Genomic DNA, 144,179 nt, shown 5'->3' on the forward strand with positions numbered 1-144,179 from the left:
GAATGTCTATTCAAGTCCTTAGGCCATTTTTAAACAGGTTACTACAATTTTTTACTATTGGGTTGGACGAGTTTCTTATATATTTTGGATATTCAATCCTTATCAGATATATGGTTGGCAACTATTTTCCCCCATTCCACAGGTTGCCTTTTCATTCAGTTGATTGTTCCGTTTGCTGTGTAGAAGCTTTTTATTTTTAGTTTAGTCCCACTTATTTATTTTGGTTTTGTTGCCTACGCTTTTGGTGTCATGTCCATGAAATCATTGCCAAGAACAATGTCATGTAGCTTTCCCCTATATTTTCTTCTAGGATTTTTACAGTTTTGGGTTGTACATTTAGGAGTTTAATGCACTTTGAGTTGAGGTTTCTATATGGTGAAATATGTGTCCAATTTAATTTTTTTTGCTTGTAGATATCCAGCTTTTCCTACATCATTTGTTGACAAGATGATTCTTTCCCCATTGTGCATTCTTGGTGCCCTTGTTAAAGGTCAGTTGACTATATATACATGGATTTACTTCTGGGCTTTCATCGGTCTATATATTAGTCTTTATGCCAATATAATCCTGCTTTGATTACTGCAGCTCTGTAATATACTCTGAAATCAGAAAATGTGAAACCTTCAGCTTTGTTCTTCTTTCTCAAGATTGATTTGGTTATTTGTTGTGATTTGTGGTTCCCTATGAATTTTATAATTGCTTCTTCTATTTCTGTAATAAAGATGACATAGGGATTTTGATAGGGATTGCTTTGATCCTGTAGATTGCTTTGGATAGTATGAACACTTTAACAATATTAAGTATTCCAATCCATGAACATGGAATGTCTTTCCATTTGCCTTTGTCTTTTTAATTTTTTTCATCAATATTTTGTAATTTTCAATATGCAAGTCTTTCTCCTCCTTAGTTAAGTTTATTCCCTGGTATTTTACTCTTTTTGGTGTTAGTGTAAATGGGACTATTTTCTTAATTTCTTCCTCAGATGCTTTGTTGCTAGTGTATAGAAACACAACTGATTTTTGTATGTTGATTTTGTATCCCGAAACTTCGTTGAATTTTTTTATAAGTTCCATTTTTTAAATGAAGTCTTTAGAATTTTCTATATAGAACATGTCGCCTGCAAACAGGGACAATTTTACTTTTCTTTTCTATTTGGATGCCTTTTATTTCCCTTTCTTGCCTACTTGCTCTGGCTAGGACTTCCAGTACTATGTTGACTAGAAGAGAAAGAGTAGGTATCCTTGCTTTGTTCCTGATCTTAGAGGAAAAACTCTCAATTTTTCACCTGTGAGTATGATGCTAGCTATAGGCTTTTTAATATATGGCCTTTATTTTGTTGAGATAATTTCCTTCTAATCCTAATTTGTTGAGAGGTTTTATAATGAAAGGGTGTTGAATTTCGTCACACACTTTTTCTGCATCTATTGAGATGATCGTATGACCTTTACCCTTTAATATGTTAATATTGCATATCAGATTAATTTATTTTTGTATCTTGAACCATTTTTGCATCCTAGGAATAAATCCCAATTGATCATGGCATATAATCTTTTTAGTGTGCTATAGGATTCAGTTTGCTAGTATTTTTTTGAGGGTTTTTTCATTTATATTCATCAGAGATAGTGACCTTTAGTTTTCTTTTCTTGCCACGTCTTTGCCTGGTTTTAGTGTTGGGGTAGTGCTGGATGCATAAATTGGGTTTGGAAGCGTTCCCTCTTCTTCTATTTTTTTGAAAGAGTTTGAGAAAGAATTGTATTATTTTTTCTTTAAATGCTTGGCAAGAATTCACAAGTGAAGCCATCTGACCCTGGGCTTTTCTTTGTTGGGAGGTTTCTGATTACTGATTCAATCTCCATACTAGTTATAGGTCTGTTCAGACTTCCTTCATGGTTTGTTTCTTTATGTTTTAGTCTTGTAGGTTGTATGTTTCCGGGAACTTATTCATTTCTTCTAGGCTATTCAGTTTCTTGATGTATAATTATTCATAGTAGTCTCTTATGATCCTCTGTATTTCTGTGGCATCAGTTATAATTCCTCTCATTTCTGATTTTATTTGAATCTTCTCTTTTTCTTAGTATAGCCAAGGGTCTTTCACGTTTTTAAATCTTTTCTAAAAACAATTTTCATTTTACTGAGTTTTGTTTTTTTCTATTGTTTTTCCATATTCTATTTTGTTTATTTCTGTTCTAATCTTTGTTTTTTCATTCCCTCTCTAGCTTTTGGCTTCACTTGTTTTTCTTTTTTTAGGTCCTCGAAGTATAAAGTTGGGTTGTTTACTTGAGATTTTTCTTCTTTTATGATGTAGACTTTTATAACTATGAACTTCCCTCTTAGTACTGCTTTATCTGGATATCATATGTTTTGGTATGTTGTGTTTTTATTTTTATTTGTCTCAAGGTATTTTCTAATGTCTTCCTTGAGCCAATGGTTGTTCGAGAGTCTGTTGTTTAATTTCCACATATTTGTGTATTTTTCAGTTTTCCTTCTGCTACTGATTTCTAGTTTCATTCTGTTGTGGTCAGAAAAGATATTTTGCATGATTTTAATCTTCTTAAATTTGTTAAGACTTGTTTTATGAGTTAACATGGGTTATCTATCCTGGAAAAAGATCCATGTTCACTTGAGAGGAATGTGTATTGTAGTGTATTGTGTGGAAAGTTCTCTTTATGTCAGTTTGTTCCATTTGGTCTATAGTGACAGTGAAATCCTCTGTTTCTGTACTGATCCTCTGTCTGGATGTTCTATTCATTATTGAAAGTGAGGTACTGACATCTCTTACTATTATTTTATTGCTATATGTTTCTCCCTTCAGTTCTATCATTGTTTGGTTTGATACTAGGTACAAATATATTTATAATTGTTATATCTTCCTGGTGGATTGATCCTTATCATTTTATAATGTTTTTCTTTGGTTATTGTGACAGTTTGTGACCTGAACTTCATTTTTTCTTAAACAATTACAGCCATCCCTGCTCTCTTTTGGTTACCACTTGCATGGAATATTATCTTATTTCATCCCTACACTTTCAGCCTACGTGTATCCTTAAATCTAAAGTGATTTTCTTATATAAAGCATATAGTTGGGTGGGTTTTTTTTAATCCATTCAGCCATTCTATGCTTTTAATTGCAGAATTTAATCTATTACATTTACATTAATTATTCTTAGGGAAGTACTTACTAGCACCATTTTATTGTTTTCTGTTAGCCTTTTAATCCCTTTATCTTTTTCCTCTCTCATTGTCTTGCTTTGCCGTTTTGTTGATTTTTTTTTATTGATATGCATTTGTTTCCTTCTCTTTTTCTTTTGTATAATTTCTACAAGTATTTTTGTGGTTACCAGGGGGTTTACATAAAATATCTTAACAATCTATTTTAAGCTGATAACTTGAGTTCTATTACGTAGAAATACTCTACACTTTAAATTTTCCCCCTCTACAGTCTATGTTATTGTTGTCACAATTTACATCTATTCATTTTGTGTATCTTTTAACATATCTTTATAGCTTTTAAAATATTTTTATCTTTTAACTTTTATACTAGAATTAAAAGTGATTTACCCACCACCTCAGTGAGCATCTCTATGAGAGTTATTTTTAATTCTCTGTCAGGAAAATCACATAACTCTCTCTCATTAGGGCCAGTTTCTGGAGATTTATATTTTTCCTTTGTTTGGAAATCTTTATCTGATATTTCATTTTCCTAGGCTCTCTATGTCTGTGTATTATACAAAGTAGGCACCTCTCTCAGTCTTAGCTGATTTGCCTCATACAGGAGAAGACTCCAGCCAATCAGCCTAGCCAGAGATTCTGGGAGCCTCTACCAACTCCTTCACTCTCCAGGGGAAAGTAGGCAGCTGTAATTTTTGTCCAGTTCCTCTGTGCTGAGCTCAGGAGGTGGGGGTAGCTATGGCATCTACCACCAAAGCTACCTTCATTCTTCCCCAGGTGACTAGACTGTTCTGGATCCATCAGATCACAGCCTTAAGGCTAGTGAGACAGATGTTAGTTCTTTGGGCAGTCCTAGAGAAGTTGGGGTGCTGGACACACAGATCAACATTTTCCCTCCCCAGAGGGAAGCTAAAAACTAGTATTTTAATCCACTAACACTGTGCTGATCATGGGGGATAAACAATGGTATCCACGCAAAAGCTGCCATTTCAATTTTCTCCCTGGGTGGCTAGGCTGTGCCAGACCCATCAGAACTTCAGAACTGGTGAAACAGATGCTAGTTCTTTGGTAAGCCCTGGATAAGTTAGGTTGTTGGATGCATGGGTCAACTCTTTCCCTCCCAAGGGGGAAGCTGAGAGCTGATTTTTTTTTGTCTGTTCCCTCTGTGCAGAGCAGGAGATAAGATCAATGGTGGTTACCATCCCAATGTGCCACTTCCATTCTCCCCATGGTGGCTAGACTGTTGCAGACTCTTCAAAGCTCCAAAACCGTCATTATAGAAGCCGGTTATGTGAAGAACCTGCTCAAAAAAGATGGGGTGCTGGATGCATGAACCAACCCCTAACTTCCTTGGATGAAGCTTGTACAACAATAAGAATGATAAGTAATTTCTCATTTAAAAAACTATGGAAGTCAGAATAAAATGAGCTGACATTTTTTTTTAAAAGATTTTATTTTTTTCCTTTTTCTCCCCAAAGCCCCCCAGTAGATAGTTATATATTCTTCATTGTGGGTCCTTCTAGTTGTGGCATGTGGGACGCTGCCTCAGCATGGTTTGATGAGCAGTGCCATGTCCGCGCCCAGGATTCGCACCAACGAAACACTGGGCCGCTTGCAGTGGAGCACGCAAACTTAACCACTCGGCCATGGGGCCAGGCTTGAGCTGACATTTTTAAAGTGCTGAAAGTCAAGAAAAAAATTTCATCTAACATTTTTCACCCTGCAAAATATATAGTTCAAAATGAAGGCAAAATAAAGACATTTTCAGAAAAATCAAAAGTTGAAAGAATTAATCTCAAACAGAATTACACTAAAAGAAATGCTAACGGAGAAATTAATAGCACAGCATCAAGTAAATATGTGGTTAAATATTTTTAAAATTGTATTATCTTTATGTATATATTTCTATTTCTTTCAAAACTTTAGATTATTGGAAACAAAAATTGAAACAGCACACTGTGGGCTTTATAATAATAAGAACACAAAGAGTGGGAGAATTATGGTGTCATAAGGTAATTATATTGCTCATGAGATAGTATAATATGATGAGAAGTTAAAAGTGCATATTACAATCTTTAGAGTAACAAGTGAAAAATAACATAGAGAGATAAATCTAAAACCTTAGGAGATTAAAAGAAATATTCAAAAATGCTTGATTAATCAAAAATGGGAGGAAAAGATGAAAAGAACAGAGAACATATGGTAAAAACATAAATATCAGGATAGATTTAAACCTGCCTATATCAATAACTGCATTAAATATAAATTGAGTAATCATTCTGAGTGAGAAAATGTCAGATTTGTCAAAAAGCAAGAAACATACTTTAAACATAAAGACACAGACTGATGTACCAAGAAAATACAAACCACAAGAAAGCTGGCAGAACTACATTAAAATCAGGCAAAGTAGACTTTTGGATAAGGCATATAGCCAAAGATAAAGAAGAACATTTAATAATGATAAAAGGGATAATTAATCAAGAATAGAAAACAATCCTGAATCTTTATGCAAATAATAACAAAACTTTAAAACGGACTAAGCAAAAACTGACAGAGCCAAAGGGAGAAATAAACACATCCAGAACACAGAAATTTTAAGCCCTATAAATTGTTAATTAATAGAAGAAGTGCTTAAAAAAGAGAGGGTATATGGAAGATCAGAAGACCACTGAAAATTAACATTAACTAACTAATAGATATTAAATATTTACAACACAACTGCAGAATACACATATTTTCAGGTGCTAATAGAAAGTTCAACAAGATAGACAATGTGCTGGACTATAAAACAAGTTTCAAAAACTTCAAAGGATTTAAATCATACAGCATATGTTGCCTGACCATAATTAAATTAAATTTGAAATCAATAGCAATAAGGTATCTAAAAAATAACCAAACATTTGGAAAGTAAGACATTCACGAATCATGAATAGATCAAATAATAAATCACAAGTAAAATTAGGAAAATAATTCAAATCGAATTATAATGAACACACAACTTAACAAGACTTACTGGATATGGCCCCAGATAGTTTCAACACAGGCCCAGATAGTTTTACTGGTGAACACTATCAAACATATAAAGAAGATATAACACCAATCTTGCACAAACATTTTTAGAAAATAAAAGAAGTGAGGATGTATCACAAATGACAACATAATCTTTATACAAAAGCCTGATAAGGACATGATAAGAAAATAAACACATAGTTCAAAATTACTCAGGAATATAGAATCAAAATTCCTTAAGAAAATGTTATAAATTTGAATCCATCAATATCAAAAAAAGAAAATAGCTTACAACAAAGTAGGGTTTATCTCAGGAATGTGAGGTTGTTTTAAAATTCTAAAATCCATTTAAATTAACATAAATCCATTTTAAAAATGAGAAGCAAAAGTAATGATCTCAATAGACATAGAAAAGAATATTTTAAAAAATTCAACACTCAATCAAAATAACTAATATCAGCACACTATGAATAGAAGGGAACTCTCTCAGTCTGCTAAAATGCTTCCAGTAAAGCCCTACAACTAATTGTACCTACTGTTGTAATATTGAGCAGTTTCTCCCAAAAATAGAGAATAGTCAAGGATGTCTGTTCTCATTACTTCTAATCATCATTATACCTCAGGTCTTAACAAGTACAAGGAGACAAAGAAAATAAAAGGCATAACTATTAGATAAGAAGCAAAACTATCATTATTTGAAGATAACATGCTTGTGTGATTAAAAAAAAATACCTGCATGGGGCTGGTCCAGTGGAGCAGCAAAGTTCACAGGTTCTGCTCCGGCAGCCCAGGGTTCACTGGTTTGGCTCCCAGGGGCGGACCTCCATACTGCTTGTCAAGCCATGCTGTGGTGTCATCCCACATATAAAGTAGAGGAAGACGGCTACAGATGTTAGTTCAGGGCCAGTCTTCCTCAGCAAAAAGAGGAGGATTTGCAGCAGATGTTAGCTCAGGGCTAATCTTTCTCAAAGGAAAAAAATCCTACATGAATCTATTAATTAAAAAATTAGAAAAAGCTGTGGGTTAAGAGAGACAAGATGGAAATCTCATCAAGATGGCAGCATAGGTAGACTCTGAAATCACCTCCTCCCATGAACACAACCAGTTACAACTATTCTTGGAAAAACTACCCTGGAGATAAAACTGAAAACTGGATAAAAAGAACCCCTACAACAAGGGACAGTCCTGACCAAGGTGGAAGAGGCAGAAATTCCTTCTGGAGAGAAAGAAAGCCACATTTGTGAGCAGCAGAGCTTCACAGCCAGCTGGGCGGTAGCCACCCTAAGGTACACTGCCTTCCCTGGAGAAGTGGGGACCTTAGTGGGGGCACATTAGCACTATAAGCATCCTTTAGATTTAGCACAATAGAGATGAGTGGCCTACTATCTGGCTTCACTGGCTATTAACTGCAAAAGGGAATACCCCCAGAAAAGCTATCAGGTAAAAGCCAAAAAACTCTAGCTCTTAAAGGGGGCACACGCAAATTCACCTGTCTCAGAGAGCAACCTAAAAACACCAAAAAGAAAGCTGCACAGTACTTTGGTGAAAAGAGACTCACCTGGTAGACTCTGGGTGCATCTCAGGGAGAGGTAAGACCTCTCCAGAGGCTGAGACATTGGAGGCAGCCATTGTTGTAACCTAGTACAGGTGTGCTGACACAGACCTTGGCAGACACCAATGAAGTTCTTCCCCTGGCCTGTTAGCCCAGGGGTCTGCCACACACACTACAGCACAGGTTTAATCCAGTTCAGCCAGGTCAGGTAGCCGCCCTAGTGATTGGCAATGCCCAACAGAAAGAACTCAGGCTACTTGTCGGCCTGCATTGACTGCATGCCTTGATCCTGCACAGGCAGGCAAGGGTGTCTGCCTCTGTGGGGTAGTGCCTGTGTGAGGACCAGGTGAACTGTGGGGGGCATTGGTGGACAGGTGGAGGCCTCTGCAGTGGGGCTTCAGGGTATGCTCCAGGGGGTTAGGAAGTGTGCATGGACCAGGACTGCATTGACAGTGTGTGTGGACCTGGGGGGGTGAGGCTTATCAGTGGCAGACCTGTGCTTCACAAATACCCATAAAAAGGGTCAGCCCCACCTTCCAAAGCCTGAAACAGTTGAGTGCACCCATGCCTAGGGACAGCCCCACTCAGCTGCACTCCTAAGAGAACTGACAACAGCCTTTAGGCCTGAGGCCTACAGCAACTGTAAGCCCCTGAGTCTAGCAACCAGCTACACTGGGTACCTACTCAATTCACAGGAAAACTGCAACATGAGTGTGCTGTTACACCTTGTAGCCAACAGTGCTGAGGCTCCTCAAACCAGATTTAAAAACAGCTGGCCAGGGAAGGAAAGACTAAACTCCCTGGAACCTGCATTAAGAGCAACCTGCCACAGCAGAAGGACACAAGTAGCCCACAAAGGGGTCACTCTTGGATCATTTGGACTGGTGATGAGAGGGAAGCACATTGCCAGGCCTCAAAAGGCATCTCTTACATAAGGTCACTTCTCCAAGATCAGGAGACATAGCCAACTCACTAATACATAGATATAAGCATAGAGAAAGAGGCATAATGAGGAGTCAAAGGAATACATTCATAGCAAGGGAACAGGACAAAACCCAAGAAAAAAAGAGAGAAGTCTCAAACAAATAAAATCAGGAATGAAAGAGGAGAAATTACAACGGACACCTCAGAAATGCAATACATTATAAGAGAATACCATGAAAAGCTATACAACAACAAATAGGGTAATCAAGAAGAAAGATACATTCTTAAAATCATATAACCTTCCAAAACTGGATCAGGAAGAAATAGAGAATTTGAGTAGACAAATCACCAGGAAGGAGATCAAAAGAGTAATCAAAAACCTCCCAAAAAATAAAAGTCCAGGACCAGATGGCTTCCCTGGTAAATTCTATCAAACATTCAAAGAAGACAAAATACCCATCCTTCTTGAACTGTTCCAAAAAATTAAAGAGGAAAGGAGGCTTCCCAACTCATTCTATGAAGCCAACATTATCCTGATACCAAAACCAGACAAGGAGAACACAAAAAAAGAAAATTACAGGCCAATAACACTGTTGAACATCGATGCAAAACCCCTCAACAAAATACTAGCAAATTGAATACAACAATACATTAAAAGATCATACATCATGATCAAGTGGGTTTTATTCCAGGGATGCAGGGATGGGTCAACATCCACAAATCAATCAGCGTGATACACCACATTAACAAAATGAGGAATAAAAATCACATGATCATCTCAATAGATGCAGAGAAAGCATTTTGCAAGATACAACATCCATTTATGGTAAAAACTCTGAATAAAATGGTTATAGAAGGAAAATACCTCAACATAATAAAGGCCATATATGACAAACCCACAGCTAATATCATTCTCAATGGAGAAAAACTGAAAGCTATTCCTCTAATAACAGGAACCAGACAAGGATGCCCATTTTCACCACTCTTATTTAACATAGTACTGGAAGTCCTAGCCGGAGCAATTAGGCAAGAAAAAGAAATAAAAGGGATACAAGTTGGAAAAGAATAAATGAAACTGTCACTATTTACAGACAACTTGATTTTATATATAGAAAATCCTATAGAATCCACTAAAAAATGTTTGGAAATAATGAATACAGTAACGTTGCAGAATATAAAATCAACATACAAAAATCAGTGCGTTTCTGTACACTAAAAATGAAGTAGCAGAAAGAGCAATTAAGAATACAATCCCATTTACAATTGCCACAAAAATAATAAAATCCCTAGGAATACACTTAACCAAAGAGGTGAAAGATCTGTACACCAAAAACTATAAAACATTGTTGAAAGAAATTGAAGAAGACACAAAGAAATGGAAAGATATTCCATGCTCTTGGATTGGAAGAATTAACATAGTTAAAATGTCCATACTTCCTAAAGAAATCTACAGATTCAGTGAAATACCTATCAAATTTCCAACAAAATTTTTCATAGAAATATAAGAATGCTAAAATTTATATGGAACAACAAAAGACCACGAATAGCCAAAGGGATCCTAAAGAAAAAGAACAAACCTGGAAGTACCACACTCTCTGATTTCAAAACATACCTCAAAGCTATAGCAACCATAACAGCATGGTACTGGCGTTAAAACAGACACATAGTTAAACGGAACAGGATCAAGAGCCCAGAAATAAACCCACACATCTTTGGAGAGCTAGTTTTCGACAAGGGAGCCAAGAGCCTACAATGGAGAAGGGAGAGTCTCTTCAGTAAATGGTGTTGGGGACACTGAACAGCCACATACAAAAGAATGAAAGTAGACCATTATCTCATGCCATGCACAAAAATCAACTCAAAATGGATTAAAGACTTGAATTTAAGACCTGAAACCAGGAAACCGCTGGAAGAAAACAGAGGCAGTACGTTCTTTGACATCAGTCTCAGCAGCATATTTTCAAGTACCTTATCTGACTGGGCAAGGGAAACAAAAGAAAAAAATAAACAAATCGGACTACATCAAACTAAAAAGCTTCCACACAGCAGAGGAAACAATCAACAAAACAAAAAGACAACCTAACAACTGGAAGAAGATATTTGCAAACTGTATATCAGTTTAGGGGTTAATATCATAAATGTACAAAGAACTCATACATCTCAACAACAAAAAACCAACAACCCTATTAAAAAATGGGCAAAAAATCTGAACACCAATTTCTTCAAATAAGATATACAGAGGGCTAACAGGCACATGAAAAGATCTTCACCATCATTAACTATCAGGGAAATGCAAATCAAAACTACAAAGAGATATCACCTCACTACCATCAGAATAGCTATAATTCACAAGACAGGAAACAAATGTCGGAGAGGATGTGGAGAGAAGGGAACCCTCATACTCTGCTGGTGGGAGTGCAAACTGGTGCAGCCACTATGGAAAACAGTATGGAATATGCTGAGAAAATTAAGAACAGATCTACCATGTGATCCAGCTATTCAACTGCTGGGTATTTATCCAAAGAACTTGAAAATACAAATGCATAAAGATACATGCACTCGTATGTTCATTGCAGCATTATTCACAACACTTGGAAGCAACCTAGGTGCCCATCGAGGGACAAATGGATAAAGAAGATGTTGTATATCTACACAATGGAATACTACTCTGTCACGAGAAATGATGAAATCTGGCCATTTGTGACAATATGGATGGACATTGAGTTTAGCATACTACGTGAAATAAGTCAGAGGGAGAAAGTCAAATACCATATGATCTCACTCATAAGTAGAAGATAAAAACAATGACAAACAAACACATAGCAACAGAGTTTGGATTGGCGGTTATCAGAGGGGAAGGGGGGAGGGTGGATGGCGAAAGGGGTGATTAGGCACACATGTGTGATAATGGATTGTGGTTAGTCTTTGGGTAGTGAACATGATGGAATCTACACAGAATTCAAAATATATTACAATGTATACATGAGAGTTATATAATATTATAATCTAATGTTACTGCAATAAAAAAGGGATTTGAAATAAAAAATTAGAACTATAAGCATATTTAAGGTCACATGATTTAAGTTAAAATACAAAAAAGGAATTGTATTAATACATATTAGCAACAAAATATTGGGAATTTTAATTTTGAAATATCATTAAAGTGGCATGAACATATTAAATAGTTAGAAATAAATTGAATGAAAGTTGCCCAAAAGCTCACTATTGAAAACCACACAACATACAAAAGGACTATTAGACAACAGTTAAAGAAATAGAGGGATAACATGTTCATTAATTGAAAGACTCAATATTGTATGATATTGAAGAAACTGACAAGCTGATTCTACAATTTTTACAACAGAATAGCCAGAACTAGATTTCAAAAAGAGAGTGATGTTGTAGGACATTTACTACCAGATATCAAGACTTACAAAAAACCTTCATTAACTAAGACAGAATGGCATTGATATAAGGATAGATGAATCAATGAAAGGAATAGAGTAAGGAACTCAGACATGGACCTAAGCTTATATGATCATTTGATTTTCTATAAATATATTTCTACAATTTAATGGAGAAAAGAAAATCCTATCAACAAATGGTATGGGGGCAATTGGATATTAATATGGAAAAAAAATGAACCTGGACCTTATCTTACTCCACACAGAAAATTTCATTTCAGGTGGATCATAGACGTAAATGTAAAAACTTAATGCATGTACATGCTGGAAGAAAACATAGAAGAATATCTTTGCAACCTATGAATATGAAAAAAGAACTTTCTCAGTAGGTAAAAGCTGAGAGAATTTGTTCCAAACACACATACAATGTAACAAATGATAAAAGAAGTTCATCAGGCTGAAGATAACTTGTATATGACAGAAAACTGGATCTGTAGGAAAGACAAAGTAAATACCTGCACCAGTCCAGTTAACAAATGGACTAACACTAGAATCAACATGCAGAGATTGTCAGACTAGATTTAAAAGCAAGACTAAACTATATGGTGTTGAATGGAAACAATTTAACAAATAAGGCACAGAGCATGACAGTAAAAAGGTAGGGAAAGGTATAAAAATTGTATATGAAGCATATTAAAGTTGTTGTGTCTATAGTAAGTAAAAATTAACAGTCTAAACTAAGAAATGGAAAAATCAGCGTTCACGGAGAATCAACATCCCTCTCTCAGTACCTAATGGAACATGTAGAAAAAAATCAGTGAAGATACAAAAGATTTGAAAACCACTAAAAACTTGATCTACTTGACAGTTAAAGAATGCTATACCCAACAACTGCAGCAAATATATGCACATATATATATATATATATATATATATATATATCAGGAACCATTCATCAAGATAGAAGATATACTGATCCATAAGACAAAATCCTCAACAAATTTAAAATAATTGAAATCATACAATATTAGTGTATTAATTTTCTAGGCCTGCCATAAGAAAGTACCATAAACTGGGTAGCTGAAAACATCAGAAATGTATTGTCTCTGTTCTGGAGGGTAGAAGTCTGAAATCACTGCCACCAGAGCCAGTTTCCCTCTGAAACCTGTAGGGGAAGTCTTCTTTGCCTTTTCTAGTGGTTTCACAGCAATCTTTGCCATTCTTTGGCTTGTATATGCATTACTCTGATTCTCTGTCTTCACGGCTTTCTCCCTGTGTCTGACTTCACGTGGCTGCCTTCTTATAAGAACACCAGTCATATTGGATCAGAGGTCCACCCAACTCCAGTTTGACCTCATCTTAACTAAGTACATCTACAATGATCCTATTTCCAAATAAGGTCACATTCTGAGGTACTGGAGGTTTGGACATCAACATATCTTTTTTAGGGTGGGAACAATGCAATTCACCCATAACAAATAGTATATAGAGATCGCTCAATTTTGGAATTTATGTAATACATGTACTAATAACCATGGATCATGAAGGAATAACAAGAAAAATGGTAAATATTGTGAACTGAACCCAACATACATATCAATAATGAATATCCAACTATCAAAATTTGTGGAATGTAACCAAAACAATGCTTACAGAGAGAAATTTATAAATATAAATAACAGGAAAAAAGAAAGACTTAAAAATTAATGATCTAAGCTTATACCTTAAGAAACTAATAAAAGAGCAAGTTAAACCTAAAATAATAGAAGGTAAATTACAAAAATAAGATGATAAATCAAGAAATAGGAAACAGCAATAGATAATAAAGTTAAGGATTGTTTTTTTTTTAAATAAAATCTATGAGATAATGAGACTGATTAAGAAAAAAATACATATATATTGCCTAGAGTATTAATGCATTAATTAAAAAGGGAATATTACTAAAGAAATAAAAAGGGCTACAGATATGAAAAGGGTGATAAAATGATATTGTAAATATTTTTTTACCAATAAATTCAACAACCTAGACAACTGGAGATATTTATTGAAAATCATGAATTACCAAAACTGACAAATAAAGAAATAAAAACTTAGAAAATAATTATTAAAGCAATTCAATTCATAATCAGTAGCCACTTAAGAAAAGATGAAAATAGTAGAGAGGGAGAAAGAAATAGAAAGAGAGGGGCAGAAGGAGAAAAAGACAAAGAAGAAGATGGAGAAAGAAAGCGAGGATGAATAGGAGGGAAAGAGGAAGCAAGGCAGGGAGGAAGGAAGGAAGATAACCTCCAGGCATAGATATTTTCATCAATCAATTAATTAATTAAATATTTATGAAATAATGCCATATCTAAAACAAACTCTTTCCATAAATAGAAGTGGAGGAAACCTTTCCCAAATCAGTTAGTGAGGTGTAATAAAACCCTGATAGCAAAAGCTGACAAAAACATTATAAAAAAATAAGATCCATACCAATATCCCTCATAAACACAGATGCAAAATCCCTTTTAAAATATCAGTGTATAATCTACAGCAATGTCCAAAAAGAATAATACACCATGACTAGTTAGGGTTTATCCCAGTAAAGCAAAGTTGGTTTGCCATTTGACAATAAATCATTTTAATCCATCATATTAACAGAATGAAATATACATATGTATACTTGAAAGGTCATTAGCATTATCTCCTAAAATTGAACATACACATATATATAAACCAGAAGTTCCCTCTCCTATGAATATACTAAAGAGAAACTCTTGCATATTCCCAACAGGACACTGGAGATGAATATTCATAGCAGTACCGTTCACGATGTCAACAAACTGGCAAAGACCCAAATGCCCATAAACAAGAACATAATGAATTAACTGTGATACATTAAAATAATGGAATATCATACAGTAGTCAAAACAAATGAACTAGCAACAAGTAAAAATATAAAGGAATTTTGTGATAAAATGTTAAGGACAAATGAGTCCCCAAAGACTGCATACAGCATGATGTACTTCCTTATGAAATAAAAAATACCTAAAAAAATCTGCTCTTTTCAAAATTAACAAACCAATGGAGACTCCTGGTTTCAGCTCTGACATGTAAAGAGCCAGGAAGTAGCCATTTCCATCATTAGAAAAAAAAAATGCTGACAAACTGAAAATGAAGAACTCTTCTTAGACCTATTGAAGAATTACGGTCAGAGGGCAAACTGCCATTCTGAAATCGGGAGAGATAGGTGAATAGAGAATCACAGCTGAGATCTGCTGGAAGCAAAAAGTCCTAGGAACACTTAAATTGTAAATTTGACAAATTGCTGGAGGTTGAGTGTGGACTAGCATAAGGGAGAACTCCTGGGAGCTGCAGTGTTTGTTGTGTGTGTAGGGGAACACTTTCATGGATTTCGCCTTTGGGTGTCCTATGAGATCCTCACAGTGAAGAGCTTGAAGTATCCTCTCCTGGCTCTGGAATTAGAAAGGGAAACATAAATATTTTGAAATGTGCCAAGAGTGTTCTCCAAAACAAAGGGCTACTCTGCACCAGAAGAGGATTTACCAGAGCCTTACTATACCTAGAGGGAGGGCATTTATCCAGTTCTACCCCCTCAAGCCTTCCTGTAGTACCTAAAGGGAGAAACTAAGGCTAAGAAACACTGATCAAAGTCACAGCTCAGAGATACAGGCCCACTAAATGACTGAGATTTAATCATAAAATTATGGAAAACTTCTCCTCTCCCATACCTTATCACCACACCAACAGGGTTCCGGTATAATAGTGGATTACAACAGAAAGAGCTGCATAACACACACTTTCCCTGAGTAGGAATAATTAAGGAATTCTAAAGTCAACAATGGAGACAAAAACAAGGTCAGAAGATGAATTTGAAGCCTCTGGCAACTACAGCTACAGCAAACATTAAAGACAGCCCATCTCATAGCCTGATTAACATAAAACATCACAGTAACATCCTTATACATTATCTGATACATCATGTCTGGCTTTCAAATAAAACTACAAGGCATACACTAAAAGGCAAGAAAAAATATAATCTGAAGGAACAAAGCAAGCATCAGAACTAGACTTAGATATCTTAAAGTCTGAAAAGAAAACAACTGTTAAATAGAATTCTATACTTAGCCAAATTAGCTGTAATACATGAAGGCAAAACAAAAGCATTTTAGGACCAAAATAAAATAAAATAAAATAAATGAAACAAAATAAAACCTGGAAAATTACTTGTTAGCAGCATTCCATAAATAAATACTAAAAGGAGTTTTTTCAGCAGAATAACGATCCTAGGGAGAAAGACATGATTGCTGGAATGAATAACAGTCAACAGAAAAGGTAAGTACATGCATACATAAATTATGATGGTACAACATTGATAAAGTTAATTCACATATCTGGACCCACAAAATAGAGGACCACTCAGTGGCCAAGTTCATGTCACAAATCTAAATATGTCAGTCTGCACTTATGGGAAATACCTTAAGAAAACCTAGCAAACAATCACAATCTTCCAATCCAACTTTAGCTGGTTGACCTTACACTAGAAAATAGGACCTAGTAGCCTTACAAGGAAATCCCTGACCTCCTAGCCAATCATGCACTGTTTCTGCATTGCCTCTTCCAACATTCTATAAAACTCATTCTTGTCCAAAATCCACTGGGAAGAGTGTTCTGCTGCTTGTGAGGCAATGCACTCCCCCAATCTGTGGATTATTTCCCCTTGAATAAAGGACATCAAAATCATTACTGAATTGTTTTAGTTTTGCCATTTGATAACATGATAAAAGTAATGTCTTATGGAATTTATAGGTAGAAGTAAATAACTATTGATTTAAATAATTTCTTACAAATTTAAATTGTATATAAAACTAAAATATTTGACAAAAAACACAGGTTAAAGGGAGTAAACGAAGTTAAAGTGCTATAAGTTTTTGTATTATGAGTGAAGAAGTAAAAATAACTTGTGTTAGATTCTAAGATGTAAAATATGTATGTGGTAATTTCTAGGGTTATAAGTAAAAGAATAGTAAAAAAAACTTGTAATTAACAAGAGAGAAAAATTAATTTAAAAATATTTTATTAAATCAAGAAGGCAAAAGGAAGAGGAAAAGGAATATAAAATAGGAGGGTCAAATAAAAAACAAATTTTAAGATAGCAGATACATGTCTATATTAGGTACTACATTAAATGTAAGAGTTACTTATTCAGACTCTAAGTAAAAGACTAAGATGTTCATACTACAATGATGGAAAAACTACAACTATGTCTACTGACCAAAAAACACAATTTAAATAAAAGTACACAGTTAGGTTGAAAGCAAAACAATGAAAACATTCATCAGTAAAATACTAAAAAGAAAGCTAGTATAACTGTATTATATCTAAATCAAGTAGAGTTTAAGGCAAGCAACATTAATGGCGATAAAGAAGGAGATTTCATAAAATGACAAAACGGTCAATCCTCCAAGAATATATCACTATTATAAATCTGTATGCACATATCTGTATAATATAACTACAAAATATACATAAAATTTAGAGAATCACAAGAAATAAAAACAAAAATCAACAAGCATAATAAGAGAATAGGAATAAAAGAGAACTTCGATAGAAATAAAAACTATCAGAGATTATAGCAATAATAAAACACTTCTTATGGGTATTGAATACCATAAATGACGATGATGAAAATCTGAATCAGAAAAATTTAATTATTACATCAATGAATTCTCCCCAAATACAGAATTAAAGGAAAAACATAGAAATTATGGTAACCAAGATAAATGATATTGAACGGTGCCACTCAAACGTTAATGTGGATATAAGTCACCAAGTGATCTTGTTAAAATGCACATTCTGATTGAGCAAGTGTGGGTTGGGGCCTGAGATTCTGCATTTCTCACTAGTTCCAAGAGAGGTAGAAGTTGCTGATCAGCAGACCTTACTTTAAATAGCAGGGGTACAGAGAGCAAATATGAAAGAAGGTCTTTATTCTCACACAGACACACACACACACACAATCACATACACAGTCTTACATACACATACACGCACATGTGGCATAATACGGAGGGAATTCCACAGGGAAACACAATGTCTTTGAGGAGAAAAGAACAGTCAAGTGTACAATAAAAGAAGGCATTTATTTTGAGGTGTTTACTAAAAACTGGGCAGAATTATTTTCATATAATTTCCAAAAATATCATGGTGAAATATTTGACTACAAAGAGTAAGAAAAAAACAGCAAAAAGATTTGAACACATTTTTAGAACCATAAATCAAATAGGAGCTTGGACACACCCTTAACAGTTTGAAAGCCTGGCAAGAGATTAAGACTTGTAAGTCAAGCTAACAAGCTGTCAAATAAAACATATATATTATCCTGCCTTGAAAAAAGTCAAAAGCCTGGTTGAACTATGTTTTTATATGACTAAATTTTGGCACAATATTAAAAATTGAATTTAATTATTAAGATATAACTCTTGATTTTCTATTGATTAGCCAGTGACATTTTGTTGAGTAATAAAACATAGATATACATCATTCATAATTTGACTATTCATTCCATACAATTTATTTTTCCTTTCCTTTAATGTTATAATATTTTCATATTAACAGTAATGCAATAAAAGATTAGAATATAAAATGTGATATTCCAAATATACAAATCTTGAATTTAAGTTCAAAAAATTAAATTAATATAAATATTAAAAGTTATTTTTCATGTCTTCAAGTTATTTTTATATAATATTCAAAAATTTTAAATTAAAAACAAAATGCATATTTTAATTAATAAATATTAAAAATTGAAACAAATCTGAAATTTATAATATTTCTTGAAAACTTACTCAAATCTTATCAAATATTATAAATATAAAACCTTTTGCAATTTTACCTTTCAATAGCCACCTAATTGCCAATGTAAAGAAATGGTATTATGCTTGATGCATGATACATCTTGAACTGCATATATGTACATTTAAAAGGAACATGAATTGTTAGATGTAGCAAAGTGTTTCTCAGCTGCATCCTACAATGGTTATGAAAACCATGTAGATTTGTGCACCCCTCCAGAAACAAGATTTGCAACATAAAGAGAAGGAAGGAAAGGGATGCTTAGCACTACTGGGAAATAATACTTCCTTAAGCAAGAATCTATTGGATTCATGTTGTCTGAGGGAAAAAAAAGAACAATTAATTTGTGTTTTCTGTTACATAAGGCATTTAAATGTTTTGCACACCCTGAAGCAGGATCTGTATCCAACATACAAAACTCCTTGATATTTGGACACATTTGGACACAGTGCAAGATAGGTGGGAAAATGTTTTTTCCTGGATTTAAACAATGTCAGTCACAAGTGAACTTGCTTAGGGTTATAGGTCCGAGTGTCAGATGCTGAGTGACACCCACACACACTTCCCCCAAAACTGGAGTGGTTATCTCCATGTGTAGTTAGGCTTTCAAATACTGAATTTGACACCTGAATTAAAGCATTCCCCAGTCCAGCATTTGGGAACCCCAAGCCTAAAATTCTGACTCATCATACAGGCATCTTAAAATGAAGCTTGCCATTCAAAATGTCCAGCCCAGTCCTCAGAAACAAAACTTCCATTTAGCTTCCTAATCAGATGAGCAGCCTATCAGGAAACACATCTGCCTACACAATAGCAGAGAAAATCAGTTTCAACTTATCTATAATAATCAACCAAATATTTCATTCTGAAGTATAAGACAGGCAACTAAGATTTAACACATACAATAGAAATCAACAGAAGAAAATAATAAGTTTAAAAACAACGGGCAGAATATTGAGCCCAGAATAAATACACTTCAGGAAAGAGAAGAGTCATTTAAAACTAATCTAATTAGTGTTGTCAGAGAAATATGAGCACATCAATATATTGCTGGTGAGAATGTAAAATGGTACAGCCACTCTGGAAAACAGTGTGATAGTTTCTTAAATAACAACATGGACCTACCATACAAGCCAGCAATTGCACCCTTGGGCATTTACACTAGAGAAATGAAAATTTATATTCATACAAACACCTGTACATGAATGTTTATACTAGCTTTATTAGTAATAGCCCAAAACTGGGAACAATGCAGATATCCTTCAATGGAGAATTAAATAAACTGTGTTACCATGGACGACTACTCAGTAATAAAAAGCAATCAACCAATGATACATACAACAACCTGTATGAAACTGCAGAGAATTATGCTGAATGAACAAAGTCAAATATGTACTGTATAAATACTGTCTTCATATAAGATTTATATGAAATTCTTGAAATTACAAAATTGTAGAAATGAGGAACAGATTAATGGTCACCAGAAGTTAAGGAAGGGGTGTGGTGGGAGGGAAGTGAGTGTGACTATGAAAGGGCAACATGAGGGATCCTAGTGGTGATGGAAATGTTCTGTATCTTGATTGTATCAATTTCAATATCTGTGTGTGATATTGTACTATAGTTTTGCAAGATATTATCACTGGTAGAAATTGGGGAAGGGGTACACGTGATCTGTATTATTTTTCACAACTGCATGTGAATCTACAATTTTCCCAAAATGAAAAGCTTAATTAAAAAATAAAATTGAATATTGTTAAAAGCATCAGAAAACAAAACATGATTGTTATATAAAAGTAAATCAACAGAGTGGCTTGAAAAAACACTGAAGAATACATATATTTATGTAGAGAGAAAGAAAATGTGAAAGCAATAAGAGACATAGGGGTTCAATCCCAGAGACAATATTTTACTATTAGGAATTACAAAAGAGTAGAAAGAGGAAATAAAGAGGACAAACATTAAAAATTAATATAAGCAAATCTGCAAAAGTTGAATAAACTCACGAATCTTTAGAATGAAAGGAAATGGCCTTCCTGTTTAGAACTTTATGTCTGTCAATAAATTTTACAGTTTTCTTTGTATAGGTCTTTCATATTGCTGGTTAAGTATATTGGAAAATAAAATCATAGCTCTTGAACCTGTTTTAATATGCATCTTTATTTTTCTGGCTATATTATATTATTTGGATATTGCTGATGTATCAGAAAATTCTTTCTAGTCTAACAGTAATTTTTTGACACTCAGATCAATTGAATCATTTGAAAGCATTCTCAGTTTTGCATCAATTTCCAATATTTATATCTCTCTTTTTCTTTCCTTAGTGCACTGGCTAGGACTTCTAGTAAAATAATAAATAATAGCACCAATTGTGCTATTCCTGATTTTGGATTATTAATATTCTGCCATTAAATATTATGTTTGTTCTTTGCCATTAAATATTATGTTTGTTCTAGGTTTATAGTTTTGATATTTATCAAATTAATGATTCTTTCTTAATTTGGTACGAATTTTTAATATGCATAATGATGTATATTTCAAATATTTACTGTTAGCTATTGAATTTAATTCATTTTATGTTATTTTCGTAATCAGAGTACCAATATATTTTGATTAAAATGGATTTTTATTCCACATGCAAAACATTACCCAGGTCTGAACATAAAATTGATCATGAATTTTAAATGGTATAATAAATTTAGATTGTATTTAGAAAATAAAAATATTTTAAATTTAAAAATAAATATACAAAATAAAATTACAAAGGAAGCTAGTACAGAAATATTGATTAATAGATCACAAATATTTTGATTAAACTGGAAGTTCTAGTCATATTGAGTCATTCACAATTGCTTGATACCAGATAATATGTTCCAATCCAATCCAACAATTCTTTGTCACTGAATAAGGTATAGACTGGAATTGACCCACAGGTGGGTAGTACTGTCAGGGAAGTTAAGAGTTTGTAAATTTAGCATCCTTTTCTTTTAAGTAATTACGCATAAGGAACTCTTAAGTTGTAGCCACATTGTTTGAGTACTTTGAATCCATGCAACCCACTGTTTCTACTTCGTATATAGATATTCTTAGTATTCTTCCCCAATATACGTATCTCTTGAAGTAAAAAAAATTCTTTGTCTTATCTGACCTAACAATTCAATCAAGTGATTTTTAAGTAATAAAAGAGGTATGCTCTTTTTTTCCCCTTGAAAAGGGAAAGTCAGGATCAGTTCTGCTACCAGTGATTCTCATAATCTTTAAAAGCCTTTGTATTTTTTTAAGTTTTCACACTTATATTCCCTTTTGTGTTAAAGAGCAAATAGTTGTTGACTATGCAGATTATACAGAACTTCAGCTAAATGCTACTTCATTGGGAAGGACTGTGGATCATGTAGGCATACTAAGTTGTCAGAAATAATGACATTTACATAGGCAGTTCATATGAAAGTGTAGAAAGTATGAGAGAAAATAAAATTTTGAGAGAGTCTTCTGAAAGAAAAAATAGAAGAACAATTCACAATGTCACTTTTCTCTTTTCATGCTTTGTAACAAAGCTTAAATTTGTATTTGCTTCATGTTCCTTTCAGGAAGATGAATAAATTATGCAAAACAAAGTACACCAATATTTAAATTATATAGAAAAGCTTAGGTTTGAAAATAATTTGACAATGAGATAAGCAAGAGGGCCCAATTAAACAAACCCTTGGGCAAATTATTATTTCTTTTACCAACTCATTTTTTTTATAATCTTTAGAAAAAAATCCTGACCAGCTAGGTGTTCCTTGGTCTATTTTAATTAAAAAAAAGCAATATTTATTAACAACACTCCATAGCTAACTATTTTAATGCTCCTATCAAACTTAGGCAAGAAATTATTAAATTCATAAATGTGCTTTCATTGCATTTTAATGGAAATGAAATTAGATCTGTCTTATCAAAAGTGGGACTAGTCAACACTAAAAGAAGCAGAAGTACTGGCAAATAGTCAATTTACATAAATAAATTTGCCTCCTTTACAAATCGGGAACTCTTTTCAAGAGAGCTTGAAAAGCAACATCACTCTCTAAGCTGACTTTGAATGGATGGCCTAGTGGTGAGTTTGATAAGATTTAACCAAAACTCTTCCTCTTTTTTCTCAGTAATAGGTAAATTTTAAGCTTTGCTTTTCCTATGATAACTATCTAAATGTTAATACTGCACATCCTTTCCATACTGTTATTGCATTCCTAGGGAAGAAATGCATATCCTGTACACAGCAATTCTATTCAGTCTGAAATAATAGATATTCTGCAATACTTAGTCCTGAATAATTCATTTATACAATCTATAAAATGATAATTGCAAAGCTTGCTTTTAAAGGATTTTACTAACTTTCGCTGAAAGATACTATATAAAATGACGAGATGATGTGGTAAATATCATTGTCCAGGAATTCATACTAAAGGGACCTCTTTGGTTTTTATGTAGAAATATTAACCCTCACTGAATCATACAAAGAATTGCTATTCAAGTTAGAATAAATTTTTGAAGGTCACCTAGGACAAATTTCCACCAGATTAAAAATAACAAATTTCTTCTATAGCATACCTGCTAAGAAGCTATTTATTATCCACTGGAATGCCTCTAGTAACAGAGCATCCCTGTGTGGTGCTGGCTAGTGATCAGGTGTTCACAATAGCGCATTTCTTACCCTCTGTTTTGTCTTGACCAAACTTTAGTCAGGTTTCTCTCTTCCCTAAAAGTCCCTGAACTCTGTTTGCCCTCAAACCTGAGCAAGCACTAAAAAGCCTGAAATATCCCCTTATCAGCTTATCCTGAGAATCAGCAGTCTACAGTATGGCACATTTCCTGTCAGACCCCCCCTGATCATTTGCTGTCATTTGCCTGACTTCCCTATGCTTTCTAGTTACCCCTCCCTATAAAAGAAAAGCCTTTTTTGTTTGCTTTTGAGACACTTGCAGATTTCTAAGATGAGAGCTCTTTCTCTATTGCAATAGTCTTTCTTCCCAAGAAAGCCTCTCCTTACATAAGTCTGGATTTGATTTGATATGACACTCCCATTAAAAAAATACATGAAAGCCCACAACTTGGTACTTTAAATAATTTATAAGCCTCTGAAATGGTTTTCTTCTTTTTGTGAACTTCTTTTATTGCACTAACATTGGTTTAGAACAGTATATAAATCTCAGGTGTACATCGTTATATTTTGATTGCTGTGTAGATTACATCATGTTCACTACCCAAAGACTACAATCCATCACCACACACCTTTCACCACTTTCACCCTCCTCCCTTCTCCTTTTCCCCCGGTAACCAGCAATCCAATTTCTGTCTCTATGTGATTGTTTGTTGTTGGTTTTATCTTCTACTTATGAGTGAGATCATATGGTATTGGGCTTTCTCCCTCTGACTTATTTCACTCAGCATAATACCATCAAGGTTCATCCATGTTGTCACAAATGGCTGGATTTCATCATTTCTTAACGGCTGAGTAGTATTCAATTGTGCATATATACCACATCTTCTTTATCCATTCGTCCCTTGATGGGCACCTAGGTTGCTTCCAAGTCTTGTGAACAATGCTGCAATGAACATAGGGGTGCATGTATCTTTACGCATTCATGTTTTCATGTTCTTTGGATAAATACCCAGCAGTAGAATAGTGGGATCATATGGTAGTTCAAACTTAATTCTTTGAGGAATCTCCATACTGTTTTCCAAAGTGGCTGCACCAGTTTGCACTCCCACCAGCAGTGTATGAGAGTTCCCTTCTCTCCACATCTTCTCCAACACTTGTTGTTTCCTGTTTTGTTAATTATAGCCATTCTGACGGGAGTGAGGTGATATCGCATTGTACTTTTGATTTGCATTTCCCTGATAGTTAATGGTGTTGAACATCTTTTCAGGTACCTGTTGGCCATCTGTATTTCTTCTTGGGAGAAATGTCTGTTTAGATCTTTTGCCCATTTTTTTAACTGGGTTGTTGGTTTTTCTCTTATTCAGATGTATGAGTTCTTTGGATGTTTTGGACATTAACACCTTATCAGATATATGGTTTGCAAATATCTTCTCCCAATTGTTTGGTCGTGTTTTTGTTTTGTTGATGGTTTCCTTTGCTGTGCACAAGCTTTTTAGTTTGATGTAGTCCCATTTGTTTATTTTTTCTATTGTTTCCCTTGCCCTGTCAGACATGGTACTGGAAAACATATTACTAAGACCAATGTCGAAGAGCATACTGCTTATGTTTTCTTGTAGAAGTTTCATGGTTTTGGGTCTTACATTCACATCTTTAATCCATTTGGAGTTAATTTTTGTGTATGGTCAAAGATAATGGTCTACTTTCATTCTTATGCATGTGGCTATCTAATTTTCACAACACCATCCATTGAAGAGATTTTCCTTTCTCCTTTGTATATTCTTGGCTCTCTTGTTGAAAATTAGCTGTCCATAGATGTGTAGGTTTGTTTCTGGGCTCTTGATTCTGGTCCATTGATCTGTGTGTCTGTTTTTGTACTAGTACCATGTTGTTTTGATTACTATAGCTTTGTTATATATTTTGAAATCAAGGAGTGTGATACCTACAGTTTGTTCATTTTTCTCTGGATTGCTTTGGCTATTCAGGGTCTTTTGTTATTCCATATAAATTTCAGGATTCCTTAATCTATTTCTGTGAAAAATGTTGTTGGAACTTTGAAAGGGATTGCGTTGAATCTGTAGACTGCTTCAGGAAGGATGGAAATTTTAACTATGTTAATTCTCCCAATCCAAGAGGATGGAATACCTTTCCATTTCTTTGTGTCTTCTTTGATTTCTTTCAACAACGTTTTATACTTTTCAGTGTACGGATCTTTCACCTCTTTGGTTAAGTGTATTCCTAGGTATTTTATTCATGTTGTTGCATTTAAAAATGGGATTGTATTGTTAATTTCTATTTCTGCTACTTTGCTGTTAGTGTACAGAAACACTACTGATTTTTGTATGTTGATTTTGTATCCTGTGAGTTGACTGTATTCATTTATTATTTATAAAAGTTTTTTAGTCGATACTTTAGCGTTTTCTATATATAAAATCATGTCGTCTGCAAATAGTGACAGTTTCACATCTTCTTTTCCAACTTGGATCCCATTTATTTCTTTTTCCCGCCTAATTCTCTGGCTAAGACTTCCAATATTATGTTAAATAAGAGCACTGAAAATGGGCATCCCTGTGTGGCTCCTGTTCTTAGAGGAATAGCTTTCAGTTCTTCTCCACTGAGAAAGATATTAGCTGTGGGTTTATTATATGTGGGCTTTATTAAGTTGATGTACTTTCCTTCTATAACCATTTTATTCAGAGTTTTTTTTTATCACAAATGGATCCTGTATCTTGTCAAATGCTTTCTCTGCATCTATTGAGATGATCATGTGATTTTTATTCTTCATTTTATTAATGTGGTGTATCAAGTTGATTGATTTGTGGATGTTGAACCATCCCTGCACCCCTGGAATAAAATCCACTTGATCATGATGTATGATCTTCTTAATGTATTGTTATATTCAACTTGCTAGTGTTTTGTTGAGGATTTTTGCATAGATGGTCATCAGTGATATTGGCCTGTAATTTTCTTTTTTTATGTTGTCCTTGTCTGGTTCTGGTATCAGGGTAATGATGGCTTCGTAGAATGAGTTAGGAAGCTTTCCCTTCTCTTCAATATTTTGGAAGAGTTTGAAAAGGATAGGTATTAAATCTTCTTCAACTCTTGGTAGAAGTCACCAGGGGAGCTGTCTGGTCCTTTTATTTTGGGGGAGGTTTTTAATTATAGTTTCAATCCACTTACTGGTGACTCATCTGTTCAAATTCTGTCTCTCCTTGATTCAGTTTTGGAAGGTTGTATGATTCTAAGAATTTATCCCCTTCTTCTAGATTACCCAATCTGTTGGCATATAGCTTTCTGTAGTATTCTCTTATAATCTTTTGTATTTCTGAGGCGTCCATTGTAATTTATCCTCTTTCATTCTGATTTTTATTTATTTGAGCCTTCTCTCTTTTTTCTTGGTGAGCATAGCCAAAGGTTTGTCAATTTTATTTATGTTTTCAAAGAACCAGCTCTTGATTTCATTGAGTTTTTCTATTGTTTTCTTAGTCTCTATTTCATTTATTTCTGCCTGATTATTATTATTTCCTTCCTTCTGCTGACTTGAGACTTTGTTTATTCTTCTTTTTCCAGTTTCTTTAGGTGCACTGTTAGATTGTTTATTTGGGATTGTTTTTGTTTGTTGAGGTAGGCCTGTATTGCTACAAACTTCTCTCTTAGTACCACTTCTGCTGTATCCCATAGGTTTTGCCATATTGCATTTTTATTTTCCTTTGTCTCCATATATTATTTGATTTGTCCTTTGATTTCTTCATTGACCCAATTGTTGTTCAGTAGCATTTTGTTTAATCTCCACATATTTGTGGCTTTCAGATTTTCTTCCTACAGTTGATTTCTAGTTTCATACCTTATGGTCAGAAAGGATGCTTGGTATTATTTCAATCTTCCTAAATTTGTTGACACTTGTTTTGTGGCCTAATATGTGATCAGTCCTGGAGAATGTTCCATGTGCATTTGAAAAGAATGTGTATTCTGCAGTTTTGGGATGGAATGTTCTATATATATATCTGCTAAGTCCATCTGGTCTGCTGTGTCATTTAAGGCCAATGTTTCCTTATGGATCTTCTGTTTGGATGATCTATCCATTGGTGTAAGTGGAGTGTTAAATTTCCCTGCAATTGTTGTATTACTGTGTATTTCTCTTTTTATGTCTGTTAATAATTGCTTTATATATTTAGGTGCTTATATGTTGGGTGCATAGATATTTACAAGTGTTATATCCTCTTGTTGAATTGTTCCCTTTATCATTATGTAATGCCCTTCTTTGCCTCTTGTTATAGTTTTGGTTTTAAAGTCTATTTTGTCTGGTATCAGCATTGCTACCCCAGCTTTCTTTTCCTTGCTATTTGCATAGAGTATCTTTTTCCATCCCTTCACTTTAACTTTGTGAGTGTCTTTAGGTCTGAAGTGTGTCTCCTGTATGCAGCAAATATGGGTTTTGTTATCCAATCGGCAACCTTATGCCTTTTGATTGGAGCATTTAGTCCACTGACATTCAATGTAGCTATTGATAAGTATGTACTTATTGCCATTTTGTTACTTTTTTTCTGGGTGTTTTTATAGTTCTTTATTCCTTTCTTCTTTTCTTGCTCTCCTTCCTTATGGTTTTATGGCTTTCTTAAGAATTATGTTTGGGTTCCTTTCTATTAACTATTTGTATATTTATTATAGGTTTCTGGTTTGCAATTACCATGAGGTTTATATATAATAACCTATGTATATAGCAATCTATATTGAGTTGATGCTCTCTTTAGTTTGACCTCTTTCTAAAAGCTCTCTTCTTTTACAGCCCTCCTCCCACATTTTATGTTTTTGATATCATATCTACTCTGTTTTTTTTGTGTGTGTCTATCCATTACCCTCTTATCATTGAAATAGGTAATTTTAGTACTTTTGTCTTTGACCTTCATATTGTCTTCATAGGTGGTTGATCTGCTAACTTTACTGTATTTTTGCCTTTACCCGTGATTTTTATTGCCTTTTTTAATATAATTTTCTTTTCTTTTCTCTTTTTTTTTGAGGAAGATTAGCCATGAACTAACATCTGCTATCAATCCTCCCTTTTTGCTGAGGAAGATTGGTCCTGAGCTGACATCCGTGCCCATCTTCTTCTACTTTATATGTGGGATGCCTGCCACAGCCTGGCATGACAAGTGGTGTGTAGGTCTGCATCCGTGGTACAAACTGGCGAACCCCAGGTCATTGAAGTGGAATGTGCAAACTTAGCCATTGTGCTACTGGGCTGGCCCAATGATTTTCTTATTCCTATTTGTGCTCATCTCCTTCCCACTTAATTATGTCCCTGTAGCATTTCTTTAAAACTCGTTTTTTGGTGATAAACTTCTTTAATTTTTGCTTGTCTAAGAAACTCTATCTCTCCTTCCATTCTGAACATTTACCTTGCTGGATATTCTTGGCTGTAGATTTTTTCCTTTCAGCACTTTAAATATATCTTGCTACTCCCTACTAATCTGTAAGTTTTCTGCTGAAAAGTCAGCTGATAACCTTATGGGTTTTACTTTGTATGTCACTTGTTGCTTTTCTCTTGCTTTTTTTATTTTAATTAGAATGTGTCTTGATGTGGGCCTCTTTGGGTTTATCTTGCTTGGTGATCTCTGTGCTTCCTATACCTGGGTGTCTGTTTTCTTCCTCAAGTTAGGAAAGTTTTTGGCTATTATTTCTTCAAATAGATTCTCTGCTCCTTTGTCTCTACCTCCTTCTGGGACACCTATAACACAAATTTTAGTGGTCTTGATGTTGTCCCAGAGCCCTCTTAGACTGTTCTCATTTTTTTTTTATTCTTTTTTCTTTTATCTGTTCAGCTTAGGTGATTTCCTCTAGTCTTTCATCCAGCTCTCTGATCCATTCTTCTGTATCATCTACTCTGCTATTGAGTCCCTCTAGTGAATTTTTCATTTCCATTATTGTATTGTTCAGTTCTGATTGGTTCTTTTTTATCTATTCCAATTCTTTTTGTACATTCTCACTGTGTTCATCTATTTTTCTCTCAAGATCAGTGAGCATCCTTATGACTTTTTGTTTGAACTGTTTGTCAGGTAGATTGTTTATTTCTGTTTCATTTAGTTCTTTTTCTGGAGTTCTGTCCTGTTCCCTTGCTTGGAACATATTCCTTTGCCTCCTCATTTTGCCTCTTTCTCTGTGCTTATTTCTATGTATTAGGTGAGTCGGCTATGTTTCCTCATCTCGGAGGGGTGGCCTTATGTAAGAGATGCCATATGAGGCCCAGCAGTACGCTTCTTTCTCGTCACCAGTTCCAAATGTTTCATCAGTGGCCCCTGTGTGGGCTGTGTTTATCCTTCTGTTGTAGGATGGGTGCTCTTGATGCAGGTCCCCAGGGAGGATAGGCTGTCTCTCTTGCTGGCTGGTTCTAATTCTCAGCTGTGTGTGGCTGCTATGGACCCTTCAGCCACTTTATCAGGTTTGGGGAGCCCTATCACACTTGGCTGCAAGGTTTTTTGGCACATTCTTGTTGTAGTTTTTCTGTTAAATGATTAGTACCCCAGCATGGCTGGTTGCTATTCTCTGGGGCTTACAATTGCTGTAGGTTTCTGGCCTGTGAGGCTATTGTCAGCTCTCTCAGGATTGCAGCTGAGTGGGGCTCACCCCTGGCATGGGAGCGCCCAGTAGTTCCAGGCTTTGGGAGGTTTGGCCAATCCCCTATTTGGCTGTTTGAGAGGCACAAGTCTTCCCCAGCTGACAAGCCCCATGGCCCACAGGTCTACACAAACCATCCACACAGTCCTGGGCCATGCACCCCTGAAGCAGACCCAGTTGCCCCACTGCAGAGGCCCCCACACACTCCACGTATGCCCCACACACTACATCTGCTCCTCATGTACACCTTGCCCCACTGAGGTGGCCCACTAGACTGCCTACAGAGGATCCAGGCACCCTGCCTATGCAAGCCCAAAAGTTGCCCCAGAGCTTACTGTTGTGTGGGGTCAGTCCCTAGGGCAAGCTGCCTGCCCTGGCTGAGCTGGATTAAATCTGCTCTCTAGTGGCTTGGGCAGACCCTGAGCTAACAGGTCAGAGGAAGAAGTCCAATGGCATCTGCCAGTGTCTGTGTCATCACACCTGTACTAGGTCACAATAATGGCTATTGCCAATGTTTCAGTCCCTAGAGAGGTCTCACCTCTCACCAAGATGTGCCCAGAGCCTATCATATGAGTCTCTTTTCAACAAAGGACTGTGAACCTTTCTTTCTGGTGATTTTTAGGTTGCTTTCCCAAACAGGTGCATTTGTGTGTCGGCCCTTTAAGACCCAGCTTTTTTCCACTTATGTCCAATAGCATTTTTAGGGCTATTCCTCCTTGTAGTTAATAGCCATCAAAAAAACAGATGTTATGAGACTTGCCTCAGTTGTCCTAAGTCTGAAGGATGCTTATAACAGTAATGCCCCCTGCTCAGGTGCCTTGCTCCTCCAGGCAAGGCTGCATACCTTAGAATTGCTCTCAGCTGGCCATGAAGCTCCACAGCTCATGAAGGTTTTATTTCTCTCCAAAAAGGAATTTCTGCCTCTTCCACCTCAGTCAGGACTGTCCCTTGTTACAGTGGTTCTTTTTACTCTGTTTTCAGTTCTCTCTCAGGGCTAATTGTTCCAAGAATAGTTGTAGACTGGTTGTGTCCATGGGAGGAGGTGAGTTCAGAGTCCACCTATGCCACCATCTTGACACCAATCACACAGCTGGTTTTCTTACCCTTTGCTATCTCTACTTTCTTTCTACTTTCCCTCCTCCTTCTATTTTCACTTCCATTATACAAAGTCATGGACTTAAACTCTAATATTCTTATAGATATAAAATTCTAATTCACAGGTACCCTGGGCCAACCTCATGGCTATTTGTGACATTTCTACCTAAAAGCTTGCTTTTCACATCTTAGCCACTATGTGCACTTCTAACAGAATAAGTTTCCTGAAGTATGTTTCATCAATCATCATTACTCTGCTGAGTTGCCACTAATATCTATTTGCTTATCTACTAAGTGCTGTTGGGGCTCAGAGCAGGCTGCCCCAAGATCTGCCACAGTGGTATATTGATTATTTTGAATTAAAGTTACCTGAGAAGCAGCCGATGCAAAAAAAGATACCCTGACCCTCCTGTGCCTGTTCCCTGAAAGCAGGAAATAAATCACCCACTTGAAAGGTATACTCTCTGCACTGGGTGGTGGAAACATCCTTATCACTGGGACTCATGGGTGGGAAGCCTATATAAACAAAACTTGTTACTTCTTTACTAATTAAGTACTCAAGCCTAAATTCTTTATCTCTTGTCAATTCCTCACAAATTTATTGTTTGTGTAAAATGTATAAAAGCTGCTTGTTTTTGTCATTTCCTCAGATCCCAATATCTATTGGGTCCTCTGTGCAGACAAATAAAACTTTCTTCTTTTTCTCTTGTTAATTTGCCTTGTGTTAATTTTATTATTAGACCAGCCAAAAGAACTCAAGATGGGTAGGGGGAAGATTTCACCTTCTCCAACAGTGCCCATATTCTTTAACCTGAAATTAAGTTTCTCCACAACATAGCAGAAGCATGGTCCCCAGTGTAACTTAAATGTTGTGATTTTGGAAAAATTCAGGAACACTTTAGATATGTGTATATGCTAAGATAAAATTGTCCCAGGACAAGAGAACTATAATTCAATTAGCTTGACTCTACCAACAAAGTAAGTTAAGCTAGGTGTTGGCCATGCAGGTAAACTAGAACTGATGGTTTGGGCTCAAATGCATTGCCATAATGACTTTATAGCTATGACAATAGAAAGAAATTTAGTTAGATATCATCTAATAATTATTTGTTGCTTTTTTACCACATATCCAGCTCCACGGTAGGCACTATGGGAAAGAAAAAGAGAAGTGTGGAATTTATATCTTAAATTTTCACATAATATACACGATCTCAGAGTCAGAAAGATTCCTAATGTAAATAGGAAAAATAAATATCATAAAGCTAATTTTAGGACATCTGCTTCTGGCCACGATCTTAGTTAACAAAAGTTATCAAAGTTTGGTAACTTTCTGTGAAACTATGATTTATTTTCAAACAAAAAGTTTCTGTTAAAAATACGTTTGAAGGCATCAAAAAGCTACAGGAAGAGGCAAGACTTGAGGGGTCATTATCCCAGAGAGAAGTGAAACACAGAGAGGTGAGCCCAACATTTGGTACTGCATTTCTTCTATAGGCATTTACGAATTCGTAACTGATAGTCAAAAAGCTAAGAATATGGAGCATAGCTTTCAGTATTCTCTTACAGCTAAGGAGACAGAAATTGGAGTTTAGGACTGGTTAAGGTGGTCAGCCCTTGTAAAATAATCTAGTTTTCAAGTGGATCATCATGACAGGGTTGTTAGAATGAACTCAAACTAGACCAACCTTCTCAACCGAATCTCAGACTCTAATCAGCTGAAACTCTGACTAAATTAAAGTGATCTTCCCCTTGTTTAGAGGTCAGATGTAAAAGCTTCAAATTATCCTCTATTTTTTCATATACAATATTTGGCATTGAAATTTTAAAAAATTAACAGACACTTCAAGTCTCAAGATCAAATGATCTAAAATCAAGAAGGAAAATGAACAAGAAAAAGATATCCACAGGGGATCCAGATAATGAATCTGTCAGAAATAGCCTTTGTAATAATGATAATCTATATAATAGAGAAAACTTGATAAGAAATATATGAAACTTATATAAGGAAAACTATAAACATCTCTGAGAAGAAAAAAAAGGGAGACACACAAAAATGCAAAGACAGCACTTATTCTTGATTATGATACATCAACATCATTAAGATTTTATGCCTCCCTTATCCCTTAGTTAAAGTATAAAGTTAATGCAATCTCAATAAAAATATCAAGAAGTTGTTTTTTCTAAACTAGATGAGATAATTATGAAGTTCATGTCAAAAATAATATGCACAAACACCTAGGACAACCCAGAAAAATAAGAGCAATAAGGTGAGGCAATAAGGCAAGAGGGGAGGCTCTACCAGATTTTAAAATATACTATAAAGTTCCTATGATTAAAACCATGTTTTACTGATTAAGAAATAACAGATCAGTGGAATAGAACAGAAAATCCAGTGGACAAGAGCATAGTAAAATTTAGTACACAATAAAACTAGCATCTCAAATCCCTGGGGACAAATATGGACATTTTATCAAATCATGTTGGGACAACTGGATAGTCATTTAGATAATAATAAAATTGTATCCATACCTCACCCTATATACAGGAATAAAATCCAAATGAATCAGAATTCTAAATGTAAAAAAAATATAACCATATAAGTACTAGAAGAAAATGTGGAGACATTTGTAATAGAGGTATGGAAAACAACGTTTTGTAACAATGACTCAAAATGGCAACACAATAAAAGGAAGTATTGATACATTCAACTTCAAAAAATTAATTAAGAAACGTTTCATGGCAAAAAAAATACTGTAAGCAACATCAATAGATAACAAACTGGGAGAATATATTTGTAGCACATAATCAAAGAAGGTCTCATATGAAAATAGAGATATATAAAACAGAAAAAAAGACCAAAACTTGATAGAAAATGGGAAAAAGTCGCTAACAGATAAATCACAAATAATATTATAGAATGGCCTTAAACATATAAGAAATGTCAAACTGTACTTAAAATAAGATAGATGCAAATTAAAGGATATAATTTTTCACCTTTACATTTGTTAAATGTCCAAAATCTTGACAATACAAGATGTTGGTGAGGCTACAGTGAAATAGGAACTCTCCTACATTGCCGGTGGGAGTGCAAAATGGTACAACTCTTATGAAAGGGCATTTAGCTATATTGACAAAAATTTCATATGCAATTACCTTTTGACCAAACGATATGACTTTTAGGAATTTAGTCCCAAGATACATCACCAACAGTAAGAAAATACATGTGTATACCTTTATGGATTGGGATATTATTTATTATAACAAATTATTGTTTTAACATTTTAAAAGTCCATACGTGGGCTATTGGTTGAATGAACTAAGCTATATCTACATAATGGATTACTATGTAGCTATAAAGGAAGAAGGATGATCTCTAAGGCCTGATGTGATTTCCAGGTTAAATTTCAGAAAAACATCCCAGAAAACAAATATACTACTTTAACATATAATTTGCTTAGTTTTGCAAAATAACTATAGGAAGGATAACCGGAATCCAGTGAAACTGATTATCCACAGGCAAAGAGTGAGACTATGATGGAAAGGAGAAAAGATTGAGTGACGCTTCTCTGAATATACCATTTTGTATAAATTTGAAATTGAGACATATTGAGTGATTATATGATAAAAATAAAATTAAATCCACAAACATTTGGGAAAACCCTCAAATCAAATGAAACATAAAGGTAACGAACATAATAGTTTATCAAATGGATAGAATAAAGACATAAGTGGAAACACACACACACACACACACACACACACACACACACAAGTAAATTCCAGGCATATACTCTCAGGCTAAAGATGGAAAACTGCAATGAAAATAACTTCATTTATTAGGCTTTCTTTTGTTAGCAGTATGGGTAAAGCAATTCTATATCTATTGTTCTTGGTGTTCCATAGAAGAAAATACATTCCTTGGGAGGAATGCAGTAGGTTCTGACTGAGAAGGGAGAGAGACAAATAAGCAATGAGCGAAGACAAACAAGAACACTGTGATCTTGAATACTAGATTAGAATGAGCAGTTTTCAGCTCATACTGACTAAATTTAGTACAATAAAAACAAAAATGAAAATGCCAGTAATAGATTATAATGTAATTTAAAAAGAAGAATTCATGAATCCACACATTGAAAAATCCAAATAAAAACAAAGGAGGGAGTAGGCGACAGAGAGAAAGAAAGTAAGAGAGGGAGGAATAGAGAGAGTGACAAAGAGACAGAGAGAAAAGAAGAATGGAAGGAAAAAAGAAACAAAGGGAGAGAAAGAAGAAAGGATGAGAGGAGGGAAATTTTTTATTTACTGTAGAAGAATACTAATAAATGTACAAGAAATGATAGTTAGAAAATCATCATTTTGCAACCATCATGGTAATAACTGATCAAGGCAAGTATCATCAATGGATGATAACACTATAGGATGAAAATTTGTTGGTTAACAAGATATTTATACAGTTCTCAAGTATTTCTGAACAGATTACATATTGATCAAAAGGAGAGTAGCTTTTGAGTAGAGAAATATAGAGGGCACCAACTTAACCAAGTGATCCAAGTTCACACCACCAATGAAAGGATAGGCTAACATCATGTGCCTCTTGATGGGAGGCACTAAGAAAAAAAACAGCATCATCCATCTAGTGGTTCTTCTAAAATATAACTTGAAACTAGAAATGAGAATTGGACAAACTGAAAGTGAGGGACATTCTACAAAACAACTGGCCTGCATTCTTAAAAAAAATCTTTGTTTTGAAAAACAAAAGCTAAGGTACTATTTCAGATTCAAGTAGCCTAGAGAAATGTAAATGAAATGAGTGATTCTGGTTTGGACCTTGTGTTGAAGAAAAACAAATTCAATGAATCGTATTTTTGAGGCAAATGGAGAAATTAGATAAGGACTGTAACTTAGGCAATAGTGTTATAGCAATGCTAAATGCTCTGATTTGATAACTGTACTGCATATGTAAAAGAATATCCCACTCTCAGGATATGTATGGTGAAACATTTGGGATTGTGTTAGTTTGCTAGGGCTGCCACAACAAATTACTACAAATTTAGTGATTTAAAACAACAGAAATTTATTTTCTCACAGTTCTAAAGGCCAAAAGCCTGAAATTCAAAGTTATCAGTAAGACCATGCTCTCTCCAAAGGCTCTTTGGGAGAACCCTTCATTGCTTCTTCCAGTTTGTGGCAGCCCCTGCTATTCCTCAGTTTGTTGCAGCATAACTCTAGTCTCTGCCTACATCTTCATATGGCTTTTTTCCCTGTGTCTCTTGTGTTTTCTCCTTTCCTATCTCTTATAAGCATATAATTCACTGGATTTAAGGACCATCCTAATCAAGGGTAATCTCATTTTAAGATCTTTACCTTAATTCTATCTGCAAAGACCTTTATTTCAAATAAGGTAATAATTCTGAGGTCCTAGGTAAACATATATTTTGGGGAGCCACTATTCAACCCAATACAGGTGTAGAGGGTCATATCTGCAACTCACTCTCAAAAGATTCAGCAAAATAATAAATAATGAACTGTCATTCACATACAAGCACACAGAGCACCAAAGCAAATGTGGCAAAATGTGAACAACTGATGAATCCATGTGGAGGGTATAAGAACATTCAGTGTGATATTCTTGCAATTTTTCTATATTTTGTACTTTTCTTAATACAATATTAAATAATTGGTATAGCATATTCAAGAAAATAAGAAAAATATAATTTAAATAAAATTTGAATTCACAAAAAAACAAATAGAATTATAGAATTAAAGAAGAAAACAACTGAAATGAAGAACTTCATAGATGTATAAAATAGCAGATCAAAGACAGCTGAAGCAAAGATTATTAAACTGATAAGTTAGTAAAATATACTCTAAGGGAAAAAAATGGAAAAAAGAGTGAAAATTTAGAAAAGAGTATAGGAGAAATCTTTCCAATATATATATAATGGGCAACCAAAAAAGAGAGATGAGAGAGGAAATGGCAGAAGCAATATTTGAATAGATGATGTCCAAGAATCTTCCTCAAAAAAAGGAAAGATAGAAAACCAGATTCAGGAGGCATCAAAACTAGGATAAGTACAACCAAATTCACATCTAGGAAGATTGTAGTAAAACTTTTGAAAACAAGAGTAATCAGGGATAAAAGGGCATAATCAGAAAAAGAGCAATAATACAACTGGCAACTGTCATTAAACAGAAATGAGAATGATGTCAAAATAATGCAATGAGGAAAGGATGGTTCTTTCAACAAATGGTGGTAGAAGAGCTGAGTGTCTTTATTTTTTTAAGAATGAATGAAACCAATGCTTGTTTCACACCATACACAACTATTAAGTTGAGATAGGTCACAGATATACATGTAAAAACTAAAACTACAAAACTTCTGGAAGAAAACTAAGTAGAATAGTTTCATGACTTTAGGGATAGAAAAAGATTTCTTAAACAGGACACAAAGAATAATAATCATTAAAGCAAAACTTAAAATCCTGTACCTTATCAAAATTAAAACCTTTTGCTCTTTGGAAGGCGTTATTATGAAAATGAAAAGACAAGCCATAGAGTTGGAGATAATATTCATAATACATAAATCTAACAGAAAAATTGTATTCAGAAAATACAAAGGATTTCTACAATTCAATCATTAAAAGACACACGTTTTTAATTTAAAAGTAGGCAATACATCTTATTATAAACTTAATAGAAGACATAGCAATGGCCAAATGAAACATGAAAAGGTGCTCAGCAGCATTAGTCATTTGGGAATTCCAAATTAAACCATAAAAGATAGCACTTTACACTCATTAGAATAGCTAAAATTAAAATGAATGGCAATTTCAAGAGCGGGTGAAGATGCAGAATAGCTTGAGGTCTTATATGTTGCTGGTGTGAGTGTAAAATGGTATAAATCACTTTTGAAAACAGATTTTGCAATATTTTATACAAATTAAATGCATACCTAATGTATTACCCAGTAATTCCACTCTTAGTTATTTCCCCAAGAAAAATAAAAACCTATGTCTACAGAAAGACATACAGAAATTTCATAGCATCTCTGTTTATAAGTTCTCTATTTAGAACTAAAATCTGCAAAAATACAAATATCCATTAAGAAGAAAATGTATGAACTGTGATATATCCATACAATGGAAGACTACTCAGTGAAAATTGTACTACTTGAATATATCAAATAACTATTTTATATATTTGAACTATTTGAATATATAACACCATGGATGATTAAAAAAATGTTTTGTGATAAGGAAGCCAGACTCAAAAGAGTACTTACTGTACGGTCCCATGCATAGGAATTTCCACAATAAATAAAATTAAGCTGCAGTGATACACAACAGAATGCTGGTTACCTTGGGGAAAGTGGTGGTTATTGCAAAGGGGCATGAGGGAACTTTCCTGAGTGATGTAAATGTTCTCCATCTTTAGTAGCGGTTCCATGGGTGTATATACTTGTTAAAACCCATTAAACTGTACATTTAATTTTTTTGCATTTTATTGTATGCAAATGACACCTAAAAACAGTAATTTCTGAAATGAAGTAAACATAACAACTTTTTAAGACAAAAAACCCCTGAGAAAATTTACTATGAGCACACCAGCATTAAAGGGAATATTAATGAAGTTCACACAGAATAAAACCGATCTCTGATGGAAACAAGGAATTGCAGGAAAAATGAACAAGAGAAAGAGTAAATGTGGAATAAAAATTTAAATTCATATTGGATTCATGAAACAATAATAATGATATCCAGTGGAGTGTAAAATACTGCAGATTATGTAGAATTAAAATATGTGTCAAAGAGCACAAAATGCATGAAGGTACTAAATGGAGTTAATCTATTCTAGTTTTTTTAATTGTCCAGAAAGTGGAAATATTCTAATTTATATTAGGCTTACTAAGCTAAGGATGCATTTTATAATCTTTATAGTAGCACTTTTAAAAAAGTAAAAGAATGTATATCTATTGCTTAAAAATCAATTCAGGGGCCAGCCCAGTGGCACAGTGGTTAAGTTTGCACATTCTGCTTCAGTGGCCTGGGGTTTGCCGGTTCAGATCCCAGGTGTGGAACTACTCACTGCTTGTCAAGCCATCCTGCGCTGCGGCAGGCATCCCACATATAAAGTAGAGGAAGATGGGCATGGATGTTAGCTCAGGGCCAGCCTTCCTCAGCAAAAAAGAGGAGGATTGGCAGCAGATGTTAGCTCAGGGCTAATCTTCATCCAAAAAGAAAAATCAATTCAATTTGGTAAGATTAAAAAGTGTGATGATTGTACAACAATGTGTATGTACTTAATGCTACTGAATTGTACACTTAAAAATGGTTAAAATGTTAAATTTTGTGTTATGTATATTTACCACAATAAAAACTTCAATCCATGTAATAACGTAATTTTTCACATCAATAAAACAAAGGAGAGAAATCATATGATCATTCCACTGGATGCAGCAAAACGTTTAATAAAGTCAAACATCCTCAGATGATGATAATAATTTTAAAAAAACTGTTAGCAAGCTAGATAAAACAGTGATATCACTACATTTGAGTTTATTTCTGGAAAAAATAGCACTGCAGAGCAGTAGAAAAGGAAAAATAAATGGTGCTGGGTCAATTGGATATCCTTATACTTAAAAAAAATTAAGAATCTTGACTCACACCTCACACTACACACAAAATTAAATTCCAAGTGGGTTGTAGATAGAAACATAAAGAAATAAAACAATAAGCCTTCTAAAAGATAATCCTATCTTCTAAAAGATAATCATGAAAATATTTTCATGATCTTGGGGTAGGCAAAGATGTCACAAGCACTAACCATAAAGAAGACAGTTGATAAACTGGACATCAAAATTCAAAAATGATTTCATAAAACAGATCTGCATGAAGAGAGTGAAAAGGCAAACCTTTTCAGAGTTCGAAGGAAATATTTGCAACCCATTATATGCAACAATATGAATGAATTTCAAATATAATATTGAGCAAATGAAATCAGACACAAAAGAGTTTACTGTGTGATAATTATATCAAATTCAAAAACACAAAAACTTTATCTAAGGTTTTACTAGTTGGGAGAGTGATTACTTTAGGGAGGAGGGTCTGTTGGATGAAGCGTCTAGGATGCTGGCAATGTTCTATATATTGGTCTGGGTGATGCTTGGCTGGGTGTGTTCACTTTATAAAACTTCGTTGTTTGTTACACTCACCTCATCATGATTTCCTGTTTGTAAATTATACTTCAATATAAAAGTTAATTTTTGCCAGCTAATTTATGTAGTCACATTCTACTAAATATAGTATGCCTCTAATTTTTCATTTTAAATTTTAAATCAGAGTAAAGTAAAATCTTTCCCTCTCAAATAAAATTTTGTTGAAAAATGGTGGCAAAACATTGTCAATACAAAAATGGAATTATAAGAAAATATGTGAACTAGAGAATAATGCAAAAACAACTCTGCTTCTTAGTAAATACCATAGGAGAAATATAATCTATTGTATTATGAGAGAATTGAAGGTCTTGGATAACACAACTGTTAAGAAAGGCATAAAAGTGCTGCAATGTCTGAGCTGGATACCTAGTATCTAAAGATATTTAGATATACATAACATTTAGATATGCCACATTTACTTATATCTAGATATATTTAGATATACCTAGATATTTATATGTACTATATTTAAAGATATGTGTACTCATGACTGGTAATCTAAACTAATGACAATGAGGTTCTATCTCTTCAGAGAGAAAATGTACTATTCTTGATATTTAGCTAAAAGTGTAATTGTTTGGAAAGTAAAATACTTGGCTATATAAAAAAACTAGAACACAATAGTATACGTTTACACTACCAAAGGTTGTAAGAGTTTTGAGGAGCGATGACACTGCATTTGAATAATCAAAGAAGACCTCCTGTAAAAAATAAAAAAGTAATGAAGTCTTCATATAATGGTAGAAATTAGTAAAGTGGAGATGATGGGAAAAGTATGGAAAACTTTGAGATCAGAGACAAGAAAGAAATGTGTAAAGAACCGTGTGAAAAGAAAATGTGGATAGGATATTAATGCCAAGAATTTTACTGAGAACGAGTGTAGAGATAATGCTGCAGACAGTGCAGCAGGTTGGAGAGAGAAGTAGTGATATTTTATTCTGCAGCACAATCACCTACAGTGTGGATTTAAATACAGAGTCCCAAGCTCTCTCCAAAATATTCAATTTGGTAAATTTAGGGTAAGTCAATTGTTTTATATGTTTCACAAGAACCCCAGGCAATTTTGTAACACATGGTCATGAGTGCGAAATTTTGGAAAATACTGCCTTAGTATGGGGGACACCAAGAATGGGTTTCAGGGCAGGTTCAAGTAGTCCATAGAATTGTATTCAACATTGAAATTACAATTTTATTCATTTTGTATTGCAATCAGGGTATATAGACCTCATCAGATTATTGTGACATCAAAAAAGTTGTCACAAACCACTGTTGTAAACACTGCTACTTTAAAGACTATTCTTGGACTCATCAGAAAACTGAGGTTGCAGGGCAAACTTACTTCAAAGTTAGTATGAACTACTCTATGCCCATCAATTTGATAGCAGATGAAATGGACCAATTCCTTGAAAGACATAAACCACCAAAACTCACACAAGAAGAAATAGATAGCCTAAATAGGCCTATATCTATTTATAAAAATTGAATCAATAATTAATAACCTTCCAAAAAAGAAAGCACCAAGCCCAGACAGTTTCACTGTAAATTCTACCAAAACTTAATGAAGAAATTATATTAACTCTCTACAATTGCATCCAGAAAATAGAAACAGAGGGAACACTTCCTGACTCATTCTATGGGGTCCACTTTACCCTATTACCAAAACCAGACTAAAGGCATTACAAGAAAGGAAAACTACAAGCAATATGTTTCATCAACACTGGTGCAAAAAATCTCAAATAAATATTAAGCAAATTGAACCCAACAATGTATAAAAATAATTATACATCACAACCAAAGGAAATTTATTCCAGTTATGCAAAGCTGGTTCAACATTTGAAAAATGATCAATATAATCCACCATACCAATGGGCTAAAGAAGGCTTCCAAATAGAATTAGGGGCGAAGGAGGAAAAGTTGACAGAAAGATTATTTTTCAAATGATAGTGAGGAAACAGGGATATTGAAGAATATAGTGTCAGGGAAAAACCACTGTTTGAGATTTGATGTTTTTGAATGAAAATATTTTAAATTTTTTATCCTGTAGATTAAGTTCTAACATTCACTAATCAATGACTACCAAAAAATAACTTACTATATTTAAATACCTAGAATGAGCAATTTTTAAAGGATTAGAATTTACCTTTCAAAGAATAAATGTTGACATTCGCAGAATTATATTTTCTAGTTTGCTTGCTTCTGTGGAAAGATAATAAACTGAATGAAAATAATGACTGCTAATTCAAAAAATGGATTTATAGATTTATATAGATTATAGATTTTATAGATTTATAGATTTGTTTTCCTACTGACTCCAAAGTTACTTGGATATTTCCACCCGAGATCATGTTAAACAAATCTCACTCTGTATGTGTTTTTTGTGTGTTTGTATATGTATACATCCTTACATACATGTACACAAATATATAGGTTATACATCAAGAATATACCAAAAGTAATTATGACCAAATGATAATATAATAATAGTAGATTTCTCTGCGAGGTGGTATTGACTGCAATATGCATGTATAAACTTTCTTTAACATTTACCTAATAATAATTTAGAAAATACAGAATATTAGGAATAAGAACATAAAAATAACATAATTCCAACACACAAAAGATTTTTTGTTAGGGCCAGCTTAGTGGCGCAGCGGCCTGTGGCTCGTCAGTTCGTATCCCAGGTGCAGACCTCTGCACTACTTGTCAAGCCATGCTGTGGCAGGCATCCCACATATAAAGTAGAGGAAGATGGGCATGGATGTTAGCTCAGGGCCAGTCTTCCTCAAAAAAAAAAAGATTTTTTCTTTACATTTAACTATAACATTTTCAGCCTTATTCACTGTAAGTATATAAAAGGAAGTTGGTAATATACTGCTTATGTGTGATATCTTGCTTATTTTAAATAGACTATTTTTTTAGAGCAGTTTTAGGTTTACAGAAAAATTAAGTGAAAGGTACAGATTTCCTACAGGTTCCCTCAATCTTCCCCAGTTTCCCCTACTGTTAACCTTTTGCATCTGCGTACTTTAGGTAGGAGGTATATTTGTTACAATTGATGAGCCAATAATGATACATTATTTTTAACTAAGGTCCATAGTTTACCAGGGTTCACTCTTTGTGTTGTACATTCTATGGGTTTTGACAAATGTATAATGACACATATCCATCATTAAAGTATCATACAGAATGGCTTCACCGGCCTAAAAATTCCCTCTGCTCCACTTATTCATCTGTAGGTTGTTCTTTAAAGTGATCACGAACTTCTGTACACATACCAAACTAGAGACGATTATACAATATATCACCAAGATTCAACAGTTACTAAGAATATCCCTCAATTTCTTTATCATTTGTTTTTTTTTCTTTAGTTGAAGTATTTAAAAATGAATCTCAGGTATCCTGTGATTCTACACCTGCATACTTTAGTATGTAGCTTGCTTTTTTTTTTTTTTGCTAAACATTACCTTGATCACTAGCATTTTCTTAAATCTAACTATATTTTTAAGCATGTATTTTAATAGCTAAATAGCATTCCATGCGAGTGTGTACCATGCTGTATTGAAGCATTCTTTTATTGTTGGGCAATTGAGGTGATGCCAAAGTTTTAGTTTTATTGAAAAAGAAAAACTGCAAAGAACAGTAATCAATGTAAACCTTTATTCCTAGGAAATAGTGAGAGATGTGGGTCAATTTCTCTGAGTTGCATTACTAGTTTAAAGAGTACAAATATTAAGGCTCGATACATAATTGTAATATGCTTTCCAGAAAGCCACTGATTTACAATTCCATGGCAATGTGTGAGAAAGACGGCTGAAATGCAGTACTGAAAATATATATTTGGTCAATTCTTTAAGATATGATTCTAATAGCAACTTTGTTTCAGGATATCTCAGGGGAATGTATCTCAATTGATCAGAACACAAGTAATCAGAATATTTATAAATGATAACATATCTTGCTTTTTATATTTGAGAAAGAGTCAAATGCAAAGAAGAAATACTAAAATAAATAGTTGTGTTAAAAAAATTATTATTGAGGAGTGACATCAGCAAGGGGAAAGAATAGGAAGCCCTGGACCCTCTTTCCCTAGAGGAACACACTCATTCAACAATGATATGTGGATCAATTCTCTCTGTGAGAAATCCAGAAACCAGTTGAGTGGTTCCTGCACCTCGGGTTAGTACAAAACCAGGCACATTGAAGCCCTTAGGAAAATCCAGGACATCTTCTTGACAAAATCTCACTCCCTCCCTGGACAGTTAAGAATATCATCAGGAGGAAACTCTCAGTTCCAAGCTTCTCCCTGGAGAGGAAGGAAAGGACTGGAATGTATGTTCTAATTATTCCGGGAGCTGCTCGAGGGACTAGTTTTTGTCTTGCCTGGATCTGAGTGCTGACAGGAAGGACTCCAGATTGGGAGCCACTGATAACAAAGAGAGGAGTTTGGACTGCCACACAAGCACCTACCATTGCCCTTCCCTCCAGGTGAAAAATCGCAAATCCTATGCCAACCTCTCTCTAGGGAGGGAAAGAGCTAGACCTTGTGTCCAGCCTTTCAACACATGGCAGGGGCGGGGCGAAGGAGGCTGACGGGACTGGCATACTCTAGATGCCTGAGGACCACTGAGAAGAAAGGCAAAGTTTTGGACTAGTGCACAATCACCTGCCAGAGGACTCCCTTCACCTCTGTGTACTCTCCCCTCTTGGCTAATCCCTGGGGAGGAAGAGGAGACTGAAACAGAGGACGAACTTTCAGACTTTTCAGGCGGCTGCCAGAGGTACTGGCTTCTGTATCTCTAGCCTCAGAGCACAGACGGTACCTGGCATGCTCTAGATGCTTGGCTGTCGCTGAGAACAACAACAAAAAATCTCAGGGCATGTTGCTGCCCCAGAATATCCAAGGTACAGCACGGTGAATGTGAAGTGGAATCTCATTTTGGTTTGGGTTTGCATTTCCTTGATAGATAATTATGTGCACACCTTTTAATGTGAGTATTGGCTATTTGTATATCTTTGGAGAAATATCCATTCTGATCCTTTGCTCATTTCTTCTTAATTTAGTTGTTTGTTTCTTTGTTATTGAGTTGCAGAGTTCTTTATATCTTCTAGACAAAAGTCCTTCATCAGATATATAATTTGCAAACATTTTCTCCCATTCTATGGATTGTCTTTACACTTTCTTGATTGTGTCCTTAAGTACAGACATTTTAATTTTGATAATGTGCAATATATCTATTTTGTCATTTGTTGCTTGTTTTTTTTTTTTTTTTGAGGAAGATTACCCTTGAGCGGACATCTGCTGCCAATCCTCCTCTTTTTGTTGAAGAAGATTGGCCCAGAGCTAACACCTGCACCTATCTTCCTCTGCTTTATATGTGGGACACCTACCACAGGATGGCTTGACAAGTGGTGTCATGTCCGCACCCAGGATCTGAACCGGTGAACCACTGCTGCTGGAGCAGAAGGTGCGAACTTAACTGCTGCACCACTGGGCCAGCCCCATGTTGTTTGTGTTTTTTATATCATTTCTAAGAAGGTTGCCTAATCCAAGGCCATGGTATTTTATGCCTATGTTTTCTTCTAGGAATTTTATAGTGTTTTTTTCTGACATTTAGGTCTTTGATGTATTTGGAGTTAATTTTTATACGTAGTATGAAGTAGGGGTCCAAATTCATTCATTTGCATCTGGATATCCAGTTGTCCCAGCCCTATTTGTTCAAAAGATTATTCTTCTATCTATTGAATTGTCTTAGCACTCTTATCAAACATAAATTGACCACAAATGTGAGAGTTAATTTCCATATGTTTATCCTTATTCTAGTACCACATGGTCTTGATTATTACAGTTTTGTAGCAAGTTTTCAATTCAGGAAGTGTGAGTCATCCAATTTTTTTATTTTCCAGGATTATTTGGCTATTGAATCTCTTGAATTTCCAGATTAATTTTAGAATCAGCTTGTCAATTTCTGCAAAGAAAACAGTTGGGATTTTGATAAAGATTGCATTGAATCTATAGATCACTTTCGCAGGTATTATCATCTTAACAATATTAATTCTTCTGATCTGTGAACCTGGAATTTCTTTTCATTTATTTAGGTATTTTTAAATTTCTTTCAGCATTGTTTTGTAGTTTTTAGAGTATAAATTGTAATTTTTATTTAAATTTATTTGTAAGTATCTTATTTATTTTGATTCTAAGTGGAATTGTTAACTACATTTTTGGTTTGTTCATTGCAAATGTATTGAAATATGGTTTTTTGTATATTGATCTTGTATCCTGTAACCTTGTTGAATTAGTTTATTAGTTCTAAATAGAGGTAGTTTTACTTCTTCCTTTCCAATCCGTATGCCTTTTGTTTCATTTCCTGTCTAATTACCCTGGCTGATACCTCAAGTACAATGTTGAATAGAAGTGGTGAGAACAGAAATCCTTGTTTTGTTCCTGATCCTACAGGGAGAGCATCCAGTTTTCCACCATTCAGTGTGTTAGCTGTCAGTGTTTTTGTAGATGCCCTTTATCATATCAAGGAAGATCCTCTTCATTCCTAGTTTTTTTAGTTTTTTTATCACGAGGGATGTTGAATTTTGTCAAAAGTTTTTTTCTACATCTATTGAAATGATACTGAGATTCCTGTCCTTTTATTATATTGATATTGTTTATTTCATCAATTTATTTGTGGATTTTAAAGCAATATTGCATTCCTAGGATAAATACCACTTGGACATGGTATATAATCCTTTTTCTATCTAACTGGATCCAGCTTGCTAGTATTTTGTTGAGGATTTTGCATCTATATTCATAACAGATATTGGGCTGCAAATTTTTCATCTTATGATTTCATTATCTGGATGTGGTATGAGGGTAATGCTTGCTTAATAGAATAAGTTAACTAATTATATCTGCAATGATCCTATTTCCAAATCAGGTCATATTCTGAGGCACTGGAAGTTAGCTCTTCAACATATTTATTTTGGGGAGGGAGAGCACAATTTAACCCATAACACTCATTTTTGGTCTCCTGATTTTTTCGCTCTTCTTGAGTCTATTTTGGTAGTTTTTGTGTTTCTAGGAATTTTTCCATTTCATCCAAGTTATTTAATTTGTTGGCACAGAGCCACTCATAGTATTCCCTTACAATTCTTTTCTTTCTGTAATATCAGTAGTAATATCCCTTTCTTCATTACTGACCTTAGTAATTTGAGTCCTCTCTTTTTTCTTTGTCAGGTGAGCTAAAGAGTTGTACATTTTACTCCCTTGCTGGTATCTTAAGGTGGAAGATTATGTTGTTGATTTGAGATATTTCTTCTTTTTTAATGTAGGCATTTATAGTTATGTTTCCCTCTAAGTACTGCTTTAACTCTCTCCCTTAAGTTTTGGTGTGTTGTGTCTTCATTTTCACTTATTCCAAAGTATCTTCTAAAATCTCCATATGACTTTTTCTTTCACACTTTGGTTATTTAGGAGTATATTATTTAATTTCCACTATTTGGAAATTTTACAAATTTCTTTTTTGCTATTGATTTCTAATTTCACTCCATTATGATAGGAGGTCATATCTTGTATGATTTCAATCTCTCTAAACCCATTCAGAATTGTTTTATGAACTAGCATATGGTTTATCTTGGAGAGGGTTCCATGTGCACTCAAGAAGAATGTGTATTCTTCTCTTGTTTGGTGGAATGTTCTCTAGATGTCTATTGGTCCTAGTTTGTGTATAGTGCTGTTCAAGTCTTCCATTTCCTTATTATCTTCTGCCTAGTTGTTCTATCCTCTGTTTTATAAGCATGCCAAGTCATTTTTTAATGAATACCAGAAATTGTGTTTTAAAAGAAAACTCTAGAGGTTCCAAATGATTTTATCATGCACAAAATAGTATTCATACTTTCCTATGCTAGGCAGTTAAAGTTGTAGGTGATGATTAATTTAACACAGACAGGGACTCATGAAAGTCACTATTGGGTTGCAGGTTTGGTAAGGCTCCATTTACAACGGGTTTATTCTGTGCTTATGTTGTAGTATACCAGAAGTTCCAAATTTAAGCCTGATGTGTTGTTCATTGGAGTCCCTCTTGCTGATGGGTCATGAACTATAACTTTTTACTCTTCAGCATTGCAAGATTTTAGAACTTCTGCTTTTCACATATTTTTGACTTAGCTTTTCAGTCTGCTACCAGCACAGGTTCAGAATATAGCTAATGTTTACAGAGGACTCTAGACATCTGTGGTCCCTAAAGTCTCCTATTCTGTCACTCCGCTGCATAAGACTACCAAGAGTTCTGCTGGCTTCTCTGTCTTCCAGTCTTCTTAACTCTCTGTTTCTTAATCTCTTCCTTAATTTTAAATTGGCAAATGCTCCCAAGGGGAAAAACGACTGAATGACTGCAGATTATCAGCTTACCTTTACATGTGTCAACCTTGTACAGATGCTTATCCCCTGTTCTCTGATGCCTGTAAGCAGATTTTGAAAATAAATGTTATCTGGCATTTCCACTAGTTCTCAGAGGGACACAGATCACTTCATCCTATACATAAGCAGACATTAATTGGGAAAGGTTTCCATTAGGGATTCAAATAAATGATGACATGAAACTCATTACTAGAGATTTGTTCAGATTTTCCATGTCCTCTTCTTTCATTTTTTCACATGCATTTTTAAAGAAACTTTCTCCTTTCATCTAGTTAAAAAAATGTTTTTATAAAGTTGTTCAAATTACCCTGTTACTATCATTATAATAATCTATAGGATCTGATGTGATATCCCTTTTTGATTTCAGATACTGGTTATTTGTGTCTTGCCTTTTGATTCTTGATTGGTCTTGACAGAGAGGAAAAAAATTAATGATATTATAAATGATCCAATGTTTGGCTTTATTTATTTTCTATTGTATATTTGCTTTATATTTTATGTCTCTTTATTTTGATCATTTTCTTCCTTCTACTGTCATTAAGTCAAACATGCTAATTGCGTTTTCAATCTTAAATTATTATCTTTTTTGTCGTCTTGTTCTAAATTTACTATGAAATACATGTTAAAATCTCCCTTTAGGATTATAATCTTTTCCTTTAGTTGTGTTAGATTTTGCTTTGTATATTTTGAGATTATTTCACTAGGTTTATACAAAGTTAGAATTTACATATATTCCTGGTATTCTGAGACTCTATCCTTATGAAATAACTCTCTTTATCTCTAATAATGCTTCTACTTTTATGCTCCACTTTTGTCACATGAGTGTAGCTAGAACTATTTTATTTTTGTTGATGTTTGTATAGTAATCCTTTTACAGATTTTGCCATTCAAACTATTTATGTCATTTTATTTAAAGGGTGTCTCTAGTTTTTTAACCTGACAGATTTTCTCTTTAATTAGGAAATTAAGCCCACTTATATTTAATGGAATAACTGATATATTTGGCTTAAAATCTACCATTATACAATTTTCTTGCTCTTTGTCCTACCTCTGTTATGTACTTTATTTTCTCTTTTACTGACTTTCTTGTGTTTTATCATACCATTTTACTCTTCTGTTAACTTATTAGTTGAACATTCTTTCACTCCTATTTTAATATTTACCCAAAGACTACAACATGAATCCTTGATTTAAAATCCAATATCAATGATTACTTTTATCAAATCTCAAATGATACAAAGACCTTAGGCTACCTTAACCTCATTTACCCTTTTCTCAGTTTTGTATATTTTATTTTTATATGTATTTAAGGAGATGCTATTGTTGTCGATGATGATAATGCTCTGTAGTTTTATATTGACAACAATTATTTAGATTCACCTTTTTGCATCTTGCACCTCTAAGCTGCAATCTCCAGTAACTTTCCATCAGCCTAATGTTACTTTTTAAATTTAGTGCAGGCTTGCTGATGATAAATTATATCATTTTGTTCTCTAAAAATATATTTAATTCACCTTAACAAATGAAGGGTAAGTTCAATATGTTATAGAATTTTAAATTTCCATTTATTTTATTTTTACATTAAAGATATTATTCCTTGTCTTCTTACTCCTGTATTTGTTGTTGTTGAGAAGTAAGCTGTCAGTTATATTGTTGTCCTTCATGATATTGTGTCATTGTTTCTTCTTGAGATTCTTTAAAGATTTTCTCTTTAGCTTTCATTTTTAGCAGTCTTACTATGATGTGCCTTTGTTTGAATTTTTTTGTATTTATCCTTCTTGGGGTTGATAGTGCTTCTTACGTTTGTGGCTTGAGGTCCTTAGACAGTTTTGGAAAATTCTCAATCACCATCAATCATTTTTCATATATCTCTTCTGCCTCATTATCTATTGTCTCTTTATGAAACATTGACTGCAGTGGCAAAAAAATACAGTGAAAACAATATATTTCGTTCATAATAGAAATAATACCTTAGTCAGCTATTCCAGGTATGGAGGAACTCTTGATTTTTACTCCTTGTGAACACTTTTATTAGTTCTAATAATTTGCATGTTGATTCCATATGGGTTCCTATACATAAATGATCATATTATGTATATAAAATGAGAGTTATTTTTCTTTTCTTCCAATCCATCTACTTATTTATTTTTCTCATTTTAATATTCGTGGCAGGATTATACAACCATGTTAACCACTGATGGCAATAACAAGCATTTTTGCCTTGTACTTGATCTTAAAGAGAAAGTATATGAGTTCTCGTCCATTAAATATGATATTTGCCTTGGGCTCTTGGTAGATAATCTCTATCAAATAATATTCCCATATATTCATATTTTCATGGAGATTTTAATAATAAACATTAGTTGAACTTTCTTAAAATTTTTATCTGCTTATACAGAGAAAATGTGTAATTTTTATACTCTAGTCAAACAATTTTTATACTTTAGTCAAAAATATTATATTATTAATTTTCAACACTAATTTACACCTGCATTACTAGGATGAGACTTTTAGCAAATAAAATAACCAGATATCACAATAACAAAAAACACTGTGTGTGTATGATAGACAAGAGAGAGGGGAGAGGCAGATTATAGATATTCCATATGCAACCTCATGCATTTTCTGAGAGTTTAAAATATAACTTAACTTTGATTTCTCATTATATTTAATTAACTAAACATGTATTTGCAACTCTTTTCTGGAGTATTCCACAGAGTGCTATCTTGCCTTTCAGAGAGCGACATGAATGCCATTTTCATACTTTTTCCACTGGTGATGGAATTGTCAAATAAATGTGCCCTTTAGCTAGTTGTTAGGAAAAATAAAGTCCCTTCAGCATTCAGAAGGAGTGTGAAGAGTCAGAGGATATGTGTATCCCCAAACAGGGAAGTCTCTGTTAGTTGAAATCAGGCTTATACTTGAAAATGTTTGCCTTCTGAAAAATAACACTAGTGAAGTATTTCCTTTGCATTAAGAAGGACACTTCTTTTATTTATTTTTTCTCTTCACACCTTTCTTCCATTTCTCTCAGTCACTCTGCATTTCAATAGTCTGTGATGTCTTAGGTTATTTTTAAAAAATAAAGACTGTGCAGAATTACCACTGTGCTCTGCAGGTATTACAAACCGCAAAACTTCAGCAGAAACAATTGTGACTAGCCCCACAATTCCACTGCTAAAGCCCATGATAATATAGCATATCAAATTGTAGGTAGCTGTCTTCACATAGTCACATTTCTAGGGCTTCTAATAACTGAGCTAAACAAAAATACCTCTTCAATCATGCAGAAGATGTAAAGTCAATGCTAGAGAGAAAAAAGGTGAAAGCATAAGAATACTACCAGATATTTAATAAGATGGCAGTCAGAACAGAAAGATTAATTCAGACTTCCTGCTATAGATCAAGCAGAAGCACCAGCCACCTACAATAGAACAAATTAAGAATAGTTCCAAGGACTTGTCTGCCTCCAAATTTTGGATAGAATGATCTGTTACAACGCTTAATGTTAAAGTTATTACTTTTAGTTAAGACACTGATTTTCCAGAAAGGGTTAAGAAAATGCATTTTTGCTTTGTGGGTTGGATCAACCTCTTGGCAGATTCATTCTTCAAATGAGCTATCTGTTACCACTCAAGTAGAGGCGGTACTTGGCAAACTTGGAATTCAGATATAAAAGTTCCTTTTAAGTACTGCTTTGACCCTTCTGTGCTGTGTGATCACATGCAGGTTTTTCACACTCACCCCATAAGGGCTGGCACCCCTTCTTGTAGTCAAATATTTATAGACTGTGCCCTGTTCAAAGATTACCTGTCATATGCTTATGCCCTCAGAGCTTTACTAAGTTCTGGCCATTTTATTCCTTTAGTAAATTTTTTTTAACATTTTAAATTTTGAGTAACTTCAAACTTGCAAAAATAGTACAAAATATTCCCTTATATCCTTCACCCAGATTCTCCTAATATTAACATCTTATATTACCATGGTACAATTATCAAAAACAGGAAAGTAACATTTGTACCATCACACTAACTAAACTATAGACCTTATTAGAATTTCTTCAAGCTTTCCACTAATATCCTTTTTCTGTTCCAGGATCCTACCCAGGATTTTACATTGCATTTAGGGTTATTTGTCCTTGGTCTATTCCAGTCTGCAACAGCTCCTCAGAGTTTCCTTGCCTTTAATGACCTTAATATTATTGAAAAACACTAATCAGTTATTTTATAGAATGCCTTCCATTTGGATTTTTCTGGTGTTTTCCCATGATTAGAGTGAGCTTATGGGTTTGGAAAAAAATATAGAAATGATATATCCTTTTCAGTGTGTTGTATCAACAACAACAACAGCCACTAATTATTCTGCAGGATTTGCTGCTTAACTCAATACAAGGCCTTTAATCAAATAAGGAGATAAAATCTTTAAATGCAAATCATCACACAATTACACACTTTTCCTCATCTTGTTCTTTTTATATTGGTTTAAAAATTAACATTTAGATTTCTAATAATTTTAATTCTGCCCTTGCTTTCTGCTTTTAATGGCCCATATGATTGATTATATTTGGCCCATAGAGAAAATCCAGAATAATCTCCCTATTTCAAGGTCAATTGATTAGTAACTTTAATCACATCGCCAAATTCCTTTTGTCATGAAATGTAACATATTCACAGGCATACCACCAGGGGACACAGATCATGGGGACCACAATTCTGCCTACAATTGAAGACTCAATATCTTACAGTGTCAATTCTCTCCAAATTGGTCTGAGATCAATATAACCTCAAATAAAATCCTTGCAGGGTTATGCATTTTTCTTCTAGAAATCGACAAGCTGATTCTAAACTTTACATGTAAATACAAAGGATCTAGAATAGCCATTACAATTTTGAAATAGAAGAAAAAGTTGGAAAACTTACACTACCTGACTTCGAGCATTACTATAAATCTACAGTAAACAAGACAGTGTGACACTGGCATAAGGACAGACATATAGATCGATAGATCAGACTGAGAATTCAAAAACAAATACACACATCTGTGGTCAACTGATTCTTTTAAATGGTGCTAGGGTAATTCCATGTGGAAAGAAAGGCTTTTCAACAAATGGTGCTTAAACAACTGGATATCCATATGCAAACCATAAAAATAAAATAACCTTAACTTTACTTCATGCTACACAAAAAATTGATTTGAAATGAAACATAGACCTAAAGGTAAAACTAAAATTATAAAACTTCTAAAAGAAAATATAATAGAAAATTTGTGTGGCCTTGAGTAAATGAAGATTGTAAAACAAAGAAAATAAATTGGAATACATCAAAATTAAAAACTTCTGATCTTTGAAAGAGTTTCAAGAATAAAGAGGCAAACAATATATTAAGAAAAAATTTTTGAAAAAATTTATATCTGATCAAGGTTTTGTATACAGAATATACTTTTACAAAACTCTTACAACTCAATAGTAAGGCAAGAATGCTGATTTTTAAAAATGGGCAAGAAATTTTAACAGAAATGTATCCAGAGAAAATATACTAATTATAAATAAGCGCATACAAAGCACATTAGTGAATTGCAAATTAAAAATTCAATATGATTCCAATGCATACTCTAAAATGGCTAAGCATAAGAAGACTGACTATACTAAGTTTATGTGAGGATATGGAGCAATGGTAACCCTTATATATTGAAGATGGAAATAAAAAAAGCACAACTGTTTTGGCAAACAGTTTGGCAGTTTCTTATAAAGTTAAAGAATTACCATACAACCCAGTAATCCTGCTCTTGAGTATTTATTTACACAGGAGAAATAAAAAGATACATCCATATGAAAACCTGCGCATGACTATTCATGGTAGCTTTATTCATAATAGCTAAATACTGGAATAATCCAAATGTCCTTCAACTGGTGAACATACAAACAGACTGTTATGTATCAATACAGTGGAATACTACTCAGAATTAAGGATTGTACTGCTGATACACTTAACAAGATAGATGAATCTCAAAAGTATTATACTGAATGAAAGACATCAGACATAGTCTACATATTGTATGCTTTCATTTATATGAAATTCTGTAAAATGAAACGCTACAGTGATAGATCAATGGTTGCCAAGGACTGTGGATGGGAGGAGGGGACTGACTGAAATCACAAAGGAAATTTTTTTGGTGATAGAAATATTGTGTCTTGATTTGTGGTGGTGGATATAGGTCTGAATATATTTGTCAAAGCTCATCAAATTCTAAACTTAAATGGGTGAATTTTATTATATGTAAATTATACTTCAACAACGCTGATTTAAAAAATTACCTGTATAATTCAAGAAAAAAACCAATAAATTTAATAGGTATGAAAAATATCTGCTTAGCTCTTTTGCTCTTTCCTGTCTCTTCAATCTGAATTTGCCTCTCAAAGAAGGGCTCCACTTTACTTGCTCCTTCACACCCTCTAAAACACACACACACACAATGGTGGTTTCGTATGAGCCAGACCACTTCAGCTTTTCAGGATATAACTTCTTATTAGCTAAAGTAGGAAGGCCCATTGGGAGTATTCCTCCCTAGGCCTCACAGATGAATGTGATTTTGCATGAGTCATTGAGAAGGAAAGCTCAGATCTCAGATCAATATCCCTCTCAGAATCAAAGCTTCTGAGATACAAGGCTCAGGTTGGCAATCAGGCTTTTGCTTACTGCTTCTCTTTGTCTCCCACACTCCACTTATTTAGGGATATAAAACCCTGAAACCCTGGATGATGTGATTTTATAAATATCTAATAGATGGAGCATTTTGTCTCAAGTTTGACCAATTTCCAAAGGGTATCTATTTTTAATCTAGCAAAGCCTGCTTTATCAAAGAAGAAAATGAATTTTATTCCCCAATGCAGTATTCCTTACTAAAGCTAAAACTAGCCCTGCAAGCAGTATTTGAAACTTGATAATGAGATTCACTCATTATCAGGACATTTCTCAGTTTTCCAAATTCACCAACTAGGAACTGGAGATATCTTCACATATGGAAATCTGAAAATGTACATAGAGATCATCCCTGCTCAGCCTAAGTGCAGAAATAAGTGATCTGAATTACAGATGGCCCAAATAAGGCAGAGAAAATATCAAAGTTATCCAAGAGAAGAGCGGATGTGACTGCAAAATAATAGCAATCTCTTACATGTGTGCTATACTTAAAATGTACAAAGTAATTTCCTTAATTTTATCTTGTTTCATAATCTCAATGATGCTATAGTGAGGAAATTAAAGCTAAAAGAAGTGACTTTTGCAGATTTAAACAACTAACAAATGGCAGAGTTAGATTTCATCTCTTCAGCTATTCAAATTAATTAGAACTTGGACTGTGGGAGTTGTTCCGCAAATATCTTAAGTGCTTGGGACTTAAACCCATGGCTTCCAACTTCTAACCCTCTATATCACCATGTCACCACTACATCCTGCTGCTTCTATATATTTGCATAAGAGCAAACTCAAAGTTTAAGTGGAAACAAGAGTGATACACATTAAATCAAAAAAGGAATGCAGAGAATAAACTTGGATTTTTTTCACCAAGTTGTGAACTCTTAGGAATACCTGCAAAATAAATAGGCATAGAAAATTTGTTATGGTTCTTCTATTCATGAAGAAATTAAAAGAAACTATAATGTTCAGATATGTGCTTATCTTTGAGTGGTTAACAACAAGGAGCAAAACCAAGTCCAATTATAATATATCTTGTAAGACAATATCCAGGAGTGGATATATTATGGCCATAATAGAAAATGAGTATCTCCTATCTTTTGTTCTGATTTGTAGAAATGGATTGAGTCTCCCAAACTATACATAGATATAACATGCTGCCTTTAGGAAATTGAAGGAAAACATTTTCATATTGGTCAGCTCTATGGCCCACTCTGTCTATGCAAAATTCCATTTAACAAAAATACCATAGAGTATTCTGAAAGATGTGTGACATTTGCCCTCTATGACATGGTCAAAAAAGTTGATAATAGGCGTAAGAAAAAAAATATTAGAGATGGTCCAACATCTTTAATAATCAAAGAAATACAATTCTTAAGAATGGGATATCATGTTTCAGCTGTTATATTGGCAATTTTAAAAGTTAATACCGCCAAGTGTTACTGGCTTGCTTATTTCGCAGTTTTCCTCTTTCCATGTGGAGAGACTTTCCTAGATTAATACTATTGGACTATTGCCTTACCCCTCATTTGCTGCTCTGAGGAATGAGGTACCCGGTTGAAGAGTAAGAGCCATTTGTATATGTTTCTTTATTGTGTGGATCTAATCTGTAAAAAAATGATAAGCATTGGGGGTCCACTCCAGTTTTTCTTTCCACTTTACTCCAGACCCCAAATCTTCATGTGGATAGGTTATCCCATAGTTGAGATCTGGGGTGTCAGTACATAGGAAACTTTAAAAAACCCATTTGGCTCTAAACAAAAAACAGTGTTTTACAGATGCATGAACACACAGGTAAAAATGTTCAGCTCCATTTTCCCAACTCCTCTGTCTACCCCGCAATTTGTTCCAGACTTAAAGAAAGTAAATTATTATTTATAGACCTCTTAAATCACTCAAATTTGATATAGTGGCCAGGAACCCTGACATATATTCAAATAATAGGATTTGGAGAACTAATAACACATATAGAGATCTTTTGTGGGGCCAGGACATGTAGCTCTAAAGTTAAATCTTAGATTTTATAAGTTTGCGAAAGTATATGTCTTTTATTTGGCTACTTTAATTTCTTTTTTAAAAGATACTTTTCAAAAAAAATTATTACATCTTCCTAGGCAGAATATTTTGATTGCCTCCATTGTGTTTCTCAGCCAGACATGTAAGTTATTAGGTTGGATTTTTGGTCTGCAGAATATAAATTCTGACATTTATGAAGAGTCAAAGCTGCACTAATGATACATACTGTGGCTTTACACACAGAAATTTGGTAGATTTTACTAGTCAACAATAAAAACACTGGAGGTCTATCTATTCATACATTGGAAAAACTCCATTTGAAACAAAGTAGAGAAAAGCTCAAACAAGAGTCATTATAAATCTAATTGTCAAACGATCATTCAAGAAAGCTTATACCTGGCTGAAATATTTAAGAATTAAACTTTTCCCCTTCCAGTATGTACAAGGTGCCATAAACTCCTTTCTCCATGCCTCTCCCCTCTGAGTAAAACTATAAACCCTGTTTATAATACAAGTGGCAACCAAAGGATAGTATGAAAGGTGGAAAGAGAAAGTCAACTCATTTAGGGACCTCAGAACTGAAGAAAAAACATAGAAGCAGGGCATCTTACAACACCCCACCCTACAGCAAAAGGTGACTAAGGCCCACTCACCTTCTAGCAAAAGAAGGTAAGCTAGGTAGGCTCATGCTTCCTGGATGGAACAGGAATCCAGTGGACAGTAAGTGGCTAGAGGAAGTACCCTCCTTCTCAACCAAGCCTGAGAATCCCCTCATTTAGCTAGGGATACAGGACAGAGGGAGGGCACTGGAAGGGAATCCTAACCAAGTGGCAAGACAGCACTGGAAAGGAGGATCTGCCACAATAAATAGCCTTACCCAAGAAGTGCTCTCTTTCCCACTACAAGGCCTGAGTGAATCTCCTCCACCCCAAGAAATAGCAGGCTGCAGGGTTGGCAGCTAAATCAACAAGAAGGACTTTGCCAAAACAAAGTTTCCTGCCTCTTTGTTCCTGCAAGCTTGAAATTTCCTTTCCCCACCTAGAGACCCCTGACAGCCAGGAAGCATCATGGAGGAAGAACTTGACACAACAAGCACCTGATCCTGAAAGCTTCTTTATTCCCTTAGGCCAAAGAATCTCTTCCTCCACCTAGGGGCACCAGGCCTCCCATCCCAGGGGAACCCCTTCTGCCCATTCAGACAGTAGCAGCAGGGACCAGTGGAAACCATGGCAGCAACGGATAAACCAAGCAGACCATAATAGTACCACAGGAGCTCTGAAAATTAAATTGTCATTGGAATCATTGCCCACAAAATTAGGCTAAAACCTGCATGCTAAAACTAAACAAGGTGAATGCCTGATAAAAGAAGAGATTTTAAAAAGAACACAGAATCTCCTTATAGCCAGAATATGCAGGACACAATCAAAAATCACCCATTATACCAAGAACCAAACAAATCACAATGTGAATGAGAAAAGACAGTCAACTAACGCTAACACTAAGGTGAATCAGATATTGAAATTATGTTACAAGTATTTTAAAGCAGACATCATAAAATGCTTCAACAGGCATTTTCAAATTCTACTAAAATAAGTGAAAAAATAGAAAATCTCAGCAAAGAAATAGATGTTATAAAAAAGAACCAAATAAAATTATAGAACTGAAAAACATAGCAGCCTTATTTGTAATCGCCAAAAACTGGAAGCAACCAAGATGTCCTTCGTGAGGTAAATGGATAAGCAAACTGTGGCACATCCATTCAATGGAATATTATTCAGGAATACAAAAAAATGGTCCATTAGTTGGGAAGTAACATGGATAAATCTTAAATACATATTGCTAAGGGAAAGAAGCCAGTCTGAATAGACTACATACTATGTAATTTCAATTATATGATAGTCCGGAATAGCCAAAAGTATACATAAGGTAAAAAGATCAATGGTTGCCAGGACTTCAAGTAAAAGGAGGAAAATTGAATAGGTGAACTGCAAGGGATTTTTTAGGGTAGTGAAACTATTCTGCCTAATACTATAATGGTAGATACAAGAACTTAAGTATATGTCAAAGCTCATTGAACTTCACAGCATAAAGAGTGAACCATTTGATTGTCCAAGTAGCCTATGTTATTTTTAATGACTCCCAGGAGTGTGTGCCAAGACTTGTCAGCATCCTAAAGGGGAGGATCTCATTCACCACCTAGATTCAGGATGATGAGAAGCCAGACCCTCAGGCAGCAGCTTTTAATGTATGCAAATATATACAGTCCTGGGGAACCACAAGCGTAAGTCCCACTGGCCATGAGAGCCAGACAATCTAGAGGTATCCCCTAGGTGGCAGTCACAAAAATCAGGATGCCAGATGAGGGTATAAGCTCCTTTCCAGGAGATACCAGAGAGCTGAAGTGAGACAGAGGGAGAACGCAAAGTTGATGTCCACTAGCCTCCATCCCTTGAGAGAACCTCAGTAAGTCCTTGAATGTGTGTGAAACTAGATGTCTGCTCCTTAAGCTAAAGCTTCAGGACAAGCAAATAGGCCTCTTTCAGAGAGAGACCGGGGGTGTGTTTCAGTCTGCTATCTGTTCAGCGTCCTGAGAGGGGTAGCTGGCCAAGAACTGTCTCTCTAATTGTCAAAATCCCACGGGACCTAGGAATACATGTACCCCTAGCCTCCAGAGCCAGGCAATCAAGAAGTGTCCCCTGGGTGGCAACAGCAAATGCAATGAGACCAGACACTCGTAAAAGCTCCCATCTGGGAGATACTGGTGTTCTGAAGCAGGGCAGAGGGAGAGCCTGAAGATAGTGCCCTCCCTCTGAGGTCTCTGGAGAGGTTTAAAGTCAGCTCTTAGATAAGTTTAATTAGAAGCCTGACCCTCAGGCTGCAGCTATGAAGATAAGCTAAAAGGCCTCTTTCATAAAAAGACTGGGCTCCTCGGACTGTTGCCTCGTACTGTGCCTAGGGGGTGGTTGACATTTAAGAACTTTTTCTCTGTTGATTACATTCCTGTGGGACCCAGGAGCATAAGCCCCGCTGGCCACCAGAACCAGGCAATCTAGAGGTGTCCCCTGGGTGGCAGTTGTAAAACTCAGGGCACCAGAGATGGGTACAAGCTCCTTTCAGGGAGATACCAGTGAGCTGGAGCAAGGCAGAGAGAGAGAGAGCAAAGATAGTGCCTGCCAGCCTCCATCCCTGGAGAGTAACTCAGCAGGCCCCTAGATGTGTTAAATTAGATGCCTGCCTCTCAGGCCAACACTTTAAGATAAGCAAATAAGCCTCTTTCTCATAAAGTCTAGGCATCCCTCAATTGGCTGCCTCTGCACTGATCCCTGGGATGAGTAAGACTGAGCATGTGAGCCCTTTAAGAGTGGTTTCTCAGTTCACGATAGCTTTGTGGTTCTCATGGACATGATCTCCACTGATTTTCAAAGCTAGATGCGTTAGGACTTTGTCTCTCAGGGGCAGGTCTTAAAAGATGGGGTCCAGTGTGAAGTTCAAACCCTTGGCTCCTCAGGGAGAAGCTCCAGGTTTTCAGTTTCCTCCAATTGTGGGTCATCTCACGGTGGGTGGGATTGATGGCAAAATTGTGTCTTAGCTTCTCCTACCACACTGATACAATTCCCTCTCTTTTGCTAATGCGTATGAGTTGCTCAGCTAGTTTTTGAGTTTGTTTCAGAGGAAACTGTTCAACATGTGGCTGTTGATTAGGTATGTCCCTGGGTGGAGGTGAGTTCAGGATCTTCCTACATAACCATCTTAAATCAGAACTCTTATCTGTTGCTATTTTTGATTGAAACTTTCTGGCAATCTTCTCTAGTGGACGGTGAGCAGTTTTGAGGAAAGAATGGAAAATATTTACAAAGGACCTATGGAAAAGTGCTGAAAACATCCCATGCTTGGCTTCTTCAACATGACCTTAAGAAAGATAAAGTTTTTTAGGCACAAGCACACGGCATCAAAGGGGAAAAAAAAGGCTGAATTGAAAAGCAGAGAAATAAAAAGACATAGATAGTACAGAAAATGATATAAAGGGACACAAAATCTAGACTCAATAGTAAAAAATAAAAGCAAAAAATACCCAAATATGCAATACAGAGAAAACTCTAATACTGTTTCTTTTACGCTGCATTCTGCAAAATTATGAATGAGGATAAAACAACATTTTTAATTACAATGTGTCTTGGTTTGGGCCTCTTCGGGTTTATTTTGTTTGGTGCTCTCTGTGCTTCCTGTATCTGCACGTCTATTTCCTTCCCTAGGTTAGGAAAGTTTTCAGCTGTTATTTCTTCTAATAGATTCTCTGCCCCTTTGTCTCTCTCTTCTCCTTCTGGGACACCTATATGGATATCAGTATGCTTGATGTTGTCCCAGAGGTCCCTTAGATTGTCCTCATTCTTTTTAGTTCTTTTTTCTGCTCAGCTTGAGTGATTTCCTCTAGTCTTTCATCCAGCTCGCCGATCCATTCTTCTGTATCATCTACTCTGCTATTGATTCCCTCTAGTGAATTTTTCATTTCCATTATTGTATTCTTCAGTTCTGACTAGTTCTTTTTTATATTTTCCAATTCTTTGTTGAAGTTCTCACTGTATTCATCCATTCTTCTCCCAAGATCAGTAAGCATCCTTATGACTATTAGTTTGTATTCTTTATCAGGTAGATTGTTTATCTGTTTCATTTAGTTCTTTTTCTAAGGATTTGTCCTGTTCCCTTAAATGGAACATATTTCTTTGTCTCCTAGTTTTGCCTATTTCTCTGTACTTACACCTATGCATTAGGTAGAGCAGCTACATCTCCCAATCTTGAAGAAGTCTTATGTAAGTGATGCCTTATGAGGCCCAGCAATATGCTTCCCTCTTGTCACCAGTTCAAAATGTTCTAGGAGTGTCCCCTGGGTGTGCTATGTGTTTCCTTCTGTTGTGGTGAGGTTTCCCTTACTGCTGGTGCACAGGAAGGCTAGGCTGTCCCCCTGGCCAGTGGGTTGTAAGGGTCAGCTGCGTGTGGCCACTACAGTCCCTTCAGTCACTTTATTGGGTGGGGGGGAGCCCCAGAACAGTTGCCTGCAAGGTCTAATAGCACATTCCTGCTGCAGTTTTTCTAAGTAAGTAGACCCCCAGCATAGTTGGTTGCTAGTCTCAGGGTATCACAATTGCTATAGGCCTCTGGCCTGCAAGGCTGTTGTCAGCTCTCTCAGTAATATAGCTGGGTGGGGCTGGCCCCAGGTGTGGCATCACACAACTGTTTCAGGCTTTGGAAGGTGGTTCAGAACTCCTACATGGCTGTTTGAGAAGCACATGTCTGCTGAAGCTGACAAGCCCCACTGCCCACAGGCCCAAATACCCCATACATGAGGTCTTGCCCTATGCACATGCCTTACCTCACTGAAGCAGACCCACTCACCCTGCTGCAGAGGACCAATACACTACCTATGTGGGCCCAGAAATTGACAGAGGGCTTGCTGGTGGGTGGCGACCATCCCTAGGGCAGGCTGCCTGCCCTGGCTGAGCTGGATTAAATCTGTGCTCTAGTGCGTGGGACAAACCCCTGCACTAACAGGCCAGGGGAAGAACTCCAATGGTGTCTGCCACTGTCTGTGTTAGCACACTTGTACTAGGTCACAATAATGGCTGCCACCAATGTCTCAGTCCCTTGGGAGGTGGTCCCAGCTGCCTCCTGTCTCCCTGAGATGCACCCAGAGCCTATCAAGTGAGTCTCTTTCACCAAAGGACTGTGCACCTTTCTTCCTGGTGATTTTAGGTTGCTTTCTGAAATGGGTAAATTTGTACATGGGCCCTTTAATAGCAGGCTTTTCTTTCACTTATGTTCCATAACTTTTCTGGGGGTATTCCCCATTGTTGTTAACAGCCAGCAAAGCTAGATGTTATGACAGTTATCTCAGTTGTGCTGAGTTCAAACGATGTTATTGTAGCATAGCTCTCCTGCTCAGATCCCTCACTCCTCCAGGGAAAGCTTTGTAACTTAAGATTGCTTCCAGCCATGAAATGCTGTGGCTAGAATGTGGCTTTTTTCCTCTCCAGAAAGGCATTTATTCCTCTTTCAACTCAGTCAACACTGCCCCTTGTTGTGCGGGTTCATTTTCTCCAGTTTCCATTTTCTCTCAGGGGTAATTTTTCTAAGGGTAGTTGTAAATTTTTTGTGTCCATGGCAGGAGGTGAGTTCAGAGTCCTTCTATACTACCACATTACCAGGCAAATCAAAACAAAATAAAGCATAAGTGAGTAAATGAGCACAGAAAATGGAGATCAAAACCATAAAGTTTAGGTGTTCCTTTAAACTTGTTCCCCCAAAAGAGAGAAGAACATTTGAAAGGAGTAGCCAAATACTGTGAATAAAATTCTCTAGACTAAAAAAAGTTTAAGAATAGAAACAAAAATATTAACATTGTTTTGGACAAATTAATGGAAAAAGACCCATACATAGACACAAACTAGCAAAATGTTGAATTTGAATATAGACAATAAACCATCATGTTTTCAAGAAAAACAAACTCAAGTTAGTCTTCCAGATTTGCCAATCTCATTTTTATTCTTTCCTTAAGATAATGGTATAAGAAGTGACTTTCTAACCATTATTCATGACCCTACTATGTTGCCTAGAAGCAGACAAAATATAGCTAAAATATACAAAATCCTGTTGTGGAAATTGGGCAAAGATGCCCTTCAAATGACAGAAACTTTAAGAAATTTTTCTTTGAAATAGGCAAAGAAGGCCTGACTGAAAGAAGATATGAAATTTCATCTACTCAAATCCTTTTCTGGAAAAACAGTGTGGGATCATAAGAATTGTGTTAATCCTGGAAAAACACCATGAATACTCCCAAATATCACCACAACAAATAGAAATCCTTTGGTATCTCCCCAGCATATTTGTTTCTTGACATGGTAGACATCTTCTCTAACAGGTAGAACTGTTTCTATTTGTTTTCTGTTTTGCTTGTTTATTTTATATGGTTCATTAACTTTATTCTTCAATATTTTACAAGGAAAATTTTCAAACATTTAGAAAAGTTTAAAGGATTTGACAATGGACAGCTGTACATCCACCTAGATTCTATAATTACCATTTTACTATTTCTTTCCATTTTTATTGATATATATTAAATATAGTAAAATTCACTCATTTTGATATATAGTTATGTGAGTTCTGTCAGACACTGATAGCTGTATAAGTACCACAACAATCAAGGTATAGAATATTTTTTTATCTCTTGAATTTCTTCATAATCCTTTGTATTCAATCCCTTCACCACCCTCATGCTCTGGCAATCATTGATCTGTTTTCTATCTCTAGGGTTACCAGATTTGGCAAAACAAAATACATACTTGGGTAATACTTAGACTGAAATTTTTTTCACTATTTATCTGAAATTTAAATATAACTGATATCCTGTATTTTATCCATCAACCTATCAACACTTACAGTTTTGGTGCCCTATTTAAAACTACATCACCAACGCAAAATGTCATGTATTTTATCCTGTGTTTTCTTCCAAAACTTTTATAGTTTTCCATTTTACAGTTATGGCTATGATCCATTTTCAGTTAATTTTTGTATAAGACATGAAGGTGTGAGGCATATGTCAAGGTTCCTTTTCTTTCTTTTTTATTTTTGAATCTCCAGTTGTTTCAGTGCATATTCTTGAAAAGGTTTCCCTTTCTCCATTTAATCACCTTGACACCTTTGTCAGAAGTCAAATGGCTGGATCTATGTGGGTCTATTTCTGATCTCTATATTCTGTCCCATTGATTTCTTTGTCTATCTCTTTGCCAATACTATGCTGTTTTGGTTAATTTAGCTTTACAGAAAGTCTTGGAATCAAGGTATTTCTCAGAATTGTTTTGGCTATTCTAGTCCCTTAGCCTTTCTATATGAATTGTAGAATCAGTTTTCAATTTCTACCAAAGATCCTGCTAGGATTTCTATTGGCAATAATTTGACTCTATATATCAATTTGGGAACAGTTAACAACTCCACAACGCTGAGTCTTCAAATCCATGAACAATGTAAATCTCTTCATTTATTTAGGTCTTCCAAAGCATTTCTTAATACATCAGGGTTTTCTCTGGCATTGTGGGCAGTAGCACCAGGAATAAAAACGGAAAATGAATGATAACGTATCTGAAGTTGAAGTCAGACTAAAGAGAAAACTAGATGCAGAAAGCTAATTCTTGAAATAAAATCCATGAAGAAGTGAAATTACTATACCAGAGCTGCTCATTGTATTAGGATCTTACCAGTACCCCCAGGTGATTTTGTCACCAGACTGGTAACATAAACTTATTTTAATCAACTTTCAAATTAAAGATTTGAGCAAAGGATTCTATGAGTATCTGAGAGACTAGTGAGGGAATCTAAGGAAAATTCACCCACACTTTTGGGAAAAAATCAGGCCACATTCAAATTTGAAACAGAAAGAACTAAAAAGTTGGCCATTAAAAGATTTTTCAGAATGGTACTATGATATAAAAGTGGCATTTGTAACAAATTTCATGAGGAGTTAGTGTCAAGACTGCAGTGTAGACAGACTCTGAACTCACCTCCTCCCATGGACGCAACCAATTTACAACTATTCTTGGAATAATTACCTTGGAGAGAGAAATGATATATGGATAAAAAGAACTCCCACAACAAGGGACACTCCAGACCAAAGTGGAAGAAGTAGAAATCCTTTTCTGGAGAGAGGAAAAACTACCTTCATGAGCTGCAGAACTTCATGGCCACCTAGGAGCAGCACTAAGTTATGCAGCCTTCCCTGGAGGAGTGGAGGACCTGCTCGGGGGAGCATTACCACTATAAACAGCCTTCAGACTCAGCACAACTGAGACGAGTGCCATAATATCTGGCTTTGCTGGCTATTAACTACAATGGGAAATACCCCTAGCAAAGCTATCAGATATAAGCAGAAAAAAGCTTGCTCTTAAAGGGCCCACACACAAATTTACCCATTTCACAAAGCAACCTAAAATCACCAGAAGGAAAGGTTCACAGTCCTTGGGTGAAAGAGACTCACCTGATAGGCTTTGGACGCATCTCTGTGAGAAGTGAGACCTCACTGGGGCTGGCCTGGTGGTGCAGCAGTTAAGTGCACATGTTCTGCTTTGGCGGCCTGGGGTTTGCCGGTTCAGATCCTGGGTGTGGACATGGCACCACGTGGCAAGCCATGCTGTGGTAGGCATCCCACATATAAAGTATAGGAAGATGGGCATGGATGTTAGCTCAGGGCCAGTCTTCCTCAGAAAAAAGAGGAGGATTGGCAGACGTTAGCTCAGGGCTAATCTTCCTTGGGAAAAAAAAGTGAGACCTCTCCCGGGACTGAGACATTGTTGGCAGCCATTATTGTGACCTAGTACAGGTGTGCTGACACAGACACTGGCAGATGCCATTGGAGTTCTTCCTCTGGCCAGTTAGCAGAACTGTCTGCCCTGCCTACTAGAGCACCAATATAATCCAGCTCAGCCTGGGTATGCAGCCCACCCTAGGGACTGGCCACACCTAAGAGCAAGCCCTCAGGCAAGTTGTGGGTTTGCATAGATGGGGTGTCTGGATCCTCTGCAGGCAGGTGAGTGGGTCTGCCTCTGCAGAGCAGGGTGTGCATGAGCAATGGGTGGAGTGTGTGGGGTATTGGTGGAGTGTGTGGGGGCCACTGCAGTGGGGCAAATAGGTCTGCTTCAGGGGGTCTGAATATGCACATGGGCCAGGATTGTGTTGATGGTGCATGTGGACCAGTGGTACACGGGGTTTATCAGCTGGGGAAGAGTTGTGCTTCTCAAACAGCCACAAAGGAGATAGGCCCCACCTTCCAAACCTGAAACTATTGGGTTCCCCCATGCTTGGGGCTAGCCCCACTCTGTTGCAATCCTGAGAGAGCTGACAGCAGACTTGAAGGCCAGAGGCCTACAGCAAGTATATGCCCCTGAGCCTAGCATATGACCCTGGCAGTCGACTCACTTAACAGAAAAACAACAGGAATGTGCTTTCTGACATTGCAGCCAACTGTGCTGGGGCTCCCCAAACATGATAAAGTGACTGAAGGGTCCAGACTGAAGGCTTTCAGCCACATGCAGCTGAGAATTACAACCAGCTGGCCAGGGAGACAGCCTATCCTCTCTGGGTGCTGGTAGCAAGAGCAACCCTGCCACAAAAGAAGGACACACATAGCCCACACAGGGATCACTCCTGGAACATTTGAAATGGGTGATGAGAGAGAAGCACACTACAGGGGCTCATAAGGCATCTCTTACATAAAGCCACCTCTCCAAGGTTAGGAGATGTAGCTGTCCCAACTAATATATAGATATAAGCACAGAGAATGAGGCAAAATGAGGAGGCAAAGGAATGCATTCCAAGTAATGGAACAGGGCAAAACCACAGAAATAGAAATAAATGAAATAGAGATAAACGATCTACATGGCAAAGAGTTCAAAGAAAAAGCTATAAGGGTGGTCAGTGATCTTGGGAGAAGAATGGATGACCTCAATGAGAACATCAACAAAGAACAGGAAAATATAAGAAAGAACCAATCATAAATGAAGAATACAATATTGGAAATGAAAAATTCACTAGAGGGACTCAACAGAGGAGTAGATGATACAGAAGAATGGATAAACAAGCTGGATGAAAGACTAGAGGAAATCAACCAAGCTGAACAGAAAAAAGAAAAAAGAATTAAAAAGAAGGAGGAAAATAGAAGAGAACTCTGGGACAACATCATCATGTGCACTAACATTCATATTATAGGTGTGCCAGAAGGAGAAGAGAGAGACAAATGGGCAGAGAATCTATTCAAAAAAATAATATCTAAAAGTTTCCTAATCTAAAAAGGAAACAGATCTCCAAGTAAAGGAAGCACATAGATCACCAAACAGATAAGCCCAAAGGGAACCACACCAAGATATATTATAATTAAAATGTCAAGAATTAAAGATAAAAAGGGAATCCTAAAAGCCACAAGAGAAAGGCAACAAGTAACATACAAAGGAAACCCCATAAGGCCGTCAGCTGACTTCGCAGCAGAAACCTTACAGGCTACAAGGGAGTGGCACAAAATATAATTAAAGTGCTGAAAGCAAAACACTACAACCAAGAATACTCTACCCAGCAAGGTTATCATTTAGAATGGAAGCACAGATTAAGATTTTTCCAGACAAGTAAAAACTAAAGGAGTTTATCACCAGGAAACCAGTTTTACAAGAAACACTAAACGGACTTTTTAAGTGGGAAAGAGAAGAACAAAAATAAGAATAAGAAAATTTTCAAAAAAGGCAATAACATCACTGCAAAAGGCAAAAATACAGTAAAGGTAGGAGATCAACCACCTATGAAGTGAATATGAAGGACAAAATACAAATGTACTAAAATTACCTATTTTAATGGTAAAAGGGTAATGGATACACACACACTGAAAAAGAGGTAAGATATGTTATCAAAAACATAAAATGTAGGAGGAGGATAGCAAAAGAGTAGAGCTTTGAGAAAGAGGTCAAACTAAAGAGACCATCAACTCAATATAGATCGCTCTATACATAGGTTATTATACATAAACTTCATGGTAATCACAAACCACAAACATATAATAAATACACAAATAATTAAGAGAAAGGAGCCCAAACATAATACTAAAGAAAGCCATCAAGGGGCCGGCCTGGTGGTGTAGCAGTTAAGTTCACACATTCTGCTTTGGCAGGTTGCGGTTCGCTGGTTCGGATCCTGATGCGGACATCGCACTGCTCAGCAAGCCATGTTGTTGCAGGCATCCTCCATATAAAGTAGAGGAAGATGGACACGGATGTTAGCTCAGGGCCAGTCTTCCCCATCAAAAAGAGGAGGATTGGCAGCGGATGTTAGCTCAGGGCTAATCTTCCTCAAAAAAAAAAAAAAAAAAGAAAGCCATCAAACCACAAGGGAAGACAGCAAGAGAAGAAGAAAGGAACAGAGAACTACAAAAGCACTCAGACAAAAGTAACAAAACAGCAATAAATTCACACTTATCAATAGCTACTTTGAACGTCAATGGACTAAATGCTCCAATCAAAAGGCACAGGGTGGCTGATTGGATAAAAAATCATGATCCATATATTTGCTGCATACAAGAGACATACTTCAGACCTAAAGACACTCACAAACTGAAAGTGAAGGGATAGAAAAAGAAACTCCATGCAAATGGAAAAGAAAAGAAAGCAGGGGTAGCAATACTGATATCAGACAAAATAGACTTTAAAACAAAAACTGTAACATGAGACAAAGAAGGGTACTACATAATGATAAAGGGAACAATCCAACAAAAAGCTATAACACTTGTAAATATGTATGTTCCCAACATATGAGCACCTAAATATATAAAGCAATTATTAACAGACATAGAAGAAATAGACAGTAACACAATAATGGCAGGGGAATTTAACACTCCACTTACACCAGTGGATAGATCATCAAAACAGAAGATCAATAAGGAAACACTGGCCTTAAACAACACATTAGATCAGATGGACTTAGTAGATATATACAGAAGATTCCATCCAAAAATTGCAGAATACACATTCTTTTCAAATGCACATGGAACATTCTCCAGGACTGATCACATTTTAGGCCACAAAATAAGTTTCAATAAATTGTAGGAAGATTGAAATAATACCAAGCACCTTTTCTGACAACAATGGTATGAAAGTAGAAATCAAGCACAGGAAGAAAATCAGAAAAGCAACAAATATGTGAAGATTAAACAAAATACTACTGAACAATGATTAGGTCAATGAAGAACTCAAAGGAGAAATAAAAAAAAAAAAAACAGGAGACAAATGAAAATAAAAACACAACTTGGCAAACCTATAGGATACAGCAAAAGCAGTACTAAGAGGGAAGTTTACAGCAATACAGGCCTACCTCAACAAACAAAAAAATCTCAAATAAACCATGTCACATTGCACCTAAAGGAACTGGAAAAAAGAAGAATAAACAAAGCCCCAAATCAGTACAAGGAAGAAAATAATAAAAATCAGAGCAGAAATAAATGAAAAAGAGACTGAAAAATCAATAGAAAAATTCAATGAAACCAAGAGCTGGTTCTTTGAAAGGTAAACAAAATTTACCAACCCTTAGTTAGACTCACCAACAAAAAAAGAGAGAAGGTTCAAATAAATAAAATCAGAAATGAAAGAGGAGAAATAACGATGGACACTTCAGAAATACAAAAGATTATAAGACTACTATAAAAAGCTATATGGCAGCAAATTGGATAATCTGGAAGAAACGGATAAATTCTTAGAATCATGCAACCTACTAAAACTGAATCGAGAAGAAATAGAGAATTTGAATAGATGAATAACCAATAAGGACACTGAAACTATAATCAAAAACCTCCCCCAAAATAAATTTCCAGAACCAGACAGCTCCCCTAGTGAACTCTCCCAAACATTTGAAGAAGAATTAATACGTATCCTTCTCAAGCTCTTCCAAAAAACTGAAGAGGAGGGGAAGCTTCCTACCTTATTCTACAAAGCCAACATTACCCTGATACCAAAACCAGACAAAGACAACACAAAAAAAGAAAATTACAGGCCAATATCACTGATGAACTTTGAAGCAAAAATCCTCAACAAAATACTTCCAAATCGAATACAACAATACATTAAAAAGATCACACATCATGATCAAGTGAGATTTATTCCAGGGATGCAGGTATGTGTCAATACTGGAAAATCAATGTGATACACCACATTAACAAAATGAAGAAAAAAATCACACAATTATTTTAATACTTGCAGAGAAAGAATTTGACAAGAGAGCATCCATGTATGATAAAAAGTCTGAATAAAATGGTTATAGAAGGAAAGTACCTCAACATAATGAAGGCCATATATGACAAATCCACAGCTAATATCATCCTCAATGGAGAAAAACTCAAAGTTATCCCTCTAAGAACAGGAACCAGTGGAGGAAGCCCACTTTCATCTCTCTTATTTAACATAGTAGTGGCAGTCTTAGCTAGAGTAATCAGGGAAGAAAAGGAAATAAAAAGGATCCAAATTGCAAAAGAACAAGTAAAACTGTCATTATTTGCAGATGACACGATTTTATATATAGAAAACCCTAAAGAATCCACTAGCAAACTTTTAGAAATAATAAATGAATACAGCCAAGTTGTAGGATCCAAAATCAGTATACAAAATCTAGTAGCAATTCTATATACTAACAACGAGTAACAGAAAGAGAAATTAAGAATACAATCCCATTTATAATTGCAACTAAAGAATAAAATACCTAGGAACAAACTTAACCAAAGAGGTGAAAGATCTGTACTCTGAAAACTATAAAACATTGTTGAAAGAAATTGAAGACGACACAAGGAAATTGAAAGATATTCTGTGCTCTTGGATTGGAAGAATTAACATAGTTAAAATGTCCATACTTCCTAAAGCAATCTACAGATTCAATGCAATCCCTATCAATGGTCCAAAAACATTTTTTTCACAGAAATAGAACAAAGAATCCTACAATTTATATGGAACAACAAAAGATGCCAAATGGCCAAAGGAAACTTGAGAAAAAAGAACAAAGCTGGAGGTATCACACTCCCTGATTTCAAAATATACTACAAAGCTATAGTAACCAAAATAGCATGGTACTGCCACAAAAACGGACGCAGAGATAAATCGAACAGAATTGAGAGCCCAGAAAGAAACCCATACATCTATGGACTGCTAGTTTTCGACAAGGGAGTCGAGAAAATACAATGCAGAAAGGAAAATCTCTTGAATAAATGGTATTGGAATACTGGACGGCCAGAAGGAAAATGGACCATTATCTTACACCATGCACAAAAATTAACTCAAAATGGATTCAAGACTTGAATTGAAGACCTGAAACCATTAAACTTGTAGAGAGAATCGTAGGTGGTATGCTCTTTGACATTGGTCTTAGCAGCATATTTTCAAGTACCATGTCTGACCAGGCAAGGGAAACAATAGAAAAAAATAAACAAATGGGACTACATCAAACTAAAAAGCTTCTGCACAGCAAAGGAAACCATCAACAAGTTGAAAAGATAACCCAACAACTGGGGAAAGATATTTGCAAACTATATATCTGATAAGGGGTTAATATCAAAATATACAAAGAACTCATACACCTCAACAACAAAATAACTAACAACCCAACTAAAAAATGGGCAAAAGATCTGAGCAGACATTTCAACATTAAGTGAGACAAACTAAGATATTATATATTGGTTAAGGAAAATCAACTAAAATATATAAAAGTCATGAACATTTATTCACTTATCCAACATATTTTTTTAAAGTTAGGCAAATATCAACTGAGTTTAAAAGGAGAATTTGGAAAATATGCAATAATAGTAAGAGACTTGAGCTGACATTTCTCAGAAACCAATAAATCAAATTAGAAGGTTTATAGAGAATTTCAATAGCCAAAATAACCAACACACTGGAAAGAAAGCATAATCTTTATTTGAAGGTAGAGTAAAAACATATTTGGAATATTTGCAAAAACTGACAAACGATGAAAAGAAGTATTGCTAATTAAAAATAACCACATTGTACTAGTCATATCCACACATCACAATTTAACAAACTTAGAAATCATTTTTTAAAAGATGGTCCCTAAATTTCATACAACTTAGAAATTAAGCTAAAAGACAGTTCTAAAATATCCTTGGTAAAGGGAATTTGAAGAAGAAAATTTTAAAAATTTATTTAGAAATAAATGATATTAAAAACACCAGCTGTGAGATGTAGCCAAGGTTATATAAGTAGCTAATGTACTTGAATATGGGAGATTAAAAATAAGTGAATGTTGAAATCTAAAATTAGAAAGAATTGCACAATGAATACAAATCAAATTGAATGAAAGAATTAACAAATGTAAAAGCTGAAAGTGAGAAGATAAAAATGCACTAAATTATTCATAAAACAAAAAGTTATTTCAGAAAACTAATTGAAGATACAAACGTTGACAAGAATAATCAAAAGAAGAGAGAAGGTAAAAAATAAAAACATCAGATAACTACTACATCACAAGACTGCTATGAACAAATTTATGCCAATATATTTGCACACATAAAGTGGATATTAACTTAGAAATATAAAAGTATACAAAATTTTCCAAATAAGATGTAAAAATCTTAAACAGACCAATAAACTATAAAATAAATAAATCTGTGAAAGTAGACCTTTTACTATCATTTCGTGCACTTCTATGAGATATTCAAACGAAAACCTCAAGGAACATATGATTGTCATCTTAGGCACAGTGTTCCAGAACTTAGAAAAAAAAGAGAAGACCAGAAACTCTTTTTAGGTGGTTAGCATAATCCTGATACTAAAACTAGACAAGAAGTGCACTAGATACAATTATTAATCAAAATCATGTATAAGCATAAAAGCAAAAATATTAAATAAAATATAAGCAAATCAAATTATGGAAGGTTTTAAAATAATGATAAAGTAGAAGTAAGTCAGATGTATCTTAGGATGGCACATAGATTTGATAATCTGTCTCTGTAGTTCACTCCTTTAATAGATTGGAAGGAAAAATATTAACATCTAACTGATATAAAAAAGGACGATGAAATTCCATGCACCATCATTATAAAAATGTCTAGCAAACTAGAGATAAAGGAAAACTTCCTTAACTTAATTAAGGGTAACTACAAAAAAGATATTTCTGGTAAAACTTTGGAAGGATTTTTAATAAAGTCATGAACAAATTAAGGATATTATAACTGCTACTATTAAGCACTTTGAAGACGGTCCTAGCCAATACAGTATACAAAGAGAAATAAGTAGAAAGTATAATGATTGGAAAAGAATAGATAAAACCCCACAATTTGAATATTATATCTATATTGCTAGCTTTCTGTGAAGACATGTTATTACAAATAAAGAATAGCCAAATAACAGAAATAAAAACCTCACTGGATAGACTCAATAATAGGGTGGGGATAACATAATAAAATCAGTAAACTTGAGGAGAGATCAATAGAACTCATCCAATCTAAATAATACAGAGAAAATATGCTAAAAAAATTGACCTGTGGGACAAAAATCTGTATCATCAGAGTGCCAGAGAGGACAAAGAGAGTAGGGCTAATGTAGCATTCAAATAAATAGCAGCTGAAAACTTCATAAATTTGATGGACGACACAAACTTACAGATCTATAAAGCTGAGTAAATATCAAATAGGATACATCCAAAGAAATCTATGCCAGGACACATCATAATTAAAATTCTGAAAACTAAAATTGAAGAAAAAATTTTGAAAGCAGCCAGAGAGAAACAATACATTAACTACAGGAAAATGCCAATTCAAATGACAGCCCATTTCTCATTTGAGCAGAAGGCCAGAAGGAAGCTACAAAAACTATTTCAAGTGCTGAAAGAAAGAACTGTCCATAACCTTTAGGAATGAAGTTGACTATAAAAACATTCCTACATGAAGGAAAACAAAAGGAATTTGTCACTAGTAGATCTATCCATTTTTATTATATGCTTTGTTGAGGTATAACTGGCAAACGAAATTGTATATATTTAAAGTGCACAATGTGATGATTTGGCATACATATACTTTGTGAAGTGATTACTACAATCAAGTTAATTAACACATCCATCACCTCACATACTTACCATTTGTGTGTGTGTGTGGTGAGAATGCTTAATGTCTACTTTCTTAGCAAATTTCAAATACACAACACAGTATTATTAACTATAGTCACCATGCTATACATTAGATCCCCAGAGCTTAGTCATCTTATAACTGATGGCCTGTAACCTTTGACTAGCATCTCCCTACCCTCCCCACCCTCCAGACTCTGGTAGCCACTATTCTACTCTCTATTTAGTAGATTTATCCTTAGAGAGATGATTAAAACAAGTTCTTTAAATAGAAAAGTAATGATAAAAAAGAAACTTGGAGCATCAGGAAAAAAGAAGGAAAGACAGAAAGAGTAGAAATATGGGTACATATAATAGACTATCTTTTTTGCTCATGAGCCTTATAAACTATATTTTATGATTAAAACAAAAGTTATAATATCACCTGGTACTCAAAACAATGGTATTTTAAAATGGGGTAGGCTAACCAACCTGAATGAAATTGAATATTCCACTCTCATTTGAAGTGGTAAAAGGATGATATCAGCAGACTATGATAAGTCGTATATGCATGTTGTAACAACCCAGAGAAATTATAACAAAAATTATACAAAGAAATATTTAAAAAATAAAATCAATATGCAACCTAAAAATAGTGTTCAAGTAGTCCATTGGAGGGCAAGAAAAGAGAAATAGAGGTATGAACCAGAGGAAAAAGCATATAATAAAATGAAATACTTAAACACTAGCATATCAATAATTACCTTAAATGGTCTAAATAAACCAAACAAAAGCCAGAGATTGGTAGAGTAGATCAATAAAACATGACTAGACTTTCAAGAAAATCACTTCAAATATAACAGTATAGGCAGGCAGAAAGTAATAGGATGAAAACATATATACCATGCAAACATTCATGTTAAAAAGGCAGAAGTAGCTATATTAATATCTGGTAAAGTAGACTTCAGAGCAAAGAAAATTACTAGAGACAAAAAGAGACTCTGCATAATGATAAAAAGGATCAATTTTCTCTTATTCTTATTCACCACAGTACTAGAAGTTTTAGTTATTGCAATAAGGCAAAAAATACATAAAGATACACAGAATCGAAAGGAAAAATAACCCTGTCTCTATTTGCATATGACATGATTGTCTACAAACAAAATCCCAGGGAATTTACCAAAAAATACTACAGAATGACTAAATGAGTTCAGCAAGAACCAAGATATGACATCAAAATGCAAAAGTCAATTGCATTTATATAGACTAACAGTCAATATGTGGAAACCAAAATAAAAAATACAATGCCATGTACAATTGTTCAAAGAAAATGAAACACTTATGTATAAACGTAACAAAATGTGTGACTTATATTTCAAAGTATGCTGAAAATTACAAAACACTGGTTAAAGAAATCAAAAAAGAACTTATTTATTGGAGAGACTTGCCATGTTCATATATTAGAAGACTCAACATATTAAAGATATCGGTTCTTCCTAAATGATCTATAGGTCTAATGTAATCCCTATCAAAAAAATAGGAAAAAATATTTGAAAACCGCATGTCCAACTAAGACTAATATCTATAATATGTAAAATCTCAAAGTTCAATAGTAAAAAACTAACAAACCAATTAGAAAACAGGCAAGAGATGCTAACAGACACATCACTGAAGAGAATATATAGATGACAAATGGGCACATAAAAAGATGTTCAAATCATTAGCCATTAAGGATACACAAATAAAATCTACAGTGTTTTATCACCACACATCTATCAGAATGGATAAAATAAAAAATAGTGACAATATTGAATGCTGTTGAGGATGTTTAGAAACTCGATCATTGATAGATTGTTGGTGAGAAGGTAAAATGATACAGCCACTATAGAAAACACTTTATCAGTTTCCTATAAAATTAAACATACAATTACTATATGACCCGGTACTTGCACTCTTGGACAATTATCACAGAGAATTGAAAACTTATGTTCACATGAAAACCTGTAGATGAATATTTATAGCAGTTTTATTTGTAATAGTGAAAAACAGAATACTTCTTCAATGCCATTCAATAGGCAAATGGTTAAACAAATCGGTATATCCATAACATGGAATACTACTCAATGATAAAAATGAACAAACTGTTGATACACACAAAAACCTGGATGAATCTCTAAGGAATTCTGCTAAATGAAAATGCTAATGGCAAAAGTATACACACTGTATTTTTAAATTTATGCAACAATTTTAAAGGACAAAATTCTAAAAATAGAGAATATATTAGTGATTGCCAGTGGTTAGGGATGGGGGTGGAGGAGTGCAGTGGGTATCATTATAAAAGGGCAACATGAGGGATCCATGTGGTTATGGAACTCTTTGCTATCTTCACTCTGATGCTGGATATATGAACCTACATATGCGAGACAATTTTGTAGAACTAAATATATACCCACACAAGCAAATACAGGTAAAAGTAGGGAAATCTACATAAGATTGGTGAATTGTATCAATGTCAATACCCTGGTTTTGATATTATAGTATAAATTTGCAAAATGTTACTGTTGGGGGAAACTGGGTAAAGGATACGAGGAATCTATCTGTATTATTCCTTACAACTGTTTGTGGACCTACAATTATTTGATACAAATTTCATTAAAATATAGTGGCTAAACATAAAAATCAAAAAACAAAAAGTAAAATTTCTTCTATACTAGAATGAATCAATTAGATAATTTTGAGGAAACACATTACTAATGATGGAAACAAAAACAGTTAAGTATTAAGGGATAGATCTATCTAGAAATGAATAAAACCATTATGGAGAAATTATTCTATATCCTTAGTGATGTGTCTAAAATAAGACTTTATTCATGGATGTGAGGAATCAACATTTAGGGATATCAATTTATCCCAAACATATAAAAAATTAATACATTCATAATCAAATTCTCAAGAATATTTTTAATAAAATCAACTTTCATAAAGTCGCATTTCATAAAATCACATTTTATGATTTATATGGAGGAATAAACAGCCAAGATGATTTTGAAAACAGAAATCAATGAAGGAAGACTTGTTCTATCACATATAAGATATACTTTAAGTTATAGCAATTTAAAGAGGAGTATTGGTACAGAAATATACAAATATGTGTCAAGAAAGAGACCCATATAAATATGGGAAATTGGTATATCATATAAAAATAAAATTGCAAAGTTGTACAAGGAATTGTCTTGAGACAACTGACTATCCACCTGGAAAAAATTCAAGGTGTATCCATAACAGAAAACTTACTAAATAAATAAATTCCAGATGTATTAAGGACCTAAATATAGAAATAAAAGCTATAGAGATATACAAGTATATACCAATGATTTTAAGATAACCGAGTTTCAGAAAAGTAAAATTGAACTTCCTGAGTTTGAATTCTAGTCCTAACACTTGCTTGGGCAAGTTACTTTACCACCACGTGCCTGTTTTTCCCTTACTGGGAAAATGGGAACAACAGCCAAACTTACTTTGTTGGGGTTTTCTTGAGGTTGTAATGAAATGAAGCATGTAAGGTTCTTAGAACAGTGCCTTGAATGCAATAAGTGCTAAAAAAAAATGACAGTCAATATAATTGAGGTGTGGAGGCCTTGTTAAACAAGACACAAAAACATAAATAATAAAGAAACATTCATAAACCTGTCATATTAAAGTTTAAAATTGCTACATGACAAAAAATACTGTAAACTTAAAAGAAATATATGACTGATAGAATATATATGCATATATAACAAGAAAAAATTGTATTGAAAATATATAAATAGGGGCTGGCCCGATGGCGCAGTGGTTAAGTGTGCACATTCCACTTTGGCGGCCTGGAGTTCACTGGTTTGGATATGGAGCCATGTGGCAAGCTATGCTGTGGCAGGCGTCCCACATATAAAGTACAGGAAGATGGGCACGGATGTTAGCTTAGGGCCAGTCTTCCTCAGCAAAAAGAGGATGTTTGGCAGCAGATGTTAGCTCAGGGATAGTCTTCCTCAAAAAAAAAAAGAAAATATATAAATAATTTGCACAATTCAATGACACAAAGCAAGTACGCTAGCAGAAAAATGAGCAAAGGCTATGAACAAGCAACTTTTCAGAATGGGTCATCCAAACAGCGAATAAAACTGTGAAGAGATGTTCATTCACACTAGTAATCAGGATGCTGTTAATGAAACAACCACAACTTTGCTATTATGCCAGATTAACAAAAATAGTTAAAAGTTTAATAATATTAAGTGTTGGTGAGTGTGTAGAAAAGCATATGCTCATTTACTGATGTTGATAACATAAATTGCTAGTCACCTTGGGGGGGCAATTTTACACTAGCTATTAAAATTTAAAATGTTTACAACTGTGACCCAGCAACTTGACTTACAGATATGCTCAAATAAGACAAAAGTATGTACATTTACTTACAAATATGCACAAAACCACATTTAATTGGATAATAATTACATCACCGTTTTTAATAGCAAATAACTGACAAATCTTAATGCCTATCAACAGGGAAATGGTTAAACTTTAGAATGACCATCCTATGAAATACTATGCAAGGATCAAACAAAACAAAAAAAATAAATTAAAAAAGATATATATAAACGGACTGATCTTCTGTATATATTACTATACTATGTGGAAAATGCATTTTGTAATACATAATACATGAAGTACGATAAGTGGTAGGCAGCTTCTAACATGAGTCCCAATGCTGGACACAGTGACGCTATTCTAACCAATAGAATAAGGCAAAAGTGATGGAATTTCACTCCCAGTGTTAGGATACAAAAAGACTCTTGCTTTCATTTTGTTTACCCTCCCTTGCTCTCTCACTGACTCTGAGGGAAGCAAGGTGCTATGTTGTAAGCTGCCTTATGGAGTAGCCCATGTGCCCAGGAACTATGTCTCCACCCAAAGCCAGCTATGGCCTGAATCCTGCCAAGATTCACATGAGTGAGCTTCAAAGTGGATACTCCATCAGTTAACACTCAAGATGAGATCACAGCCTTGGCTGACACCTTGATAGCAGACATGTGAGAGAACCTGGGCTAGAGGCATCTAGCTAAGCTGTGCCCAGATTCCTGACCCACAGTAAATGTTAGATAATCAATATTTGTTGATTTAAGCTACTAAGTCTTGGGGTAATTTGTCATATAGTAATATATAAATAAAATAGTAATGTTTATTAAATAAAACAACAATAAATGATAATGTGTATCTTCCATGGGTACAGTTATATACATTTAAAGGCAACAACAGTGGTTTTAAAGGTTACACAATAAGCCCATACACTTCTTTCTGGAACGAACATTGGGAACTAAGATTTAGGGGAGTGCTAAAAGGAGACTTTATCATTTGGTAAAATTTTCATTTTTAATAGGATGAATCTATTCATACATTAATTGCATAATAAAATTAATCAGCGGAGACTTCCAGTTTCTGGTTCACCATGTAAAGAGCATAGAAGTCATCACTCCCATCCTCATAAGAAAAAAGCTAAATACACTGAAAAATCAACAGCTCTTCTTAGATCCAACCAAGAACTGAGGTCACAGATCATACTGCTGTTCCCCAAATTGGGAAAACAGACAGATGGATACAGAGAATCACAATTTAGAGTAGAACACAACAGCAGAAAATTTCATGGGAACCACAACAAAGGTAAGAAAACTTAAGCTATAACTGAAGAATTGCTAGAGGCTCAGTGTAGACAAACTTGAGAGTTAAAAACACCAGGGGGACCCAGTCTTAGGGAGGAGGTGGTATAGTTTTGTGCGTTTTACCTCCAGGATCCCTACCAGGCTTTCACAGTGAAGATCAGAGAAAAATCTCTTCATACGTCTAGCAAGGGGAAGCAAGGAGAAGCCATTTTGAAATATGCCCAGAGCATTCTTTTCTTCCTAACAAAGCCCACCCTCAAAAGAAACTATTTTGCCAGAGCCTAACCAAGATGTTTTACCAGAGCCTTACTGATGTAGGAAAAGGGAAACACCCAAGTCTAGGCCCTTCTAGCCTTCCTGTCCCATCTCATGGAAGAAAACATCCTGAGAAGCACTTGTGAAGTCACAGCCCAGAAGCACAGGCTTATTAAAAGACCAAGACCTAATCATAGGACTATAGAATATTTCCTCTTCCACAACACCTTACCATATCGCTAGGGCTCATATGAAACAGGGGAACAAAACCAAGGACACCAGAGGAAATTTAACCTTATGACTATTACAGCTAGAGAAAACAATAAACACAGCTTAACTCCTAGACAGATAAACATAAAACCATAAAACATAGTTGGTCCTCCTGGGGCTGCTAGAAACAAAGGAAAAGGGGTGGACACCTTCCTGTGGCTGAGAACAACTCTAAAATTTGGAGAAGTCACAGAACTGAGGCTTCTCACACAAGAGAGAGGGAGGAGTGGACCATGGCTCTAACATGGAGATTTTCAATGTGCTCCCCAGGGGTATGGTACCTAGTCCCTTTTCCAAAGCCCTCAAGGAATCAGCATAGTCCAAATGCCTGTGGCTGCTAGGAACAGAGAAAAAGGGGCAGGAGGCTCACTGCAGCCAGCAAGGCTCTATGAGATTGGGAAAAAGTGCATAACTGAAGCTGCTTCTCCCCTAGGAGGGAGAAAGAAGAGTGGAGCTTGCCTCCAACATCCTTGGCCTTTCAGTGTGCTGCTCAAGGGCCAGTTTCTGCCTCACCTCATACAAAGCCTGACGGAACTGTCATATTTAAACATCAGAGGGAGCAAGAGATTATGGGCTCCTGAAGAAAAAAAAAAGTCTAGACAGTGGGGACAGGTAGGAATAAAGGCACAGAATCTCCAACCAGGCTGATTAATGAAGCTCTTTCTCAGTCATAGCTAGCCCACAAAGACTGGAAGAGGTGGCTGTTTCTTCAAACATGCAGACACCAACAGAAAACTACAAGGAACATGAAGAAAAAGGAAAACATGACACAAGAAGAATAAAATAAATCTCTAGTAATTGTCCTGAAGAAATGGCGATCTATGAATTGCCTGATAAATAACTCAACATAACCATCTCAAAGAAGATCAGTGAGTTACCAGAAAACACAGGTCAGTATCTCTGATGCAATAGATGCAGATATCCTCAACAAAATACTGTCAAAGCAGATTCAATAGCACATTAAAAGGATCATACACTATGACCAAGAAGGATTTATCCTTGGGATGCAAGGATGGTTCAACACATGCAAATCTCTTAATGGTTATACCACATTAACAGAAGGAAGTGGAAAAAAAATCACATGATCATCTCAAAAGATACGGAAAAGACATTTGATAATTCAACATCCTTTCATGATAAAAACTGTCAACAAATTAGGTATAGAAGGAATATACCTCAACATAATAAAGGCCATGTACAAAAAGCCCACAGCTAACATCATAATCAATGGAAAAAAACTGAAAGCTCCTCCTCTAAGATCAGGAACAAGGCAAGGATGCTTACTCTCTCATCATTTCTATGGAACATAGCACTGGAAGTCCTAGTCAGAGCAATCAGGAACGGAAAAGAAATAAAATGCATGCAAGTAGGAATATAAGAAGTAAAATTATCTCTGTTTGCAGATCTCATGGTCTTATATGTGGAAAACTCTAAAGATTCCACAAAAACGAATAAATGAATTAAGTAAACTAGCATGAAACAAAATCAAAATACAAAAACCGGTTGAGTTTCTACACAGTAACAGTGAAATATCTGAAAGAGAAATTAAGAAAATGATCCTATTTGCAACAGTATCAAAAAGAATAAAATGCTTATGAATAAACTTAACCATAGAGGTGAAAAACTTGTATATTAAAAACTAAAAATCATTGATGAACGAAATTAAGGAAGACAGACAAATGAAAAGACACACTGTATTCATGAATTGGAAGATGTAATATTGTTAAAAATGTCCATACTACCCAAAGTGATCTACAGATTAAATGCAATCCCTATCAAAATTCCCATGGCATTTTTTACAGAAATAGAAAAAAACAATTCTAAAACTCGTATGGAGCCACAAATGACCCCAAATATCCAAAGCAATCTTGAGAAAGAAGAACAAAGCTAGAGATATTATACTTCATAATTTCAAAATATATTATAAAACTGTAGTAATTAACACAGTGTGGTACTGGCATAAGGACAGACATTTAGACCAAAGGAACAGAATAGAGAGCCCAGAAATAAACCCAGGCATATATGGTCAAGTGATTTTTGAGAAGGGTACCAAGAATATACAATGGGGGAGGATAGTTTCTTCAACAAATGGGGTTGGAAAAATGGATACACACACACACACACACACACACACACACACACACAAATGAAACTGGACCCTTATCTTATACCACACGTAAAAATCAACTCAAAATAAACTCAATTTTAAATGTAAGACCTGAAACTTTAACTCCTAGAAGAAAACGTAAGAGAAAAGCTTCATGACATTTGGCTTGTCGATGATTTCTTTGGATATAACACCAAAAGTACAAGCAACAAAAGCAAAATTAGACAAGTGGGACTACATCAAACTTAAAAGCTTCTGCACAGCAAAGGAAACAACCAACAGAACAAAAAGACAACTTATAGAATGGGAGAAAATATTTGCAAACTATATCTCTGATAAGGGATTAATATCTAAAATGTATAAGGAACTCCTACAACACAATAGCAACAAAAACAAATAACCTGATTAAAAAATTGGGAAAAGATATGAATAGACATTTCTCCAAGGAAGACATAAAAATGAGCAACATGTTTGTGAAAAGATGCTCAACATCACTAATCATCAGGGAAGTGCAAATCAAAACCACAATGTGATATCATCTCACACCCATTAGGATGGCTATTATCCAAAAACAAAGATAATAACTGTTGGCGAAAATGTGGAGAAAATGAAACCCTTGTACACTGTTGGAGAGAATGTAAACTGGTGCTGCCACTGTGGAGAACAGTATGGAGGTTCCAAAAGAAATTAAAAATAGAACAACCACATAATCCAGTAATCTCACTTCTGGATATATATCCAAAAGAATTGAAATAATGATCTCAAAAACATAGGGGCCGGCCCAGTGGCACAGCGGTTAAATGTGCACATTCCGCTTCGGTGGCCCAGGGTTCACCGGTTCGGATCCTGGGTGCAGACATGGCACCGCTTGGCACACCATGCTGTGATAGGCGTCCCACATATAAAGTAGAGGACGATGGGCATGGATGTTAGCTCAGGGCCAGTCTTCCTCAGCCAAAAGAGGAGGATTGGCAGTAGTTAGCTCAGGGCTAATCTTCCTCAAAAAAATAAATTAATTAATTAATTAAAAAGATATATGCACTTCCCTGTTCATTGTAGCATTATTCACAATATCCAAGATATGGAAACAACTTAAAACTGATGAATGGATAGAGAAAATGTGGTATATATATACAACGGAATATTATTCATCCTTAAAAAGGAAGGAAATCCTGTCATATATAACAACACGGATGAACTTTCAGGACATTATGCTAAGTGAAGTAAGCAAGTCACAGAAGGACAAATTCTGCATGACTCCACTTATATGAAGTATCTAAAATAGTCAAATTCATAGAAACAGAGAGTAGAATGGTTGTTGTCAGTGGCTAGGGCTAGGGGGAAATTGAGAATTGATGTTCAACAGGTATAAAGTTTTAGTTATGCAAGACAAGTAGGTTTTAGAAATTTACTATAAAACATTATGCCTATACTTGACAGTACAGTATTGTACACTGGAAAATTTGTTAAAAGTGGGAGTGGCTTGCCTGGCGACACAGTGGTTAAGTTTGCACACTCTGCTTTGCTGGCCTGGGATTCACTGGCTTGGATCCCGGGTGCAGACCTACACACTGTCCATCAAGCCATGATGTGGCAGGCATCCCACATATAAAGTAGAGGAAGACTGGCACAGATGCCAGCTCAGGGCCAATCTTCTTCAGCAAAAAGAGGTGAATTGGCGGCAGATGTTAGCTCAGGGCTAATCTTCCTCAAAATATAAAAAAAAATGTTAAAAGAGTATATCTCATATGAACTGTCTTTACCACAATAAAAATAAAGAAAAAAGGGGAAAAAAACCTATTCTGAGTAATAATGAATTGGTGGATACATGGCATCATACATTTATCAAAACTCTTAGAACATACAGCACAAAGAGTAAACCCTAATGTAATTTAAGGGCTGTGGAAACTAGTAAATAGGAACTTCATTAAAATGGAGTCAGGAGAACAAAAGGGGGAGCTCTCATGCCCTACATGCATAGCAGAGCCCACCAGGAAGAAGAAAGACTTCTCCTCTTGACTGGCAAGAAGCTCAGCCAATGAGAGACTGTTACAATTCAGTCAATGAAAAGCCACTACACTTTGAACTCTTTGTTTACAATAGCCCTCCCAAATTCCTCTTTCCCTCTATAAAAGTTTCTCATCCCCTTGCTGCTTGGGACTTGCAGCTGGCTCACAATGGTTGCAGAAACCAAATTGCAACCCTTTGCTGATCCTGAATAAACCCATTTTTGGTGGAGAAATAACTGGCTATCTATTTGTTTAAGGTGAGCATTTTGGTGGCCGATATAGGGATCCAGAGAAGACCCCAGTGACCCCGAGGCTGGTGAGCAAACAGATGCAGTATCCACAAATGAGCCCACTGACCTCGCTGCTTTGCTCTCCGACCCTGAATTTTGAGGGTAAGTCTTTCTTCTGGATCCAAGCTTCCGCTTTTTTTGTGTTTGAGGCTCTCAAAGCTTTACTTGAGATCTATTTCAAGGCTTCATCCTTTCCTGGACAAGGCCTTATTTGTCTGCAAGCACTCAGGAGGCACTTCAGCTTGACTCTTTGAATCAGGCTGTTCCTTGGAACTGCACTGGCCTTCAGTCCAATTCCCTTTGGAACTGGGCTGTTTTTACTGAAACCATGCTAGCCTTTGGTCTGACTTTCAGACAGACTATTAGAACTGTGCTGGTCCAGCCTTTAGCATGACTCCCTTGGGAGCAGACTGTTCTATTAGAAGTGCATTAATCAACCTTCGTCCAGATTTCCTTCGGAACTGGACTGTTCTCTTGGAATTACATAAATTCAACTTTGGTCTACCTTAATGAAATCGGACTGTTCTCTTAGAACTGGCTGGTAGTAAGCCTGCTGGCTGTTTGATCTTTTTAGGCTGTTTGAGAATTATTCTGGTACTCTAGAGAAAAACCTCTGAGAAATGAGATCCCAGTTATCTCAATATTTTGAGCCCCCCTCCCTGCCCTCACCACGGGGACCCTGGCTGATTTTACGTTTAAAAACAGGGGTCATTCCTCATTCAAATTTGGAACTAAATGGACGGATTTAACCAAAAGTAATTTAGAACCCCAATGGCCTTTGTGGGGAACTTATAAACTCCCCAAACTTACCTTTCTTAAAACTGAAGTGGACAACTATAGCTCTGTGATTTCTAAAACTGAATGGAATGTCTTCTTCAATTGGTATTTTGAGGTTTCCAAATGTTACCAGGGAAAAAATTGCCTCTTTGCAAAATAAAATTTTAAGATTAACTGAAACAAACAAACAATTCAAGGAAGATAAAATGGCTTCTGAAACCTCATGTTCCTCTTCCCTGGTTTCTTTGTCTCAGGCTCTGCCTTCAGTGCTATAATGTTCCTCTCTCCTGGCTCCTCACGTTCAAGCCCCGCCTCTGATACTGTCTTCCTTCTTCCCTTCTATACAGCTTACACCTCCTCTGTACTCCCAGATCCCCCATACTATTTCTATTGGCTGAACTTCCCCTTTTCCATGAACCTCTCCCCACTCCCTCTTCCACTGAACTCATAAACCTTTAAAATTAAACCTTCTGAGGATCCAAAGACTAAGCGCTTAATTTCTTATACTCCCTGGACTAAAGCTGAACTGTGTGCCACAAAGATTTTCCCAAAGTAACTGAAGATCCTTACAGATTTGCTGAGGAATTTAATACAGTCATTCAAACTTATCAACCTGATTTCTCTGATTTATACCAGCGAATTCATATGCTTGTCAGTGATGGCTGGGCCCAGCATTGGATGAAAACTGCTAATTGGGAAAATCCCCAAGGCCGCTAGAATTACAACCAGGAGACCAACCTGCTGACTTGTTGTATGATCAGGCTCAGGCAATTGCTAGACGACTTCATTGGGCAATTCCTAGGGCTTTCTCAAAACCAGTTGAATGGAATAAAATTCAGGCTTGTGCACAAAAACCTGATGAACCTGTTCATGACTATTACAGTTGACTTCAGGTTGCTTTTTTAAAAAAGATTCTTGTCATTCAGATTTTTATTCTACCTGGATAGCTTTTAGCTCTCTGTTTATTAACGGGCTAAACTGAGACCTGTCCCTTCTAGTAAAAAGTACCAGGATGGAATGGGAAACTTTGTCCTCTCTAGATATAGTTAATCTGGCGAACCAGCTCTTGTGCACCCTAGATGAGTCGCCTATAAGAAAGACTTCTAAAATTCTTAATCTCCAACTCCAACAAATGAAGGCTCCTAAGTGAAACCAAAACTTCCTAGTTTCTTCTGTTATTGCAAAGAGCCGGGACACTGGAAAAGATATTGTTACAAATTTAAGCACTTCAAGAATCTTCAGCCCTCTAACTAGCCTCTCCAATGTCCTCCAAATTCTCAATGACAGGGCTCCAAGAAACTACAGGGGCTCCTCCCAATCCTCCCTCTTAATTGGCTTGGAGAAACATTTCTCTAGATTAGAGATGGATCTCTTTCTGTCGTAACTGACACTGGAGTCACATTCTTGGGCCTCAGCCCCACTACTATAAAGCAGCCCCTGCCTCAGAGTACTAAAGCAGTTCAAATAGTGGGGATTTCTAATAAGCCTCTGCAGGTTCCTGTCTCTGAACATATTACCTTTTATCTAGGCCCTTTGAGAGACACACACCCTTTTTTCCTTAGTTATTCTGCCCCTATTCATTTATTAGTCTGAGACATCTTGGAAAAGTACCACGCTAGGATTTCTTTCTCCCAAAAGGGGGAAATAATTCTAGAATTTGACAGTAGCCATCAAAGCAGCCAACCAGGTGAATTAAATAACCCTTTGGCATCTTTTATTTGCTCCATCTCTGACTGGACTAGAGCTGACTCTGGAAACACTGATCACTCGTCCCTATTGAGTCAGCTATCACACCCTCCTTATGGACAAAATCTCCAACTGATATTGGTAAAATTCACAGTACACATCCCAGCAAGATTCAGAGAGATCTCCCAAAAGCTCTCCCCAGAATTAATCTATATCCTATAAGTAAAGAAGCCCTTTAAGGTATAAAGCCCATAATAGAAGATTAAAAGGCTCAATGCCTCATTATTGCTTGTACTAGACGCTGTAATACTCTTATTTTACCTGTGAGAAAACCCAAGGGCTGAGGGTGGAGGTTTTTCCAGGACCTCCAAGCAATAAATAACATCGTTTCCCTCAACATCCTGTTGTTCCTAACCCTCATAGACTACTAACATCCATTCCCACTGGAAGCAAGTTATTTTTGGTAATTGATTTATGTAATGCATTCTTTAGCATTCCAGTTGATAAAGCTGGCCAATACCTTTTTGCCTTCACTTGGGAAAAACAAAATCACCTGGACAGTAATACCTCAGGTTTTCCTGAGAGCCCTTCTTATTTTGTCACAGAACCTGAAGGCTGATCTGGATAACACAAAGTTCCCTAGGGGTTCTACTTTGTTGTAATCTATGGATGATTTGCTTCTTTGCTCTCCTTATTTACTTGAAAAGACCAATGCACTCAGGCCTGGCTTCATGGGTATGCATGGCCTTGTGCTCAAAAATAGCTCCACGTTTGGCTTAAAGCTCTGCTCTTGCTGTCTTGAAGTTCTTAATAATTATACCTTTGAATGTGGGTCTTATTAGTGAAACGCCATGGGACAATGGAGCATGTGCATTAGCAGAGGAGATAGCTACAATATACGTGGTCCCTGCTCTTCCTTACCATGTCATCTGCATATAGCATTTGTGGGTGATCCATTAGCATAGAATTCCAGTGGACTCATGATGTGTGGCAATTTAGCAAGACTCAAGTGAGTACAAGGTAAGTGTGTTACACCTATAAGTAAGCAAGGGAGCTGACAGCTCTGAAAGACCATGCTTTCTATTTGAACCAGAACTTATTACAAATGCAGAAAAAAGACAATGGCATTCTAAGAAAAAGGAACAACCAAGGAATCCTACCATATCCTTTCTGATTCACGCTATTTCTCTATATTAGCCAACTACTTACATTAAAAATGATTTTTAAAAAAAGTAAAGGGAAAAATAAAGCAAGCATAGTTTATTTTCCATTCAGTCTTTCTCACTCATCAGTAAGCCATAAGCAGAGAGAATCTATAGAATGTTTACACATCATGAAGTAAACAAAAATAATTTAGTTAGTTTTGTGCAGCATTTTCACTGTTGTGATAAGAATGAAATGTGTATGCGTGCATGAGCTACAAAATACAAATTGTGTAATTTCAGTGATTTCATATATAATTTAAATGCTCTTATATTTGCATTTAAAACTGGCATTGCACAATACAAAGATAAACAGTAAAATTTATATTAGTACTTCAAGATTTTAATTCTTTACACAAAGTGACATTAAATTGCAAATTCAATAAAAGACATCATGAGAAGTGAAAAAGAGACTTGTCTCTGTGTGTGCATAATCAGGCACAAAGAGGGGATGGGGTGAAGTGTAAAGCTGCATATGTAATAATCAATAAAAACATGCATACTGAACCTTGGGAATTCTAGGCTCTCTTTGTCACCCTACTTCTGGAATTTCAGCAGCCAGGCTTATACATGCTAGGCGGGTAACTGGATAATTTATCTGTAGAAAAATGGAAGGACTTTAGATAAAAGACATTTGTGAGTTCTAATAAAAGAGCTGGATTACTGTATAATCATTGTAATTTAAAGACGACTGTTTAAAATCCCTGTCCACACACACAGAGCTTCTAAGCAGTTCTTTAGTGTTTCACTCCTAAATGTAAACTGACAGTGAAAGATAATGGTATGCTCAAGAAATTCTTCAACATGAAATAGCTCCCCCCAAAAAATAAGAGAAAAGGAAGCAAGATGAAAAGAGAAAATACAAGAAACACATAAAACTTCAAAAATGTCAATAATTAATATCTTCAGAGACTATATTTTGTCTTTGAAAAAAGAATACTACAAAAAGGGGACAAATGAAAAAATAAAGAGTTCTTGGAATGAAAAATAAGCTCACAACTTTTAAAAGTAGGAAGATTGGAAGTTAAAGTCAAGGAAATTTCCTAGAAATTTAAAGAACATTGACAAGAACAACAAAAATTGGACAATGGGAGACAGAATTTTTTTAATTGAAAGATTAGTTCAAGAAGTACAACAGTCTATTAGTAGAATAACCTGAAATTAAAAACTAAGGAAATAAAGAGGAGAAAGTTACCAAGAAATAAAATGGAAAGGTTTCACAGACTTAAAGGATATGAGTCTGCTAAGAGAAAGGACCAACAAAGTATCAACAAAATGATTGGGAAAAAGCCTACACCAAAGCACAATATTGTGAAATTTCAGAACACTAAATATAAAAGAGATGATTGGGAAACAGAATAACGTCAAAGTTCTCAAGTGTAACACTACAACCTAGAAGAAAATGGAGCAATGCCTTTAAAATGCTGAGAGAATATCCTTCCTCTAAATCAAGTTTCTGAATAGTGTAAGATTTTCAAACATGCAATGGCTCAAAACTTTACCCTCTGCATGTCCTTTCACAGAAAGCTACTGGTAAATTTGCTTCAACAACATGGTTGAGTAAACAGGAAAGTCATAAGATTCAGAAAACTTGGAGTACAATATAGGAGATTAATGAAAGTACTCCCAGGATAACAAAGCTTCATTATACCCAGGAAGCAATCATTGTGGAATGGAGCAGAAGAATGGAAGTGTTAAGGAAACAAAGGTCTCCAGGGAATAAATAGAAATGATAGATGAAACAATGTATTTGATTGTGTAGAAAGTAATATTGATAGGCATTTCACATAGTGTTGGAACAATGAACAAGAATTCCCTCACAAGAAAACAAGATAATTATTAACTGTATTAAAATTCAAAAGTATAGGAAAAGAAACATTTATAATACACTGTTTGGCTTAGCAGTTAATGATATTAAAATAGTCATAATAAAATAAATACTGTAATTTTATTAAAATTATAACTATATTTGGAAGATGGAAGAAAAAGTTTGAATTATATTATAGAGTTAAATTTTCCTATGCCATAACTGGAAATAAATACATAATTTTAAAAAAAATCACTAAATAAATAATAGCATGAAATATTCCTTTGAAATGTAGAGGTAATACCAGAAGAAACACATTAAATAGTTTAAAGTTGCTGTATCTGGGGAACAGGGCTGAAGAATGGGGAATTTGTCATGATACTATTGTTATCCACTAAGTCCTTAATACAATGTGACTTAAAAAACTTGTATGCATGTTTTATTCTGATAAAATAAATGTTGCTTCATAAAATTAGAAGAGAAGAACAAAAATTCTCAACTCCATTCCAACAAGAAAATAAAAGCTGATAAAATGGGCTATTTTATCAGGAAATATATCTGACCAAGTTAACTAAAGTATAAAAATATACCAACAACCATGAAAGAAGTTGAAAAAATTCTCAAGAATTACCCCCCAAGAGTGACACTAGATTCCAATAGTGTTATGCAGGCTCTTTCAAATCTCAAAGTAAGACACACTCTTATTCAAAATGTTTCGGAGTATAGGACAAAGAGATAGAAAACTTGGCATTGTTTTTATCAAGCTATTATATCTGATATATGGTGTTGCAAAAAGAATGAAAATACTGATAAATATCACTGATAAATATAACACAAAAATCCATATAACAAACCAAGTCTAGTCATATGTTAATAAAAAATCATATATTATGACCAAACTGACTTTATCACAGGAAATAGATGCGTTATAATTAGGAATTCTTTAACCTACTCTGTACATAGTTTTATTTTTATAAAGAATCACATCACATGATTTTTGACAGTTGCTAAAGGGCATTTATTTGATAAACTTCAACACCAATTTCTGACAAAAAACACTTTCAGTAAAGTGAAAATTGGAGGAAACCTCTTTAGCTTATTAAGAATGTATAAGTGATATTAGCAGTTATTTGTCATGCTTAATGGTGAAATAAAGGAGCAAGTATGTAAAATTAGGATATATATTGCCATTCCCTATTCCACATTCACGGAATTAATGAATTCAACCATAAAAGTCCTCTTTACAGCTGAGTTACAACAGGTGTAAAACCTTTCTAAATCCAATACTCCAGTTAGACATAAACAGTATATAACATTTGCCACAAGAGATGAAACCTATTTCATCTGAGGACTAAAAGCATTCCTATCAAAGTCTGGTATCAAAAATGGTGCCTATATACCACAACTGTTATTTAACATGCGATGAATTAACCTATACAAGATAACAATAAAATACGAAATTCTGAGGATTAATCAGAACAAATATACCAGTTCAATTTAAATATGAAAAGCGTTTACTTGGAGAAATGAAAATAAATTGGATAAATTGACATATGTTATTTTGTCAGAAAGAAAATCCCAACATTGCAAAGATTACATATTATATGTTATCCAAATTTTCAAAGGAATTGTGGGGAGTTGGAGAAGCCTTAATAAAATAATTCTAATTTTCATCTATAGCAGACAAGTATAGCAAAAATATATTTAAAATAACAGTAATGAAATAAGATTTACATTGATTGACATTATCTATGAAAGTGAAATAATTAAAACAGTATGGTACTTTGACTAGAACAGAAATATTGACCACAAAAAATAATAGATAGCTCAGGAACATGAATATATATTTGATTAAGGGTAAACTGACATTTTAATCCATTGCAAAGACATAAAATCTCAGGTTTTGGGGCCATACAGTCTGTGTTGAAACTATTCAACTCTGCTGTCATAGAGCAAAAGTAGTCACAGACAATACATCAACATGAGTGGAGCAGTGTTGCAATAAAACTTTATTTTAAAAAAACAGCCAGCAAGGACCAAGGGGAGTGAAAATGTCTGAATAGGAAATTCCAAGGCCCATCACTCCAAAGAAACATGGAGAAATCTGACAACACTGTCAGGATAAACTTTGTTGGAGCTTTGAAAAGTTGTCAAAGGTTTACAGCAACCAAGTGAATGCCTAGTCAAGGCACAGTAGAAGAGCTTTATATTGCTTTAACTTATATTGCCTTACCTCTCCCCATGTTGTGTTGTCTTAAAGAAGGAGCTAATGTTCCTAGTGTAAGTTTGTGGTTTTGGAGCAGAGTGGATCTGGTTCTCAAAATTGAGTTTGTTCATTTTGACCTGTTGGAGGCTATGTGGGGAATTCAATTAAACACAAAAGAAGGCTATAATGAAAGAATTTGGGAAAAAGTATAAGAAATACAGAAAAAGACTAGCAAAATGACAGAAGTAACTCCTTTCTTATCAGTAGTTACTAAATGCAATTACTCCAATCTAAAGGCAGAAATTCGCAAAATGCATAAAAAACATGATCCATCTATAGGCTGTTTACAAGAGACTAATTTAAGGAAACAATTAGTTTGAAAGCAAAAGGATCAAACAGATATTATCTGAAAATTTTAATCCAAAGGGAGCTGGAGTGACTATACTAATATGTTACAATGGACAAAGGAGGACATTATATATTGATAATAGGGTCAACCTTTCAAAAAGATATAACCATTAAAAAGTTATACATACCTAACATACAGCCTCAAATTTTATGAAGCAAATATTATCAGAATTGAAAAGAGAAATAGATAGTTCTACAATAATATTTGGAGACTTCAATAACCCACTTTCAATAATGGATGGAATATGTAAAAAGAATATCAATGAAGAAATAGAAGACTTGAGAACACTATAAACCAACTAAATCTAAGTGACATATATAGAACAATTCACCCAACAACAGAAGACACATTCTTCTCAAGTGTACATGAAATATCCTTCAGGATAAATCATATGTTAGTCCACAAAACAAGCCTGAATATATTTTCAAAGATTAAAATCACACAAAATATCTTTTTGGCAACAAAGGAATGAAACTAGAAATCAATAACAAAAGGAAAACTGGGAATTTCACAAACGTATAGAAGTAAACAGGGCACTCAATTAATAGACTAAGGAAGAAATAACAAAGGAAACCAGAAAAACCTTTTGATGAATAAAATGAAAACAGAACATATCCAAACTTATGTGATGCAGCAAAAGCAGCACTCAGAGGGAAATTTATAGCTGCAAGTGGCTATATTGAAAAAAAGAAAGATCTCAAATCAATAACCTAACTTTATACCTTAAAATCTAAAAAAATAAAAGCAAACTAAAGCCAAAGCTATCAGAATAAAGGAAATAATAAAGACTAGAGTGGATGAAAATGAAATAGAAAATTTAGAAAATCAACAGAGAAAGAAACAAAAATAAAAGTTGGTACTTTGAGAAGACCAACAAAATTGGAAAACCTTTAGGTAGACTGACCAAGAAAAAAGATAAAACACTTAAATTATTAAAATGAGTAATGAAAGTTTGGCCATTGCTATGAACTTTACAGAAATAAAAATGATTTTGAGAGAATGTTATGAATGACTGCACACTAACACACCAAGATGAAAGGGACAAATTGGTAGCAACACAGAAACAACTGAAAGTTACTGAAGAAGAAAGAGAAAACCAGAGTATACTTATAACAAATAAAGAGATTGAACCAGTAAAGTCTCCAAACAAAGAAAAGTCCAGGACCATACATCTTCACTGGTGAAGTCTATCAAACATTCAAAGAATTAATACTAATTCTCCTCAAAATTTTCAAAGAATAGAATAGAAAGAAGTACTTCCTAAATCAGTCTATATCAGGCCAGAATTATCCAGACACCAGAGCCAGACAAAGACATCACAAGAAAAGATTACTAAAGACCAACATCCCTTATGACTAAAGATGCAAAAATCCTCAACAAAATGCCGTCAAACCAAATCCAGCAATGCAGTAAATAAAAGGATTATTATGACCAAGTGGGATTTATCTCAGAAATACAGGGGTGGTTTAATAGATAAAATCAATCAATGTAAGATATCATATTAATGAAATAAAGGGAAAAAGACATAATCATCTCAATTGATGTAGAAAAATCATTTGACAAAATTTAACACTCTTTCATGGTAAAAACACTCCACAAACTAGGAATAGAAGGGAACTTATTTAATATAATCATGAACTGCACAATGTCGTTTTGGTTGACAACGGACCACATATACAATGGTGGTCCCATAAAATTAGTAGCATATAGCCCAGGTGTGTAGGAAGCTATGTCATCTAGGTTTGTGCAAGTATACTTTATGATGTTCACACAATGACAAAATTGCCTAATGACATATTTCTCAGAAAGTATTCCTGTTGTTAAGCAACATACGATTGCATGATAAAGGCACCTATGGAAAACCCCACAGTTAACATAACATGCAGAGGTGAAAGACTAAAAGCTTCCCCCCTAAGATCAGGAAAAAGACAAGAATGCCCATTTTTGCCATTTCTATTTAAGCATACCTCAGAGACACTATAGGTTTGGTTCCAGAACACTGCAATAAAGCAAATATTGCAATAAAGTGAGTCACATGAATTTCTTGGTTTCCAAGGGCATAGAAAAGTTTACACTATATTGTGGTCTATTAGGGTGTAATAGCATTGTGTCTAAACAACCAATTACATACCTTAATTTAAAAATACTTTATTGTTAAAAAATGCTAACCATCATGCGAGCCTTCAGTGAATTGTAATCTTTTTGCTGGTGAAGGATCTTGTATCCATTTTGATGGCTACTGACCGATCAGGGTGGCGGTTGCTGAAGGCTAGGATGTCTATTGTAATTTCTTAAAATAAGGCAACAAGGAACTTTGCTGCATCAATTAACTATTTCTTTCACTAACAATTTCTCTGTAGCATGTAGCTTCTCTGTAGCTGTTTGGTAGCATTTTAACAACAGTAGAACCTCTTTCAAATTTGAGTCAATCCTCTCAAACCCTGCTGCTGCTTCATCAACTAAGTTTATGTCATATTCTAAATCTTTTGTTGTCATTTCAAAAACCCTCACAGCATCTTCACCAGGAGTGGATTCTATCTCAAAAAACTATTTTCTTCGCTTATCCATAAAAAGCAACTCCTCAACTGTTAAAGCTTTACCATGACATTGCAGCAATTCAGTCCCATCTGCAGGCTCCATTTTTAATTCTAGTTCGCTAATAATGAAAAAGTTTGAAATATTTTGAGAATTACCAAAATGTGACACAGAGACATGAAATGAGCAAATGCTGTTGGAAAAATAGTACTGATAGATTTGCTTGATGCAGAGTTCCCACAAACCTTCAAGTTATTTTTTTAAAAAGAGCAATATCTGTGAAGCAAAATAGATGAAGCAATAAAACTAGGCATGCCTATATTGTACTGGAAGTTCTAGGCAGAACAATTAGGCAATAAAAGGAAATAAAAGTCACCCAAAGTGGAATGGAAGAAGTAAAAGTATATTTGAAGGTGACATGATCTTACATATAAAAAATTCACAAAAAAACTATTAGAGCTAATAAATGAAATCACTAAAATTGCTGGATACAAAATCAATGCACAAAATCAGTTGTGCTTCTACACACCAGCAAAGGACAATCTGAAAATGAAAGTCAGAAAAATAATCCCATGTTCAATGGCATCAAAAATAATGCATAATAGAGAAAGATTGCTTAATAGGTACGAAATTTCCTTTTGGGGTGATGATCAAGTTCTGGAACTAGAGACAGGAAATGGTTGCACATCATTGTGATTAATCTTAATGTCACTGAATAGCATACTTCAAAATGGTTAAAATTGTAAATTTTATGTTAGGTGTATTTTACCACAATAAAAAAGGTGTTAGTGCATCTCAGCTGTTACTATGCACAGGGTGAACACTTTTTCAATGGAAATAAAATGAAAAAATGGGTTTTTGAAATTTGGTTGTCTGTTTTTCCTGATTTTTATGCATTTAAGAGAATGTGATATTTACACTTTGATTTTAATCAAATGCTTAAAGATATGTTAATGTTTCAAACAATTATTTTGCACATTTAAATAACTAAACACATATAGTCATAAAAAATAGGTAAAGGGTCAGATTTAGCCTATAGGTCATACTAAGTTGAATCCTGATTAACAAGAAATATGCATGACTCAATAAGAAATAGGAAAAGGAAGATCTGAACAAATGGTGCTGGGAAAACTGGATGTTCACATGCAAAAGAATGAAATTGGAGCTTTATCTCACACCATACACAAAAATCAATCCCAACTAGATTAAAGACTTAAACATAGCATCTGAAACTGTAAAACCCCTAGAAGAAAATATAGAGAAAAAGCTTCATAACATTGACCTTGGCAATGGTAACTTGGATATGACACTAAAAGCAGAGACAATAAAAGAAAAAACAGGCAAATGAGACTATAATAAACTAAAAAGCTTCTGCAAAGCAAAGTGAAAAGGTAACCTACGGAATGGGAGAAAGTATTTGCAAATCATATGTCTGATAAAGGGTTAATATTCAAAATATATAAGGAATTCATGCAACTCAAAGCAAAAGAAAAAATAATCTGATTTAAAATTGGGCAAACAATCTAAATAGACATTTCTCCAGGGAAACATACAAATGGTCAACAGGTATATGAAAAAGTGCTCAACATCACTAATCAGGGAAATGCAAATCAAAACCACCATGGGATATCTCTTAACACATATTAGGATGGCTATAATTAAAATAACAATAGATAACAAAGGCTGGTGAAGATATAAAGAAAAGGGAACACTTATACAATGTTAGTGGGAATGTAAATTGGTATAGCCACTATGGGAAACAATATGGAATTTCTTCCAATAATTAAAAGATAGAACTATCATATGATCCAGTAATCCCACTTCTGAGTATATATCCAAAGGAATTGAAATCAGGATCTTGAAGAGATATCTGCATTCCTATGTCCGCTGCATCTTTATTCACAATAGTAAACACATGGAAGCAACCTAAGTATCCAATGACAGATGAATAAAGAAAAGGTGGTAATTAGATACAATGGAATATTATTCAGCCTTAAAAAAGAAGGAGATCCTGCCATTTTGATAACATGAATGATCCTGGAAGACATTATGCTAAGTGAAATAAACTGACAGAGGACTAATACTACATGATCCTACTTATATGAGAAATCTAAAATAGTCATACTCATAGAAGCAGAGAGTAGACTGGTGGTTACCAGGGGCCTGGGATGGGGTGAGGGAATAGTGAAGTGTTGGTCAAAGGGTAAAAAGTTTCAGTTATGCAAGATGAATATGCCCTAGAGATCTATTGTATAATATTGTGCCTATACTTAACAATACTGCATTGTATGCTTAAAAATTTGCTAAGAAGGTCGATCTTACATTGTGTTCTAATAAAAAATAAATAAATGAAGAGGGTGGGAGGAAACTTTTAGTTGATGGATATGTTTATTACACTGATTGTGATAATTGTTTTACAGGTGTATACAGATCTCCAAACTCATCAAATCATATACATTAAAAACATACAGCTTCCTGTATGTCAATCATACCTCAATAAAATAGGTTTTTGAAACGTTGGTTTTAAAAATGGTTTTAAAAACAATAAAAATTTGTATCAGTAGTTCTTAATCTGTCCCAAGATCAAAGTAAAACCAAATTTGTATTGTTTGCTTCTCAAGGTACATAAATCATTAAAGGAACAGAGAATCTCAATCTTATAAAGAAAGTAAAAGATTAGAGGAAACATTAATTATGTCATCGTATTATGCTAGAGTTATATAATATAATTTTATCAAAAAAAGGTATGATAAAATAAAGGTAATTATTGCAAAATTTCATTTATGAATATAGTTGAAAAAATCCTAAATAAAATATTAAAAAATATAATTCAGCAATATATTAAAAATAGTACATCATGAGCAATTGGAGTCTATCTAGGAAATAATAATTTACATTACAAAAATCTATTTAAAGTAATTTACCAAAACAAAAAATTAAAAGACAAAAAACATATGTTCATCTCAGTAGATAGAGGAAGACATTTAGATAAATTCAACAGTCAATCATAATTAAATTTCTTATAAACATATGAATGCAAGAAACATCCCTTATCATCATAAAGGGCATCTACATCAAACTACAAAAATATAATACTATTTCCACTTTATCAACAAAAACTACACAATGTTAAGATACAAATCTAACAAAATGAGCAAGACATTTATGGAAGAATATATAGCGAGTGTTTTAAAATACTTTTTTTAAAGGAGAAATAAACCATGTTTCAGGGCAAAATGATTCAATATCATAAAGATGTCTCCTCTTAAATTCATCTAAAAATTCAATATAATTTTAATCAAAATCTCAATTTTTTCTGGGAACTTAAAAAAGTGGTTCCCAAGCCTGCATGGAAAGGCACAGGCAAAGAAAGTTAAACAATTTAGAATTACAAAGAGGGCATATTTGTTTACAAGACCTTACTAATAACAGCTAACATGTATTGAGCACTTGCTACGTGTTTGGCACTGTTCTAAGCACTTTACATGTTTTAACTCATTTAGTCCTCATCCCTATTTTCCAGATCAGAAATCTGTGATGTGGAGAAGTTACATTACTCTTCCAAGGGCAAACAACAGGCAGTGGTAGGAATTGAGCACAGGTGCTCTGATTTGTGAGTCCAAGTTCTTAATGAATTTGTGATACTTCCCTTAATCATGGCTCACTAGAAAACTTAAGGCAGAGTGGTATTGGCACAATAATGGAAATATTGACTAATGGAAGAGTTCAAAGACAATATATGGAAAAATATATGATAGAAGTGGGATTAAAATTGGTGGAATAAACTTGGACAGTTCAATCTATGGCGCTGGTACAACAAATTATGCATAAAGAAAAATAAGAATGGATCTCCTACATCATATATTATCAAAAATCAATTTCTGGCAAATAAAAACATAAATATGAAAATCAAACTTAAAATGTTTACAAGGCCAACATCAATTCAAGATAAAGACTCTCAGCAATCAAGGAATACAGGGAAACTTCCTGTACTTAATAAAGAATATCTCCAATAAACCTACAGTTAACATTATACTTAATGGTGAGAAACTTTATGCATTTCCCCTAACATCAACAACAAGGAAAGTATGCATCCTGTCAACAATCATAATCAACAGCATACTGGAAGATCTAGCTAATGCAATAAGACAAAAGAAGGAAATAAAAGGTATATAGACTGGGAAACAAAAAATAAAACTGCCTTTGTTTGCAGATGATGTCACTGTCTAAATAGAAAACCCCTCAAGATCAACAACAACAACAAAAACCCTCCTGGAACTAATAAACAATTTTAGCAAGGATAAACCTGTAGGATAATATATGAATTGCTGGGGAGAGTGACCTCAGCATCATGGCAGAATGAATTCTCCCCTTAGTCTCTTCCCCCTAAGATACAATGAAAAGGACATTCATAAACCAACAGAGGACATTTATACACTACAATAGACATCTGAGAGAGCCAGACAGTCATACGTCTGAAGGTGGGGGTGCTAGACCCCTGTGGGAGGCAGCAGAAGGAGGTAAGTGGATCTCCTCTCTCTCCCAAGTGTCAGTGATCTAGGGCACAGGTCCTTGCATGGCAGCCAGCATATGATTCTGAGAACATAAAGGGGAAAAGGCAGCCCTTCATGGGATCATTTTTGCTCTCAGAGTTGCCTCCCAGGCTCTGGGAATGCTCCACACTGAAGTAGCTAAGCAATCATGGGGGTGTCCCCACAAGCAATTCATGGGGTGTCCCCTGCCTGAGCAGCCCAGGCAAGGAGCAAGTGCAGAGGAGGAGCACATGGGATCACACATGTTAAAGAAAGTGCCCCTCCCCACTCCCGCATGGCACACCAGTTCTGCCAGTCAGCCAGAGCAGGGATACCCATCAGAGTGCCTGTGCCTACGTGTGTAAAGTAGCAGCACCCAGCAGACAAACACAGATGGACGCTGTCAGCACAGCCTCCAATGGACAGGGGCAACTGACAGGGGTCACGGTAGACTCAGAAAACACAGCTCCTGTCCCCCTCCAGGGGCAGCAGGTGGAATCTGTGACCAGATAATACCACTGTGCAATCACAAAAATCCACCACATCAAATAGCATGAAGAAATATCTTAACACTCCAGACAAGAAGGAAAATGACAAATACCCAGAAATCAATCCTGAAGTCACAGAAATTTACAATCTAAATGACAGAGTTCAAAATAGTTATAATAAAAAAATCAATGAGTTATAAGAACACTGAGAAAGATAGTTTAATAAAATCAGGAATAAAATCAACAAACAAAGGGAATTCTTCACAAATGAGATAGAAACTATCAAAAAACCAGAAATGTTGGAGATGAAAAACACAATGATTTAGATAAAGAAAAATAGGGGCTCCTTAAAAAACAGAGCTGATATTATAGAGGAAAGAATTTATAATTTAGAGGACCAAATATAGAAACAATTCAGATGGAGGAAGAGAGAGAAGTAAGACTAAAAAGAAATGAAGAAATTCTCTGAGAAATATCTGACTCAATTAGGAACTGCAACATAAGGATTATAGGTATTCAAGAGGGAGAAGAGAGGGAAAAGGGAGCAGAGAGTTTGTTCAAAGAAATAATAGCTGAGAACTACCCAAACGTGGGGAAGGAGCTGGAATTACATGTAAATGAAGATAATAGAACTCCTAATAACATCAAAGTAAAAGACCTTCTCCAAGGCATATATTAATAAAATTGTCAAAACTTGATGACAAAGAAAAAATATTAAGGGCAGGAAGGCAGAAGAAAATAACCTAAAAGAAACCATTTTCAGGCTTTCAGCGAATTTCTCATCAGAAACCTTACAGGCTAGGAGAGAGTAGAATGATAAAGTCAAAATTGTGAAAGACAAAAACTTCCAGACAAGAATACTCTATCCAGTGAAACCATCCTTCACACACGATCAAGAAATAAAAACTTTCCCAGATCAACAAAAGCTGAGGGAGTTCATTAGCACAAAGACACCCTATTACCAGAAATGATCAAGAAGGCCCTCATACCTAAAGAAAAAAAAGAAAGAAAGAGCTTACAAAGCATTAAGCAAGGAGATAAATAGGCAGACAAAATCAGAAAATTTCAGACATCTATCAGAACAGGTTAGCAAACACTTAATTATAACATTAAAGTTAAGTGGGAGGAAAGCATAAAAAATAACAATAATCACTTCATTTTAATCACAAACTCACAACACAAATGGAATAAGTTGTGCCAACAATAACTTAGAGGGGGGAGAGGAAAGGGATGGAATATGCTTAGACTAATAAGAGGCTACCGTAAAAAGGACTGTCTCATCTATGAGATCTTTTATACAAACCTCATGGTAACCATTAAACAAAAAATCAGAACAGAGACACAGATGATAGATAAAGAGGAAATTGAAAAAAGCATCATAGAGAATCACCAAACTGAACTGGCAGTCAGAAATGCATGAGATGAGAAACAAGGGAAATACAGAACAACTGGAAAACAAGTGCTAAAATGGCAGCATTAAGCCCTCATATATCAATAATCACTCTAAATGAAATGAATTGAATTCTCCAATCAAAAGTAACAGAAGGGCTGGATGGATTAAAAAACAAGAGCCAAGAATATGCTGCCTCTAGGAAACACATCTCAGCTCTAAAGACAAACACAGGCTTAGAGTGAAAGGATGGAAGACAATATTCCAAGCTAATGGCAAACAAAAGAAAGGAGGTGTTGCCATACTTATATCAGACAAAGTAGACTTCAAGATAAAACAGGTAAAGAGAGACAAAGAGGGGAAGCATATAATGATAAAAGGGACATTCCACCAAGAGGACGTAACATTTATAAATATATATGCACCTATCACAGGAGCACCAAAGTACATAAAGCAACTATTAACAAACCTAAAAGGAGAAATTAACAGCAACACAATAATAGTAGGGGACCTTAACACCCCACTTACATCAATGTATAGATCATCCAGACAGAAAGTCAACAAGGAAGTAATGGAATTAAATGAAAGTCTAGACCAGATGGACTTAATAGATATATGTAGAACACTCCGTCCAAAAACAGCAGAATACACATTCTTGTCAAATGCACATGGGACATTCTCACAGGGAGACCATATGTTGAGAAACAAGGCAAGCCTCAATAAGTTTAATAAGATTGAAATCATATCAAGCATCATTTCCAACCATAATGCTATGAAACAAGAAAACAACTACCAGAAAAAAGCTGGGAAAGTGACAGATATGTGGAGACTAACCAATATGCTACTGAGAGACCAATGGATCAATCAAGAAATTAATGAATAAATCAAAATCATTTGGAGACAAGTGAAAATGAAAATACACCATACCAACTCATATGGAACGCAGCAAAAGTGGTCCAAAGAGGGAAATTCACAGCAATACAGGTCCACATTAACAAATAAGAAAAATCTGAAATAAATAATCTTAAACAACACCTAACAGAACTAGAAAAAGAACAACAACAAATCTAAAAGTCAGCAGAAGAAGGGAAATAATAAAAATCAGAGCAGAAATACTTGAAATAGAAACCAAGAAAACAGTAGAAAGGATTAATAAAACTAAGAGATGGTTCTTTGAGAAGATAAATAAAATCGACAAACCCTTAGCCAGAGTCAGTAAAAAAAAGGAGAGAAGCCTAAAATAACTAAAATTAGAAATGAAAGAGGAGAAATTACAATGGATACCACAGAAATACAAAGGATTATAAGAGAATACTACGAAAAACCAAATGTCAAGAAATTGGACAATATAGAAAAAATAGATAAGTTCTTAGACTCATATAACCTCCCAAAACTGAATCAAAAAGAAATAGAGAACCTGTATAGACCATTCATAAGTAAAGTGATCAAAACAGTAATCAAAAACCTCCCCCAAAATAAAAGTCCAGGACCAGATGGCTTCTGTATAAATTCTACCAAACATTCAAGGAAGATGTTATACCTATCCTTCTCAAGCTATTCCAAAAAATTGAGGAAGACAGAACACTTCCTAACTCGTTCTATGAGGCCAACATGACCCTGATCCCAAAGCTAGACAAAGACACCACAAAGAAGGCAAATTACAGGCCAATATTGCTCATGAATATAGATGCAAAAATCCTCAACCAAATATTGGCAAACTGAATAGAGCAAGACAATAAAAGGATCATACAACATGATCAAGTGGGATTTACACCAGGGACACAGGGCTGGTTCAACATCTGCAAATCAATCAATGTGATATACCACATTAACAAAATGAGGAATAAAAACCATCTGATTGCCTTAATAGATGCAGAGAAAGGATTTGACTAGATCCAACATCCATTTATGATGAATACTCTCAATAAAATTGGTGTAGAAGAAAAGTACACCAACATAATAAAGGCCATATATGACAAATCCACAACCAACATCCTACCAAATGGGGAAAAAACTGAAAGTCATCCCTCTGAGAACAGGAACAAGACAAGTGTGCACACTCTTGCCACTCTTATTCAATATAGTACTGGAGGCCTTGGCCAGAGCAATTAGGCAAGAAAAAGAAATATAAGGAATCCAAATTGGCAAGGGAAAAATGAAACTCTTGCTGTTTACAGATGATATGATTTTATATATAGAAAACCCTAAAGAATCCATTGGAAAACTATTAGAAATAAAGAACAACTACAGGAAAGTTGCAGGGTCTAAAACCAACTTACAAAAATCAGTTGCATTTATATACTCTAATAATGAAATAACAGAAAAAGAACTCAAGACTATAATCCCATTCACAATCATGATTAAAAGAATAAAATATCTAAAAATAAATTTAACCAAGGAGGTGAAAGACCTATACAATGAAAACTATAAGACATTATTGAAAGAAACTGATGATGACATAAAGAAGTGGAATGATATTCCATGTATGTGGTTTGGAAGAATAAACATAGTAAAAATATCCATACTACCTAAAGGAATCTGCAGATCCAATGCAATCCCAATCAGAACCCCAATGACATTCTTCATGGAAATAGAACAAAGAATCCTAAAATTCATATGGGGCAACAAAAGACCCAGAATAGCTATAGCAATTCTTAGAAAAAAGAACAAAGCTGGAGGCATCACAATCCCTGACCTCAAAATATACTACAAAGCTATAGTAATCAAAACAGCATGGTACTGGTACAAAAACAGACACATAGATCAATGGAACAGAGTTGAAAGCCCAGAAATAAAACCACAAATCTATGGACAGCTAACCTTTGACAAAGAAGTTAAGAACATACAATTGAGAAAGGAGCATTTCTTCAATATATGGTATCAGGAAAACTGGACAGTCACATGCTCAACAATGGAAGTAGACCATTATCTTTTACCATACACAAAGATTAACTCAAAATGGATTAAAGTCTTGAAGGTAAGACATGAAACCATAAAACCCCTAGAAGAAAATATAGGCAGTACATTCTTTGACATTGGTCTTAGAAGCATCTTTTTGAATACTGTGTCTACTCGGGTAAGGGAAACAAAAGAAAAAATAAACAAATGGGACTACATCAGATTAAAGAGCTTCTGTAAGGCAAAGGAATCAGGAACAAAATGGAAAGACAACCCACCAACTGGGAGAAAATATTTGCAAGCCATATTTCTGAACAATGGGTTAATATCAAAAGCATATTAGAGAACTCAAATAACTCAACAAGAAAAAAACAAACATCCTGATCAAACAATGGGCAGAAGATACGAACATTTTTCCAAAGAAGATATACAGATGGCCAAATGTCACATGAAAAAATGTTGAACATCACTAATAATTATGGAAATGCACATCAAAACTACAATCAGATATCATCTTATACCTGTTAGAATGGCTATAATTACCAAGGCAAAAAACATCAAGTGTTGGAGAGGATGTGGAGAAAAGGTAACCCTCATGCACTGCTGGTGGAAATGTAACTTAGTGCAGCCACTATGGAAAATAGTATGGAGATTTCTCAAAAAATTAAAAACAGAAATAACAAATGACCCAGCTATCCCACTAATGGGTATTTATCCAAGGAATTTGAAATCAACAGTTCAAAAGGACTTACGCATCTCTATATTCATTTCAGTATTATTCACGGTACCCAAGATGTGCTAGCAACTCAACTGCCTATCAACTGATGAGTTTATAAAGAAGATATGGTATATGTATACAGTGGAATACTACTCAGCCACAAAAAAGACAAAATTGTCCCATTTGCAACAACATGGATGGACCTTGAGGGTATTATATTAAGGTAAATAAGCCAGACAGAGAAAGACGAACACTGCATGATTTCACTCATATGTGGAAGATAAACAAACACATGGACAAAGAGAACAGATTAGTGGTTACCAGAAGGAAAGGGAGTTGGGAGGCTGGCATAAGGGGTAAAGTGGCACATATATATGGTGACTGACAAATAATAATGTACAACTGAAATTTCACAATGTTATAAAGTATTATGAACTCAATAAAATAAAAAAAGATCAATTGCTTTCCTATATACCAGCAAAGAACAATTGGAATTTGAAATTTAAAATACACATTTACCTTAGCACCAAAAAAATAAAATACCTAGGTAGAAAATATGTACAAGATCTATATGAGGAAAACTACAAAACTCTGATGAAAGAAATCCAATAAGATCTAAATAAATGGAGAGATATTCCATGTTCACATAGAAGGAGACTCAATACCATTAAGATGTGAGTTCTTCTCAACTTTATCTATAGATTCAATGCTATACTAATCAAAATATCAGAAAGTTATTGTGTGGATTTAGACAAGGTGATTCCATGTTTATATGGGAAAAGATGTGGAGTAGCCAAACCAGTACTGAAGGAGGAGAAAGTAAGAGAACAGATACCATCCTACCTCAAGATTTGGTATAAACTATAGTAACAAAGACAGTGTAGTATTGGTTAAAGAATAGACAAATACTGAATGCAACCAAGTAGAGAGTCTAGAAATAGACCCACATAAATATAGCAAACTGAGCTTTGACAAAGGAGCAAAGGTAATTCAATGGAAAAAAGATAGTCATTTCAGCAGATAGGGCTGGAACTAGCAGACATCCAAATTTAAAAAAATGAATATATACACAGAGCTTAAACTTTTCTCAAAAATTAACTCAAAATGGATTATAGACCTAAATGTAAAATGCAAAACTACAAAACTTCTACAAGGTAACATATGGGTAAATCTAGGTGATATTGGGTTGAAAAATGACTTCTTCGATACAACGCTAAAAGCAAAATCCATGAAAGACATAGTTGATAAGTTGGACTTCATTAAAATTAAAACTTCTGCTCTGCAAAAGACACTCAAAAGAATGAGAAGACAGGCCACAATCTGAAAGCAAATATTTGAAATGCATGTATCTGATAAAAGATTCGTATCTAACATACACAAAGGACATTAAAACTCAACAATAAAAAAAAAACCATCCAATTAAAAATTGGCAAATTATCTGAACAGACACCTCACCAAAGAAGATGTACTGATGACAAATAAGCATGTGAGAAACTTTGAGAAAAGTTTAAGCATCTTTTTTTTTTAAATATCTTTTTTTTCAAACATCTGTTGCCAGTCTTCTTTTTTTCTTCTTCTTCTTCCCTCCAAAGTCCCCTAGTACATAGTTGCATATTCTAGTTGTGGGTCCTTCTGGTTGTGCTATGTGGGATGCCACCTCAGCAAGGCTTGATGAGCAGTGCCATGTACACACCCAGGATCCGAACCAGTAAAACCCTGGGCCGCCAAAGCGGAGTGAGCAAACTTAACCACTTGGCCACAGGGCCAGTCCTTTAAGCATCTTTTGATTGTACCTATTTTCAAAGTTTAAGCATATTTTGACTGAACATCTATGCCATTAGGAAATTGAAAATTAAAACAACAATGAGATACTACTACATGTCTACTAGAATGGATAAAATTTAAAACACTGGCAACAGCAAATGCTGGCTAGGATGTGGCACAATGTGAACTCTCATTCATGCCAGTGGCAGTGCAAAATGGTACAGCCACCCTGGAATGCAGTTTATCTTCTTCTCACAAGGGTAAATATAATCTTACCTTATGATCCAGCAATTGTGCTTCTAAGTATTTAATCAAATGAATTGAAAAAGGAGGTACACACAAAAACCTGTACATGAATATTTATTGCCACTTTATTCATAACTGACAAAAATGAGAAACAAGATGTCCTTCAATAGGTGAGTGGATAAACAAACAGAGGTACATCCACATAGTGGAATATTATTCAGTGATAAAAAGAAATGAGCTAGCAAACCAGAAAAAGATATAGAGGAATCTTAAATATATATCACTAATTTAAAGAAACCACCTTGAAAAGGCTACATACTGTATGATTCCAACTATTTGACATTCTGGAAAAGGCAAAGTTATCAGTGGTTTTCAGGTTTTGGGAGAAGAGAAGCAGGGATTAATAGGGGGACCACAGGGGATTTTTAGGTCAGCAAAACTGTTCTGCATGATACTCTAATGATATATACACAACATAATGGATTTTTCAAAACCCATAGAACTGTACAACACAAAGAGAAGGCCCTAATGTAAACTATGGACTTTATTTAATAATAATCTATGAATATTGATTCATCAATTATAACAAATGTACCACACTACTGCAATATGTTAATAACAGAGGAAACTGTGTGGGATGTTGGGGAGAGGTGATTTATAGGAACTCTCTGTAGTAATTTTTCAAAACATATGCAGAGTTGGAAAAGATTTTATTTTTAAAGTCTTTAATTTTATTCATATAGATTATTCCTTTTTTTAAATTGCGGTAACATTGAATTATAACAATATATAGCTTTCAGATGTACATCATAATATATTTTGAATTCTGTGTAGATTACATCATGTTCACCACCCAAAAACTAATTATAGTCCATCACCTCACATGTGAGCCTAATCACCCCTTTTGCCCTCCCCCACTTCCCCTATGGTAACCACCAATCCAATCTCCATTGCTATGTGTTTGTTTGCTGTTGTTTTTATCTTCTACTTATGAGTGAGATCATACAGTATTTGGCTTTCTCCCTCTGACTTATTTCACTCAGCATAGTACCCTCAAGGACCATCCATGTTGTCACAAATGGCCAGATTTCATCATTTCTTATGGCTGAGTACTAGTCCATTGTGTATAAATACCACATCTTCTTTATCCATTCGTCCCTTGATGGGCACCTAGGTTGCTTCCAAGTCTTGGCTATTGTGTATAATGCTGCAATGAACATAGGGGTGCATGTATCTTTATGCCTTTGCGTTTTCAAGTTCTTTGGATAAATACCCAGCAGTGGGATAGCTGGATCATATGGTAGATCTATTCTTAATTTTCTGAGGATACTCCATACTGCTTTTCATAGCGGCTGTACCAGTTTGCACTCCCACGAGCAGTGTACGAGGGTTCCCTTCTCTCTACATCCTCTCGAACACTTGTTGTTTCCTGTCTTGTTAATTATAGCCATTCTGACAGGATTGAGGTGATACCTCATTGAAGTTTTGATTTGCATTTCCCTGATAGCTAATGATGTTGAACATCTTTTCATGTGCCTGTTGGCCATCCATATATCTTCTTTGGAGAAATCTCTGTTCAGATCTTTTGCCCATTTTTTAATTGGGTTGTTGGTTTTCTTGTTGTTGAGCTGTATGAGTTCTTTGTATATTTTGGATATTAACCCCTTAGCTGATATATGGTTTGCAAACATCTTCTCCCAATTGTTAGGTCGTCTTTTCATTTTGTTGATGGTTTCCTTTGCTGTGCAGAAGCTTTTTAGTTTGATGTAGTCCCATTTGTTCATTTTTTCTTTTGTTTCCCTTGCCTGGTCAGACATGGTACTTGAAAATATGCTACTAAGACTGATGTCAAAGAGCATATTGCCTATGTTTTCTTCCATAAGTTTCATGGTTTCAGGTCTTACTTTCAAGTCTTTAATCCATTTTGAGTTGATTTTTGTGCATGGTGTAAGGGAATGGCCTACTTTCATTCTTGGAAAAGATTTTTTTAAATAAAATTACAGAAAGTACAATCAATTAAGAAAAAACATTGATACAATTTATGGTTTTAAATTTGAACATTTTTTATATAAAAAGATACCACACATAAGATAAAAAGAGCACTACATAGTTTCTCAGGTAGGACAAATCAATGTATTGCACACAAGTGCTTTAACCAAAAACAAGACAAAATACAAATAAACTACAAAATTATTCTAATAACAGGTAGGAGAAAGCTATTAGAGTAGCATGGAACAGAGAGGATAAAATTTTGAAATGGGAGAAACTGTCATTTCCCAGGGAACGTTTGTTGATTTTGAGCAGTTGCAAGGAGATTAATATACAGACTGGAACTGGACGAAGGGCTGCTGCAAGAGAAAGAAGGTAAAAAGCCAAGCAAAAAGCCCCTTAGAAGAATATCAGAAAACAGTGTGAGAGTTCCATAATAGGCTAAACATAGAAATACTGTATGATGCAGCAATTCTACTCTTAGTTATATATACAATAGAACTGAAAACATATCTACATATAAACTTGTACACCCATATATATAGGAGTATTATTCATAATGGCCAAAAGGTAGAAACACCCCAAAAGCCCATCTATATGGTATATCCATACAGTAGATATAAAGTACTGATATATGCTACAGTATGGATGGACCTTGAAAACATTAGGTAAGTGGAAGAAGCCAGACCTAAAAGGTCACATATTGTATAATTCTATTTATAAGAAATGTCTGGAACGAGCAAATCTATAGAGACTAAAAGTCTAGTTACCTGAGGGTAGGGGTAGGAGAGTGTGGGAAGTGTCTTATAATGTATACAGGGGTTATTTTGGGGTTGAACTAAAATGTTCTGAAACTAGATAATGGTAATGGTTCAACTCTGTGAATATGCTAAAAACCATTGAATTGTATGCTGTAACAAGCCAAATTTTATCATATGTGAATTATATCTTAATACAAAAATTTTAAAATGAATTTAGTATCTTTCTCAAAAAATCTGTTTCTATAATCTCAAAAATATGCAAATATATATGCAGGAATGATCATTATTAGAACATTATTTGCTAAAACTAAACATAAATAAATGTTTGACTCTCAGGAGCTCAAAAAGAAAAAGCTAAAAACCTGAAAATTCTGCTGCCCATCACAAAAGAGACAGAATTTTTAGTTTGAGTAATGCTATGTTAGAATGCTGTGATAAACATCACAGGCTTTCCACTGAAACCATAAAAGGGCATATCTTAGAAGTAATGACCATGACCTCAGACTAAGGAGATAGACCAATCATAAAATGAAGCTTCCAAAAGTTCATCATAATATGACAGAAATTTGATTTTCTGCTTTAAAAAACCCACTCTTAAAAAGAAGTTAAAATTTAGAGTTTCTGAATATATTTTCTACAAAGTCTAATAGACAATAAAATTATTAACATGTAAAGAAACAAAAAATAGAATCAGAGACACAATGGGCTAAATGTTAAATTAGCAGACAAGACCTTTAAAATAAGTACAATAAATATGTTAAAAGCTCTACAAGATAAAATGAATATAATGGGTGAAGAGATAGGGAATTTCAAGAGAGAGAAAAAATATAAAAAGAAAAATGAATCAAATTGGACATATTTAAATTGGAAAAAACTGAATGTAATTAATGTCTGATTATACATAAGAATTGACTAATAAACTTGAAAGCATATTGTAAAAACTACTTGAACTAAAATATAAAAAAATATAAAACTAAAATATGTAGAGAAAAATAAGATTGAAATGAATGAACCTGTGAGACGCTAAGAAACGATCTAATATACTTGAAACTGGAGACCTAGAAGAATAGGAAAGAGCAGTTAAGGTATAAAAATTTTGAAGAAATATTAAATAAAAAATTTTCACATTTAATCAAAAATAGAAACCAGTATATCTAAGAATCACACCAAATCCCATGTAGGATAAATACAAAGAAAATAAAACCAAGGTACATTATAGTATAACTGCTGGAAACCAAAGATAAAACAAAACAAATTTTTGTAAAAGTAGGGGGAAAAAAAGACATATGAAGCATAGAAGAACATAATAACAATGATAACAGATTTCTCATCTGCAACTAAGAATGCCAGAAAATGGTGGAATAACATCTTTAAAGTAGTGGAGGTGGAGGGAAAACCAGAAAAACTCATTCTCTATCCATAGAAATTTCCTTGAAGCTTCTACCACAAAAAGCTAGAAAAAGAAGTACAAGTTAAACACAAAGGAATTAAGAAAGTCTAAATAAATGAAGATATACATCACATTATAAATTGGAAAGCTCAATATTATAAAGATAACAATTCTCCCTAAATTGATCTAAAGATACCATTCCACGTCAATAAAAATTCCAGCAGGGCTTTTTGTAGAAATGGTCAAACTAGTTCTAAAGTTTATATGGAAATACAAAGGATATAGAGTGCAAAACAATTTTGCAAATCTAGACGAAAGTTGGAGGGGCCAGCCCCATGGCTGAGTGGTTACCTTCGTGCTTTCCACTTTGGTGGCCCAGGGTTTCCAGGGTTTAGATCCTGGGTGCAGCCACGGCACCATTCACCAGGCCACGTTGAGGCGGCATCTCACATAGCACAACCAGAGGTACTCACAAATAGGATATACAAGTATGCACAGGGGGCCTTTGGGGAGAAAAAGAAGAAGAAAAAAAAAGGAAGATTGGCAACTGATGTTAGCTCAGGTGCCAATCTTTAAAAAAAAAGTTGGAGGGGGCTGGCCCCGTGGCCGAGTGGTTAAGTTCGCGCGCTCCGCTGCAGGCGGCCCAGTGTTTCGTTGGTTTGAATCCTGGGCGCGGACATGGCACTGCTCATCAAACCACACTGAGGCAGCGTCCCACATGCCACAACTAGAAGGACCCACAAGGAAGAATATACAACTACGTACCGGGGGGCTTTGGGGAGAAAAAGGAAAAAAAAAAGTTGGAGAATTTTCATTACTGTATCTCAAGCTACATAGCTCACAAGAGTGTGGTATTGGGGAAAAAATAGACAAAGAGATCAAAGGTACAGAATAGAGAGTCTGGATACAGGACCACATAAATATAGTAAAACAATTTCCTACAAGGGAGTCAAAACAATTGAGTGACAGAAAACTATTTTCAACTGCGTATATTTATCACAATTGACTGGTCATAAAGCAAACGTTATCATTCATGTGCCTTTCTAATGTTTTATATTCTCAATGATTGGATCATGTTCCCCTAATTGAATAACTTTAAATACATTCTATTTTTCAGCAACATATAACCTACAAAATAGTCCCCAAAATACCTAGCAAATTTAATGCTGCATAACATCAGGATAAGGTGGCTAAGGCTTCCATTTCATGACAAGGATGCTAATGAGAATGAAATGCTGAAATGAAGTCCCTTTACTCTGACTTCCTGAATAATCCAAGGGATTTACTAGCATTCGCTGCTTTGGACTGTGGTTTGGGGGACACTCTCTAAATTTGTTTCTATGATTTCCAGGTTGACCATCACGCAACCCCTCATCTACTTCAGGGTGTTACATATCTTCCTGCAATGTATATTAATATATTCAATCAGGTTAAAATAAAGTCTTGAAGGTCTGCAAGACATCGTCCCTTCTTAAAATGATTCTGAATGCTCCTGTTTTTATCTATTATGTGTAAATTTCATAATGTAACCTTATTTCCAAGTTCTTTGAAGATTCCTCCCTGTAATTCCCAAGTACTGACAATAGTCATGGCCTGTTGACAGTTTTGTCTCTTTCATTCAAGTAGTTTTTTACTATTCTTAGTATATTAGAGTTTAGTGTTCGTTCCAAACTAAATTAAGACCACGGTGGCTATGGTTTTTTTTCTTATAAGGCACATTTTTCCATGTTGCTATATTTTATGTGTTTTTTCATATTTTTAATAGATGCCCAATATTCCACTGAATGGGTGTATCATCATTACTTAATTATTTCCATTATGGTTGTGTAGATTATGTTCATGTTTTTTATATTATAAACAATATTTGTAATAATAATACAAAACATTTACTGAGGGCTTTCTTTATGACAGACTCTTTTTTAAATGCCTTATGCATATGATTTAAGTTTCACAAAATCATTTTGGTCAAGGTAATGCTATCTGCTTTAACAAACAGATCCCAAGATAATGGATCAATAAAAATATAAGTTTCTTCCTGAGTCACATAAAGCCTCAATACATATTCATGATCAGCAGGTGAATATGTTTCAAGTAGTGCTTCAGAAACACATAGCCAGACCATCCCACAAGAGACAGAAGATCCTAAACAAATTTGCTTTAATTTTTATGGTTTTGTAAGTTCTTTAAAGATGATTTTCTTAGGTGAATGATCTAGAAGTGGAATTATTGGGATAAAGGTTATGGACATTTTAATGACTTTTAGTATTCAAAATACTGACTATTCCAGCAAAGTAAGAGCATGTCAATTCCTTGCACCACTGCCAGCATTTGGTACTTTATATATTTAAATATATTTTGTGGGGCTGTCCTGGTGGTGCAGCGGTTAAGTTCACACATTCCGCTTCTCGGCGGCCCAGGGTTCACCGGCCAGGATCCCAGGTGCGGACATGGCACTGCTTGGCAAAAACCATGCTGTGGTAGGCGTCCCACGTATAAAGTAGAGGAAGATGGGCATGGATGTTAGCTCAGAGACAGTCTTCCTCAGCAAAAATAGGAGGACTGGCAGTAGTTAGCTCAGGGCTAATCTTCCTCAAAAAAAAAAAAAACCAGTATATATATTTTGCAAGTTATATAGGTAAAAATGATACGTATTTTTAAAAATTTTTATTGTTTTGACTTCTAGTGGGCTTGAACACTTTTCATATGTGTGTTAACTATTTTCCTTTTATTAATATTTTCCATATAAATATTGAGATTCTATTTTTTGAATTGATCATTATAGAATATTAAAAAGATGATTGCTTTGGATTTTGGATACAAAGTGTTTTCCTTCCTTTATACCAGAAGACAAGTTCCACGAGAGCAGGAACTTTGTCTTGAATATTTGGCCAAGTCCTAGAATAGGGGCAGGTCCTTAATAAATACTTAATGAATTTACAGCCACAAAGTCTGTTGAGAGCTTCATATTTTCCATATGCAAGAATTCCAAAGATGATCAAAAACTCTGCAGTTTATTAAAACAGAGAAACTGAAAATAATAAAATGTGATAGGGTCCATGGGATATCACTTATATTTTTTGCTAAGATAAGGATTTTGCATGACCTGCTAGTTTAATTTCCAAAGATCAAACATGGAGTAGATATCAGGGGAATCATGGAATGAAGAGGAAGACAAAAATAGAGAAATTTCTAGGAAGAGAAAAGGTGGTTTTGAAACCATGTGTCTGGGAATAAGGAAATGAGATGACTGCAGTCTGGAGCAGAAAGTTGTTCAAGTTGCTGTGGGAAGATAAATCAGACAAGTGACAACTGCCTACTTCTGCAAGTAGACACACAGATACAATCAAAGAAGCCCCTCTATGTGGAAAACTTTGGGTAAACATGATAGGAATTGACTAGTATTAGGCCTGACTTCTCCATTTATCCCCTTCCAAATCCCCAGGGCTGGTAGATTAAAATCTAGGGCAGTGGTTCTCAAACTTTCAGTACATGTCAGAATCACCTGAAAGTAATATTAAAACACAGATTACTGGACCCAAACTCCAGACTTTGCCATTCAATATGTCTGGGTAAGCCTGAGAATTAGTATTTCTAATAAGTTTCCAGGTAGTGAATGATGCTGCTGGTCTGGGCACCACACATTGGGTACTACTCTTCTTGGGACTGCCTCCTCTCAGTGCTGTTTCTCACAGAGGGTCTTAAGAAAAAATTCTGACCCAAAGAGTGACATTGTGGTATACTATCAAAGTGCAGAGATTAACTGTGGTTGTGAGTGCCCAGTGCTCTTCCCCATAGGGCCCCACGCTTCTCTCTTTGAACTCACCTGAACTGAGACAGATTTAGAGTTCCCATATGTGCTGCAGAAGAATAAGCTCACAGTCCCAAACAATGTAACATTTGAGCAGTACAATAACATCAAAACAGAAACAATAAAATACACTGTAAGTGCCATCAGAGGTAGAAGTATTAGGAGGGAAAGACAAAAATATAAAATTACTACAATAAATATGATAAACATAAGGGAAGATATTAACAATGTGAAGCCAGAATAAAAAAAATCATAAAATATATTTTAGGTATGAAAAAATTATGATATGTGAAATTAAGAAAAACATAAGACATGGAATGGATACAACCACAGTATGAATTATTTAGCTAGAGAAACTCTCCTAGAACACAAGAAGGGAGGATCTAGCAATAAAAATTATTTTCTTAGTAAGATAAAAGGATGGTAGAAGTGGGGGCCGGCCCAGTGGCGCAGCGGTTAAGTTCGCACGTTCCGCTTCTCGGTGGCCCGGGGTTCGCTGGTTCGGATCCCGGGTGCGGACATGGCACTGCTTGGCAGCCATGCTGTGGTAGGCGTCCCACGTATAAACTAGAGGAAGATGGGCACGGATGTTAGCTCAGAGCCAGGCTTCCTCAGCAAAAAGAGGAGGACTGGCAGTAGTTAGCTGAGGGCTAATCTTCCTCCAAAAAAAAAAAACAAAACCAAAAAAAAAACAAAACAAAACCAAAAAAAGGATGGTAGAAGTGCCAAAATTTGGCTACAGAAGTCCCAGACCAAAAAACAAACAAAAATAAAAGAAGGAAACATTTGAAGAAATAGTCCTACTAATTTCCCAGAGAGAGAGGAGATGAATAAACTCACATTGTAAGAGTTCCTAGAGTGCAAAAGAGGAGTGATTTTAAAAACCTTACATCTAGATACATTAAAATAACATATAAGAATACAGAATACAAAGAAAAAAGTATAAGTGGTTTAGAGACGAAAAAAATATAACCTACAAAGAAGTACCAGATGTACATGAGACTTTTCAAAAGCAATATCAGAAGCAAGAAGAAAATTGAGTACATTTTTTAACCATTGAAGGAAAAGTACTTTAAACTCTGATTTTATATCTAGGCAAATGTCATTCAAAAGTGACTATTTAAAGAAAATATTCTCAGATGTACAAAACCTCATAAGTTTTGTTACACACAGGCATACATTGAAACCATGAGGAAGTACGTGAATTAAAATAGATTCAAATACAGGGACGCTAAAAGAGAAATGCAAATTAATAGTGATCAAATAGCTTGGTAAATTAAATCATCATTCTAAAAGTTAGTTATTTTACTGATTTGAATAATATCTAGATGTATTCTTTTATCAGCAAAATGGAAAGTTGAATGTAAAGGGCGTATAAACAATATCACACCCAGTAATCTGAGAATGCACTTTCTCTTTACACACACTCGAAATATTTACCAAAATTGACTATTAGCTAGGACATAAAGGAAGCCTCAACAAACATTAAAGGCTTGATATTATAAAAGCTACATTATCAGATCACTTTGAAACTAGAAATCAATCCAAATATTATGCAATTCTTATAGTTTTGAAATTTAAACGTATCACTAAAGAACTCATGGGTCAAAGAAGAAATCATGATGGAAATCACAACAAATTTATCACTAAAATGTTTTTTTTTTAAGATTTTATTTTTTCCTTTTTCTCCCCAAAGCCCCCCAGTACATAGTTGTATATTCTTTGTTGTGGGTCCTTCTAGTTGTGGCATGTGGGACGCTGCCTCAGCGTGGTTTAATGAGCAGTGCCATGTCCGCGCCCAGGATTCGAACCAACGAAACACTGGGCCGCCTGCAGCGGAGCGCGCGAACTTAACCACTCGGCCACAGGGCCAGCCCCACTAAAATGTTTTTTTAAATGCTACATGTTAAAACTAGAGGTGCAGTAAAAGTAATGTATTTTTAAAGAAACTTTTTATTTGGGAACAATTTTAGATTAACAAAAATTCTGTCGAGATAGAACAAAGAATCCTTGTATATCTTTATCTAATTTTCCCTAATATTAACATCTTGAATAACCATAGTATATTTGTTGAAACTGACATTGGTACCTAACTATTAACTAAAGTCCAGACTTTACTTGGATTTCAGCAGTTTTTCTATTAACATCCTTTCAGTGCCAGAATCTAATCCAGGATACCACATTGCATTCAGTTGTCATGTCTCCCTAATCTGCTCTGATCTGAGAATTTTCTCATTATTTCTTTGTTTTTTTAAGACATTAACAGTTTTGAGAACACTTATTCTTTGTAAAATTATTCTTCTTGTATATAAGCAAATATTTTATTTCTGGTTGTTAAATGGTTATTTGCTTATTACTGTGACAGATCAATATGTAGGGATTAGTTTTTCTCATTTTTCCAGAAAAAAGGATGTACTTATAGTTATTAATCCAATTTTCTTTTCCTTTTTCTATTGTAATATTTATTTTAGTATTTTTAACTGGAACAATTGTATATACAAAGTTAAGAAAACATCACTGTTTTCATTTTTTACTGTTCATAATTATTACTAGTTGTTTCCTTTTATGATTATTACTGAAAATATTTTTGTATAGTACACTGGATATGCCATGAAATAACTTCTCAATAACTCATGGGTGTGGGTCAAACAAAAAAACATATTGAAATTAAAAAATAAAATTTAGAACTGTATGAGTGCCCATCTATAGATGACTGGATAAAGAAGATGTGGTATACATATACAGTGGAATACTACTCAGTCATAAAAAAGACAAAATCATCCCATTTGCAACAACATGGATGGACCTTGAGGGTATGATGTCAAGTGAAATAAGCCAGACAGAGAAAGACAAATACTGCATGATTTCACTCATATGTAGATGATAACAAACACATAGATAAAAAGAACAGATTAGCAGTTACCAGAGGGGAAGGGGGCTCAGGGAGGGTGGCGAAAAGGATAAAGGGGCACGTATGTATGGTGATGGTTAAAAATTAGACTACTGGGGATATGCACAATGAGACGGGATGAGAAGTCAGGAATTGATAAACAATAACGTACACCTGAAATTACACAATTTTAGAAACCATTATAATCCCAATAAAATTAATCGAAAAAAAAATACATACCATACCTTTTAAGATGAAGTGAACATAATCCTTCATGGGGCATTTTATAGCTGAGTGCTTGTATTAGGAAACACAAAAAGGTTGAATATTTATGAGCTAAGTATCCAATAAAAAGAAATAACAAGGAAAGTAGGAACATAATGTCAATAAGACTAAACAACAATTAAACAGAGCATCAAGATGTAATAGAGAAGAAGAAAGTCAAAAATTGTGTCTTTGAAAAGATTAACAAACCAGATAATCCTCTTGCATGACGGATTAAGAAAAAAAGAAGGCACAAATAGATAATACTATGAAAAAAGAGGGATAAATAATAGATTAAACATATATTTAAAATAGTGAGTATATTATTCACAATTTATGCTGATAATTTTAAGACTGATTAAACAGACAAATTATCAGAAAAATATAATTTATCAAAACTGATTTGAGAAGAAATAAAAAGCTTGGATTGTCCTATAACGAATGAAGACGTTGAAGCAGAAGTTAAACGCTTTTCTGTAAAAAAAAAAAAAAAAAAAAAAAAGATCAAGTTTAGATGGATTTACATATGAATTCTATGAAATTTTAAATGATAAATTGCTCCAATTTATATAAATTCTTCCAGAAACTAGAAAATTAGTATTTCCCAATTCATTCTACGAGGTCATTATAATCTTGATATAAAGCCAAAGAAGGGCAATGTGAGAAAAGAAAAATATAGACCAATTTCACTCATAAATATCTTTTCAAAAATGAAATCCAACAGTATATAATAAAGGTTGAATTTATCCTCAAAAGATACAGAAAAAAAGCACATGTAACATTAAATACCCATTCATGATAAAAGCTTTTTCCAAAGTAGAATAGAAGGGAACTTTCTTAGCCTGATGAAAGATATCTATAAAATCTGATAAGAAATATCAAGAAACATGATCCTAAATGGAGAAATATTAAAAGTGTTACTTTTGAAATAAGGAACAGGGCAGAGGATATACTTCTATTTGCATTGTATGAGAGGCTCTATAAGGCGTAACAAGATAGGAAAAAGAACTAAGTAAATAATAGTTGGAAAGGAAGAAATATAATTTCACTATCTGTAGATAATATAACCTATTCCTTAAAAATAATAAAGATTCTGCTGGTAGCATTAAAATAATTGTATAATTTAATAAACGGTTGGATATAAGACCCACCTTCCAAAGTCAAATGCATTTTTGTACACTACCCGCAAATAATTAGCAAAGCACAGTTTAAGATAAGCTACAATGTATATTAGTAACAAGACTATGAAGTACCTAAAAGTAAATCTAACAAAAGGTATGCAAGATCTGTGTGAATAAGAAATCATAAAGTTGTATTGAAGGACATTAAAGAAGATCCAAATAAAAGAAGACAGGAAACATCATAAAAAGATATCAATTATCCCAAATTAATTTATATATCTATTCAAATTGTAATTCTAATACCAACTGGGTGTTTGAAGAGCTTAACAAGCTGGTTAGAAAAATTTATATAGTAGAGTAAAGATCCAAGACTAGACAACTTCTTCTGAAGAAAAATATTGTAGAGACATGTTCTGCTGGATATTAGGACATATTTTAAAGATATAGTAATAAAGAAGTGTGGGCCTGGCATAAGCAGAGACAAATTGGTTAGTAGAATGTACGACAGATCTCAGAAACAGACTCACATTGTAAATAATTGTTATATTAAGAAGGTGACATAGTATATCAGTTAGAAAAAAACTGCATTTTGTTTAATGGAAGTGTGAAAAAATAGTTATCCTTAAACAAGAAATCAATTCCAGTTGGATTAAAGACAAATGTCAGAAGAAAAACTTACAGAAATCTTGGTAGAATATAGGTAAACATATTTCTGTACTCAAAGTGTCGAAGGATGTCTCACGCAAATTATAAAAAGTGCTAACTCTTGGAGAAACAATTGATGAAATTAATTACATTAAAATTAAGAATTTCCAGTCAGCAAAGAACAACCTAAAGAAAAAAAAGATAAGCTTGAATCTGGGAGAAGATATTTATAACACATATATCCAAAATGGGATTATCATCAAGAAAATGTATGATTACTATAAGAAATAAACAAAAGACAATCGAAGACTGTAAAAAAGCAAAAGATGTGAACAGAAATGCCATCGAAGAAGAAATACATACATCAACAAATATATGAAGAATTGCCTTATTAGTATTCATGAAAATACAAACCAAAACTACAATAAGAAACCATCTTATATGCATTCAATTTGCAAAAACTAAGGCTTCTTATAATATCCAGTATAGGAAAGACTATGGAATAACAGGATCTCTTATATATTGCTGGTGGAAATGTAAAGCTGTATAATCCTTTTAGAAAAGAGTTTGGGGTGAAAAAGGCAATCCAGTAGATTATGTACAGCATGATATCTTTTTTATAATGTTCAAAAACAACTAAAACTAAACATTTTATTTAGACATAGAAATATATAAAATAATTTTTAACAAAGAAGAGATTAATGACCACAATATTCAAGATAGTAGTTACTTTGTGTAGGGTGGCAGAAGGTGAGAATAGTGGAGGAACACAAGGACAAATGTAAGTTATTGTCAATTTTATAGTTTTCCATTTGGATTGGCTTACAAGATTTAATTTAATTTTAAATGAATGAATGAATAATTGAATGAATAGGACCAGGCATTAACACTGAAGATGGTGTGTCCTGAGGTCTATTTTTAAAATGTAGTGTTGGCATTGATAACGAAGTATCATAAAGGGTTGGATTGTCAAAATGTATTCACATGAATTATAGATCTTACTCAACACCAAACTTTACTCACCAGCAAAGAACACAAACACAAAGCAAGCACAAATACAGCAATATCTGTCTCTGGAAGGGCTCCATAATGTTGGGCAAAACTTCCTCAAAACTCTTTTTCAACAGTGAGACACAGTTTTGTTTCCAAGTAACAAATGTATGTTAACTATGTGTATGGTACAAGTTAACTTCTCAGTCTTTACACTCCATTTGTTACACAGACAGGGAGCCTATATGACTACCTTCCATTCTTCAGCCATCAGCATCCCATAAATCTATAAATTTCATTTCTACTTACAATAAGCAGTCTTGAAAGACTGGGTGTGTTCTGCTGAAGAGTTTTTAGATACGAATTTTCTTAGTTATCTTTCTGCTGGTAAATTCCATAAGCAAGTTTACAAGCAGGTTTGGTGGAGGTCAACATTACCTTTTTTTTAAAAGATTTTTTTTTTAAAGATTGGCACCTGAGCTAACAACTGTTGCCAATCTTCTTTCCCCCGCCCCCCGCTTTTTCTCCCCCAATCTGCCCAGTACATAGTTGTATATTTTTAGTTGTGGGTCCTTCTAGTTGTGGCATGTTGGATGCCACCTCAACGTGGCCTGATGAGCAGTGCCATGTCCATGCCCAGGATCCGAACCAGTGAAACCCCAGACAGCTGAAGGCAGAGCGTGCGAACTTAACCACTCGGCCACGGGGCCAGCCCCTCAACATTATCTTCTTGAGAAGGGAGCAGAGAGTTACAGACATACGTTAACTTTTTCCTTCCCTGATAGAAATATTTATAGTGGGATAATTGGGCTGGGGATGGGAGTGAGGGACAGTGGGGAGAGGAATCAGAAAGGCTTTATAGAGAAGATGATAAAATGGGGAGAAGTCACAGAGGTGTGGAGGCTTATGACATATTACAGAAATTATGAATTCTCCATGATGCCTTAAGAGTAGGAAGTGAGGGTGAATTATGTTTGCTATGGTTATGAATGATCCCAAATTCTTGAGGGCTCACAGTACTCATTGCTTATCTACATTACCAGTCAGCATGGAAATGTGCCAATCTCATGGCAAAAGAAAAAAGCAAGAAAACCAATTGAATCATGAAACAGACGTTTAAACTTCTGGTTAAAAGTAGCATAATGCTGCTTCCATTTATATCTCATTGGCCAAGTAAGTCACACCGTCAGACCTCACAATGGGATATTATATCCTCTCACAGGGTGGTATTATACCACACAGCAATGGGTAGGGATGCATAATCATTTTACAGGAAGTAGGGAAGCAAATGACTGGAAATAATAATACAATCTACCACTGGAAGAATGCTACAAAGTAAAGCTAGACAGGAATACAGTGGTAAAATCTTTAATGCTGTGCCATCAATGTGACATTATAGTGTCTGAATATTAGCTTAAAAACAGGCAAGTTAGGAGGGCTGGATTTGACTTTTAGAAACATCCATCTTGCAGCTGTGTAGAGGATAATTTGAAGAGGAGGCATGCTAGAGGAAGAGATACTGTTTAAAAAACTATTGTATTAATCTAGGCAGAGTAGTGGAGATTAATGGGTGAGAACAGATATAAGAACTATTAAGGAGGGATAGCTATAATCGATGAGACTTAACAACCAGTTAGTTTTAGAGAATGAGTGACAGAATGATTGGAAGACAAAGACTACAAGATTTCTGAGATGTATGTCATGTTGCATGGTGAAGCCATTTGACAAGGTAGGAAATAGATTTAGGTGGGAAAATACAATGTCAGTTTTTGCTATGTCTATAGGATATCCGCGAAATTTTTTCAGCTAGACAGATACGATCCTGACCTTAGGAAAAATGTTTGGATTGTAGATATATATTTTGGATATAGGTATATAAGCAGTTATTCAATTTATATGACTGAATGAGACTGGCCTCCGCTTTTTGCCCTTTACATACATCCCCTGTGCAAAGGAGAGGGCACAGAGCAGCATCAATATTGAGAGACCAAGAAAGAAAAAGAAACTCATAAAGGCAACTGAAGAAAAAACTTGTAAAGAGTTGAAGAAATAGGTACAATGAAGTCATGGAAACCAAAGAAGGAAAATTTTCAAGGATGCAGTGATAAGTAACATGAAATGGTGCAAAGAGATTCTGCAAGATGAGGACTTGAAAGTGTCCTTTGGATTGGTGACCTTTTCCAGTTTCAGTAAAGTGGAAGAACAAAAGCCAGGACATGGTATGTTGAGGAATAGGGGTTGGTGCTAAGGATGTGAAAAGAAGGAGCATCTCAGATGAAGGGGAAGAGCAAAATAGGGCAATAGCTAGGGAAGGGGGTGGAGCTTTTTTTTTTAAGTTAGGAGAGACTATGGTATATGTTATACACTGTGGGGAACTCAATAAAGAGGGGAAAGTTGAAAATAGGAGGAAAATAGAAGGAGACAGAGAGGATAACATACTGGACAAAGTCAAAAGAGAGATGGGAGGGAATAAGATAAATAAGCCAGGTAGAGGAGTTACCAGCCATAGAATAAAGGATTGACTTGATTGCTCGATGTTGCTTTAAAAGTATATTACATCAGGGATACTAAAACTTTTTTCTGTAAAGGGCCAGATAGTAAATACTTTAGGCTTTGGGACCATATAGTTTTTGTTGCAACTACTCAGCTCTGCTGTTGTAGAGCAGAAGCAGTCATAGACAAGACATAAATGAATGGGTGTGCTTTTTTATTTACAAAAACAGGCCATAGTTAGCTGGTCCCTATATTATACTACTAAATCTCTCCAAGAAATTAGAAGACAAATGGCTCTAGGGCGAGCAGATTTATAGTATGGGAAACAGAGTCCAGAGATCTTGATCTCAAAAACAAACTGCATATGCACTTTTATCATAAAGTTGTGTGTATATTACGTTAAAACAACTGGTTAATTCAGGCAACTTAGTCAACAAGTTAAATCATGAGGTTTAAAGGGAAATGCATCAGTTTGTTTCTCACAGAGAAGGCTTTCTTATTGCTGTCATAAACTTCTTTGCTTCTTTTAGAATGAGTAATCAAGAGGTTAAAATCCTTCCCAACAATTATGAAGCATTCTATTTTGTCATAAATAAATAAAAGGTTTAGTTTTAAATCTTAATGGGAAGTGTCAGAACTTTCGCTAAAAAACTCTGACTTCTAATCAAATCAGCATGCTTGCTAATTCCGAGTAGGGCATCAAGTCCCACCTTAACTACAAAGCTTTGGTAGTGATCATTTCCAAAAAAGAGTCACAGGAAGTACAAAAGCTATGTCAAATATATCTGTGCCCACTGTCTATCCCCAGTAGATCCTACATACATATTTGTTGCTTTGATATGGAGCTGTCCTCCAATAGAGTATAACAGACCTATTTTCTTATTTTGCAGCTGGGAAAAGGTTCGTTTGAACACTGCTTACTGACAGAATAAAGTCTTGAGCTTTGCTTATGAGAGCTGGGGGACCTCTCAGCAACAAAGAGATCACACTTTTAAACCTATTGCTAAAGTTAAACACCTATTTCAGACGGGCCAAAGGAAAAAATAATGTACTTTTACAAAGTATTATCCCAAACATCCAAAAATCCAAAAAGAATCTTACTTCCCAGCTCCCAACTCAACTTGTCAATAATTTCATTAAAACTGGGTTTGAATTAAGTGCTTAAAAACAAGTCCCTCTCCACTTAAAGGAGATTTCTGAATTCCTCTGCTCTGCTGACGAAATCTATTCCAATCTAATGTTTTACTTTGCATTTCTCTGCCAAGTCTGGACATACTCTGGACCACACTGCTGTACACTTTGAATTAAATAACCTCTCAGTTCTTTTCTACATGTGACATCATGATTATGTGATTCTATTTCCAGTTTTTTCTAAACTGATAAGGAAAGTGACACGCAGACAAACACAAATGTTCACAAAGACCCTTAAGACTCTGAAACAAATGTTTGTTTTCTCTCTTCCTTCATCTTTCAGGGTCTTCTCCTCTCCTTCCATGATGAGGCAATTGCAAAAGACCAGCCAGAAGGACTTAGAAGGCATAGAGGAATTCTCTTCCTCCCCCACAGTTTGGCGACTTGAGTGGGCTAAAACTTCACTAGCTGGATGCTGCTCGCACCTGGACTACTGCAGCTGAGAGATCCTGGACCCCTGACAAGAGCCAGCAGGAGGTTAAGAGTTCTTACCACATCAGACTTCTAGATCTCTGCCTGCAAGGTAGAATGAAAGTGAGAGTTTTGTTTCCTTTTCTAAATTTAGATTAGCAGGAGAAAATATTGTTGAAGCCAGCTTTTTGGACTCAGCAACTCTAGGATTTGGTTGAGTACTCATTGGTTATTGATCCTTTTCCTCCCAGAGATGGTCATATTTTTCCTTGTCTCCGTCTTTGTGCCATTTGTCACAAAAAGGAAAAACCATAGGTCAAGATGTAGGCATCTCTACAAGCCTGTTGTCTGGGCTGGTCCTGCAGTGTGTGGGCTATGAGGTTTTTCTTTTGTCTTATTCTGTATCTTGAGAGCTTGGTTTTGTGACCTTTCTGGTCTCCACCATCTGGAGGATGCATGTACTGGCATCCATCTTGGCGGCCAGTCAAGTAGACTGGAGTTTGAGGACACAGTATATTTGTCTGGCTGTGTCAGCTCTCAGGGGAGTTTGTCATAAGGGGTCCCAGTAGCTTTCACAAGGGGCCTTTGTCATCTGAACCTTCATCGCTTGTTCACTCTGCCTGTGCAATGAAGGCCTTTGCTTTCTCAGACTATTTTTCGGAGTGAACTTTCTGGACATTGTGAGGACTGCTGCTTTTGCACTCTCTTTTTGGGATACCTCTTGGCATTCATGGTTAAGCTTATTGGTATGAGTCACTATTAAGATCCTACTCATCAATGTGGCCAGACGATAAATCGTTTAAATTGGGAAAACTTCTAAATTGGGGAAAAAACTTGTGAGAGCTCTCATCATAATTGTTTTATTGGTACCTATGAAAAGGCCAAGTTAAAAAAGAAAAAAAACATAATGACTAGCTTTAAGACTCTGACTTGAGCTACAACTGAATTGAGAAAATGTAAAAGTATAAGTGTTGATAAGATTATAATGGTTGGAATGTTTGAGGTAATTTTAAATAAAGAGGTTATATCAACTTTGCTTGAGTAAGTTTTAAAATGTCTGACTGGGAATGCTTCCCCTATCCAAAATTATAAGACCAAGACCTATTGATAAAGTCCTAATGAAAGCTATGATTAGAAGAATGAGTTGATGGAATTCAGGTAAAATTTTATAGAAAAATTGATATATTTATGGGCTTTATGTTAAGTGATTGCATCTCTTTTTGACTGATTATATTATAGATTGTATTGTGGGGACAGACAGTGTGTCTCACTGGGGGATGTTTCTGTTGCCTGACTGTAAGACAGCATATAAATCAGCCCTTCAGACAGTGTTAAACTTACAAAAGGGAAGTCAATAGGGTTACCTGAGCCCATACTGTATGAGATAAAACTAGAGGCTAATATGAGGTGCTAATAAAAAGATAATAAACTCCCCCAAGGAAATTGATCCAGGGTTAAATTGTACACTCAGAAAAAAGAGGGCCTTTGTTAAATGCTTTGCGCAAACTTTTAAAGGTGTTATACATGGTCCTAAAGTTAAAAACAATAGCTATGGAATCTCTCTGTGTGTCTATGTGTATGTTATATATGTGTGATATTTTACATCTAGATTATATGGCAAAATAATTAAGAGATCTGTTTAATTGGCTTAAAGTAAGCGCTTATACAAATTATTTCTAAATGTAAAAGAAACTAACCAAAATGACTTTCAAGTTAACGTGATATGAAATAATATTTGGTAAATGAAAGCTTGTTTAAGTTTGTTGGGTTAATTAAAATAGGCATGTCCTCAGAGTTACCAGCATTGGATATGATACAAACATGTAGCCTGGGTTTACTAGTCAAATAACTTCATGTTATCCCTGTTACAAATTTATCAGCATAATAATTTAAAATGTTAGCCAATTTTGTCCAATGTCTCATGAAGTTTGTGTGGGTAATCTAAACATAATTGTTGAGAACAAATAATTTAGATGCAAATGAGATAAGGGTTTACATTTTTAGCACTAATTATATTTTATGACATGTATTTAATAACTTCCAAAATCTCTTTGGTAACTTGAAATGTTGAAGTTTTGCAAGGTTAATTTAAAACTTCATTGAGTGTTTAGATCACTTTCAAATAAGATATTAGACATTAATTACTAAATATAAGTTTATCTACTTTTGGCTTCTTATTACAGAAAAATAAAAGGTGTTTTAGGTCTATTGGTAAACACATCTTGTGTTTTATTAAAAGATTGTACTATAACATGCTTCTAGAAATTATGAAAAGTGTTTATAAATTTTCCAAGCCCTAGAATGCTAATATAAAAGATTTCATAATTGCCTGTTTACTTAGTTTTCACTAAAAATTAAGGTTTATAAGGGATAAAAATTCTAATATGTGACTAAAGCCACTAAAAATTAAGAAAAATATATCTGTATTTGAGGAAAGCAAGATTTAAGATGTATGTTTTCAGTAAAGAAGGTACAAAGAATGGAAATATTTTTGTTTGTTTTGTTAAAAAAGATAAATTTATCCTAAAGTATTAGAAGGGCAGAAAGAAGGCATGGGACGAACTCTAAATGTAAAAATGGAAGTTACAAAAGGTTTGTGGAGGTGGAACCCTGAGAAGAGGTGTGCTTGGTCAAGTTTGCTAAGATTAAAATGAATTTAATTAAGTAAATGAGTTTTAATACCATAATTAAGCTACTGCAAAATTAAAATTTGTTTTTTCCCCTCTTAAAAGGATAATTTTCTTAAATTTTAGTCTGCTCTTGGTAGCAATTATGAAAGTCTTTTTCTTTGAGTAGTCTACCAGAAGGGTAAGAATTTTGTGTTTTATCAAAATGAATTTCATGTATTGTTTTTATCAGGCATTTAATTACAGGTGCTAAGGTTTTTCTTATAGCCATTTAATCTTCTGCATTTGCCTACAAGTATTTAATTGTTACCATGGTTAAATGGATAACTAAGCATTGTTTCACAGGGACCTATGAAATTATGTGGGTAAATGTTATTGATATAAGTTTTAAAAATGATATAACATTCCTAAAATTCTGATCTGTTCTGGTTATCAGTCTAATTCTAGTTATTATCTTAAACTGTTATATGTCACAGAAATAACCAAGTTTCTTTGTCAATTATCATTTTTAAGTCTTTTGTCATTTACAGACAGTTATTGTTTTACTCTGATGCTTTTGAAAATATGTTTCACCTTCAGGAAGATTCATGGAAAGGACTCAGATACTTACTCTAAAATAGAGGTTTCTGATAAAATTTCAGATCATAAAACTGAACTGGGTAAAAAATTACAGAACTCTAATGGAGAAACTGATGACTTCATGAAACTGCTAACAAAGATCAAGATCAAGTCTTGATTACATAGGACTGAATGAACTGATGAAGATGATTATAAATTTTTTTATGACTTTTTGTTTCACATATTGCTGTTTTTTAATGTTTTATTTTTTTAGCGTTAAATACTTTTTCTCTTACGCTATGACTTATAAAATTTGGTAAATCATACTTTTGTAGACATAATTGAAACATTTATCCTTTTCTACCTCCCTGATCCCTCTAGAATTTGGAAACCTTTAATAAGTGAATATTCTTATTTCATGGCAATATAGTTATTTGCATAAGTTCAATAAGAATCTGTTCTCCTTATAACAGGACACAATTAGAAACATTGGTTATCTTATTAAAGCTTTGGGTGGAATGTCATATGTGAGAGAAACATACATAGACTTGTATATAACCAGACAGCTTTTGAGGAACAAAGATTAGACTGTATGAAATAAAGCCACTGGAAATATTGGCCTTGTTTACAGGGTTTCCAGCAACCTTACCAGGTAAGTAAAGGATGTCACTCCTCTGGAAGGTGCCTTAAACCTCAAAACATTTTGGGAAACCTCAGAACAGAAGAATTCACCCAAATCTGTAGGTATTACAGGCTTTATCTGATAAGTCTTTGGCTTTCCTGGCTTCAAGAGGCCTTTAAAGTGCAATCTGAGATTCCTTATAAAAAGCTCCAGCAAAGCAGATTTCAAAGTGCCTGTATGATCAATTGCTATTCTTGTTGTACTTATATAAATAATTGGACCAAATTTATTGAAACTAAACTTATTTTACAAACCACTTAGTCTTAATTTGGCTATCTTTGGTAAAAATGAGAGTGATTTTAGAGATAAAAATTACATTTCAGTAGAAACTATAGTACACATTTGTGGATATTAGATCTTAGTTCTGTTAATTGTCTTTGAGGTTTTTCTTTTCTACCTGTAAACTAGACTGGATCCTGAATTCTTCCAGTCTCCTGAAAAATCTGGCTACAAATGTCCAAACTAACATTTTCAATTTTTTCCATCATTTTTATTTGAAATCATTGAGAACTGAAACCACCCTTGTTCCTGAAGCCCTGCAAACTGAAGTTGGATAACTTGATATAAACTTTGTAAAGATCACCACACTAGGATGCCTGTTGCTATGTAAGCCACTCAAAAGGATATCTGAACACCTGATGACATCATCAAGCTGCAAAGACATTTCAAACTGCAAAAGATGCTTCAAACCTGATATCTAGAAATCTTCTTGACTAGCTGACCCCTGGACTCAGAAACTGGTTTATAATTTGCTCCAACCATTACCCTTTTTTATCTTTTTGTTTCCATAGAAATTCTTCTTATTAAATACCTGATTGCTTGCTTCCACAATACAGGCCTAATTTTGGGAGCCCACCTGCATCACCACCTTCTTAAATGAATTAAACTGGACTGATCTATTATCAGGACTAAGAAACATGTTCAGTGAGATGAAACAATCTACCAACTCAGCTTCTGGACTATGAAACTTCTTGAAGTTTCAAGAGGACTATGAAACTTCTAAAGTTTCAAAGGCAGGACTGTGGCAGATCAGAATTGGCTGCCCCAAAATGTATCTCTTTGCCTTGTCTTGATTATTTTTAAGAACAAAAAGACTCTGAAAAGAAAATCTGGGGGCTGGCCCCGTGGCCGAGTGGTTAAGTTCGCGCACTCCGCTGCAGGCGGCCCAGTGTTTCGTTGGTTCGAATCCTGGGCGCAGACATGGCACTGCTCATCAAGCCACGCTGAGGCAGCGTCCCATATGCCACAACTAGAAGGACCCACAACGAAGAATATACAACTATGTACTGGGGGGCTTTGGGGAGAAAAAGGAAAAAATAAAATCTTTAAAAAAAAAAAAAAAAGAAAATCTGACCTCCTGCCTCTAACTGCCTAAAAGAAATTTAAGATAAAAGGCCTGTTCTCAGGATAGGCCATCACCATAGATAACTCTGGGTATTGGTAGACTGGGAGGATCCTTGCTAAGCCACTCTTATCAAAGTTCTATCTACCAAACATTTGCTTTTCCATTTCCATGTGAATTGCCTTCTTTCCCTTTGAAGTCCAAAACCACTACCCCCAACATCCTCCTTTGTCTTTAGCTGAAGATGATATTCAAGCTCGCAGCTCAGCCATTCTGGTGAGTTACTCCGTTTTCCTGGTTTTCTCCCATGTATACATGTCATAAAGCTTTGTTTGATTTTTTCCTATCATTCTGTCTCATGTCAATTTAATTCATAGACCAGCCAGAAGGACCTAGAATGGGTAAAGGAATTCTCTTCCTCCCCTACAGTGTTAGTTCCAAGACTTCAACTCCCAACCCAGTGCTCTTTTCACTTTATCATACTCCCTCTTACACATATAGGAAATATAGGAAACATAGGGGATTATCTTTCTTTGTTGTTCGATTTTAAACTGCATCAATGCAGAGTCTAGTTGTCTTCATAGAAATTGAAAATCAATTTTTGAATTAACAAGCAAATGATAAATGCACACAAAAGAAAGAACTTATGAATCAAATTGTTATTGGACTTGATCAATGTTTTTCATTTATAGATATCAAGCCATTTGTAGGTTTTGAGATCAGTTGTGTGGGTCAGAAGAAGATCTTTTGTAGAATAGAAAATATCGGAGAGCTTCACATTTAGTGAGTGTTTCATGAAGTTATTGTTTCAGCTACATATACGTTTATATATGTGTGTACTGTTGTAATGTAAACTGTATAGTTTACAGATAAAAACTATCACTAGACTACATAACATCAAAGGGACCCAGAGAGTCTCCAGTTCTATACAGCAAAAGAGGAAGAATTGTTATGAGAGCCAAGAAAGAAATTTCCACACTGTAGTTGTCACCAGAGTGGAAGTTTTTGATCTAGCCTCTATTAAAGGAGAGTTCTGTCTGGTGTTTGCCTGCTCTTATTTGGTACAACTTTAAGTATTCAAACAATACTCAACCATACCCTACCTCCCAAACCCAGACTATGGGCCTTTGCAAGAATACAGAATGATGTCACCACTGCTCTAACAGGCAGCTTAGCTTGGCTTGACAAGTTTCAAGGAAAGAGTTGAGAAAAGCAAGATGCCTTTCCAGCTGCTGGGGGAAAAAAAGCACACAAAGAACAGAGGCAAACCTTGTGCCAGGCAAGGGGGCCTAGCCTTCTGGTGATGGTGAAGAACATTAGAGGTGAGCCATTCAATCAGAGAGGAGCTGACATCCACTGGAACACAAAAAATCCCTGAGGGAAAAAGAGAGAGATGCTATCTACTTCCTTCAATCCTTCTAAAGTGATTTATAGAGACATTTTCAATTTTTCCTACTGAATATATGTGTGATTTTCACCCTAGTCCCCCCATTTTTAACTGTAAAATTTCTGCACAAGACTAGAGATATGGAGAAAAAAGAAAAGAAATGAAAGCACATAGACTGGGAAGATACTTAAGACTCAGTTGCAGGAGTTCTTAGCAGACATACAATTGAGACTAATTTTAAGCAATTTTTACTGTGGGTGCTCACAAATTCTACATCAAACATGCAGAGATCTCATTTGAGAGACATTCAAGATATTGCCACTGACCCCAGAGATTACTGAACTCAAATAGCCAATCTTAATATTAAAGATTCTTCTCTAGTTTATATCATCCCTCTTCTAAAATTCCATGGGAGGAAAGGGATGGGTATTGTGTCTACTAAAATCTCCCCTCCCAATCCCAGCATGTAGCAAATGGAAAAGCAATTTCTTTCATACAAAAAGTGAGAATGGTCATGAGGGTCAACTGCAAATTTACAAGAAGCAAATATAGGAACAAGAGATCATAATAAGGCAGATTCTTGGCAAGGACATGACCTGAAGTCATCTTAATGAACTCTCACTTAGTACTGCTAGGGAGGGAGGAGGTCAGAATTTAGCAATGAGGAAAAACCCTTGATGGAGCAACTTAAGGTAGTCTTGGCTAGTCATTTATATATGTCAAATGGCCCTCCCTACTCTGCTTCCTACTGCTCTTAGCTAGCCTCTCTGGGTCCCTCTCTACTTCATGGGCCTTATTCTTTCCTTTCAGGTTTTGTTAATGACTAACAGGAAACAGACTCTTCCAGAATCCTCTCCACATAAAATTTTTGAGCTAGAGAATATTTCTGCTGATTTAGGTGTCTTCACACTCACTTTGAAAAATGCACGTTTTCAGAGGGAACAAAGAACATTTACCATTTTTCCCAATCCATGTTTACTTATTCTCTGCAATACTTGGGAGGATGTGTTAATTTTATGAACTAATTCCAGCTGAGAAAAACAATTGGACATACTCTGAAATATGTATTCCAAAGGCTTCATTTAAAAGTTCTCTATCATACCTTAAGAAGTCTCTTTATTGCTTTACTTTAACTCAATATGGAATATATATCACTATGCCAAAGCAGAAATTGTAAAATGCATCTCTCCTACCAAAATTGTAAAATTCATGTTCCCTAGATTCAATGTTCCCTTACTGTGTTTCCCTCACAATTCATGGCATAGATCCTCTCCTTTTCCTCTCAACCCCTTCAAAGTGCCTGGCATTCTTGGCTTATTTTAACTCAATCTGACAAAGATCTAATCCAATGGCATAAATAGTCTAGACTTAACAGAAATTTGCCTCCACGTTCCAGAGATTTTTATTAATTTTAACAAGGAGTTAAATATATATTTTATGGTGGCTAAACTTGTGATGATTTTGAACAGCAGTAAAACTAAAGAGTGGTAGCAGATAAGTGACTAAGCACTCCAATATCTCCATCAGTAGATCCTCAAGATGTCTCAAATAAGTCTACAGGCTAAGTAAAAAATGTGTACCTCCTACGTAAATGCAGCTGTAAGACAGTCGTTTAGTCTACCTTCCAACCAGATGACTGCCTCTTAAGTCTCTTCTACACAGTAAGTCTGGAAAAACCATGTGTTCAGGCAGAAACTTCCTACATTCAATAATGTGAGTTTTCTAGAGTGGAGAAGGACACCAGAATACACAGGATAGAGGCTAGAACCTTAGTGAAGAGGGCTGCTCATACACTTTCATTCAATCTATGATCCAGTGCTAAAAGGCTTGGCAAGAACATATGTAATTGAGGCAAGTGTTCCAACCAGATGATACAGTTTGGTACGAAAGAAGAGATTACGTAGATATCTGCATATATAATGTAAGATTCTTTCCCACAAATATTTTTGTCTATTTCTGGAGGATGTCTTCAGGGAAAAGATCTTTAGAGGGTAGGCAATAATGCAGCCTGATACATAGATGATCAATCTACTTTCTTATGTACTTTTTCATTCTACTTGATAAGAGAATTTTGTCACTTTATGCATGTAGCTGAACTAAATTCTTATGATAAAACTTTGCCAAGGTAGAAAATGTTAATTTACATATGGAGTTTGAGATTGCTTAATTAAATCAAAAGGTTTCATCTCTGAAAAGAGATCTAGGGAATACTTTCTTGAGATCTGAGTGCAATATACAGTCTGAAGGCTGAAAGAGAGATAGGACTAGAAAGGTAATTATACTACCCAATATAGTCAATGAATATTTGCAAAGGGCATCCTATAAGTAAGGTACTGTGCTAACTATCACGGAAGCTTTCGCTACCAAGTTAAGATTTGGCATCAGTCGCAAAGTTAACTTCAGATAGGGATGAAGTTAGGATATACTGTTATAAAAAATACGACCTCGAGTAAATGATGTATTTTCTCCACATGTATCTAAAGAAGTGACATTTCCTTCTTTAAAAACAAAACAAAACACTTTCTTGAGGTATGATTGATATGTTAAAAGATGTACATATTTATTGTATACAACTCAATGAATTTGAGGATAAGCATATACCCAGGAAACCACTATCATCATCAAGGCCATAAGCATATCCATCACCTTCTAAAGTTTTCTCCCACTCCCTTTATTACTTTTTGTGTGTGTGGTAAGAGCACTTAATGTAAGATCTACATTCTAGCAAATTTTAAGTATACAATACAGTACTGTTAGCTATAGGCACTATGATGTAGAGTAGACATCCAGAAAATTATCTTGCACAACTAAAATTTTGTACCCTGTAACCATCACCTTCCCATTTCCCCCTCTACCAATCCCCTGGCAACCACCCGTCTACTCTTTGCTTCTATGAGTTTGAAATCTTTATTTTTTATTGAGGTAACATTGATTTATAACATTATATAAATTTCAGGTGTACATCATATTTTGACTTCTGTATAGACTACATCATGCTCACCACCAAAGTCTAGTTGCCATCCGTCACTGCACAAATGTGCCCATTTACCCCGGAAATTCACTTCAAACTAGTTGTATAATAAGTAATTCACTTATTACAACAACACAGCTACTACTGAAGAATACTTTTGTAAAGCTTTTGTGATACTTTTAGACATTTTAGCTTCTCTTTATATATCCTTAATTGTAACAAATCTTTACTCTTTGAAGATGTATTACATTGTTGGGAAAAATACAGTCACATAAAACCATAATTTCATAAAGGAAATGAATGATCAAGCTGAATACCATCAGTTTTGGTAAAAAAACATTTCAAAAAAGACATCCCATGAGCCAGAGAATCATCATGCTGAAGAATGCAATCACAAGACTGAAAATTCTTCCAAAATTTTTACATAAGGATATTGACGGGACACTTGACCTCATTAAACAAATTTTGATGAAAAATTGCAATTGATGTCACACTAAAACAAGTTTATTTATGTTCATTTGTAGTTCAGTCATGAAAAATTCCTTGAATAATGTAAGACTCAGCCATTATAGACACTGTTGCATTATTTTCATGTCATTCTGAAAATATGGTGTTACAGAATCTATTTTATCCCCAGATTCAGTAATGTTGTCTAGCTTCACTTAAAGTTAGTAGAACTCATATCAAATGTTGAATATCTGTTGTTTCTATGCATTCCTTTTACATGTGCCCTTTTGCCCAAAGAAACTTTCATAATGTTTCTGGGTTCTTTCATGGTGAGATTCAAATGCTTCTTTGATTGTAACTCCTCAGCCATCTTTCTCACAATTAATTACCTTCAGAAATAAGCTAAAACTTGATGTCTCATCAGGACTGTCTCATCTGATTTCTTTAAGTCTGGTGATACTTAAATACTCTTATTCAGAGACTTTAAAATTTAGGAAAAAATTAATAATATGTTCTAAGGAATTAATACCAAATGCAGACCACATTCTATCCTCAAAGATGCTCAATAAAGTTTTTAAAATAAGGATCCTTTTGTTGTAAGTTTTAGAAACTCAACTAAAACTAGCTTTAAAAATGAGATATTAGTTTACACTAATAAAAAACAATCAGAAAGGTAAATTAAGAAAACAATCCTATTTATAATTGTGTCAAAAAGAATAAAATACCGAGGAATAAATTTAACCAAGGAGGTAAAAGACCTGTATATTGAAAACTATAAGATGTTAATGAAAGAAATTGAAGAAGACACAAATAAATGGAAAGATATTCTGTGCCCCTGGATTGGAAGAATTAATATCATTAAAATGTCCATACCACACAAAGCAATCTACAGATTCAATGCAATCCCTACCAAAATTCCAATGGTATTTCTCACAGAAATAGAACAAAGAATCCTAAAATTTATATGGAACAACAAAAGACACCAAATAGCCAAAGGAATCCTGAGAAAAAAAGAACAAAGCTGAAGGTATCAAACTCCCTGATTTCAAAATATACTACAAAGCTATAGTACCCAAAACAGCATGGTACTGCCACAAAAACAGACACATGGATCAATGGAACAGAATAGAGAGCCTGGAAATAAACCCATGCAAATATGGTCAATTAATTTATGACAAAGGAGCCAAGAATATACAATGCAGAAAGGACAGTCTCTTCAATAAAAGGTTATAGGAAAATTGGACAGCCACATGCAAAAGAATGAAACTGGACCATTATCTTAGACCATACACAAAAATGTACTCAAAATGGATTAAAGACTTGAACATAAGACCTGAAACCATAAAACTCCTAGAAGCAAATAGGCAGTAAGCTCCTTGACATAGGTCTTAGGGATGATTTTTTGAATCTGATAAAAGCAACAAAAGCAAAAATAAAACAATTGAGACTACATCAAACTAAAAAGCTTCTGCATTGCAAAGGAAACCATCAACAAAATGAAAAGCAAATCTACTGAATGGGAGAAAATAATTGCAAATCATATATCTGATAAAGGGCTAGTAGTATCCAAAAATGTATGAGGAACTCATATAACTCAATAGCAAAAAGCTGGACAATTTGTTTAAAGAGTGAGCAGAGGATCTGAATAGACATTTTACCAAAGAAGACACACAGATGGCCAACAGGTACATGAAAAGATGCTCAACATCATTAATCATCAGGAAAATGCAAATCAAAACCACAATGGGATATCACCTCACACCTAGTAGAATGGCTATTATCAAAAAGACAAGAAATAGAGGACATCACCAAGATGGCAGAGTGAGTAGTCTTCTTTGTCTCTCCCTTTTCAAATCTACAACTAATTGGACATTCATCAGTTAACAAAGGATATCCATATAGCATCTCAGGATGCCTGAGAGACCCATGCTGCTACACATGGGAAGGTGGATGGACTTCCCCCGGGGAGGGGGTGGAGATAGGTGAAAACTCTCCAATCCCTGACCCCCAGACAGCCTAGTACCTGCAAGCGGCTTTCTTCCAGTGGACTCCCCCATAGCATCACCACGCACCAAGGGTGGGAGTGTGCGTGCACTGGTGGAGTGACGGTGGAAACAGGTGACTACAGCCCTACCTAAGCCCCCCGCGATTACACCTAAGCCCAGGGGGAAACTCCATGGTCCTGCACCAGCAGCAAGGAAAGCCTCTACTCGCTATTAGCAGAGAGGCCCTGCCCAGCATTCAGAATGCCAGGAGGCTCCCGAAGAGAAGGACCCTGGGAAGGGCAGCAGCCCGCCAGCTGCCACCAGACTCACGGACTCCGGCTGTGTCCCAGAGGGGGCAAGTGGCACTCAGAGATCCCGTGGGCATGGTCAGGAGCTGGGTGGAGCTCCAGTGGCAAGGCTCCACGGACCACGGGGAAACTCCAGGGTCCCACACCAGTGGCAGGGAAGGCCTCTACTCACAATTAGTGGAGAGGCCCCGCCCAACATTCAGAACACTGGGAGGCTCTGGGAGAGGAGGATCCCAGGCAGGGCAGCAGCCTGCCAACCACCTCTGACTCACGGACTCTGGCTGTGTCCCAGAGGGGGCAAGGCACATGCAGAGATCCCGTGGGAGTGGCCAGGGGTTGGGTGGAGCTTCAGTGGCCCAGCTCTGCAGCCCAGGGGGAAACGCTATGGTCCCACAGCAGCCTCAGTGAAAGCCTCTGCACAGCACTAGTGAAGAGGCCCTGACTGGCAATAAAAGGGCTGGAAGACCCTGGGGCAAAAGTAGCACAGCTAGGTAAGCTAACCACAGACTGCAGAAGATACCCATAGCTCTGCTGTGACCTATAGTGAACAAGTGAGATCTTGTGGGCTCTGACAGTGACAGAGTTGCAAATATAGGTGATCCTGCTTCCAGCCACTGAGAAAGCCCATAACACCACTGCAGACCCCAAGGAGGGAGCGCCTCTAGGTGGTCTGCAACAGTAGGCACCAGCGGCCTGAGGCCCCCTTGCAATTGCCCCCACAGCTGACAAGGGACCCCACAGGACCACTGTGATTACGAGGAGGGGCCCAGGTCCAGTCAGCAACAGCTGACAGGGCTCCTGTTTGGTGAAGTCTAAACAGCTGCTGCACCCCCACACCAGTAGAAACAAGTGGAAGCAGTAACTAAACTCTATCTCTATGTGGAGGCACAAATCCACACCATCAAGCAGTATGAAAAAATATATTAAATCTTCAGAACAGAAGGTAAATGAGAAGTACCCAGAAAACAATTCAAAAGACAATGAAATCTATAACCTAAATGAAGATGAATTCAAAACAGCTATTATTTAAAAAACTCAATGAATTAAAAGAGAATTCACATAGACAACTCAACGAGTTCAGGAGCTATGTCACAAAAGAGCTTGATACTATAAAGAAGAACCAATCAGAAATACTGGGGATGAAGAACACAATGGAGGTGTTTAAGAAAAATCTGGACTCTCTGAACAGTAGGGTCGATAATATGGAGGACAGAATTAGCAATTTGGAGGATAGGAATATAGAAATGCTGCAGACAGAGGAGGAGAGAGAACTAAGACTAAAAAGACATGAAGAAACTCTCTGAGAATTATCCGACCCAATTAGGGGATGCAAAATAAGGATTATAGGTATACCAGAGGGAGAAGAGAAGGAGAAGGGAGTAGAAAGCCTGTTCAAAGAAATAATGGCTGAGAACTTTCCAAACCTGGAGAGAGAGATGGAACTTCATGTGACAGAAGCCAATAGATCTCCAAACTTTATCAATGTAAGAAGACCAACCCCAAGGCATATAGTAGTGAAGCTAGCAAAAGTCAACGACAAAGAGAAAATACTAAGGGCAGCCAGGCAGAAGAAATAACCTACAAAGGAATCCCCATAAGGCTAACAGCAGATTTCTCAGCAGATACCTTACAGGCTAGAAGAGAGCGGAATGATATATTCAAAACTATGAAGGACTAGAACCTGAAGCCAAGAATACTCTACCCAGCGAAAATACCCTTCAAATACAATGGAGAAATAAAAACTTTCCCAGATAAACAAAAGTTAAGGGAGTTCATTGCCACAAGACTTCCTCTTCAAGAAATGCTCAGGAAGACCCTCATACCTGAAAAATCAAAAAAAGGAAAGGGGTTACAAGACCCAGAGCAAGGAGATAAGTAGAAGGACAATAACAGAAGGTAGCAGCTCTCCATCAGAACAGGTTAGCAAAAGTTGAATAAAACATTAAAGATAAAAGGAAGGGAAACACCAAGAATAAATATAATCCTGTCATTTTAACCACAAACTCAGAACACAAGAAGGAAGAGGAAAAAAATTCTTACAATAACAACCAAGAAGGGGAAGAGAAAAGGGATGGAATGTTTTAATTTGAGGAAATAAGAGGCCATCAGAAAATGGACTATCTCATCTATGAGATGTTTTATACAAAGCACCTGGTAGCCACTAAACAAATAACAAGAATAAAGACACAAATTACAAATAAGAAGAAAGCCAATACAGAAATTTGCCTACCTGAATTAGTAATCCAAAAATCATGGGATGAGAAACAAAGGAAATGCAAGAGCACCGGAAAACAAGTGATAAAATGGCAGTAGTAGGCCCCACATTTCAATAATCACTCTAAATGTAAATGGATTGAAATCTCCAATCAAAAGACACAGAGTGGCAGGATGGATCAAAGAACAAGACCCAGCAATATGCTGCCTCCAGGAAACACACCTCAACCCCAAAGACAAACACAGACTCAGAGTGAAGGGATGGAAGAGAATACTCCAAGCTAATAATGAACAAAAGAAAGCATGTGTCGCCATACTTATATCAAAGTAGACCTCAAAGCAAAACAGATAAAGAAAGACAAAGAGGGGCAGTATATAATGATAAAAGGGACACTCCACCAAGATGACATAACACTTATAAATATATATGCACCCAACAGAGGAGCACCAAAATTTGTAAAGCAACTCTTAACAAAACTAAAAGGAGACATCAACAACAATACAATAATAGAAGGGGACCTCAACACCCCATTAACACCAATGGATAGATCATCCAGACAGAAAATCAACAAGGAAATTATAGAATTAAATGAAAAATTAGACCAGACGGACTTAATAGATATATATAGAACACTTCATCCAAAAACAGCAGGTTATACATTCCTCTCAAGTGAGCATGGAACATTGTCAAGGATAGACCATATCCTGGAAAACAAAGCAAGCATCAATAAATTCAAGAGGGTTGAAATAATATTGAGAATCTTTTCTGATCATAATGCTATGAAACTAAAAATCAACTACAAGAATAAAGCTAGGAAAGGGGCAAAAATGTGGAGACTAAACAACATGCTACTGAACAAACAATGGATTACTGAAGATATTAAAGAAATCAAATATTATCTGGAGACAAATGAAAATGAAAACATGCCGTACCAACTCATTTGGGATGCTGCAAAACCAGTCCTAAGAGGGAAATTCATTGCAATACAGGCTCACCTCAAAAAACAAGAAAAATCTCACATAAGCAACCTCAAACGACACCTAACAGAACTAGAAAACGAAGAACAAAGACCAAAGTCAGTAGAAGGAGGGAAATAATAAAAATTAGAGCAGAAATAAATGATATTGAAACAAAAAAGACAGTAGAAAGGATCAATGAAACAAAGAGTTGGTGCTTTGAAAAAATTAACAAAATTGACAAACCCTTAGCCAGACTCACTAAGAAAAAAAGAGAGAAGTCTGAAATAAATAAAATTAGAAATAAGAGAGGAGAAATCACAATGGATACCAAAGAAATACAGGGGATCATCAGAGAATACTATGAAAAACTATATGCCATCAAATTGAAAAACCTAGAAGAAATGGATAAATTCCTAGACTCTTAGAACCTCCCCAAACTGAATCAGGAAGAAATAGAGAATCTGAATAGACCAATCACAAGTAAAGAAACAGAAACAGTAATCAAAAATCTCCCCAAAAATAAAAGTCCAAGACCAGACGGCTTCTCTGGAGAATTCTACCAAACATTCAAAGAAGATTTTATACCTATCCTTCTCAAACTATTCCAGAAAATAGAGGAAGATGGAGCACTCCCTAACACATTCTATGAAGCCAACATCACCCTGATCCCCAAACCGGACAAGGACAACACAAAGAAGGAAAACTACAGGCCAATATCACTGATGAACATAGATGCAAAAATCCTCAACAAAATTCAGGCAAACCGAATACAGCAATACATCAAAAAGATTATACACCATGATCAAGTGGGTATTTATACCAGGGACACAGGGATGGTTCAACATCCGCAAGTCAATCAACGTGATACACTACATTAACGAAATGAGAAACAAAAACCACATGATCATCTCAATAGATGCAGGGAAAGCATTCAACAAGATCCAACATCCATTTATGATAAGAACTCTCAATAAAATGGGGATAGAAGGAAAGTACCTCAACATAATAAAGGCCATATATGACAAACCCACAGACAACATCATAGTCAATGGACAAAAACTGAAAGCCATCCCTCTGAGAATAGGAACAAGACAAGGGTGCCCACTTTCACCACTCCTATTCAACATAGTACTGTAGGTGTTGGCCAGAGCAATTCGGCAGGAAAAAGAAATAAAAGGAATCCAAATAGGCAATGAAGAAGTAAAACTCTCACTGTTTGCAGATGACATGATCGTATATATAGAAAACCCCAAAGAATCCATTGGAAAACTATTAGAAACAATCAACAGCTACAGCAAAGTTGCAGGGTATAAAATCAACATACATAAATCAGTAGCATTTCTATATGTTAACAATGAACTAACAGAAAAAGAACTCAAGAACTCAATCCAATTCACAATCGCAACGAAAAGAATAAAATACTTGGGATAAATTTAACCAGGGAAGTGAAAGATCTATACAAGGAAAACTACAAGACTTTCTTGAACGAAATTGATGACATAAAGAGATGGAAAGACATTCCATGCACATGGATTGGAAGAATAAACATAGTTAAAATGGCCATACTTCCTAAAGCAATCTATAGATTCAATGCTATCCCAATCAGAATCCCAGTGACATTCTTTACAGAAATTGAACAAAGAATCCTAAAATTCATATGGGGCAACAAAAGACCCTGAATTGCTAAAGCAATCCTGAGAAAGAAGAACAAAGCCAGAGGCATCACAATCCCTGACTTCAAAGCATACTACAAAGCTACAGTAATCAAAACAGCATGGTACTGGTACAAAAACAGGTGCACAGATCAATGGAATAGAATTGAAAGCCCAGAAATAAAACCACACATCTATGGACAGCTAATCTTCAACAAAGGAGCTGAGGGCCTACAATGGAAAAAAGAAAGTCTCTTCAACAAATTGTGCTGGGAAAACTGGACAGCCACATGTAAAAGAATAAACATTGAACATTCTTTTTCACCATTCACAACAATAAACTCAAAATGGATCAAAGACCTAAAAATTAGGCCTGAAACAATAAGTCTTCTAGAAGAGAATATCGGCAGTACACTCTTTGACATCAGTTTCAAAAGAATCTTTTCGGACACCATAACCCCTCACATGAGGGAAACAATAGAAAGAATAAACAAATGGGACTTCATCAGACTAAAGAGCTTCTTCAAGGCAAGGGAAAACAGGATTGAAACAAAAAAACAGCCCACTAATTGGGAAAAAATATTTGTAAGTTATTTATCCAACAAAGGGTTAAT

This window comes from Equus quagga, chromosome 10, assembly GCF_021613505.1.
Source record: "Equus quagga isolate Etosha38 chromosome 10, UCLA_HA_Equagga_1.0, whole genome shotgun sequence".
Classification (NCBI taxonomy): Eukaryota; Metazoa; Chordata; class Mammalia; order Perissodactyla; family Equidae; genus Equus; species Equus quagga.